This window comes from Nuphar pumila, chromosome 7 (genome assembly GCF_984573655.1).
Source record: "Nuphar pumila chromosome 7, dmNupPumi1.hap1.1, whole genome shotgun sequence".
NCBI lineage: Eukaryota > Viridiplantae > Streptophyta > Magnoliopsida > Nymphaeales > Nymphaeaceae > Nuphar > Nuphar pumila.
In genome coordinates this window covers 118,738,350-118,882,528 of record NC_143255.1, presented here as the reverse complement: position 1 = coordinate 118,882,528, position 144,179 = coordinate 118,738,350, and the positions used below count along the sequence as shown (strand labels likewise).

Sequence of the window (144,179 nt, the reverse complement as noted above, 5' to 3'; positions counted from 1 at the left end):
CTCATCTTCATCACACAAATCCTCTCAGGGCTGCACATACCCCATTTCTGCCTCACTCATATCTTTTTCTTGTCTTTTTTCTCTCAGACTAGTGAGTAATTATTGGCATTGTCATTTCACGGCATCCAACAAATCCCTTGACATGAAAGGGGCAACATTATGATGTGTCCCAGTTAAATGATGCTTCAATCGAGAGATACCACCCGAAACAATATGATGGCAATAGTTGCACTCGATTTTCAATCGGTTTTCACTCACTACTTGAGTGTCCTATTGTCATGCTGGATCATTTAATGTCATCTTCCCTCTAAAAAAATCAAAAGGAAACAAAAAATACAGATTTGTTACCTTAACCCACTCCCTTGACTGAAAAAATGATGGAAATATACTCTTACATGAGAAATCCGCAAAAGCCCTCTCCCTTACACATGAATCGGTCCTCAATTCGCTCTTACACAACTTGGGGTGCATGGGTTCTCCTCTAAAGGCCTCTACACAAATGAGAGAATCGACCCTAGGGAGATCTTTAAAACCCAAAATTAAGAAGTCGAGTTTCAATTCTTTTAAAGTAAGCCAGACATGTATCGTACGATATAATAAGATACAAGGTTGTATCGTACGATACAATAAGATATGGATACGATATGTACTCGTATCATGATACGAGTCTGTATCGTATTGTGTTAGGCCATAGTTATGATACGTACCGTACGATACAGTACGATACTTACAACATTGTCATAAACAACTCACATGCCATCATTAGAATAGCTTACATCACCATTCTCTGAACTCTGGTCATTTTTGTTTAGAGTTTGAAAGGCAATCATGAAATTGTCCATGTTTGTATATATTATATGTTTGGTGTTTGAGTATCCACTCGATGCATACTGAGTAAGTTTTCATCTTGCACATAGTGAGTGCATTTTAATTTCAGGGCATCAATTCCTTTTCATTAGATATGCATAGCAGCATAGGATAACTGCACTCATAAACTTTACATAGATACATAAATACATACATATGTGTGTGCATATATGAGTCCCCCTCTTTTAGTGTACTTCAGTGCAACCAAGAAAGCCAGCAAACTTCATGCTTTTCCTAAGATGCCATTACTAAAAGACTAAACTACATGTACGTGCTTGAGACTTGTTTACAGATACAAGGAAGATCGTCAATATTCAAAAGGAAACCCCAGGATTACCTTTCAGTTGGAGAGCAGTTCGATGACCCATGAAGAATCATTAGGAAGATCAGCTATAAATTTTAACTGGAACAGGCACTACTTAAACCCAAGCATACAAAAGATGCCCAGAATTCATTTTAAACAGTCTGACAATGGAAATAACATGCCACATTTATCATAAAACTGTTTATGCAATTTTGAGGTTCAAAACATTGAGAGCCTGATGCAAATAAAATGCAAACAGGTACCGTGCAAATTTTTATTTGTCCACTTGCAAGGATAAATGCATACACCACTTAAAATGCAAACACATATGGTGCACATTTTTTTATGAACCACGGCTCTCAAAGACAAGTAAAACAGTGTGAGCCTGTTTTATCAACATGCAATGCACTCACCACCAACAGTCATTAATGATTTATTAATTCTGGTTCACATCATAACAGCCTAGGTCAAACACCATACCTTAGAAGACGGAGGTGGTAAAGATGCCTGGCGGAGTGCCTTTCCAGGTTCTGTTAGTTGACGGATCTCTCTAAGCTGTTGTGCTATTTCTTCCAAAAGTCGCAAATGCATTTTTTCCTTCTCCTTGTGTTCGAGAGAAAGGTTAAGCTTCTCTCGACCTTCCTGCACTGTCCTCAGTCTTTCTGTAAGCCATCCAACTTCATTATTAAGTCTTAGTTTTTCACCATCAACAACTGATATTGAATGTCTTCTTAGATCAAAAGATAAAACTTTATCCCGTAAATCATTCCCTGTATGTACGCCTTTTATGTCTGAACTGCTTCCGACCATGTTCAGTCCTCCATTCTTACTTGAACTAGATGGGACACTTGAAGCATCTCCATTAGTTATTCCAGATGTTTCAAGTGGAAGGTTATTTCTAACAATGCTACTTCCTTTATGTCTTGATGAGAGCATCCCACTTTCTTGTCCAGAATCTGTGTTGCTAAGTTGAATATTGTCATCAACTACATGAACATCATAAACACCTGATTCAGGGTCGAATGGAGAAATTTTAGAATCAGTAGCCTGGCTATTAACAGCGTCAACATGATTTCCAAACTTGCCTGGACCATGCAAAATATTCTGCTCCTTTATGCTGTCACAAGGACGCTGACGTCTCTCAGAAGTACCATAATACATGACACTTCCCCCCTTGTTTCCTTTCAGCTTATATCCTGCACGAAGTGAACTAGCATCCTCATGCAGACCCTGTGCAAGATGCCACGGACCAGACTCAGTGGCAGCTTGGACATTTGTGGGGTCACCCACGGATAGCATTGCCTTCTCATCAAATTGTGCTGAATGAGACTGTTTGTTACCATTTTCAAACCCATGAAAATCAAATTGCATGTCAAACTTCTCCATTGACCCTTGTGTTGAATGGGACTGTTTGTTATCACTTTCAAACCCGTGAAAACCATTCACTTTAGAGGATGAAGATTTGTTAGAAGAACCATGAACATCCAGCCACCTAGCAGAACTTTCATTTTGAGATTTTTCAAATAGTGGTGATTCTTTACAATTACTTTCTACCTCCAATAAAGTCCCAAAGTCTGCATCTGGAAACTTGTTCAGATCTTTGGACATTTTCTTCTTTACAAGAGATGCATTAATTTGTTGAAGAAGAAGACCAGGGTCATTGTTCATGTCAAATGAAAGGTAAGGGCCTCGTTCTGATGTTCCCTCTCCATTATACTGGCCATCATCTTCAGACTGTTCAGATTTTTGACTAAAAATCATCTCCCTGTAAACCTCAACCTCTTTTTCTAGAACCAGCTTCTCACGCTCACGCCTCAATAAGATCTCTTTAAGAATATTCATCTCTTCTGCGTCATATTCAGCTTTTTCTTCAATCATCCTCTGATACTGGCGTAATTCCATCTCTATCGCTGCTTTCTCCTCCTGAAGGCGTGAAATCATAGCCATTGTTTCATCAGCAGCAGTGGCAGCTGCACTTCTCTCCTTCTCCAGCTCAAGATAGAGGGCCGACCTAGCAGCATGCTCCTCTTCAAGTGCCTGTTCTAGATCCTGTATGCTCCTTGTCACATTTTCACCAACATTTCTCTTTTCATGGGGACCTCCCACTGGATTTTCCATATAAAAAGTACCCCCGTCAATGATATTACGTTCCCCCAATATTCCATTTGATTCAGCACCAGAGAATGTTCTCTCAACCAGTCCATCTACAAAAGCAGACTCCATAAATTCTGCAACCTTATAACAGATGCAAGTCAGCTGTCGCTACAGCAGCAACAAGGTTCACATTCTTGCAATATCAAAATATGGTTCCATGCACATGACAACATCAAATACACGAGTAAGACTGATTTGAAGCATTTAAGAACTCATAACTCAACAAAGCACGGCCTTATGCCAAAAATCACCAAAACTACTTACCATAAAGATACCCACAAGTGATAACAGATTTTCGAGCAGAAAATTACAGGACACCTGGACATGTATTTATGGCTATGGAAAAGGTTATGGTAAAACAACAGTTAATCATGCTTACAGAGAAGAAATTTAGAACATGAATGAATATATGAAAAGGGCAGAAAATACTTGGCTTCTGTTTACTATGTAATTATAGTTTGAAAAAGTTGCCAGGTTTCTGATTCTCACTCACGTTGAATATTACTCCTTCGTGAATGTCTGTGGGCAAAGCTTTCATCAGATGTCTCTTGAACACGCTCACTGTTGCATGTTGAGTTTCCCTGTCCAACCAACTTCAGGTCAGTAGCTGAAGCTGCATTTGATGTCCTCCCATGCTCAGCACCAACTTTCCTTCGCCGACGTAGACAAGGACGTGGCTTCTGATTCCAAAGGGCTCTCCTCTTTGGTCCCAATTTCTCTCCATTTCGATAATGATTTGCAAAGTTGTCCCCGTCCTGCTCGGTACTTGAACATGCATCATTCGTGACCAAATTATCCATCCCCTGTGCTTCTGAATATGAAGATATTGATTCCACTATATTACTCCGATGATCAGATGAACCCATCTCCAAAAGCCCATCATGGATTCCACCATTCTCCAATAATTTCACATTCGGATTGAAATCTCCCTTCATCCATATCCTATCGAAGGGGAATTTTCTCTGCACCGACATCTGAACGGATGATATTCTCCTGGCTGGGAACTCGACCAGCACTCTTTGGATGCATCTACAGTCATTCCGAGAACATGGGTCCCCAAACAATCCATTACATGGGCAAGGCAAGTTCAACCCAAACATCTGCAAGAACTTTGCCACAACGAATGCGATTGCAGACCCACATAGAACAAGATAAGCCAGACCAAGGTCTAGAAATGCACCAACCAATGAACAAAACGTCCATGTGTGAATCACTCGACAAGCCATTCTAAATCCAACCTACCACAAACAAGAGAAAAAGAAAAGCAATTTTCACATCAATTTTGTGCTCCTCTGGGTATTTCAATCAAAACGGGACCCCCCTCCAAGAAAAAAAAGGAAAGCAGAAATAGAGAAAAAATCAAGAAAAAGAAAGTGGGGAGTTGTAATTTTGATATATCAAGGAAAAAATTGTGAAATGAAAATTTCACAAAAAAGGAATGAACAAACAAAGGAAGTAAAAAGAAACACGATAGCAGATAAAAAAAATCAACGAAGAAATTGCAGAAAATTTAAATACGCTGACAATTCCTACATCAATTTTATGCTCCTTCCGGCATTTCAACCAATAGCAGCAAAAGAGAAAAAAAACAGAAACGGAGGTAAACTTAAGAAAAAGAAAGTGGGGATTTATTATTTTCATATTTCACAGCCAAATTTGTATACTTCTGCAAATTGCACATAAAAATGAACAAAAAAAAAAGAAAATTTACGATAGCAGATCCAAAAAATGACAAAATTAACATAATTCCATAATCAAAGGCTTCAACCTGCTAAAATCCACAGGATTCAAGGATCAAAACATGTGCAGATCACGTGCAAACAGTGATGAAATAAAAAAAAAAACACTAAAACCTGAAGTTCAGATGTAGAACCGGGCAAAAAATTTTGAAGGGAAAAAAAAAAAAAAGAGATCTAAAATCAAGAAGAAAAATAGCATCGATTCGTACCTCAAATTGAAAGAGAAAGATATATGCAACACGAGAAGGAAAACACCCAAATCAGACCTCCTTTTAATCAATAAAACAGGAACGTTTGAGCCAAACTATTAGGAATTATGGTTCGTTTGCTCGAAAAGAGAATCCCCAAAACTCCCAAAATTCTGAGAATAGAGAGAGAGAGACGATTTCAACTCGTCCTTTCCTCCTTTTTAGGGCAGCCGGTCAGAGGAAAAATGAGGGCAGAAACGATACGTAAGGAAGACTCGTATAACCGAGTCTCTTACGGACCGGTTGACCCCTACCCCGAGTTGATGGCTTCCGTGGTAGCCTGTTAAGGCTGATCGGATCCGGATCTGACCTTCAGTAGGGCGAATTTGGGTGTGGATTATTAGGACCATCTTTCCTAGTGTCATCCCGAAGTTCAATGCTGATTATCCGATAACAGATTTTCAACCGAAACAATGCTTCAAGGGATTACCTAACATTATATTTAAAGATAAGGAGAGTACCATATTCATCTCTATGGCAAAATGAACCGGTCACATTTCTTCTGTTGATAGTAGGGGTGTCAACGGGTCGGGTTTACCCAGGCCCAACCTCGACCAAATCGCTAGAGGGTCCGGGTATGGTGACAAATAAGATGACCTGATTAAGACCTGAGGTCAGACCCAAAGATCCGATTAATACATGGATTCAGGTATAGTTTGTGAAATTTTATACAAGAACTCGGACCGATTAAGACCTGTCAATTTTTAATGTAAAAATGATAAAAAAAATATTATTTTACCAGGTATGGTCTGGGTCTGATTCATTCATGTAGTTTTTATCAGATCTGGGTATGATTTCTCTTATAGTAGACCTGATTAAACTCGGGTCTGAACCCCATACCATACCGAAAAATCTGATTCAAATTTGGTTTTACCTGGGTCCCAACAAAATCCGACCCCTTGACACATCTGATTCAAATGCATTCTTTACACTGTTAATCTTTTTTTACTGGTTTCAGTTTTGTCACATGCATTTTAAATGTAGATTCATTGGACTCAGACTCTTATCTACTGTTTATATTTCGGATTCGGATCCAAATATGTTCTTATCCTAACCCGTTCGTACCCACGACTCGCATCTGATCTGAATTTTATGAGAAGGAAATCGAATCGGAATCGGAAAGAATAAGCTAGTCGATACGAACCGGAACTAGGCCTTGAACCGTCTTCAGGATGCCCGTGAACAGCACGTGAGTTTCTTTTTTTTTAATTTCTTTTAATGGGATAGGAATGACGATGCACAAGACTGTCCTGTTTTTTCACACGTGAGAGAGTGCCAATTTGGACGGCAGGTGAGATAGCCGTTGTGGGGTAGTTTGTACTTTTCTCACATTTACTTTTACGACAACTCCCACGTTTCTTTTCTGTTGTATTTTGGTCCAATGCTAAACTTGGACAACAAGAGTCCACATTTGGTACCCAAGACTTTTGAGTTTTGACCAAAAAATTTGCAAAGGGTGGTTGGCCTAGTGGGGGTGGCCCGGGTGGGAGCCTTGGCTGCTAGAGGGGCAGCCAAAGTTTGATTCTCATGAGCCTCGCCCTTTTGCGCAAGCCAATGCATAACATAAGCCCCGAGGGCAGGGGTTTTAGCTAGGGGTGGCAAAACCTGACACGACCCGCCAACCCGCCTCTTAGGCGGGTTCGAGTTGGGCTTAAACTAACCCGTTTAATAAACGGGTTGACCTGCCTAACCCGTTTATTAAACAGTTCGGGTTTGGGGTATACCAACCCGGCAACCCGGCTGACCCGTTTAATAAATGGGTTAGGCGGACGGGTCGACACGCCAACCCGTCTGATAACCCGTCAACCCGACCCGCTAACCCGCAAACTCATTTACCCGACCCAACCCGTTTATTAAACGGGTTGGCGGGTCATGTCGGGTTACCCGTTTAATAAACAGGTTGGGTTTGTGTTTGCCACTGCCGACCCGTTTAGGTTCAGGTTGAGGTATGCTGACCCGCCAACCCGTCGGGTCGACCCGACAACCCGACCCGATTGCCACCCCTAGTTTTAGGCTTTTAGCCTTAGAGCTTTACGTTGTTAGCATGACAACAGTAGGCATGGCAGACTAAGCCAACATGATCAGGTCTTTGTGTCGGGTGTGGTTTCTTCAAGTTATAAATTAAAAAAAAAATCCAAATAAAATGTTTGATTATTTTTTAATAAATATTTACCTACCATGATGGTATTCTCTAAAAAAAATACCTGAATATGCTATACTTATATCAAGTGAATGTCTTATTTATTTCTTATTTTGAAATAATAGGAGAGAACCAGCTCATTAATAACTTAATTGATGTAAAAACCCCAAATCTATGTCCCAATGTTGTTAAAATCAGTTCAGTAGGTGAATCGGTTTCTTAACAAAAAATGAAAAAAAAAATTGAATCGACCTGAATAGATCAACTTTTTACCATTAGATAACATGTGTTATTAAACAATTTAAAATATAAAAAATTAACTACTTTTAAAATATTAAAATAAAACAATTAATTAAATTGACCTTGAATCAGCCCCTTTTGAAATCATCTTTGGGCCAATTCGATCTGATTCAAACCGATTTTAACAACATATAACTTCCACAAGAGAGTACTCCCGGCTTTAGCCTTAAGTTATTGTTTGAGCGTGGATCATGTCAAGTGCACGATGACAAATCAAATGAGATTTATGAAAATCTCATAAAAATATTGCAAGAAATTATCATAAGTTAAAAACGGTAATTTCTGCGATATTTTTACTTTCTCATGAATTTCTCATCAAAAACATAAATATCGCATTTTAAACATAATATTTATGTTTTTATTTACTATTTATCATGAAAAAACATGTGGTTTTATTTTTAAATATTTTTAGTTATATTTCTTGATAAATTCTTTATATTTTAATTTATTTTTTATTGCCAAGTTTTTGCTGAAAAAATGCAAGATTTAAAAAAAAAATCAAATACTTGTGAGTTTTTTGCTGCCATATGTTGCCGTTTTTAACTTTTGTCGCTATGGTTCCCTTGGATGCCATTCACCACACATTTTGAAAACCATGGATGCATTAGTTGCCTCGTAGATGGACGCCTCAAATTTTTTTCAAAACGATTCATGTTTTAAATGAACGACATCTAGAGTATAGAGGACAAACAGCCGAAAACAATGCAAAAACAGTGGTGCTTGGGCTGCCGTTCATCACATGGATGAATGGAATCCAAGGGGATTAGCTCTTTTAATGTTGAGCACTTCTATTATGGTAACGATGTTTAGTATATTTTATTTATTATGTTCATGTGTTAAAGTTGATTATGTTGATGTTTTATATCATTTTTAAACCACCCGTATTTTATGAATTTTTGATTGGTTAGAAAGCATTTTTTTATATGCAATACATAAAAAATATGTTGATTGTTGAAGCTATTATTAAAAAACCTGGTACAAATTATTAAAAAATGAAGTAGCGTCTGTATGTGTCATGTCCCTTGACACAGGCAGAAATGGCGTGTCCCTGTGATATAGATAATTTAGTATACTTCTTTTAACATGTTGATACATAAATACTAAATAAAATATAATTATTTAAACGAGCCTATACCACCCGCAAACAAATACCCGATATTCGTGCTTAATTGGATTATCTATAATGAATGATTGAGCCACGTAAGGCAAGGTGGTCGTGGGGCCCCACCCGAGGTTTTCCTCACTTCGGTAAGGATTCCTTGTCATAAAAAGAAAACATATATTATCCATTTTCCCCATTTCCCTATCTGTCCCATTCCTCGTTAGAAACCCTAGGTTAATGGGTCGGGTCAGACCTGGATTTAATTATTTTTTGTCCAGTCTCGACTCGTATCCGACTAAACCGGAAACTCTTGGTTTGAAGTTTGATCCATTTTTTAAAAATGGAACCTATTTTTATGCCTGTATCCATTTGTTTTCTCTTCCGTCAGATTGAAATCGGGCCAAGACCCGATCCACTTACAACCCTTGTAAATATAAGTCATTGATAGAAGGCTCCATCATTTGATAATGACACCAACCAAACCATTTTTTTGGGTTTTTTTTTTTTGAAAGGCAAGCTGGGGTTAGGCAGACCCATAGTGACAAATCTCGCAAGATTTATGAAAAATCTCGTAAAAATATTGCAAAAAATTACACGAAGTTAAAAATGATAATTTCTCTTAAGTTTTTCATCAAAAACATAAATATCATGTTTTAAACAAGATTTTTATGTTTTTATCGATTATTTATAGTGAAAAAACTGTGTTTTTATTTTTAAATAAATTTTTTTATATTTCTTTATATTTTAATTTAATTTTTATTGCCAAGATTTTTTCCAAAAAAATGTGAGTTTCTAAAAAAAAATCAATTTCTCATAGGTTTTTGGCTGCCGATATTTGATCATTTTTAACATTTGTCACTATGGGCAGACCCCTACCAGTTATACAACGATACCGTTGGGATTTGAACTTGCATCGTCCCAACACAAGGTGACGTGAACTGGATGGTCCTACCAGACAAGCGGAGCCCCCATTGATAATTTTTTGGGTTTTATGTTAACTGAAAATTGGTAGACGATACTATAGATATGCTTACAATATCATCTAGTTTATCTAGTATTATCAAGTTTCACATGACACCATATTCAATTTTCTTGACAGTTCTCTTCTTGCAATCTACAGCCTTTTTTTCTAAAATTATTTTAATTGATAAATGAATCATTATACATCCGTTTACACTATTAATTACTTAAAAATGTTGCTCAGTCCCCCTTTCGCATGTATCGGATTCACATGTGAATTCGATTCACACTGGTTCATGTGAAAATCGCATTCAAAGGCACGTTTGCTTGACCTTTTAAAATGTGTAAATGATGCAAATGTGAATGTGATTCCAATTCTCAGGGTCGCCCAAGCCACTTAGGATCACACTCCTTGTGGAGATTTCTAGCGTGTTTGCTTTGATGAACAATCTCACCCAAGAAAGTACAAGTTGTGATTGTTGGTCACAATGTGTAAATGTGAATGTGATTCCAATCCTCAGGGTCTCGCCCATGCCAATCAGAATCGCATGCCTTCTGGAGATTTCTAGCGTGTTTGCTTTGATCACAGGTGGGAATGAACTAGGGATGGCAGTGTACCGGGGGACAACGGGGCTCCGCCCCGCCTCACCCCGTTTGGACCGGGGATGAAGGGCATGAAATGGGGATGGAGGCGAGGATGAAGGTTAAAATCTATCCCCGTGCGGGGATGGAGGCGGGGATGGACTTACACTTTTCCCCACCCCGTCCTGCCCCCGTCTCAATCCCCGCCTTTCCCCACCCTGCCCCGTCCCCAATACTTTAAGGAATGACTATAGACCGAGGAGAAACGGGGCTCCGCCCAGCCTCACCCCCGTTTGAACCGGGGATGGAGGCAGGGGTGGAGGTTAAAATCCATCCCCGTAAGGGGATGGAGGCAGGGATGAAGGTTCATATTTTGAAATGGGGGCGGGGGTGGAGACCTTGTCCCCCGCCCCAGTCCACTGCCATCCCTAGAATGAACAATCGCAGCTGAAAAAGTACAAGTTGTGAATGTAATTGAAATAACTGAACCGGGGGTTGTTCCGTCACGAAAACTCCATAGAATTCATAATTTTCTCAATGGAACCCTTTCTTTTTTATTGTCTAAATATTCAGGAGTTAAAACCATTCCAATGCTCCCTTTTGCCATGCATAAACTGACTAACAACTGAAATCAAAGCTTCTATAAATATGGATAAGCCCAATACATGGAAACTCACAGCCACAAGGTCAATTTTGTAACTAACTGATTCACATTGGGTGGGGTCCAAGCAAATGTTCTCCATACCTAAACATTTTAATGACATGGATCATTTGAGCATTTTTCACATGTTTTCAATGCTATGCATAAATACTACTTGAGTGTAATTTTAATCTCATACACTAAATAGAGGCCCAAGCTCAATATATATATATATATAGAGAGAGAGAGAGAGAGAGAGAGTAGATGCTAAACCGTTTATGCCCTAAACCATTCTAAAACATATAGTCGCATATGTCATTTGCTTAATGCTAATGTGTTTATTGCTTAATTTACTAAAACCATGCTTTGGATTGAATCAATTTGATGAGAAACCTTGATTCTTATTTCACCAAGTTTTGGTGCAATATTCATCATTTTTTTATCAATCTAAATACGCATCTAAACATGAAAAGATATTTAATCTAATACACATTTTTTATTAAGCTACCATAAGTACGCATATGAGTTTTGGATTAAGCAAATACTCAAAACTTTATCCCTTTGAAGCCATTTAGAACAGTATGAGGCAAGATTGCTTAAAAGCTAATCATCTCTCTCTCTCTCTCTCTATATATATATATATATATATATATATATATATATATATATATATATATTGACTACTAATGACGGTAAGGAACTAATGAGTAGAAATCACTCTTTTCTTCGAAATTTTTTTATTTTTTGTAGATTAACGGATGTGATCTACATGATTTGTTTAGTAGAAAACTTGTTTTGAATCATGTGATTATGACAAGTAATTAGATTTTTAAAGGGATCCAAAAATCATCCGCCCACAATGTGCAAAAATTTCATAACTCAAAAGATCACATTTTGACATGAGAAAAACATTATCCAAGGCTTGATCCATAGCAAACAAGCCATGTTGAACACATCTGTGTAGTTAGATTGAGTCTATACAACTTTTATCTATGACTTATGTTGGATTTTTTGGCTCAAAACTACCTAAGTATAACCTCTATTATTCCATTTTTTTCTAAGTATATGGGTATAAGGTTCTTTACAAAAATTTAGTCTCATATTGAAAGTTGTAGGAACTTTCTTTGTCCTTATATAGGAGGGTGGTGCCTTAGAGGGCATGGGCATTAGATTTTAAGCTTGAACTGGGTTTGCGGTTTTAGTTTTGGTTTTAGATCCAGTTCAGTCTGGTCTTGCTAAGCTTTGACCTTTTTGGCACTTAGACGATTTTGATCTCAAGTCCATATATGTCTCTTAACCAGCTCATTATTGATCTTGACTTTGCATTGAATCACTTTTGAATGTTATCCTGGTTGGACCTTGCTCTAATGTTTTTGCATGGCCATTTACAGTCCTTTAACGCCTAGACCTTTGACCTTAACTCAGTCAAGGTCGATTTTGAACTTGCTAGGGTCAATTATGTTTGTTTTTGGTGCCCTCCATAGGCTAGTCGTTTTTGGGCATTCATGGCTAGCCGTTTGGCCAGATATATATATTTGCGAGACATGAGGGAAAAGCGATTTGGATGAGGTCCAAAATGAGCAAGATTGGGACTATAGGATGAATATTGTAATAGTACAGGAAAAAGAACTTATCTGTTATATGCATAGTTTCTCTGTCAATCAAGATTGATTCAAAACAAAATTCCATTAAAGGGCCAATTTGGGGAGATGTGTAAATGGTTTTTATGATCTTGCATGGCCCTCTCTAGAAAGAGAGAGAGAGGGTGAATGGCTCTTGCTTGAAATCATGACAGATGCAAACTTTTGTGGAGTTTTCTGATGTTTTAAGAAGGGCACGTTGGTCATTGAATTTTAAATGTTAAATAATGAAGCATAGAAATGACATAAAAACCAACTAAAAAGTTAAAAAATATTTTTTGGCATGATATTACAATGCACCACTTCCCTGTATAGCTTTTGTTCTTCAAATATAACAAGTTAACAACTAAATTGGGCTAAGTGCCATGACTATTTGACACAGGCAATCACATGACAATATTTCATGTGGGGCCTGCACTTTGTAGCTATAGGCTCCATACAATGTTGTCACCTGATTAGCATGGCACTTAGCCGCTCTTTTGATCTCAAATCAACTTAGTTCAGCTACTGGACCCAACGAGTCAGTAGGATAAGGACCCACCCCACGTGCATTGCAACCAAACGAAGCCCATGGCATTTTTGTCTTGCAAGGGATGCCAACTGTGGGTTTCAAACTTGTGATGTCTCTTCAACTTGGTGACATTCACAAGTCGCTCAGGTTTCTGCAAAACTTTATGATGCTGAATCAAATGCATGGAACCTAACAAACCACACTTGGAATATTATCCTCAACTTGGTATGGATCATTGATGACCGAAACTCCCTCGCTTATATGTGCATAATCATTTAAGATGTTTTTTTGGTGATGAGGAATCCTCACCGAGAACTGGGTCACTTAATGTGCCCGCCCCTTGCAAGACAAGGAAAATCCCGATTGAGGTCACCAACACCTAGTGGCAGATTTAGGATTTTGCTTAAAGGGGGGCCAAAAAATTTTTGGTTTCTAATATTTAAAATTTTCAAAACTTTTTCAGGGCGCCCGGGGGGGGGGGGAGATCACAAAAATTTTTGGTTTCTAGTATTTAAAATTTTCAAAACTTTTCAAAGGGGGGGCATCACTTACTCTGCTGAAATTTTTTTGCTTAAAAGGGGGCAAAAATTTGTCGTCTAGGGTCAAACGACTGAATTGAGATAGTCGTCCAACAAGGATAAGTAGTGGATTCTATGGTTTTCTTGTATTGTCCTTTTTGTAAACTTCAACCTGCAGCTTGATTCTTCCAAAGATGTTAGTATTTGGGGCATCTTGAAAAAAATTGGGTGTCTATAAATGCTCATCTTTGTCATTAATCGATGTGATTTGGTTTATGACAAAGAAGTAAACACTCAAGATTTGGAACACTAGGTTGGCAGAACTAAATCTAGTCATGCCAAACAAGGTCGGGCTAGCGCTTAAAGGAAAATTGGCTTATCGAGACCGTGATTGGTCTCGCCGAACGAGGTCGGTGCCAACATCTGAAAGAAGAGTTGGATTGTCGAGACGGTTTTGGGTCTCACCGAGCGAGGTTGGATCAATCCAAGGACAACTAAATGCCAATATCATTTTGGCAGCTTTGCCCAGCAGGGTCGGTGCCAGTGTCAAAGGGTGAATCGAGTTTTTAAGACCGTTTGTGGTCTCATCGAGCAAAGTCAGGCCAATTTTGGACTACTAGATTGCCAAGTCCATTTGGTGGTCTTTTCGAACGAGGTCAGGGCTAGTGTAAAAAAAAAATACTTTATTTATGGTAGAAAGAAAAAATGGTGGGCTTCAGGCAGGGTGTCACAGGAAGAATGTGTCTCTCTTTCATGCCTTTTAGGCCCATTTTAATTTTTGATGTTTTTCTGAACAATTTTTTTTTGAGAATTCATGAGGGCGAGTCTCAGGAGTCTTACGCCTCTTGTGGGTTCATGAATAAGATAGAGTTGCCTCTATAAGGCCTTAGGGCTGAGATACCCTTTCCTAAGATTATCAATTTAGAAATGAAACTTCCTGCCCTTAGTGAGAAGAGTCAGGCATACTACGATCTTCGAACAAAGCTTTCTAGGTATTCTTCAGATTCAGGATCCTAATGGACAGACTACTTGGTGCATTATGATGCATGCAATGAACTTTTATGTAGTGAGACTCATGCATTAGTAGTAGAGTGTGTAACCTATGACAACTATGAATGATTGATTATTTAGGGTCAAGGATTTTTGTTCTTTTCTCTCTTATCAAGAATTAGGATCTTCTTGAAAAGTTTATGCTTGAACTTGAGATTCATACGCTTTAGACTTTTCTCTTCTCAGGTTAGTATAAGGTAGCGACAGTCAGCTTCATCAGGATTTTTTTCCTCTAATTTTGCCTTGGTTTTAAGTTAGATCTCAAGGCATTTATGTTGGGTCTAATGGTCTTCACTAAGGCTTGAACCCTGAAGGACTAGTGCTTGATGAGAATGCCTGCAAGTGCATCTTTTTTTTCTAGGTAAGTTTCTTAAGGTTTTTATTTTTAACTCGAAATGGGTTTATTCCTCACTTTTGTCATCCTTTGACCTGAGGTCTGGCAACCATGGATCTTATGACTTCACAGTCCATGAGGTATGCCCCTAACTATCCAACTTCTACCGCTAAAGGACATATGACTGAAGCCTGCCACCTTGTCATAGGTCTAGAGGTAAGTAGTCGTCTTCTCCTAACACATATTTTTCTATTCCAACCTCTACCCCTAAGACAACCCCATGATAAGAGCCTGTCATTTCCCCATGGGCCCGGAGTAGGTGTCAGACTAAATGCACTGCTTTTTTTTGTGCTTTACTTTTTTCTTTTTGGACTTTTTTTGTTCTTTTTGTATTCTTTTTTTTCAATATTTTTTCTATCAAAAAAAAAAAGATTACTCAAAGATCCAACCTATGAAGTAGATTAGCATTGAAGGTATTCAACACTCGACCTTTTTTCGTAAAGAGTTAGTTACCTAGGGAGAAAAGAAGGAAGATGTCTATGCACTGACACTGAGAAGAACGAGCGTAAGACCACCAAAACCCGTCTCTTTGATCTTCCTCAATTGTGTTGTGGTTTTATCAGAACAACTGCACAAAACCTTCACTTTCCTGCGAAAGTGTTGTTGAATAGATAAAAAGGACGAAAAGAGATCTAAAGCCTAAAACGATTCTCGGATCTGGAAAAAAAAAAGGGTGTTTATTTATCTATTTCTCCTTTCTTTTCTTTTATTTATTTATTTTATTCATTTAGTTAATTTTATTAATTTAGAGGAGATTCTTACCTATTTCTTTTGTTTATTTGCATTATCTATTATGTAAGTTGTGCTACAAAATCAAAATGTGTGCTCTAGCTTTACCTTCCCTTTTGTGAAGGATGGTCAAAGTTTGAACGGTGTCTCCAAATTATTTTAAAAAGAAATTTCTTCAATTTTAAAGGTAAGTCTCAATTTTTTTATCAATAGTTTTGGGGATCATGATAGGACTTCATTTTTCTTTAAAATTTTGCAGCTAAACCTATATTTTGGCCTTTATTTTTTTTTTATTTTCTGCTATGTTGGACGACTGAACCCATGTTATTTGTGCAGACTTGGCAGTCCTTGGGTCTATCTACATTCCTGCATTTTTCCTGCTTTCCATAATATTTTCTGCTATGTTGGACAACTAAATTAGGTTTAGTCATCTGTCCTCCTTTTTTTCGCAGACTTAGTTGTCTGAGGCTTTGTCTGTTTATTGTTGGCTCACCATCTACTCTGTTGTCTCTGACAGGTTTGGTCATCCAGTCAGACTTTGTTTTTGACAAGTTTGGTCATCCATCTAGACTCTGTTAATGACAAGTTCGGTCATTCTGCCAGACTCTATTCCTGATAGGTTTGGTCGTCCGACCAGAATCTACTTTTTTTTCTTTTCTGTCGCTATAGATCCTTTTCGCAGACTTGGCCATCTTGACCCAAAAAAATATCATAGTGATTCAATCATGCAGATGTGTGTACTAAGGCTGGTAAAAAAAAATCATGTTCTAAGGCTGTCAAAAGAATTTCATAGTGATTCAATCATGCATATATGTATTATAAGACAGTCAAAACAAATAATAGTGATTAAATCATGCTTATATGTGTTCTAAGGCTGTCAAAAAAATTTCATCGTGATTCAATCATGCAAATATGTGTTCGAAGGTCGTCAAAAAAAAATATAGTGATTCAATCATGTATATATGTGTTCTAAGGCTTTTAAAAAAGAATTGTATTGATTCAATCATGCATAAATGTGTTTTAATTCGGTCTAAAAATTTTCATGGTGTTTTAATCATGCATATATGTGTTCTGCGGCTGTCAAAAAAAATTCATAGTGATTCAATCATGCAGATATGTGTTCTAAGGTTGTCAAAAAAATTATAGTGATACAAGCTTGCGTATATGTGTTCTGATGTTGTCAAAAAAAATTTATAGAGATTGAATCAGGCATATAGGAGTTCTGAGGCTGTCAAAAAAAATTCATAGTGATTCAATCATGCATATGTGTGTTCTAAGGCTGTCAAAAAAAATCATAGTGATTAAATCATGATGATATGTGTTCTAAGGTTGTCAAAGAAAATTTATAGTGATTCAATCATGCATATATGTGTTCTGATGTTCTCAAAAAAAATTTATAGTGATTCAATAATTCATAGCGATTCAATCATGCAATATATAATCTAAGTTAGCAAAAAAAGTTTCATAGTGACCAAATCAAGCATATATGTGTTCTAAGGATGTCAAAAAAAATCATAGTTATTCAATTGTGCATATATGTGTTCTATGACTGTCAAAAAAAATTCATAGTGATTAAATCATGCTTATATGTGTTCTAAGGCTGTCAAAAATATTTCATAGTAATGCAATTATGCATATATATGTGTTCTAAGGCTATCAAAAAAAATTCATAGTGATTCAATCATGCAGATATGTTTTTCAAGGTGTTCAAAAGAAATTATAGTGATTCAATCATGAATATATGTGTTCTTATCTCTCAAAAAAATTTATGGTGATTCGAGCATGCATATATGTGTTCTAAGGGTGTCAAAAAAAAAATAGTGATTCAATCATGCATTTGTGTTCCAAGGCTATAAAAAGTTTTATAGTGATTCAATCATGCATATATTTGTTCTAAGGTTGTCAAAAAAAATCATCGCTATTCAATCTCCGGGTTAGAGAAGGCTCTTTCTGGAGCTTGAATTCGCTTGTGTTTCTTTCAGTTTTTCTCGATCAGCGTGAATGATTGAAGTTAAGTCGTATCTTGCACATGGAGATTCAATATTGGCAGGTCAGGAGGTTTTGGAGATGGTGAGATCCGATATGCAAAAGTTCCATGTAATTGTACTTTGTGGGTCCTATAGTTTCTTGATTGAGTCAAATGGGTTTCTAATGGATCATCAGATAGGGCAAGCATGACCCGATTTAAAAAGTTTGGGGACAAAATAGAGTAAAATCTTGAGTTTGGGATCCAACCCGAAGGATTTGGGATGAAAAACAGGTTAAACTGGGTTGGATTTTACCATTGTTGGGATTGGTTTGGGTTTAGATCGGTTGAAACTGGGATTTGGATCCATGAATCAGGCTGAACCGGTCCATAAACCACCGGTTTGCAATAGCTGAGAACCGGTTGGATGGTGCATTGAGGGGACCAAACCTATTTGGTGGGCTGATCCATTGCTTGGTCTCCCACCACCGGAATTGGGGGTAAAAGGTGGTGGGGGTTTACACCCACCGCCTGCTATCCACAAGGGCTGTGCTTTCAACATGATTTTCTTTTGCATCATCTCGCTGATTTGTTGTTTTACATCGCACATGTCAGTCTCCACATCGAGACGTGGCTCTTATACCATTTAATGCACCTTCAATCCCGAAGATGCAGAAAATATATATTATTAAAAGCAAAAATAATAATGAAAAATAATAATTAACTACAAAAATTAAAAAAAAATGACAAGAATCAATCATTCATCAATCCATAACAATTCCTATAATGAATATGAGACAGATGATAGATCCATTACATAAGAGAGATAAATCATATTTCTAAATTGAATCTGAGATAGATCCATTACATAAGAGAGATCTAGTTCTAAATAACAGTCAAATAAAAAAAAATCCTAAACTAAAACAAGATCCAAATGGATTCCTGAGACCCGAATTGCTTCGTTTCGCTCCTGCATCACCTCTCAAACCCCATCTTCCAAACCGGGGCTCCCAAGCCTTAGTCGAAACAGGGGACTTGATCCATCTCCATCTCCCCTCCTATCTTCTCAATTCTGCTCGCAAACATAGCCTTAATATGGAAGTTTTTGTATATTAAATATATATAAGTGTGTATCCATGTGTCCTAACTTTTGGCAAAAGCCACAAAATCACATATTCCTCTAGAGTCCATATCGCATAATAATGTGACAGATGTAGGTGCTTAAATAGCATATATTTTGTCTAGAATTTTTTTCATTCTCGGGACTCGGGCTGGCCGAGTGGATTTCCGTTCAAATATACCCAGTAACCCATGGACCAGATAATAGTTGTCCACATGGTTGACATTCTCGGGACTCGGGCAAGTCACGAATTTTTATTTAATTTATTACAAATAAATAATACGTATGTAATTTATGATAAGAAAATAAAAAATAAAATATTAGTGCGATTTATTATATATAGTAATAAACATAAGTTCAAAAATTATATATATATATACATAGTGACAAATATTAAGTATATTTTTAAAATATTAAAAAATGGTATTTTCACTATTCGAAATTGAAAAATAGTGTGTTATTTGCAAAATATCATAATATAGTTGATAATACAAAAATATCACGTTGTAATCATGATATTTTATATTCTAAACATAAATTTTTCAGAAAATGTAGATAATTGCATGAGAGTTATTTGTATGCATTAAAATAGTATCATTTTGATAAATGTCTATTTATTATCATTATTTCAATGTTAAATATTATCCTTTAATTTATCCTCTCTATTTCTCCCTCCAATGCTAATAAATTTTCATTAACCAAGTACCAACACCAAATGCAACTTTGGAAAGTAGAAAGCTTTTCAAATCTAACTTTGAAAATTTGAAAGCATTTAATGCTTAGTTAATGTTTTAAATTTTTAGCAAAACCTTTAATTTTCAACATGGTAGCTAACACTAAAAGAGACATCATATTCAAAAAATGAGTGTAGTTTAGATGCCTATGCTGAGATGGATGTGTGTAAATACAATAAAAGATAAGATTCGGAACAAGGAGATACGTAAGAAGGTGGGCGTTGCACCCATTGAAAATAAGATGAGAGAGAATCGTTTACGGTGGTTTGGACATATTCGGCGAAGGCCTAATGATGCTCCAGTTAGAAGGATGGAGAAATGGAAAAATATATTAGTTAAAAGAGATCGGGGTAGGCCTAGGAAGACATGGATGGAGATGATAGGAAAAGATATGAATGCTTTGAACCTCACCGAGGACATGACATTGGATAGAAATGATTGGAGGAGAAGGATTCATGTGGAAGACCCAGAATGATTTTCTTTTTTGGTTCATATCGCCGACCCCAATTGTTTTGGGATGAAGGAGTTGTTGTTGTTGTTGTAGTAGCTAACACTAGGCCGAGTCAATGATAAACTCAATCGAGTCTTAGCTGAATCGACCGAGTCAAAATGTGATTCAGTCAATTTTGGTCCTAACCGAGTTATATAACTTTTTTTAACTCGGTTAGGTCCCGATCCGAGCCAACTCGGGCGAGTCTCGAGTTGACACTCATAGTTTGCCAACTATGGTTGTCAAATCATAAAGCTTCTGCAATGTAGCACTATGTTGGAATGTAAAAGAAAATAATGCTCATAGTATCACTTGGGGGATTGCAACTTATCAAGAAAAACAGGGATAATTTGGATTTATCGTTATAGTGTAGATGGATAAATGTATGTATCCAAACAGCTCTTTAATTTCTTCTAAACCGCACACAGGTTTTGACCCAGATCCTCCAAGGGCACATCAAGCTTGGACCTGGTCCAGGATGTGGTCAGTGTTTCAATGCGACCTTGCCGCCGGTTTTCTGGATAAGTGGGTGCACGAAAAAACCCAATATTTGACATCATTAAGATCAGAACAAGTCTTTCTCTGACTTGTTTGATAAAATTTGACAGAATTTCTGGTTAATTCATGTTAGACCACATGCTCCAAAACTAATTTATTATGGATATGTCGAGTATGGCTATCAATAGGTCCATACAACCAGGTTGCCTATCTCAAAAAAAGAAAAAAGAAAGAAAAAGCACAAACTTTTATTGCAGTAAAAGGCATCCTAGGAATTGAATAAAAATTGATTCATTTGAACATAAAGGGGAGAATGAAAATGAACAAAGTCCATGGCTCATGGACCACTTCTTCATGAATAAATGAGCATGATCTTACATCAACTAACATTAACTTATTTCAGGCAGAAAAGAGCAGAGATGAAGGTTCTCCTCGGGTTGACAGGCTCTACAAGTAATGAAATTCCAGTTACTTTGCGAGCTTGTGCCGAAGGAAAAGGAAGAGGGTTGTCAAAGCAGCTAACACATATGGAAACACGGTCCAAATACCCTGTGAAAGCAAAAGAGTATCTCAGATAGCAGTAGGATGACTGGACAAAACAATTAATGACTCAAAAAGCATAGGAAGAATAACTTGATTAAAGAATCATAATGCATAAGGAACATGGCTCCAGCAGTTCAGATATACAATGGACTGCCAGCCACAAATTTTTCATGGCCCAAATTAGTTCCCTAGCACCTTTTTGACTCAACCGAGGAGTCGGCTAAGGACTTCAGGATGTGTAAAAGCTAAAGATTGATGAGGGTCATGTTGAGTTGAGCTCAGTTCCTAATGCCATTTGACAACCTAGGTTAAATCTGTTAAGGGGCACATGATAACACTTGAGTCTCCAAGCCAATGAACTATCACCCAAGGTTTCAGCCTTGACACAAACAGCAAAACTTTGTGAGAAAATTGAGCAAAAAGTGTGCAAGTACCACAACTGTAGCAACGCTAGCAATGGCAACCACAGGACGATCTCTCACCCAGAAACCAATTGCCAGCTGAAGGAGACAAACAAATGCATAGTCAGAAAATATCACATTAAAAGGAGGAAAAAAAGGTGAGTGTTCATCAACGAAGGGCTGACAAGAAAATAAATCAATATCCACAAATTATGAATAGTTTTATGTCATTCCTTTAGACTTTCAGATAACCTCCTATCATAAAAAATGTTAGTAAGAAAACTGTGTTCAACTTCACCATATATTCAGCAAGAGCATCTCTTGAACGTTCTTCACAGCAAGAGCATCTCGTGAAAGTTCCCAAAGAATAGATTATTGTCACCCAAATGAAGGAAAAGAAATTTGGAAACCTTTTACAAAGATAAGAAAATTGAAACTTTTTCCTAGTTATTTTGGGAAAATATCATCAAAGACTCACAAAAATGCCATGAAGATATTGAAGATGTTAATGCAGTACTTCTGAATCTCTAGGTTATAATCATTGGGATTTTTCTTCTGGAAAATATCAGACCTTAGGAACCGTTTGTTTCACCCCAAATGGTGGGAAGGAGGCCCACTTTCAGGTGAAAGTGGACCTTTTTATCTCATGGAGTGAAACTAACGCCCATGTGGGAAAGAGGCAGTGGGCCCACAAATTAAATGGCAAAGGCCATTATGCCAGCAAAATCAAGTTGCCCCCCCCCCCGAGGGAACAACTTTGCATCCATTTAGCCTCTTTCATGGCAAAAGGTGTTCCGCCCTACCATGTTGTAACAAATGATCCCTTAGTGACTGAGATCACAATAAATTTAAAATCTCGAGAAAAATTCGGCTAACACTGATGCTATGAGAAAGTCAATATGCCTTATCTGTTACATGGTTCAATAAAGGTGTAATTTTTCTTTTGCAAGAGGGAAAAGAACTGAATTTTTCTTTTTTTGTGCGTGTGTGTTTTCTCTTTAGTTGTTTTGGGGGACTGGGTTTTGCAGGGGAGAACAGGTGATAATGGAAAACTCAGCTGGCACTTCATTATTTTTGAAAATATACCTTTTAAAGAATGGGAAAAGTTCTATTAGATAGAAAGTACTAAAACAGAAATTTTCAATGGCATGCAACCACCAGTCACCATGTTCTACGACAGGCAATTTCTCTATCATTTTCAGCGAGAAGACATGAAAGATAACCAGACCACAAAATAATGCAAATGGATGACCTGGATTGGAAGAGTTATCAAGCCGCCACAACAGACACCAGCAAAAAATCGCCCTGATGATATTCCCTGCACTTATTAGCAAGTTACATGTTAATCACAATGACCAACTAAATCAGGTCAAAACACACAGACCACAGTCCATCCTCTGTCAATGGAAAAATATAAGATCAAAACTTGTATTTTGTTCTTTCTCACATTCAAAAGTAGAGGTGACTATGCTTCACCACCAGCACTATCAAAACAAACGAGAATGAAAGAGCAAAGCTTAATTTAATAATCAATGCTTAAAACTCTCACCATGGCACCAGCTAGAAAAGATGTTGGGTTCCTAACTCCAAATGAAAAACGCTCCACTACATCTCAGACATGAAATTGCATTCATCAAACAATTAGATATTGCTATGTAACGGGAAAAAACGAAAAGACAGATAATAAGAATAAGATTCAAGCCAGAAACTAAATCAAGTAGCAGACCTAATAAAAGCACGTTATTGCATCATGAGAAAAATGCCCAACAAGGTCAAATAGGACAATGTTGTAAAGTAACAAATCAGCACAGAAGCAATAACAAAAGTAAGTGCAAAAAGCAGATATAAATCAGTTTGTACTCATCCAAATCACCCCTAATGGTTCTTTCCTTGTCCATTACCATTGCAAACCAGACTAAGATTAGACCATTAGTCTGAAACCTTCAAAAATGATGGTTACAGTAACCAAGAATAAACAGCTGAAGACTACAAAGTACAAACTATTAGTTGTCAATAATTGATAAATTGTATACCATTCAACAACTTGCATTGAATTTTTGCTTTGTCACAAACATGCATGCCTTAGTAGTAGGGTAGGAATGCCTAGAAAGAGGGACCACCTGATCATCCATATAAATAATTGCATGTACTTATTAAAATACTTAGCTCTTTGTAAATATATATTAATATATATACATTGCATTATGTGATAATATATTTATATTAGGATTTTTATGTATTTTTTTCTTATTTGTATTTTTCTTTTGTTTTTGTTTTTATTTTTATTTTTATTTTTACTTTAATGTAATAGATAGTGCCCATTAGGGGCACTTTTGTAAGTTTTCTTGTAGTCGTTGGACTAGCCCAATGGCTAGTTGAGCTCCCTCTCTCCTATTCTTTGTTGTATAAATATGTGAGATCTAACCCACATATTATATGCTTCTCTTGAACATTATTTAGTTTTTAAGTGTTAGCCCTTTAGTGACTTGTGCTTGTGCTATCTATTGAGGACTTGTATTTTCCCATAGAGGCTCTTTGTGTTTGCTTTATGTAGCTTTGTATTTGTGCACACTTTTGTATTTGTGTAGCCCTTAGTGGCATCTACTTGTGCACACTCTTGTTTCATTACATGGTATCAGAGCCTTGAGCTCATGAGGTTGTGGGTTTGTATGATCGTGGATCATGTGTTGGAGGTCCATGATCTCGTGAGATTGTTGCTACGTGGAGCTCAACCTTTCATCATCCACCCCATTATCTCTCTATCTCTCTTTCACCTCTTTCCTCGATTCTTCCCTTTGACATGGGGACAAGGAAGATATTATGGTTGTTCCCATCAAGTTTGTGTTAAAATATGTTATACATATATATATATATATATAGAGAGAGAGAGAGAGAGATTATGACACATACACATATATAGGGGTGGCAATCGGGTCGGGTTGGCGTGTCGGGTCGGCGGGTCAGCATAAAGCAACACGAACCCGACCCGTTTATTAAACGGGTCGGCTGTGGCAAACACGAACCCGACCCATTTATTAAACGGGTAACACGACACGACACGGTTAACCCATTTAATAAATGGGTGGGATCGGGTAAACGGGTTGGCGGGTCGGTTTCGAGTAAACGGGTTGGCGGACGGGTCGAGGTCAGGTAAACGGGTTGGCGGGAGGTTGGCGGGTCGGGTTCGGGTAAACGGGTTGACACGCCCGACTGACCCATTTAACCCGCCCGCCTAACCCGTTTATTAAATGGGTCAGCCGGGTTGGCGGGTTGGCATACCCCTAACATGAACCCAACCTGTTTAATAAACGGGTTAGGCGGGTCGACCCGTTTACGACACAAACCCGCTTAAGCCAAACCCGAACCCGCCTAAGAAGCGGGTTGGCGGGTTCAGATTTTGCCACCCCTACACATATATATTACATATATATGTCTATGTCTATCTACATATATATATATATATATATATATATATATATATATATATATATATATATATTTCTTTTGTAATGCCCAATAGGGGCAAATTAGTCTTTTTGCATTGTACACGCATATCCTAAAAGATATGCTCTTCTTCTTCTTCTTCTTCTTCTTCTTCTTTTCTTTCTTTTCTCCTTTTTCTTTTTTTTTCTTTTCTTTCTTTATTACTTGAGAGGGGTCCACATAGAGTCGTTGAACCCCTCCAACGGTCATAAATATGACCGTTGGAGGGGCTCCAACGACTCTATGGGAGCCCCTCCTTGGGTCCCTTTGTGTGTATAAATAAGGGGCTTGGCCCCATGCATTCTTCATGCTTCTTTGAAGCCTCCTTGAGTGAAATATATTCTTCCTCTTCTTTTGGGTGTTTTGCCACTTTTGTGGTTTTGTTGTAATCTTGCCCATTAGTGGCTATTTGCGTATGTGCGTGCTTTCTTGTTTGCTCTTGGAGATATCGCTCCTCTTATTCGGCACTTTATTACATGGTATCAAAGCAAGGTTAGATCCTTTCTTGTCAAGTAATATATCTTATTTCTTTGATCTCAAATTCTTTTTCTCTAAATGGCCAACAATGACACTAAAATCGACCTCTCATTTAAGTTAGATGGGACCAATTATCTTATGTGGGCGGCCGCTATGGAAAATAACCTCAAAGGTAAAAAACTTTAAGGTTATACGTGTGGAACCGTTCCGGAACCACAATTGAAGTTAATCAAGTTTGAAGGCAATGAGGAAAAAGCATTGAATGAAAAAGAAAAAGAGAATGTTATTCTTGACTTCTCCTCGAAAATAAAATATTGGGAAAGTGAGCATGCTAAAATTTTAGCATGGTTCATGAATAATGTTGAGTTAAAAAATTGCACAAATCTTGCAAAGTTTAAGAAGGTCGATGAAGCTTGGTTCTTAGGCATGTACACTCAAAAAGATCTTGCTAGACATTTCTTCCTACAAGAAAAAGTAAGAGAAACCAAGCAAGGTGATATGAGTATTAGGGACTATTATAGTACCCTATCTTCTTTATGGGATAAACTTGTCATTCTTGAACCACAATGGGAAGGTAGTGCTATTGCCATGAGGCAAGATCAAATGAAGAAAGAAAGATTTTCCAATTTATTCATGGGCTTCGTCCCGAGTTTGAGCAATTAAGAGGATCCCTCCTTCATAGGGCTTTTATTCCTCTAAGTGACATTTTGGCTGATTTATGTCAAGAAGAAACTCGTTTGGCCTTAAAAAAGAATGTTGATGAAGTTCATGCCGTGTCTAGACCCGGCAACAATGTAAGGCCATACAAACCACTCCATTTTTGGAAAAATAATGGTGGTGGAGGAAGAAAAATTATTTGCCATAATTGTAATGAACCGGGTCATATTCGTTCGAATTGTCCAAGGTTTAAAAAGAATGTAGCTTCCGTTGGGGAAATTCCTACGAATGAAGATTCAAAGAAAGATGAAAACATAAAGGAGTCCATTGCTCATCTTACCGAAACTCTTCAACAATTCATGAAAATGAACTTCACTCAATCATCCTCTACACCATCCACTTCCGGTGACGCCATCTCATCCTTCCCAAGTATGACCTCTTGGATTCTTGACTCGGGTGCCTCCTTTCATATGACTCTGAATGCATCACTTTTGTCAAAACCAAGTCTCAATAAATTCAAGTCTTATGTTTCCACTGCCGATGGAACATCCTTGGATGTTGAAGGCATTAGAAACCTTGAGAAAACTTATGACCAAAACAAAGATTTTTTTGTTCCCAAAATCCGAATTATTCTAAAACTTAATTTAAATCTTTTTTTCGTTTATCAAATTGTCGATTTTGAATATGATGTCACTTTTTTACCTACCCATTGTTATGTGCAGGATCTCCGGTCTGGGAAGCGGATTGGCAAGGCCATAGAAGAGGGGATCTTTATTATATGAATCTTTTGTCTTTACCACCCAAATCATTTTGTAATCATGTTCAATCCAAAGATATTGAGACGTGGCATAAGAGGCTTGGACATCCTAGTATTTCAAAGTTGTATCTTTTTCCTTTTTTGGAAAAAATTTGTAATACAAATACATTTACATGCAATGATTGTATTCTTGGAAAGATCCATTCGCTTTCATATTCGCATAGTACTTTGTGTCAAAAATACCTTTTGAACTTATGCATTCTGATGTATGGAGGTCGGCACCCGTTATGTCCAAAGGGGGTTATTCCTACTATGTTACTTTTATTGATGATTTTACTAGATATACATGGGTATACATTATTAAAAACAAATCTGAGATCTTCACTCATTTTAAAGAATTTCATGTTCTTATTCAAAATCAATTTCAAAACAATATAGCTATATTTAGATCTGATTCTGGATGTGAATATATGTCTAAATATTTTCAAAATTATTTCAAAACAAATGGAATTGTGCACCAACGATCTTGTCCTAAAACTCCACAACAAAACGGTCTTGCGGAAAGGAAACATAGACATTTAATTGAAACTACAAGAACACTTCTTGTCTCTAAAAATGTTCCTAAAAACTTTTGAGTCGAAGCTCTTCTTACCGCAACATACCTTATCAATCGTATGCCCTCTTCTTCTTTAAAAAATGTTTCACCTTTTGAAAAATTATTTAAAATTACTTCAGGTTTTAATAGACTAAGGATATTTGGATGTAAATGCTTTGTACTTATTCAAGGACAAGATAAATTATCACCCAAAGCTCTTGAATGCGTGTTCATTGGCTATGGTGAAAATAAAAAAGGCTATAGATGCTATGATATTCAAAATAATAAACTCTATGTATCAAGAAATGTAAACTTTCTTGAAGAACAAAATGATTTTGATATTCACACATTTAGAGAAAACATTGATTATTCCTTCCTATTTGATCTAGCTCCTAGAATTGAATCCCATGATGCAATTATTTGCGATGATACTTGTGATGGCATTTCACATCATAATGATATACCACAACATGGTAATGTTTCTCATTGTTGGCCAGGGAAATATCTCTATTTCCCCTACTCTACAGTTATCAAATGTTCTTCATGCCCCTTCATTCCCCCAAAATTTGCTATCTGTTAGTCGTTTTGCAAAAGAATTGAATTGTAGACTAATATTTGATCCTACTTGTTGCACTTTTCAGGACTTGCTGACGGAGAAGACGATTGGTGGAGGCTATGAGGAAGGTAGAGTCTATTATCTACACCAACCTGTTGGCTCTATTCATTCGGCAGTTGAGTCATCCTCTAATCTGTTGCTTTGGCATCATCGTCTTGGTCATCTTCCGTTGCTTAAATTGCGTAGAGTCATTCTTCATATCTCGTCGTCCTCTACTCTGCTGTGTGAAGCATGTCAGCTTGGGAAGTATCATAGGAGTTTATTTCCGTCTAGTCAGAGTCCTTCAAGTCAAAATTTGTTTGATCTTCTTCATGTTGATGTTTGGGATCCAAGTAGAATTCCTAGTCGTTCTAAGTGTCGTTATTATTTAGTCATTGTAGATGATTTTTCCATATTGTCTTGGGTATTCTTGTTAAAAGATAGGGTTGAAGCCCCCATTATTCTTAAATCTTTGATTATTGAAATAAAAACTCAGTTTAATTCTTGCGTCAAAGTTGTTCGCACTGACAATGCTCTTGAATTCAAATCCTCTGAATTATTACAATTTTACAAAAATCTTGGAATCCAACCTCAAACTTTCTGTCCTCATACCTCTCAACAAAATGGAGTAGCGGAGCGCAGGCATAGACACATTTTAAATGTCGCCCGTTGCCTCATGATTCAGTCTAATATGCTCGCGTCTTACTGAGGAGATGTGGTTGTAACTGCAGGATACCTAATAAATCGTAGGACTTCAACCTCTGTGGGGGATCGCATTCTCATTCAAATTCTTAAACTTGAAGCTTCATTGTTTCCTATCTCTCCAAAGGTGTTTGGCTGTGTGTGCTTTGTTCATAAACTTGGTCCCACCCGAGATAAACTGTCACCCCAATCTATAAAATGTGTTTTCGTTGGGTATCCCAAACACCAAAAAGGATATCGTTGTTATGATCCCATTTCCCAGAAAGAGTATGTCAGTGCGGATGTTTCATTTTTTGAGTCTATCCCATATTTTTCTAGTACTTCTCCAAGATTACATGCTAGCCAAGGTGACTCATTTCATCTTCTCGTCCCTCCATTTCCATTGGAGTCTGTCAGTCTTGAGCCTCTCATTCCAAGCCCGGTTCTGTCACGTTACAAAAATCCTCCTGTGGTGTACACACATCGAGCTCCACTCAACTTTGTGCCTTTGCCATCGGCTCCTCCAGAGGTAAGTGTTCCTGACCCTACTGACGAGCCTATTGTTGATGATGATTTACCTATTGCTCTTCGAAAAGGACAAAGGCAATGTACACTTCATCCTATTTCTCAGTTTGTTTCTGAGGCCAGACTCGGTGGAAATATGAAGAATTTTGTATTAGCACTATCTTCTACATCAATTCCTCTAAATCATCATCAAGCTCTTCTAGATCCCAAATGGGAGAAGGTCATGTAGGATGAAATGGATGCATTGCTTTCTCGGAGAACATGGGACTTAGTTGATCCTCCACCTGAGGAGGATATTGTCGGTTGTAAATGGGTTTATACTATTAAGTATCACTCATATGGATCGATTGAAAGGTTTAAAGTCTGTCTGGTTGCAAAAAGCTATACTCAGACTTAAGGGGTGGACTTCATTGAAACATTTTCTCCTGTTGCTCGTCTTGGGACTATTCGTCTTGTCTTGTCAGTCGTCGTGCACCATGGTTGGTCTCTCTGTCAGCTCGATGTGAAGAATGTCTTTCTATATGGAGACTTGGAGGAGACAGTTTGCATGCAACAACCCCTGGGTTTCGAAGTTCAGGGAGTGTCAGAAGGTTTGCAAGTTGAACAAGGCAATATATGGTCTCAAGCAGAGTCCTCGTGCATGGTTCTCCAAGCTGGCTGAGGTCATGTCAGCATTTGGGTTTGTTCGATCTGCCTCAGAGTATTCTGTTTTTATTAAAAAGACTTGTACAGGGATTGTGGTTATGGTAGTATATGTTGATGATATTATAATCACAGGTAGCAATGAAAAAGACATCTCTGAAACCAAGTCTCACCTACAAAAACACTTTGTAACTAAGGATCTGGGACCACTCAGATATTTCTTGGGCATAGAGGTTGCAAGGAGTAAAGAAGGCTTGGTTTTGTCCCAACGAAAATATGTCTTGGACTTGCTAAAGGAGACAGGGATGTTAGGTACCAAACCTGCAAGGATTCCTATGGATCCTAAGGCTCACCTGTTTGATGAAAAATCAGAGTATGTGGACAATAGCAGTTATTGTTCCTTAGTTGGCAAGCTATTATACGTGACTGAAACTAGACCTGATAAATCTTTAGCCGTGAGCAAGATTAGTCAGTTTATGGACAAACCTACAAAGGCTCACTGGGAGGCTGCAATGATGATCCTCAAATATCTAAAGTTATCCCCTGGAAAAGGACTATGGTTTAGACAAAATCTCTCTCTAGATGTTATTGCCTACTCAAATGCGGATTATGCAGGGTCGGTTGTTGATCGAAAGTCAACAACAAGATTATGTGTGTTTGTTGGAGGAAATCTGGTTACTTGGAGAAGTAAGAAACAAATTGTTGTTGCTAGGTCGAGTGTAGAGGACAAAGCACATTTAAGTGGATTGCCACTATGTACGTGACTTGGTACAAACTGGGAACATTTGTACCAAGCATATATCTTCAGAAGACCAAATTGTTGATGTTTTCACAAAACCCCTAGCTAGTTCAAGTTTTTCAAAGTGTTGTGACAAGCTGAACATCATTGATATATATATGCTCCAGCTTGAGGGGGAGTGTTGAGAAACAGTCATGGTACAAGGTACTCTTATATTTATTTAAATAGGTTGGGTATATCATATTTCTTCATTGTAGCAAAGGGTATTTTTGTAAATGTGTGTTTCTAATCTCTCTATTTAAGTGAGATTAGACCTAATAAGAATATAATGATTCTTTCTTACTTTCTATCTCCCTCTCTCTCTCTCCTTTACTCTCTCTCTCTTTTCTGAACTGCGCAAAACCCTAGTTATCTTCAACAGATATAAATGTATATAACCGACGGTTAGGAAGTGAACATTAACCTGCTCTTGACAGATATTCTCAGGACTTCTCTTTAGAAGAACCTATTGATCCACCCAGGAGATCTTCTCGTAATAGTAGGCCACCACAAAAAATTGTATCTTATGAATCTTTCTCACCTAATTATAGGGCTTGTCTCATGTTAATACATTTGTATCATGAGCCTACTTCATTTAAAGAAGTCAAAGATCATCTACATTAGATTGAAGCTATGAAAATTGAATTAGAGGCTCTTAACAAAGCCCAAACTTGGAGCATTATTCGTCAACCATTAGGAAAAAAGGCAATTGGGCGTAGATGGGTATATAAAGTCAAAACCAAATGTGATGGATCTCTAGAAAGATACAAAGCTCGTTTGGTTGCAAAAGGCTATGCCCAAGAATATGGGATTGATTATGAAGAAACCTTTGCTCCAGTAGCTAGAATGACTAGTGTGAGAACATTAATTGCCTTAGCCTCCATTAAGTAATGGCCGATATATCAACTTGATGTTAAAAATGTGTTTTTAAATGGAACTCTATGTGAAGAAGTTCTTATGGATCATTCACCAGGTCTTGAAATTGGTAAAAGAAACATTCTAAAGTTAAATAAAGCTCTCTATGTCTTAAACAAGCACCAAAAGCATGGTATGATCTTTTTAGCAAAGTAGTTCTCGATAATGGTTTTTCCTCATGCTATACTGATACTGCTTTGTTTGTTAAAACTTCTAATAAGCACATTATAATTCTATTGTTATATGTTGATGACATGATTACCACAGGTAATGATAAAAAGGGTATTGACCTTATTAAAAATATTCTTAAAGAAAATTTTGATATGTCTGACCTTGGTTATCTAAGGTATTTTTTAGGAATTGAAGTTGCATACTCCCCCAAGGGGTATGTTCTCTCTCAGATGAAGCTTGCCTCCGACATTATTGCCCGATCTGGGTTGACCGATGACAAGGTGGAGACGCCAGAAGTGATCAACGCCAAGATGAGAGCCAATGATGGCACTCCTTTAGCAGATCTCACACTTTATCGTCAGTTGATTGGGTCACTAACATATTTATCTATCACCAGGCCCGATATTTCTCATGTGGTTCATAGTGCAAGTCAATTTCAGACTGTTCCTTCTATCATTCATATGGTCGCAGTCACGAGAATTATCAGATATTTGAAAAGCACCATAACTAAAGGATTATTCTTACCCTCTTATTCACCTCTTACTTTACTTGCTTATACTGACTTTGATTGAGGAGGTAACCCCGATGATCGTATTTCCACCACAGGTTATTGTGTGTTTCTTAGAGAGTCACTTATTTCATAGAAGTGCAAGAAGCAACAGAAAGTTTCTCTCTCTTCTACCGAAGCAGAGTATCGTGCGATGGCCACTACCACCACTGAGATTGTATGGTTAAGAAGTTTGCTTAAAGATATGGGCGTCTCATTCTCAACTCCTTCGAAGCTGTGTTGCGACAACAAAGATTCTATCTATATTGCCAGCAATCACACCTTTCATGAATGAACAAAGCACGTTGAGATGGATTGTCATTATGTTCGTGATGAGTTTTTACGGGGCACCATTCAATTAGATTATGACACATACACATATATATTACATATATGTATATCTATGTGTCTATCTATATATATATATATATATATATTCTTTTGTAATGCCCAATAGAGGCAAATTAGTCTTTTCGCATTGTACGCGCATATCCTAAAAAATATGCGCTTCTTTTTCTTTTCTTTTCTTTCTTTTCTCCTTTTTCTTTTTTTTTCTTTCTTTATTACTTGAGAGGGGTCCACATAGAGTCGTTGGACCCCTCCAACGGTCATAAATATGACCGTTGGAGGGGCTCCAACGACTCTATGGGATCCCCTCCTTGGGTCCCTTTGTGTGTATAAATAAGGGGCTTGGCCCCATGTATTCTTCATGCTTCTTTGAAGCCTCCTTGAGTGAAATATATTTTTCCTCTTCTTTTGGGTGTTTTGCCACTTTTGTGGTTTTGTTGTAATCTTGCCCATTAGTGGCTATTTGCGTATGTGTGTGCTTTCTTGTTTGCTCTTGGAGATATCGCTCCTCTTATTCGACACTTCATTACAGTTTGATGGTAGCAACTACAACATGTTGAGGAAGAAAATCCTTGTAGGCAAAGACTTGTAGCAATATATTGATGGCTCTACACCGAAACCTCAACCTATTCTCACAAAATTTGTGGTGGAAGAAGATGGTACATCAAATGATGTGACACTTAAAGGAAGCGAAAGAGAAAATGCCTTATTAGACTACAAGAAAGCTCATAAAGAATGGGAGGTTGGTCACACCAAAGTTATCTCTCTCTCTTCATGGGAATCATGAATGAAGAACCATGTACCAACATCCTTCAATTTGATAGAGTCGATGAAGCATGGGTTTTCATTAAACAAACTCACTCAAAAGGATGCCGCACATAAATGGGATTTACAAGACCGCATCTACAATTGCAAGCAAGGAGAAAAATTTACTCTTAAAAGACTTTGGAATCAAACGGCCAAGTTGGAGCCTATTTGGGAGATCCCTGATGATGTTCTTCAAAGAAAAAATCAAATTCTTGAAGAGTAATTCTTTCAATTTATGAAGGGTCTTAGGACCAAGTATGAACAAGTGTGGGTGACTATCATCCATCGCAAGAAAATTTTCACCCCTGCATGAAGTAGGGGTGGGCATCGGACCGGACCGGCCAGGGCTCGTTTAAAGCTTGACCTGCGGGCTTTAAGTGCGGCTTGGCCCGGAGATGGCCCGACCTGTTTACTAACGGGCCGGGTTTTGGCCCGGTTCTTAACGAGCTTGGGTTTGAAGAGCAGCCCATTGGCCCAATAGGCCAACATGAAGCGGGTCAGGTCCAGTTCGGCCCTGTCCAAATCCATTTGTAAATTGTAATAATTAACAAGTTCCCAACTTCTCATGCACCCAATTAATAGTTTTCATAAAATTAATGTGACTAATTAAGTAAATAGTAATAGTTACCAAGTTATTATGCAACAGTTAATTTTTAAAAAAATTATATTATTAAAAAATTAATAACTAACTCAGGCCTATCAGGCCGACTCAAGCCTGGCCTACATATATAATGAGTAGGGTTTCGGCCCGATACCTTATGGGCCTAGGCCTAAAACCTTGGCCCAAACCCTACCCATGGCGGGCCAGGTCGGCTTAGCGCATCGAGTTGCCCAGCCTGTTGCCCATCCCCAACATAAAGTGTTGGCTTGTCTAAATCCAAGAAAATTAAAGATAATGTATTGGTCATTTTTAGACCTAGAGCCAACACAAATACTTACAAGCCTCTTCATTTCATAAAGCATCGTTTTGAGAAGCTACGTAATGATGATGGGAGAAAGAAGATCATTTGCTATAATTGTGGAGAATCAGGACACATCAAGCCCTATTGCACAAAGTTCAAAAGAAGGAATAAGAAGAAAATGGTGTCAGTAGGTGCTTCCCAAGAGGACAAGAATGGATCCGAATGAGATTCTAAATCCATTAGAATCATGACATTGTCCCAATTGGTGGAAGCTCTACAACTGCTTTTCGAGAACTCATCATCTTCCATCATGAGCATTGCGATCTCTACCTCCTCACCTCCTGGTAAGATTTCTTGGCACTTGGATTATGGAACATCCATTCACATGACCCCAAACGATTCTTTGTTATCCAATTATGGCACTAATTCAAGTAGAACTCATGTTTTTATTGTTGATGGTTCTTCTCTTGACATAAAAGGAATTGAGAATTTTAAAAAGTTTTCAAATTTCTCTATTCCTAAAATAAGATCTGTTGTAAAACTTAACTTGAATATCATCGCAGTAATCCTCTGGTAGCTTGCCCTTATACAAAATGCATGTGATCACATGTTCGCATAGAATCCCACTAACATGTTACTCTTCACAAGAACATTTTTGCTTGTCAAGATCAACATTATAACTGTGAGATTGGTCGCGGGCTTTGTACCGACGTCAATGGCAATGTACTACTTGCACACGTACTTGTTGTACCTTTATCTACAGTTCCTCTATCTTTTCTTTTACCTTAGGCACCACAAAGCCTATCATTTGCTCTTTGATTTTCTTTCTTTTTCGAAAAGTTTTATCAGCACGATACGAAGCCTCTCAATAAGAGGAATTAGGGGCTTATCACATATGGCGAGAATTCAAGCATTGAAGCTCTCCATTATATTAGAAGTTCGGTACCCATATGTTCTTCTTGGAAAGTGATAGTTAGCCCAATATTTTGGATCCATGTCAGTAGCAGTATAAGGGTATGTGGCTTCATCTTTCTCCTGGATTTTTTCAAGAAAATAATTGTGTTGTTGTCTTGTGGTTGCGCTCCACCAAAGTGCACTCAGTGGTGAACCAATTTTTTTAAAAGAATTTTTCGTCAAGTGCTTTATGAAATATCCAACATAACATGTAGGTTATATGTGAGGGACAACATACTTTAGACCTTCATACCTATTTGAGATAATTGTATATTGTAATCTTTCTTTATATTCATCGAAGACAGTGAACTCTTCCTTCACATGCTCCAAAAAACACGTCATGAATCCTTCGACTCCTTATCCACAACTGCAAATGTTACCGAAAACATCTCACCATAAGAATCAATACTATGCGTTGACAACAATATACTCATGTATCTTCTTTTTAGGATTGTATCATCTACCATAAGAACTGGAGGACATCCTTTCAAAAACCCATTGATGCATGGACGGAAGGAGGAAGTCCCACATTGATGGAGCAATTTGAAACCTCGACGAGCACATAAATTGTCATAAACCCAATCCTTTATCCTAAAAGATGCATTTCTGAAGCAGAACCATTTCACACTTTTCAAAAAGTCTAAAAATATCTCAAGTCCTTTTTCGATGCTTTTGCCCCAAAAGTTTGTCTTTGTCTTTGTCTTTGTCTTTGTCTTTGTCTTTGTCTTTGTTTAATGTAATTTAGACAAGACTTCCTGCTCACAATCAATGAGTTCAAGGGAAAACCCTCGTGTGAAACAAGGTACTAACTTAGTCTACAGACCAACCTCGTTTGGTCAGACCACTCTGCCTATAAGACAAGCATTACAGGGCGACCATACACGGTGTATCGTACGATACACCTTCAACGTACTTTAAAAAGGGTTGAATCATATTTTACTATTTTTATTTTTTGGGTTTTAAAGACCTCTTGAGGGTCGACTTCCTCATTTATGTAGATGCCATTAGAGGGGTATCCACACACCCTAAAAATTGTGAGAGCGATTTGGGGGCCGATCTGTGCGCAAGGGAGAGGGCTTTTGCGGTTTGCTCAAGAGTGCATTTCCACCATTTTTCTCCTCAAGGACTTAATTGCAAGATCTTTAATATTTTGCATCGTTCTGATGAGATAGTTGATGCTTGATGATGTCTTATGCAACTCATAGAGACATAAATGTTTCATATGTGATTCTATGGTTGTATTTTATGCAATTTATCATTGTTTCATGTGTTATGATTTTTTTAGAATTTTTCTATTTTTTTTCTTGAATTTTTTTGAATTTTTTTGAATTTTTTTATTTTTTTAAAAAATTATGATTTTTTACGATACGTATCTTTTTTTGGGCCTGACCGATATGGGTAACAATATGATACTTACAACCTTGGTTAAAACTAAACTTACTATAATTCAATATAGTAGGCGAGGAAATGATAGACAAGCTAATGCCTTGGAAGAATATTTCACACTAGAAGGACAAGAACAAAGTAATTTAAGAAGATCTAATAGAGTTTCTAGACCTCTTGATAAATTTGTATCATATGAATCATTCTCTACTCAATATGGAGCCCATCTAGCTAAAATTATTTTCTATTTTGAGGCTACCACATAACCAAGCCAAAAATTACCCTGAATAAATAGGAGCTATGAATGATAAATTAGAGGCTTTTGAAAAATCTAAAACTTAGGAGATAAAAGACCTACCAAAAGGGAAAAAACCATAGGTTGTAAAGTTAAGACCAAAAGTGATCAAACCTTAGAAAAATACAAGGCTAAATTAGTGGTTAAAGGTTATTTTCAAGAATATTGTACAGATTATGATAAAACCTTTGCACATGTAGTTAAGATGACCTCTGTTAGAACCCTCGTAGTTGTGGTTATTGTTAAGGGTTGGATCATTTATCAAATGAATGCAAAAAATATCTTTTTAAATGAAGAACTAAAAGAGGAAGTTTATATAGAACCGCATCCTAGATTTAAGGTTTCTTCTGAAAAGGTTCTTCATTTAAGAAAAGCTTTATATGGTTTGATACAGACTTCTAAGGCCTGGTATGACAGGTTTAATTATGTAATGATTAAACTTGGCCACACTGTCATGTTTGTTAAGAAATCTAATGCACATTGTTGTCCTACTTCTTTATGTCGATGACATGATAATTAACGGAGGAGACAAACAGGGGGTTAACTATAAGAAAAGTATTCTTAAAGAAAATTTTGAAATGACTCATCTAGGGTTTCTCAGATTCTTTCTAAGAATTGAAGTAGTTTATAACTTTATTCTCCTCGTGGTTATTTGCTAACCTAAACCAAATTTGCTTTTGATATTATTAACAGGTTAGGGATTACTGATGAGAAAATGGACACTCAGAAGCAGTGTTGTGAAAAGCGTTGAGGCGTAGCGAGGCGCTCCACCAAAATCTGAGGCGTGGCGTAAGCCTCGAGGCGCAAAGCGTAAGCCTCAAATTTTTTTTTTTTAAACTTAAAAAAAACTATAAAAATGATCTAAAATTATAAATAAATAAGAAATGCTTTATTGATGTCAAGGAATAATTTAAACATCAATCTTTCGTCGGATTTTTGTAATTAAGAAGCAATTTTCTAAAATTGATGCATTGTTCAAACTTATTTAAATTGCCACCGACCAGCACATGCACGATGATAAGAAAAGTGAGTTGAAAATATGACAGTTGAAAATGTAGTGTACAGCACAAGGTCATAAGCACGATATAATCAATCACCTGCATATATATGGATTCATGAATTTCTTCTATTACTAATATTCTTGGAATTAAGCCCCACCCCATGGGGCCATGGCTGAGGCAAAACTTGTTTGGGAGCCCATGTTGGAGTGGAAATGAAGACGCGGGATACAAGTTGAGTTGTCAACTACATCTTCGTGAGAATGTAATTGAAACAGAGAGATGGGAGACCATCCTAAATCCAGGCTCCCAAAGAGCAGTGGGAGTAGGAGGTTCAGTGAATCACCATCTCCCCCTCTCAAATCTGGCTCCCAAACAAAGGCTTAAGCAGTTGGTCATGACATGTAGTTTTAACAGCGTTTCACCACTCAAAAATAATGAGAATGTAACTGCCCAAAAAAGAACAGGAAGTTCCCCCAAACCATTTCATTTTGACGACATGAGTGCTGATGCACTGAGCTCAGATCATCAGATGCCCTCTTCTTGTTAGGCAATCAGATCATCATGCGATGATATGATCATCAGACCCATTGAATTGATCGGTAGATCTTCACTGTCCAGATAAACGGTCCCCACAAAAATCCATCTTTTTTTCGGTTTGAGTTCAGGGTTGGGAATCGGTGAGGGCGGAGGACTTGGCCATCACGCACGCGAACTCGGGGAAGCTGATGACACCGTCGGAGTCGGCCTCCCGGATCATCTCGGTGAGCTCCCGCAGGGTGAGCGTGTGGCCCATCTTGGCCATCGACCGATCCAGCTCGGCAGCGATGATGTAGCCGTTGCCGTCCTGGTCGAAGGCCCTGAAGAGTCGGAGCAACTCGTCCTGCCTGCCTAGCTCGGGCGCGATGGCGTCGACCAGCTCCTGGAACTTGACATCTGGTATCTCAGCAGAGGAAAGAAGAAGGTGGAAGATGCGATGATCGGCGACGGGTGGTGGCCGGCGGCGAGTGGTGGTCGGCGATAGCAGTGGCGGTGGACGAGAGGGGATGGAGTGGAGAGAGAAGGGGCGAGGGCTTTTCCTCGCCCCGAAGCGCCTGTGTCTTTTTTAAAGACACAGGTTCTCGATCTTTCGAGAATACGGGCCCGGATCTGGGTCGAACTCGGGTCCGGGCCATCCGACTTTTAATGCGCGCCTCACTTTGAGGCGCGCCTCGCCTCAAGGCGTACGCCTCAAGGCGCATGAGGCGTACGCCTTGAGGCTGTTGCGCTTTTTAAGTGCGCCTCAAGGCGAAAAGGGCCTCGCCTCGAGGCGAGGCGCGCTTTTTGCGCCTTGAGGCGTGTTTTTAACAACACTGCTCAGAAGTAATCACTGCTAAGATGAAGAAAGATAATGGATCACCTCTCGAGGATCTCACTTTGTACCATCAGATGATTGGAGCGCTCACATATTTGACTATTACTCGACCTGACATAGCTCATGTAGTTCGTACTTCAAGTTGATTCCAACACTCGCCTACCACAGTACATATAAGTGTTCTGATGAGAATTATTAAGTATTTACAAAATTTTGCTTCTAGGAGTCTTATGTTATCATTATCCTCCTCACTAAAGTTGATTGCTTATTCTTATTCAGATTGGGGAGATCTTGTGACAAACGCTCAACTATCATTTTTTGTATATTTTTAGGTGATTCTTTGGTATCTTGGAAGTATAAAAAGCAATAGAAAATGTTCTTGTCATCAGCCAAAGCTGATTATCATGCTATAGTTACTACAACATTAGAAATCATGTAGTTGAGAAGATTGCTTGAAGATATGGGGGTTCACCTATAGACACCCTCAAAACTATGTTGTGACAACAAAACCGCAATTTGTATAGATGGCAACCATATATTTCATGAAAGAACTAAACATATCGAGATGAATTGTCACTATGTATATGAAGAATACTTGAAGAAAACTATCACCTTACCTTTTGTCACCTCGAAATATCAGTTGACCGACTTCTTATCAAGGCACTTTTGTTTCCTCGGTTTCACTTCCTACTTGACAAACTTTTGGTGATATCACCGTAAGTTTGAGGGGGGAGTGTTAAAATACATAGTTCTTTGTATGTATATATATATATATATACATTGCATATGTATATTAGGATTTTATATGTATTTTTTGTTTCTTATGTATTTTTCTTATTTGTATTTTTCTTTTGTTTTTATTATTATTATTATTTTTACTTTAATGCAACAGGTAGTGCCCATTAGGGGCACTTTTGTAATTTTTCTTATAGCCATTGGAGCTAGCCCAATGGCTAGTTGAGCTCCCTCTCTCCTATTGTTTCTTGTATAAATGTGAGATCTAACCCACATATTTTATACTTCTCTTGAGCATTTTGTGATAATAAAATTATTTATTTTTTAAGTGTGTTTCAGCCTTTTAGGGGCTTGTGCTTGTGCTATCTATTAAGGACTTGTATTTTCACATAGAGGCGCTTTGTGTTTGCCTTGTGTAGCTTTGTATTTGTGCACACTTTTGTATTTGTGTAGCCCTTAGCGGCATCTACTTGGACACACTCTTGTTTCAAGAGGCTATGCTATATCTAAGCAATGCAATTTCTCGCAATAATATAGGTTTAGTTGATAAATCTCAGAAACATTTTTAGATAATAAAATACACATAATCAAAGAAATAAGTAAAAAATATAAAAGAAAGAAGAAAATTCATATTTAAGATATAAAAAATAAGCAAAAAAGTAAAATTAACTGATAATATTGTGTTATTAATATTATCATGATATTTTTGTGATATATATAAATTTCTGATATTTCAAAATATCATGAGATTTACCTTTAATATTGTTTTATGAATTTACTTCTATATTATCACGATATTTTCAAAATATTGCCTATATCTGTGACTAGGATTCTAAATTGAGAGAGAAACCTTCAGTAATGCCACAAAGCATCTTGACATATAGGTATTATGTAAACTGACCTGTGCTGATGATAATTGAACCACCTGAATTTTTCATACTTGCATCAAAGACACACTTGGTCCTATAATCAGCCAGTTCGCCTTAGTCATTTACGTGTAAAATATCCTTTACATTCATTTTATTGGCAAAATAACATTAGGTGTACTATTTGAAATATCATGACAAGTCCATGTTGGTAGCATGGCAAAGTGAAAGATTGTAATGATGTGGAACTATAACAAAGAAGTATGAAGAGTCGCTTTTGCCAAAAGGAAGGCTTATTTGGTACAAATATTTATTTGTTTGCAATGATTTTCCAAGACTACATATGCAAATGTGCAAACACACCACATTGTACTAAATCCCTCTAGATCCACTTTAGCAATATCCATCCAATGCAGAAGGTTGGAATATGGTAAAGGCGCTCAATTAAAGCTTCCTCCAAGGTTCCATCAAGAACCAATATTGGAGGCAGCTGAATTTAACTTGGGCTAGACACATTGGATATTCCAGTCAGTAAAAGGATCCCTGGTTACATTTCAACCACCTACAAATCCGTTTGAGATGAAAGATAGAAAATTTGCAGGACTATGATCCAAACAGCCTAATAGGATCCTACTGCCACATGCAGTGTGTGTGTGTGTGCGTGTTCATGTATGTGCAACTTTATGCATGTTATCTTGATACATCTCATATGAATCAATAACCAAAAATCTGATTGTTCAAGATACTCACCGAAGCCTATTAGATTGCCATATCTCTTCACCACACGAATAATGCGATCTGCCTTCTTCTTGGAAATTCCTAGCTAAAACATTAGACAGATGAATTTTATGATGACATCAGATTGACCATTATAATAGCAATACAGGCACATATTGTCTTTCGACTTGGTGGTAAGGAAACCGCTGACATTTTTATTATAGACTGCCAAGAAGAAAATGCCAAAAAAATAAAAATTTCATTGGTTTTATGTTAAAGAATGAAGCTAATACCTTGGAACAAACCTCGGAACAAACATCATCTGATGCCTTGGTTCTCGAAACTAGTTGGCCAAGGTAAAATGGGATCAAATCACTGATACAGACTCCCCTGGAAATTTTGTAACATATAAAATGTAAAAGAACCATTAATGATTTATTTCCATTAACAGATTCTTAATCTAGGCCATTACCCAACCTAAAAATATGGCTAGAGATGCATTGCAGACACTGCCGCATTGATAGTCAAAAAGTTTGCTGATGAGGTTGAAAGAAAGTTGGACAATAATAAATGGAAATAAGATATATACCAGTACACCCACAACACTGTAGAGAAAATGTGGGAAGCATTATTTGAAAAAGATGCAGCAAATGATTCCCAAGTGCCACCAAGAGCCAACCTCCGAGCTAATGATATCCCAACCTACATTACAAACTGAAACAATATCTTATCACATAGTAATATTTAATGTCGCTTACCAAAAGTTTTTCTCAGGTCTGACATTCAGTTAGCATGCATTATGAACAACTGAAACATAAGTCTGTAATGCATATGTCATCTGTAGCTTTGGCAGCAGTCTTGAAACACAATGCTCCAAATAAGCAATGGCTGGGGCCACTTTTCGTTAAATGGACTGGCCCCATGCAAACGGCTCCATGCCATTCTGAAGCATGACTTTTCCAAAACTGATGCTCCAAAGGTGCAGGTAAAGTTATGATTGCACCCAACAATGTCACAGTTTTTCTTGTGCATATAAAGACAGAACCCAAATTATAGATACAAATTGAAATACACATGAGGCAACTTTAGATATGATTAAATAAAGGTAACGGTGCAAGGACAAACCCAAATATTCAGTGCCTCTTCACTAATAAAAAGCCCACATCCAGCAGCCATAAGCAAGCAAAAGTATACCCATCTGCAAGAGTTTTGTTTCATAAGAAAATTACCATGATGAACAAAGAGGATCTCAGTTTAATTAAGAAAATACAGAGACTGCCATAAGTATATGTTACTTCAATAAAAAAAACTGTGTTCGCTTAAAAGGACGTCCACATGACATAGTAGCAATCCGCAAACAGAGCGGACCCCCCCCCGTCAAACGGGAGCGAACCCTTCCCCAATTTAACATATGGTGAAAATCAGCGTGTCTCAGGAACAATTATAGGTATACTTCTGATTAGTGCCAGAGATGCATATACATCAACAAGCAACATTTCATAGTCTACATCAGAATATCAAAATGCTGTTGCATATTACTGTCAGAGTCATGCTGGCAACAATCAAATATATTATATATGTCACCTAAAACCTAATCAACTTTTGCAACAGCTATACAGACAACCTTGCATGACATGTTGTGGGAACAAAGTGCTCTACACCAACCAAGATGTTAAATGGTGAGATGTGCTTGTCTTATGGTTGATATCTCAACTAGTTCCTTTCAAGGCATATGAGTTGCATTCTGTTCATTTCCTATCTACTTTGTCATGGACTTTATTTTTTATCTTTTCCATTGACAAATATGTATCTCTATGTTACTAGCAATCACAACTTGATTTATTTCTTCTCTCTTCATCATGCACTAATGTCGTTTTAACTGTATTTGTTATCAGAGTTTGCTTTATGATTCATCATTATTTTAAAGGTTGAACACTTTCTGGAGAATAAGTGTATCTGCCACTGCCCAGTTGGGTCAACTTATGACTCAGCCTAGTTATATGTATACAACAACAACAACTACGCCTTCATCCCAAAACAATTGGGGTCAGCGATATGAACCAAAAAAGAAATTCATTTTGGGTCTTCCACATGAATCCTTTTCCTCCAATCATTTCTATCCAACGCCGTGTCCTCGGTGAGGTTCAAAGCATTCATATCCTTTCCTATCATCTCCATCCAAGTCTTCCTAGGCCTACCCCGACCTCTTTTAACTAATATATTTTCCCATTTCTCCAACCTTCTAACTGGAGCATCATTAGGCCTTCGCCGAATATGTCCAAACCACCGTAAACGATTCTCTCGCATCTTATTTTCAATGGGTGCAACACCTACCTTCTTACGTATCTCTTCGTTCCGAATCTTATCTTTTATTGTATTTCCACACATCCATCTAAGCATCCGCATCTCAGCTACACTCATTTTTTGAATATGATGTCTCTTGGCAGCCCAACATTCCGTACCATATAGTAAAGCGGGTCTAATAGTCGTCCTATAAAACTTTCCCTTCAACCGCAATGGCATTCTACGATCGCACAGCACTCCAGTTGCACTTTTCCATTTCATCCACCCAACCTTTATCCTATGATTTACATCTCCATCAATTTCTCCATACTTTTGAATGATGGATCCCAAATATTTGAAATAATCATTCACCGGTATATCTTGCTCACCAAGCTTCACTACACTCCCATCACTACTTCGTTGCTTACTAAACCGACATTTCATATATTCAGTCTTACTCTTACTCAACTTAAAACCTCTAGCTTCCAATGTCTGTCTCCATAATTCTAACTTAGCATTAACCCCAGCTCTAGACTCATCAATCAAAACAATATCATCAGCAAACAACATACACCACGGTACATTTTCTTGAATTGATCTCGTAAGCTCATCCATCACTATCGCAAATAGGAAAGGGCTTAAAGCAGATCCTTGATGCAACCCAACCGTTATCGGAAAATTGGTTGTCACCCCTCCACAAGTGCGGACATCGGTTACTACTCCTTCATACATATCTTTAATTATACTAATGTACTTGAGAGAAACACCTTTCTTCATCATTGTCCACCAGAGAACGTCCCTAGGTACTCTATCGTATGCCTTCTCTAAATCAATAAAAACCATATGCAAATCTTTGTTCCTCTCTCTATATCTTTCAATAAGTTGTCTAAGAAGATGTATAGCTTCCATAGTTGATCTTCCAGGCATAAAACCAAATTGATTCTCCGATATCATGACAACCTTCCTCAACCTAGACTCAATCACCCTCTCCCAAAGTTTCATAGTATGACTCATGAGTTTTATACCACGATAGTTTGTGCAATCTTGTATATCACCCTTATTCTTACATAAAGGCACCAAAGTACTCTTCCTCCACTCATTAAGTTATATGTATACGTACATTATTTATATATTATATGAGTTTACAATGTATATAATTTTCATAATATATATGTAATTTACATTTTTGTAACTGTATATCATGTATATTTATATATGTAATTCCCTATATATCTATTTGATTAATACATTTAAAAGTTAACATGACCCCGACGAGTCACTGAGTTAACTCACCGAGTCATGAGCCAAGCACTGCCGAGTTGAGTACCGAGTCACTGGGTTTGAAAACATTGCTTTAAACATTTAAGGAGTCATCTAAGTGATGCAAATGAAAAGCATGTGAGAATGCCATATGGAACAAAAAGAAAGATAGGAACCATGAGGTACATCATGAAAGTGATCCTCAGAAGAAGCAAGTTTCTTCTTGGGAAGCCTTCTCAGCTAGAATGATCCAGCAACTAGGGTTATGGTTCTTCTAGAGGATTGCATACTCTATTGTCAATGCCCTTTGAATTTTACATGTGTTGCAGACACCGTACAAGATTGGTTTTTACAGTGGACTGTTTTCGTCATTTACTCCATCAATCGGATGTAGATGGTAATGCCAGGATTCTGTCAGGGACAGCTTATGGTCACTATGTTAAAGCTCATGTAGAGGCACACTGTTGAGTTGTCGAGCATTTCTAAAACTTCTGGAGTGCTGCTCACTGACAATCTAAGTGTTAGTTATCATCTTTTTCCGTTTTAGTCATTTACTCCATTGGATCTGAGGTAGATGACAGTGTCTGGATTCTGTTGGTGACAGCTTCTGACAAGTCTGTTAAAAGTTTGTGTAGAGGCACATTGTTGAGTTGTTTGAGCATTTTTTAAATTTCTGGAATGCTGGCTCACTGCCAATCTAAGTGTTGATATAAACATTTTCTGTATTTAAGGTACTCCTCTGTTTGAATGTGACAATTTCACCTTTCCTTATGGTCAATCTTCTAAATTTACTAGGTTCATTTTGATATCTTGACTTGAAGCCTTCACATGAACTCTCATGTGAAAATAATAGAACAAATCTAGCAAGAACCTGATGTGGTCAATTGAGCTAATAAAGAATTTAGCATATCTTTTACTAAGACTTTATGAAGCTGTAACACGCAGCAACACTTGGCATGCTACCTACTCTTGCCTCTGTTTTTGCTAACTTGCCAGTTTAGGTTTAGCATTGGATCCCTTAATCTGATTTAGAGGGAGAGTACATGCCATCTTTAGTTCTTGTTTTCTTGTTATGAAATAATTTATCAAAGTTAATGTTCCAATACCACTGAATGAAATGTTGCTGAAAAGAAAATATGATTGAAGAGTGAAGATAGTTCAACCCTCTACTTGACTCTGTGTTAGTTGGGTGAAGTAATTATTATTGTTCTCTATTGACAACAGAATACATCTGAATTTTGTTATATATATATATATATAGGCTAGCAGGATAGGTCACGTAGAAGCAAGACTAGCAATCCAATGCATCTGTATTAAAATGAGGATTAATCATATGACTTATAGAGATCTTGGGCCTTGGGAGAAAAAATCACAAAATGTGTTTAGTTAAACAATTAATAAAAAAAAAGACATTATGATCATGTAGGCATGTGATAGTGTATCCTCAGCTTCATAACCTACTTCATATCTATGACTGATATAGAATTGATAGTTACCTGTAGTTACCTATAGTTGCATAGTTCTCAACTCTCAAGCCTTGTGACTAAAACCTGGATGAAATATTGTAGAGAGACAAACCTCTTCAATCAAAATACAGGGTCCTGATTAGCTTATTCCATTTCAGGCTTCTAAAACTTCCCCTGAATTAGGTATTCAACAAGGCAGGATGTCTACTGAAGATTGACTTAAACTGACAATTAAATGAATGTGTTATTATAATCCCTCAATGTAGTTAAAGATCAATCCTTAAACCACGGTGCAAACCAGTTAGAACTCATCATAGTTTGCCTGCCAAAAGACATGCTCATCAAAGCCACCATCTACAAATTGTGGCTCAAAAGAACTAAGTTAAGCAAACGCCATGTGACACATACAATTTCATAGAACATACAAGGATAGGGCACTTGATAAACAACAAAAAAAGCACCCTGTTCAATATTTCAACTTTACATCAAATTAAAAATACCACAGAGAACAATCAAGAAGGAACTATGTAACAGTCCTTATCTAGATGAATACAGAAGATGAACCATATACCCATAATTACTTTTCAAATCAAACCACATACCCTGGAGTATATTCTGGTAGTATAAGCCTGTATCCAAATACTTTCAGGCTAAACCCATCAGAGATCGCTTCTGGAACAGTTGTCAAAGAGCCATCAACTAGGAAAGGAAAACCCGATGAAGAAGATCCCAAGAGAGCCCTCTTAGAGCAACCCAAGATAACAGCCACCATCACAGCCAAACCACAACCAATTGCTAGTTTTGCTATGAAAGAATCTTTGGAGCCATTATTAACCTTCCTATCGTTCTTTTCCTGGTGCCACTCAGCTTTCCAGTCATCAATTTTGCCATTTGAAGTTCCATCCCCTCCTGTCGAAGGGATGCTTCCAGATATTGAAGCCTTGGCATTTTTACTTCCAGAATCATTATGCTGATAGCTTTGCATCCTGTTGATCATCATGTTTCAGTATTTTCCATTGTCTAGAATCACTAACAAGCACATCAACCTACCACAAATCATGACGCAATTCAAGATTTCTTTTTATGGTCCAAGGGGAAAAAACCCATTACCGACCTCACATTGGCTGGCCTCTAGTTGGTATAAAACCCTAGAGGCCCCCCTTGCTCACCAGGGAGTATACCCAGCTTCGACCTTGTGGCAAGGGACGCCACCTGTGGGTTTCAAACTTTGTGACATCCCATCAACTTGGTGACATTCACAAGTCGCCCTACCAGGTGAACGGAACCATTGTAGGCATGACGCAAATCACGATTAAACGGTCAAGATAGCATCATATTACATCACATGCACCCACCACGATGCAAATCATTGCACACATTTTTCTAGAAAAGCATGATAGGTTGGGAACTTGCGTTGTACACCACAATGCAAATTCCCCACTTACCTGCTTTTTTAGATAAATGATGCATCCAAAACACCAACTTTTCGTGTAAATTTGTCAATTTTTAGTCTAGATTCTCACTTTTTTCACTTACACACATGCCTCCGATTACTGGGCGTCGCTTGGGCTAAACCATTACACTACTTTAACTAAGGTGCTTCTACTTCCATCGCACCCATTTTTCTAGAAAAGCATGATAGGTTGGGAACTTGCGTTGTACGCCACAATGCAAATCCCCCACTTACCTGCTTTTTTAGATAAATTATGCATCCAAAACACCAACTTTTCGTGTAAAATTGACATTTTTTAGTCTAGATTCTCATTTTTTTCACTTCCACGCATGCCTCCGATTACTGGGCGTCGCTTGGGCTAAACCATTACACAACTTTTACTAATGTGCTTCTACTTCCATCGACCAAACAAAACCCTTCACTTTACGTTTTGCCTAACCAACACCTTTTTCCCATTTATCAAATCAACAAACCAACATGAAATTCAATCGATGGTGTCAAAATCGACGTTGTGAATAAAGAGATTACAGCGATCAAAAGGAGAAGAGAGAAAGAGGATGCCAATGCGTGGAGTTTACCTCAAACTTCTGCGCGGAAGGGGGCGAAAATGGGATGCCCAATGCGTTACGTGGATGTGGATACGAGAAGGAAGGGAGGGGGAGGGTGCAGAATCATGGGTGAGGTGAAGGTGGGTGGGGGAGATGACTGGTGGGCGAGGGCACCCACACAGGAGAATGGCAGTGTAAGCCATTCTGTAATGGATTAAGGGGAGATCTCTAGCTTCATAACACCAATAGAAGAGGGAACTCTCTCTCTCTAGTGTGGCAGGCGAGGGGGGGAGGAGGGGGAATAAACGAATCCTGTGACATATTCCTAACTCCCCCACCCAAAGTGTATGGCCTCTCTCTCTCTCTCTCTAGCTCGGCATTGCGGGCTAGATCTGACTTTCAATTAACGGATCTAGGTCCGAACTCAACCGATTTGGGTTTGAAATAAATCTATGAATTTGAGTGTGTTTCAACCCTGGCATGGTACCAAAAGCCTGCAAAAGGGAAGGGTGAAACCTGGCCAACATGTGCCAAATAAAAGCAGTCCTAATGAGAAGAAAATACCTAGAAGACTCAGGACGTTCGGATCATCACAATTCTAAGAAAGGTCCGGAAAGGTCAAGGGATTGCCTACTTGAAGTTGGAAACTTGTTCAAGGATGATGATGATGGAATTCGTTCCAACCTAAAGAAATCAAGTTCTTAGGAAGGAACTCTTATTTAAAAAGGTCAACCAAGTCAGATGGGTTTTGCTAAGTAATGAAGAGAAAAATTTCCTGTCCCAGATGTAAAAAATATCTTGTAAATAAAGAACCTCGCTCTTGTTGAATGTAGAGAGAGAAAGAAGTAAAACAGTGGACGTAGATCCTATCGGATAGAACCACTGACGTTCTCTTGAGTGAGCGAGTTTGGCTCTGCCATACTGATGTTTTGACAAAGTGCTCACATTATATGCAGTGATGCTGCATGATGGGGTGCCCCTGACAGCCACCGATCTTTGCATTTCTCAAGATGGGTGTAGTCTCCATTTCAAGAAATGTTGAGATGTGTGGTTGGGGGGGGGGGGGGGTCAGCTTATCTGGTAGGAGCAGTTACTGCACGTCACCCTGTGTTGGGATGTTGCAAGTTCGAATCCCAATGGTATGGTTGTATAATTGATAGGGGTCTGCCAAACCCCTGTTTTTTTGTCTAAAAAAATGTTGAGATGGGTGTCTATCAGCAAAATGTCCTCTTTTACAAGACCAAGGTTATCAAGGCTACTTTACCTTGTAAATATTTGGTGCCAACCAAGGTACATTTTATGAGCAGAACTTAGCACCTTTTGATCGAGCCAAGCTATGAAGGGCTGCTACCTTCACGGCCCTAGGTGACAGTGATTCACATTTAAACTAGTCTTTAACCTAAATGGCTAAATCCAATGCAGCTTTTCTATATGGGCCACAAATATAACCTATCTGTATATTCTGTTTAACTTGTTGGGTGTCGCCAAATCAAATTTTCATTAAATTTTGAATTAAGATTCCAGTTTCATCGAGATGAGTAGAACTTCACATAATGCTTCACTGTGTGTGAGTTAACATCTATACATTTTTTTTTACGAACAAAAATGATCATGCACAAGACATTTTTTGAAATGCCTCATAAGTTTTGGAATCTGCTCCATATCCAAATTCACAAATGTTCAACTTTTTTAGAATCATTTTTTTCTTCACACGAACAAAGCTCTTTGCACGATATATTGGTACGTTCTTCGGGTATCACAAACTCACTAAAAATGTAGGTTTACATGTTTGTTTTTTAACCTCCTGATGTTCACATGACCAAATAAACTTGTCAAAACTTCTCAAATATATAGTACAAAGTTTGCATAACCAAATATACAAACTTACTAAACTTGTTGAAAGATCAGAGATAGTTTGCATAACCAAATCTATGAACTTTCTGTAATTAAAATCCATCAAAACTTCATTAATATTCTACAAAATTCTCATATAGAGTATGAAATTTGCATAACCAAAATTGTGAACTTTCAATAATTGAAAGTTGTCGAAACTTCATGAATATCTCACTAAATTAGCATATATAGTATGAAGTTTGCACATAACAATGCATATCTCCTTTGAGTAATTGATCCTAAAGTAGATCCACAAATATATGATGATGAATGCATATAACACATTACACGTTTTTTGAAATATCACACTCTGAAATGACTATTGTAAATAAAGTACTAACTTTAAAAAATAAGGTCATTGTGACTATGCTCTCTATATGCAGGTTCTATGACAAATTTTTATATTTTCATAAATATCGCAATATTGAGGATGAATATAATATGGTTTTCCTTCTTTTTGTATAGTTTTGTATGATAATTAAATGTAACCCTTTTGATTGTTTAAAAACCACAACCCAAGGCTATTTTCGTATAAACTAAGGTTTTTGTGATCCCTAACTAGTGGTTTGTATCGTACTTTCCCCACCTCTCAACAACAATGTTTTGCCACTATTACTAATGATTTTTTTCAATGAGTCATCGATGGCAGTTCATCGTCAAGCTTTTTATAATCATTGATGACAATTTTTTCCAATAAGCACGTGTTTAACAACTGGAAAAAACGTTAAACAACGGCTTGAATCAGTTTTTTTTTTTAACATTGGCATGAATTAGTTATTTTGTATAATAATTGCATGGTTTTCAAGATATCTTTTAATGTTCATTAGCCTATTGGATTTTTTCGTTGATGAAATCATTTGCATCTGAGTGTTTGTTTGTCTAACTCGTTCCTTAATGATTTGTGTGTCTCTATTATCTAGTTTAATTGTTTATACGATGTATATGTTGTATTGGAAACGTGATTAGGAAACACAATTTAATTTTGTTTGCTTTAACGATTTGAGTTTTAGCATTATCAATAGGATATTTTATTTGCCTTTGCAATGTTTTTTTAATAGGCTATGTCATGTCTTTGTTGTCTGTCAGTTTGCCTGTATTCCCATTTTTTTTTATTGTAGAAGCTTTTAAATTTGTTTGTTATAATACGATGATTGAGTATGCCTCATAAGAGTCCACACACACATCATAGGCTAGTGTTGGAATACAACATAAAATGCCAATTAAGGGAAATTATGACTTGGATGGAGCTTTCTACTATAAAGTATATGGTAGGGTTGACACGTGGGTGGAGAAAGAGCCTACACCATTAGGGATGGCAGTGGATCGAGGTAGAGGCGGGGGACAAGGTCTTCACCCCCTCCTCGTCTCAAAATTCTATCCTTCATCCCTGCACGAGTTTTGATTTTAACCTTCGTACTCGTCCCCATCCTCATTTCATGTCCTCCATCCCTGATCCAAACAGAGCAAGTCGAGGCCCTATTTATTCCCGGTATATTGCCATCCTTAAAGGTATTTTAGTTATTTTACTAACATGGATTGGGAACAGGGTGGGGTGGGGTGGGAGAAAGCATAAGTCTATCCCCGTAAGAGTTTTGATTTTAACCTCCATCCCTAGTCCAAACGGGGCAAGGCAGGGTGGGGCTTCATTTTTCCCAAGTTCACTGCCATCCCTATACACTGTTGCCAAAAGCTTGAGTATTCAATATTTTTCATAGAAAATGAAACATCACTAATTAGAAACTCTTAAATACGCTCTCAAACAAGTGACAACAACTAACACCTTCAATGTTGACCGAACAATAGCCAAAACTTGCAAAAAATATATAGTTTGTGGTTACAGTATTGTCTCCCATCTTATAAGCATCTAATGAGGGGAGGGGCACTCAACGGTAAAGAAGTTTGTCCCATTAGCTTACTTCGAGGTTGTTACTAATCTCAATGCCCAAACAGAAGAAATGCGATCTCCTACAGTGACAGTAACAAAGATCATTTGGTTGGATAAGATGCTCAACCAAAGGTTGAGACTGTGGTGAATAGTGTATACGAGGCTACTCGTATGGATGTGGAGGGATCATAAAAGCATTTCAGGAGTATGAAGTTGATACCTGAGTAGATACGCCTTTTGACACGAGGAGTTTGAGGACAGGATCACAGTGAAAAATAAGGTATGGTGCTCGTAGGCAAGTATTATTTTGTATATATATGATTAAGAAATGTTTACAATCATTGCTAGTTTTACATTCAATCATTGATTAAATTGTCATATATATATATATATATATATATGTGTGTGTGTGTGTGTGTGTGTGTAAAACATATTTTAAAGATAACTAATATGATTGTTGTAGATCAATGTATAAAATATTATATATATACGTGTGTGAATTATGTTTGTAATATAACCACGTTGAGTATTGCAATTCATTGATTAATTTGAATCATATATTTGCAGCATGTTTGTAGGATAATTAGTTTGAATATATATTCACTAATTTGTTATATGTGTGTGTGTCATGTTTTTAGGACAACTAATTTAAATAAATGCATTCATTAATTTATCATATATATATGTATATGTATGAAACATGTTTTTAGGATAAGTAGTTTGAATAATTGTAATTCAGTAATTGTAGTTGTGTATGTAATTCAATAATTATTTTATATTATTATACTAAAATGAATTGTAATGCATGATCCACAACGAGAAGATTAAAAGGATATAACACGTCGTATGCATTGCTTTTATACACAGGTAGTTCTTAAAACTAATGAAGGAAGTGAAGAACAAGCTGGATCAGATGCATCTCTGAAATTTCTTGAAAATCATACTATGAATCATCAATCAAAGTGTCCTAGAGGTCGTTGAGCACTTTTGAAATTCGACAACCAATACATTCCAATCCAGTGATATTGAGATGACCATCACGTTAGAGAACATGACACAAACCACATATTTAAGTGTCATGGAGAGATAGTGAGTGCGCATCAGTAGAGAGATTTCAAACATAGTTTAGGTGTTTATCTATAAATGAACGATGATGTGTTCGAAGGAAAATTGTTAAATTCACTATGTTTGAGGAAATATTTTGACGCCAACAAGGAGAGGAGAATTAAGAGAAGCTACATGTATTATAGATAAGAGTGATTATAGGATGGACAAGAAGGTGACAACATTTTTGTTATACTTCTTTGACACATGCATATTTATCGTCATTAGTGAGAAGTTGATCCATAGATCGTATATCAAACTATTGCAAGACCTGAATGGTGTTGATGAATATGCATGTTGAGCAACCTTATATACTTACATGCAAGTTTGAGTGTGATGATGCATGAAAGTTGACATGTTGATTATGTTGAAAGTATTTATCTTTTCATTGTACTTGAACTTTTGATTTATTTAACATTGTTGATATATAATCACATTTTAAACTAAAAAAAAGTCCTTAATATAAGTTTGATTTTGAGAATCTTAATGCCAATGCAGTTCTAATTATAGTCACAACGTCAGATTTGACCATAACAACTTGCAACAATAGTATTTCTAGCGAGGTGTGATGATTTCGCGGACGAATGGATCCCGTCCCGGAGGAGTGTCGGCCTTCTTTCAGTTGTGCTGTTTTCTCTCGGTGAAAGTGGCCCGCTTGCGTTCCATTATTGGCGGTTTTGTTTGTCCAAGACGCAACGCTTCAGGACAACTTTTCGTGGACCTTTGCAACATACCTAAAAGAGGGAAGTTTTTTTTTTCTTTCCGAAAAGGCGAAAACACCCTTGTATTACGGTGATAATGCCGAAAGAAACCGTATGATATTTTGATAGACGCTCTTTTGCCTCTTTTTCAAGAAGAGAGAGAGTGAGAGGAGTCCTCTTTCCGCCATGGAAGCTCTGAGGATGTGGAGGACCAACCTCCCATTGAAGCATCTCGTGAACCTCTCGAGGTATGCAAGGCCAATGGTGCGGTGCGTCTCTGCGAGCAGCAGCAGAGCGGCCGAGAGGAGAAGGCCTTCTTCGTCTTCCACCTCCGACAGAGATGCCATTCGGACGATTCGTCTAAAAAAAGTAATACCCATATTTCCTTTCCCTGCAATCCTTCTAATTTCTGTATATTTATTTTCCTATTGGCCGTGAAAAGCAAATTCGTGGGTGATTGTCATTTGGGTGTCTTCTACATTTAGTTTTGGATGGTTTGTTCCATACTTGCGTTAATGAAGGATTCTTGGGTTTTTATTTGATAAATGAGACGAAAGTATTAGGATTTCATGAAGTTTACGTGCATCCTTTTTGTGTTCAGTTCCTCGATTAGCTGTTGCTTGAGTTCTCTGGATAATTCCATGATTCGTAGGACGGATTCTAGGAGTGTTCATCTATTGTGGTGTGTTTGGAGTGCACCCAGTTATCCAAAAAAAAATGGAACATCTGGTATATTGCTTTGTGTTTTTGTGAGTGTCCCATCACGGAGCAGAATGTAATGTTTCAGCTTTTCTGGATACGTGGACCTCCAAACACCACCTTGTTTCTCATTGTTAAACGATGTTCTTTGATGTCTTCGTGATGGAATGTATAGTTTGTGACAGGAGTTATAGTACAAGAAATTTCCTTTTTCTTAGCAAGGTGAAATGCATGTTGTTGCTAGGCAAGTTATGTTACACTGTCTTTAAGATAATATCATGAGTTGGATATGTTTTGAGCTGAAACAATTTGAAGGGAAGAGAATGAAATATTGGAGAAATGCTTCGAACTTATAGAATCACAAGTGTTGATCTTACAATTGTCGTTCACTTAGGTTGTATTTTGTGATTTGATTTGATTGTGTTTTTGGAATGCTATATGTGTTTTGATGTGCATGCTGATTGTAAACCAGGCAGAGGATTTAAGGGGTCGGGGATTTGAGCCGTATGCATATAAATGGGATAAGACACATAGTGCTATTCAGCTGCAAGAACTGTATAAGAACTTGGGAAATGGGCAAGAGATTGAAGAGGACAAGGTATCAGTGGCAGGAAGAATTGTTGCTCGGAGAGACTTTGGTAAAAAGCTTTCATTCTTGATTCTAAGAGACAATTCAGGGACTATTCAGGTGTTTATATTTTCCCTCTTGGTGTTTCTTCCATCAGTACATGTGCTTGTGTTTGAAATTTGCATGATGAACTTGAATGTGAATGAGATGATTCAGGGACTATTCAAGTATTTATATTTTCCCTCTTGGTGTTTCTTCCATCAGTACCTGTGCTTTTGTGTTTGAACTTAGCATGATGAACGAAAGATTTGAAAATGCAAAAAATACAAAAAAATAAAAAAGAGAATTATATTAATTAAAAATTCATTTTAGTTCACATTTCTAAAAACTATGGTTGAATCATTGACTAATTCATCTACTCTAGCATGTATTTATAGAGTGCACAACAAAACCACACAAATGAAAGCCAATATCTTCCTACTCACTGATCATATATAAATAGACTAATTGTTCATATCAATTTTTTAAGCTCTATCTCTTGGTTATTTCTCAGGGGTTTATGCCTCTTGAAAAGATGGAAATTTTGTTCACATTATTCTATGGTTTGGATGTAATGAATCAAGGGCCTTCAATCACGAACAAGATGTCCACCCCCCCCAAAAAATGGACAAGCACAAAAGTGGCCACTAAGGGCACACTCGCAAAACACACAAAGGGCACACACAAGGAAGGCTCACAAATGTAAAAAAAAATATTTTATTAATAACTCAAAGATGCAAGAAGCATCTTATGAAAAGGGGGTTCACCCCCTTTTATATACACATGAGATGGCTCAAGAGAGTCGTTGGAGCTAGTCCAACGACTATATTTGTGGCCGTTGGACTAGCCCCAACAACTAGTCAACTTTAGGTTTAGTAAAAAATAATAAAAATAAATACAAAAAACATTTATAATTGTATTATAAAAAATACATATACACGTGTATACGTATACGATACATAGACACACACACATATTATATTATATACATTATACGTATATACAATTTAACACTTTCCCTCAAACTTACGTTGAAATGACTAAAAGTGTGCCTAAAAAGAACTGAAATCTAGGAGATGCAAGAGGTTTGGTTAAGAAGTCTGCCAACTGGTACTCTGATATAACATAAGGCATATCAATATTGTCATATTGATACTCCTCTCATACATAGTAACAATCCATCTCGTGCGCTCATGAAATGTACGATTGTTGGCAATGCAGATCATACTTTTGTTGTCACAACACATTTTTGAGGCTCCTGTTACTTGAACTCTTATATATATCAACAATCTCCTTAGTTAGACCACCTCCATCATTGTGGTAGCCATGTTTCGGTATTCAACTTCAATTGACGAAAGAAAGACCTTCTGTTGTTGCTTGCATCACCACAAGATTAGAGATTCACCTAAAAAGACACAAAAGCCAGTGGTTGAGTGCCTTTTAGTGAGATCACCTCCTCAATCAACATCTATATAAGCAATTAAGTCCAGCGTAGACAAAGCAAACAAGAAGAGGTATCGAAAAAGAAAAGTTTTAATATATCTAATAATGCGTAAAACTGCTCCCATGTGAACACAAGTAGGAGCGTGCTGAAATTGACTAGCTGTGTACAACGTGTGCTATATAAAGTCTAGTAATTGAAAGGTAAGAAAGTACTTCGATAAGTTGTTTGTAAGGAGTTGGATCTTTAAGAGGTTTTTATCATCGATTCTCATCTTGGCATTGACAACCTCAGGAGTATCAACTCCTATGTTACCGGGACACACCACTTTAGGTGGCGTACTCGTGTCGACATGGGTACGGGTACCAGACACGTCATTTTGCATGTCCTATATTATATATTATATTTTTAGTATAAAATATATATTTTAGATATATAATATATATATTAAGTATATAATATAGTATATTTAGCTTATTTTATATTTATATTTATATTATATATATATTATAGTCGTGTCCCCGCACCCACATTTTTTGGAATTACCGTGTCGTACATTCTGTACCCGAACCTGCACCCGCACCTACACCTACACCCACACCCACACCCACACCCACACCCACACCCACACCCACACCCATACACCGGTGGCATAGATAAACTCTTTTATTAGTTGTAATTTCATACCTGGCGAATTTAGACTGAGACAACAGATACCTTCTAAGGGAATAAGCAACTTCAATCCCTATAAAGTATTTTAGGAAACCAAAATTAGTCATTTTAAAATATTTTTTGAGAAGTTTTTTAATGCTTTCAACCCCCTTTTTGTTTTCTCCAGTGATGATCATGTCATTCACATACAAGAGGATAATAATACCTGCATCTGTAATCTTAAGTTCTTAACAAACAATGTCGTGTCATTCAAACAAGTTCTAAAGCTGATATTAATTATAACTTTGCTAAACTTGTCATATCAAGCTTTCGGTGCTTGTTTGAGACCATAAAGTGCTTTGTTCAAATGTAGAGTTTTTTCCTTATGAATATTCATAATAGGAGGCACCTCTACTACTTTAACTAAGTTTTCATTAAGGAAGACATTTTTGACATCCATTTTGTATATAGGACATTTTCTAACAGAGGCTACAACTACTAAGGTCGTAACAGTGGTTATCTTAGCAACTGAAGCAAAGATTTTTTCATAATTTATGTCATATTCTTAAGGATATCTATTAGCAACTAATCTGACTTTATCTCTTAAAAGTCCCATCACTTTTGGTTTTCACTTTGTATATACCCACTACCTATAACCTATAAGTTTTTTGCCCTGTGGAATGCCTTGAAGCATCAAAGTATTGGCCTTTTCTAAAGCTTCTAACTCTACCCTCATAGATTCTATCCACTGAGAATAGGTTGAAGGTTCTATATATGAATGAATTCACACAACACAAGCCTTGTTCTTGAAAGAAAAAGATTTATAAGACAAACTTTTTAGGTGGTTTTGAGGTTTTAAATAATCTTCATGTTTGCACTTTAGATTGATTTTTGATATCAGAATATTTTTCTAGTGCACATGGATGCTTAGGACCTATACGCCTAGAGTATTGCAAAATAATTTTTGTCACTATAGGATTTCTCTTCATTAATCACATCATTTCTAAAGTTATTGCCATTATCAAGATCGCATTCACAATCATCAATATCATACTTTGAAATTAAATCTAACAAGAAGGAATACTCAGTTACTTAAAATTTTCAAATTCAAAGAAACTTTTCCTTTATAAGAATGATAAATTTCTTGAAACATATAATTTTTCACTTTTAAAATCAAAGCACCTGTAACATTTTTGGTTATCTACATAACGTAAAAAGGCACAAGCAATGACACATAAAGAAAGTTTGTCATTTTTGTTAGTAAAAAACAAAGCATTTGCACAAAAAAACTTAGTCTAGAATAATCATGAACTAATTTAAATAAATTTTCAACTTATGATGTATTTCACAAAGAAGAGGATGACATTTTGTTGATGAGGTACACAACAGTTAAAGCAACTTCATCCCCTAAACTTTTGGTACTTGGTTTGCTATAAATAAGGTTCTTGTAGTTTCCATAATGTGTCCAAACCATTTTGTTGTGGTATGTGAGGACAAGATCTTTGATGTGTGATGCCATGCAAATCTAGATAATTCTTAAATTATTTTGATAAAAGTTCTCTCTATGAATCAGTTCGAAAGATAGAAATATCATTTTCAAACTTATTTTTGATCAAATTGTGAAATATTTGAAAATTTTAGAAAACTTCAGATTTATGTCTAAGGAAATAGATCCAAGTATACCTAGAAAAATCATCCACAAAAATTACATAATTTGCATATTCACCCTTTGATATGACTGGTGTTGGACCCTAAACATCCAAATGTACTAACTCAAGCGGTCTAGAAGAAATAAAAGTTTTCTCTTAAAATTGTAATATTTTCATTTTACCAAGAATACATTTTTTACAAGTAAAATTTTCATAATTTATTTTTTTTTCAAATTTGGAAAATATTGAATTTTGGATACATTATGTTGACTAAGTCTTTTATGCCATAAGTCCAAATCCGATTTCTAAACATTACAACAAAAGATATTCTTTGGTATTTCCAAGAAATCCATGTAATAGAGGTATCATTCTCTATGGTCTTCCCCACGATTTTGTACCCTTCAACCATTAGATAATAAGGAGACATTCCATCCATGGTTGAATATTTGAGAAACATACAAAAAGTTTAAATTTAATCTAGGAATATATCTAACTTTTTGAGTATTTTTTTTTTGAGTTTTGAAAATTACTTTCTAAGTTCCCCATTCCTTTTATCTCAAGAGATATATCATCAGCAAGTAAAGACATTTGATACATTTGAGTTATTATGACATTCAAACAAACTATCAATATTGGGGGGTCATATGGAAAGATGCACAAGAATAAAAAAAGCCAAGGACACTTACCGGGATCAGAAAAGGATGAGATTGCGGCTCAAGTTGAGAATGATGCTTATTCGAGAAGAGGTTGAAGTGCCTCCACCAATTGAGCCAAGGACATGTTTCCAATGAATGAGTCTTGTGGGTTACTAATGTCGTTAGACTCTTGAGGTGAAACAACCGAAGCCACCTTCTTCTCTTCCCTCATTTTTAGTTTTGGATATTAAGGCTTAATGTGTCTCGGTTCATGACAAGTGACAAATAAATTTTTTATTATCATACTCATTGACTTGTCTCCTGAAATGAGGTGGCTTGTAAGTACGTGTGTAATTTCATGGCCTAGAGACGACCATGACCGAATCATTTTCATTCTTCATAATACGCTTTTTAAACTTGTTTTCCTCCGTACTTAACTCCTTAATAGTATCAACAATAGAAGAATTTTTTTCTCTATGAAGAAGGGCCGATTTGGTCGTCTTAAAATTGGGCCCCAAACCATTTATAAATTGATAGAAATGTTCCGCATGAACTTGTTGTTGGCGGAGCTCAATATCGAGGCAATGCCGATTCAAGAAGAGCTAACTCTTCCCAAATTTGGATAACTCATAATAATATTTTCTAATGCTTTTGTCGCCTTGGGTCATAGCTCGAACCTTGTCTTGCAAGTTGCACACATGTGCAATATCCTTAAGGGAATACATATTTTTGAGGTATTCTCAAGCCTTATTAGCATACTCGAATTTTGTAAGACAAATATATTTTAATATCGACACTATTAATAAGCCAAGACATAATCTTGGCATAATTCATTCTCTACTTTTTTCCATTTTTTTCTCATAGTTGGCTATGACCTTAGTTCTCTCACCATCCGAAAGAGGCACTTCATTCTCGTTCTCCACCTTAGCGAGAACTAATTTAGGCTCCCGATCAGATCCATCCACTAATCCCGACAACCCTTTTTCCCAAATATGGTGCTTCATAATTGAAGACCACATTACGTAGTTTGTATTGTTGAGTTTAGTGGGTATGATGACAATACTTCATTTGTCATCCATTCCTACAAAGGGTAAGAGAGAGAGAGCACGAGCACGAGCACAAGCACCACACCACGAACTTTGAGTAGGATCAACGAGCACCTGAGCCAAAGAACTAAGTCAATCTTCAAATGCACAATCACACAAACAATTGAATGTGAATCTCCAATTAACAAGCACCACCAAGCTCAAATACTATGTAATAAATCAAGGGCCTTCAATCACTAATAAAGTATCCACCAAGAATCAAAATGGACTATCACAAGTGTCCACTAAGGGCACACTCACAAAACCCACAAAGGAAACACACAAGGAAGACTCACAAATGTAAAAAAATATTATTTTATTAATAACTCAAACATGCAAGAAGCATCTTATGAAAGAGAGGGTTCACCCCCTTTTATATACACATGAGATGGCTCAAAAGAGTCGTTGGAGCTAGTCCAATGGTGATATTCGTAGCCATTGGACTAGCTCCAATGGCTAGTCAAATCTAGTCAACTTTGGATTGACTAGTCAAAAAAAAAAATAAATACAAAAAATATTTACAAATGTATTATAAATATATACACACATGTATATATGTATACAATACATATACATACACGGGTATATATATTATATATACACATTATATGTATATACATTTTAACATGGGAATCATCCATGAATGCTAGTCTAGTAAAATCATGGATACATTCTCTTGAATCCTTTCTAATCTTCAAGAATGGGAGAGGAGATCTGTTGGTGAGGATTAAGGGTACTGTAATCTACAGTCTACCAAGAATGAGAGAGAGGCATAGTGAGGGTAAAAAAATTGTAGGTTTCCCCATGAAAATGAGAAGTCTAGTAAACTTTTGGCAGATCTACTGAAAAATGGTTGGTGGGCTGAATCCCTTACGGCCTATCAAGCGAGGATGAAAGAGGGGAGGGAGAAGCCTTATTTTCTTATGAAAAATTGATATATATATATATATATATATATATATATATATATATATATATGGAGAGAGAGTCTTTCTCCAGCTCTGTATTGAGACACAGAATAATGGGTTCTATGCTTGGGCCTGATATTATTGCCCTTGAAACTTTTAGTTATAGTTTAATGATTTATCACATTTTTTTCTTATCGTTCCAACAGAATAAATTATAGAGATAAATTAAATTTATCCTGATTTAATCATCTATTTATCGTTTTAGCAAAAAGCGCACATCAATTCAATAGATTGCTGATATTTGTGACTGATACACATCCACACATGATAATTATGTGCGCACTTGTGCATGTGTTAAGAGCTAAAGCTACTATTCTACTTTTGGATCTGACAGAATTCATGACCATCTTTTCTAATGATCTAATGGCTGCCTTTTCTACTCAAAATTAATGGCTTCACAAGTGATGGTTATTTTGTTGTAAGGAGATGATATTGGAAATGTTTTATGGAACTGCCATGAGACTGTTATAATATTGATGTGGTAAGTGTAAATGCCATGTTACTTTTACTCACATTCACCAGTATCAGTCTCAACAATATCTTGGTGAAGGATTTTCTTGTGAGATTTTAAAAATAAGTAGTTGTTTTAGGCAATGTTATAAGTATCTTATCATATCGTATGATACGGTACGATACATATCGTAACTATGGCCTAACCCGATACGATACACACTTGGATCACGATACGACTGTGTATCGTATCCATATTGGTTGTATCATACAATCCAACCTTGCATCGTACCGTATCGTACCATACAGGGTGTATCATATGATATATATGTATCACACTTTAAAAGGGCAGAAAAACTCATTTTTTTGTTTGTTTTAAAGACCTCCCTAGAGCCGATTCCCTCATTTATGTAGAGGCCTTTAGAGGAGAACCTACACACTCTAAGAGGCGTGAGAGCGATTTGGGTGTGATTAGTGTGCAAAAGAGAGGGCTTTTACGGATTTCTCATGTAAGAGTGTATTTCTATCTTTTTTGTGGATTCATGAGTGAAGTTGTTGAGAATCACTATACCTTTGATGAAGGTGGTTCGATTGGTTGACAATGAAGACAAATTAGCTATGGGTTATCTCTATGAGGCCATGGATAAGGCAAAAGAGGCCATTATAGATAATTTGAAAGTATGAGTCTTGTGTCATGTTCTTAATTGCAAGATATTTAATATTTTGCATTGTTCTTGTGATATATGCATGCAATATTATCTATATATTAGTTGATGTTTAATGATGTCTTATGCAGCTCATGGAGACATAAATGATTCGTATGTGATTTTATGGTTGTATTTTGTGCAATTCATCATTGTTTCATGTGTTATGACTTTTTTATAATTTTTGTTAAATTTTCTGATTTTTCTTGTTTTTTTTTTGGATTTTTTGAAATTTTTTTATTAAAAAATTATGTTGTTTATGATACACTACGCTACATATCTAACTTTGGGCCCTACCGATGCAGGTAACGATACACTACTTACAACCTTGGTTTTGGAACAAGTCAAGGACTTTTCTCTAAAAGATAATAATAAAAACATAAAAAAAATCAAAAGAATCACAACATTGAATTTTTGGTTTGAAGTTTTTCTTAAATATCAGAATTTTTTCATTTTTTCTCAGAAAACCTTTAAAACACACTATGTTCAAACTATTGCAATATTTGACGGCCATTCCTTCAGTTAAATGTGGGAAATAATCTACCATACAATAATGCTATTTCAATTTGTGTTCTCTTGCCTAGCATATTATGCGAGGAAGGGGCTGAGATATTCTGTTGGATGTGTTTTTTTAGCTCTATTGCGAAAAGGGGAGGTTTGAAGGAGACCAATTTGAACAATTGAAGGATTTTGTTGATATTGGTGACATATTAGGTGCTACTGGATCCATAAAGAGAACTGAGAAAGGTACTCCTTGGAATAAATTACAACTTCTGAAATCATGTTTTTGATTGCAATGATGAGATTTTTTTTATCCCCATGTTCATGAAGAAATCTTCACAATGTTTTAGTAATTTTTGTTTGTATGTGAACAATCTCCTTTACAAATATTATTTAGGCTGTGGCCATAAAATCTTACCAGCTAATTTTTCATTTATAATTTCATTTAATGGTTCACATCTATGTTACATGAATATTTATTTTTCACTCCCTTACCAATGCTTATAGTCTTTTACGCAGTATTCTTTGTAATCTTTTAAAGTGAACAACAAAAGAATGGATGGTTTGAAGAGAAACTGCTTGGCCCCTAATGACCTCTAGTCTGAGGGACAGCACATTTAACCTTTATTTATGCCAATCCAAACAATTACAGCAGGTATACTTAGATAATAGTTATAGCAGATTTAGATAACAGAAAACTCATTAGCTATATTCATAATCCAAATGTAACCATCCCATCCTAATCCAAATATCAACCAGAAGTGGCAATAAGGGAAATATCTGGGAACTGGTAGAATTGTAGAAAGTGTCTCTGAAATTCTGGATGGGCTGACTCTGGATATTCTAGATCCATTCTTAGTTCAGATATGGTTCCCAAATCTAAATATGGATCTGGACCTTCACATCATAATATTCTTAAATTAATAGAATGTCGCAAAATATTGCTGTGTTCCATTATGGCCGTCTCCATATGTTGTAGAATCTTATAAATATCATGGTCTCCATAAGTTAAAAAATGTTATTAATACTTCATGTTTCATCTGCAAACCGATGATGACAAAGACAATTTTTTTTTTAAAGTTAGGAATATGCTATGGTAATCTCTTTTTTGGATGGTAAAAACCTTTTGACGGTTTTCTCTTTCTCCATTTTTGGCCATGCAGGTGAACTTTCTGTTTTAGTCCATTCTTTTGCAATCCTCACAAAGTCTCTACTTCCATTGCCAGACAAATATCATGGTCTTACAGATGTGGATAAGCGATACCGTCAGCGGTGGGTTCTCTTTTGCTAAATTATGTTTTACAAGTATTTACATACTTACTGGGATATGAAGAAATATGAATATTAATATATTATCAGTTCATTTCACTCGTGATGGCGCATGGTGTTTATATGCTTATTTGCTAACTTAATTGGTATCTCTGCTGTATCAGAATCCTGACTTGAACTCTAACTGAATCACAAATGCATTGCCCATGGAACAATTGCATGAAATGTCAGATGTTTTTCTGTGGTTTTGATTTATATGGTGCATTAAATGACATCTGTGATTTGTACTTTCCATGAATGGATAACTTTTAGCAGACAAGCCTGCATGTATTGAGGCATGTGGTGCACAAAGGTTCCGTTATATTATATGAGTACGGGTTAAAAGCAAATATCCCTATGTGAAATACCAAATTAGTGGGGTTTCTAAGATGAGCAGATAATCCTGAGATAAATCTACATCGTTGGAGTGTTATAAATCAAAGTCAAAGTATGGTGCCTTTGAAAATCAAACTGTGTAAAGATATGACAAATATACAGAAGATGTGATAAATTATAGACTTGATCTGACACATGAACTGTGCACAAATCGTTTTTACTCAGCTTATAAAACCCTGCAGGACATGATATAGAATTGTGCTGCAGGTTTGCTGTATTACTTTTTTGTGGTTTTGAGATGTATTTTAGCAAAGGTCTACAGATCCAACTTGAGCTGATCCTTTCTGAAAATATGCATGCATTTCCATTCAGCTAACCAATATCATTACATATTCTCCATGTTTAGCCTTTTAAGCCCTGATCAAGTGAAACCCCTTTTTCAATTACTTAAGGACTTGTTAGCCTAACGTCTAAATCCAAATCAAAAGAAAGACTGGGATCAGATCTTAGTTTGTTCAGTCAGCTTGTAAGGCTGGGTCTATGTAGGTGAGAGGTAATAAGGTAGAGAAAGGAAGGTAGATTGGGAATTTTGGTAAGGGAAAGGTTATTGTATTAAACGTCTGTTAGGATTTTAGAGGTAACGAATAGTCTGGTTGTGAGAAAATTAAGACGAGTCTTGGAGAAATCCCCCCTCAAGGTGGAGCCCCATCATTTTCCTGTAGTGTTCTACACTTTCTTTGTGTGAAATCATTCTATAATGGAACCTATTTCCTGCAAGAGTGAATAAAAATTCAGATTGAATCATTTCTGTCGATTTTCTTGCTATTACTGGTATCAGAGCCAGGAGGAAGATGACGATCAGGGAGGTACATGATGAATTGGAGGCGCTCAAGCAACAATATGCAGACTCCCAAAATAAGCAGGGAAAGATGCAGGAAACCATTAAGCAGATGCAACAAACGATGCAGAATTTGTTGGACCAATTGTCGATCTTGTTGCAGATTTCTACCGACAAAGAGCAACAAGACCAGCGAGACGGTGAAGGGGTGGTCAACTGTGGGGTCGACTGGCGAGAAGGAGAGGGATCTACATCTTTTGGAACAACAAACTTGGGTCGCTTAGGTAAGATCGAATTTCCAAAGTTTTTTGGGAATAACCTACTCAGTTGGATCTTTAAGGCCGAATAGTATTTCAAATATCATTGAACTCCAGAGGAACAAAAGGTGGGAATCACAACCATTCATTTGGATGATGTAGCGATTCGGTGGTTCCGCTGGTATGAAAATCAATTGGGAACACCGAGTTGGGCATCATTTGTTAACGTGATAACCATTAGAGCCTTCGTCATTTCAAAATTTCAATGTGTTGTTATCAATAATTAAGCAAATAGAGTCTGCGACTGAATGTCATATCGAATTTGAGAACCTCAGTAACATGGTTACAGGGTGGTCTCAAGAAGCTTTGATCGGATCCTTCATCAGAGGCCTTCAAGAGGAGATAATGATGGAGGTCCAATCTTGCTGACCGAGTACACTTTAGAATGTTTTGAATTGGCTCGTGTGGCCGAAGAGAAACAATAGAAGATGAGTAAATGGCAGCGTGAAAGTAGTTCTGCAAAAGTTGAATTGGTGAGAAGAATGGGTGAAAACAGGGAATTGAATGCATCAAGGGGAAAAACTAGCATTGCCGAAGGCGTTCGCCATGTGAATGTGAAATAGATTATGAATGATCAGATGGCAGAAAGGAGGAAGAGAAGACTTTGTTATTATTGCGAAGAGAAATGGAATCTGGGCCATTAATGTAAAGTACTGAACATGTTCATAGTGGAAGAGACAAAAGAGGAGATGAGCAGTGAAACATGGGAAGGATGTGACAATTCGTTAGAAATATTCTTGCATGCATTATCAGGGGTAAGAACCCCACAAGCTATGAGAATTATTGGAAAAATTAACTGCCAACCAGTTAGCGTGTTGGTGGACTCGGGGTCCACCCACAATTTCATTGCTCAGAAGGTGGCAAAACAAGTGGGGTGCATTATGACATCACATCCATATTTTGAAGTGTTGGTGGGTGACAGGAAGTGCCATTAAGTGTCAGGGAAATGTTACCAGCCAAGCTTGAGAGAGAGAGAGAGAGAGAGAGAGAGAGAGAGAGAGAGAGAGAGAGAGAGAGAGAGAGAGAGAGAGAGAGAGAGAGAGAGAGATTGCTTCATTTCAAGGAGATGCAGGCCTCCAATACCCTTGAGTATGGGAATTCGATTAACTTCCAAGATGCTCACAAGAAAAAAGACTTATTTATGTACTCTAATCCCTTTCATGGATCCAGATATTACGACCCAATCCAGTGACCCTCTTAAACTATGACCCAATTGTAATGACCCAAACTTTGTTCATACCATAGACACACTGCATTGGGTTAGGGTCATAACATCTTCCACCCCTTCGAGACACACCTTGTCCTCAAGGTGTAGAATATGAATATTGTAAACGTAATGGGGTTAAGTATGAACATGGCTTCTGGGCTGTGGTATTGCAACTTCTCGAGTAGCTACTGCATCATTGACCGTGACTGGTGCATGTAGCTTATAGTTGCCAGTGCCTTTGTGTGGGCCAGGTAGCATGCTGTCCACATTCAAAGGATTCAGCCAGATGTGAACCTTCATACCTATATTACACAACAACCATGGTGGTATGTTCCTCTTGTCATGTGCTTTGCATTCAGTTGCTAATGAAACTACTTTTGGTAGTTGCATTTTGCTCTTCATCTTCATCATTCTCTTGCTATTGCTTAAGAGCACTACTTTAGCAGTTTATTCAATCCCACAAACTTCTCATGTAGCTCACGATTCCATAGGATAATTGTGATAGGGATGGCAGATAAATTTTGCTCTTTTCCCATTTTGTAGGAAGGAATTTGGAGCAAGATTGTGCCAGCGAGTTCTTTAAGCAACACATTCACTAACTCTTTGTTTGCTAAGTTCATGTGTAACATTTTCTGTAGTGTTTCTCTGTTACTACTTCAACCCCCTACTATCGAATATTCTGATGTAATTCTGCTGTGCCTCTGTCCTGGCGTGATGTTGGACTAGGTCCACTCCACTCAGGTCAACTAGCACAGCAAGCTCATCATCAATGCACTCCGTAATCATCATGAGTTCTAGAGTTACAACTTGAGCAAAAGACTTCACCCATCGTGCATGGTCCAGCTGTAACAACAATCAATGCTCTCGATGGTGCTGCAATTTGAGCACAGAATTTGGTATTTGCTCTCAAGGGATGCTGTTGTAAAAGTTGTTGCTGTGTTGTTTCATTTAAGATCCTAAAAGTATCATCCACCAGCTGTATTGAACCCCGTGAATGCAGTGGCCCTGACTGCAATTGCACCCTGTTTGTTTTGGTTCTCTTGATAATGTTTTCTATTGCTGCATAGCCAAGATCAAATTTTGTTTAAGGAATGATGGCATTTAGGAGCTGTGCAGAGCTGTTCCCACTCATGAACCACTCATTACTCATGGATTGCAACAAGAACATCCAGCTGCTCCCATTATCATTGTCGTCTTCAAGTTGGTCTAGTTAGCTATACCAGTTGCTCGGTTCCTCAATCATTCTCTGTAATTCAAATTTGGAATATGCTACAATTTGATCCGGGTGACCAAGTTTCTCAAGCAGCTTTGCTATCATGGACTCTGCATTTTTGTGTCTATAGTCCATGCCTTCAACACCAGCACAGACATTCTCATTCTGATTACTAAGGTCCCCAAAATTTGTAGCTGAATTTCTCTTAGGCCTCACAGGTCCTAGTTTGAAAATCTGGCCAAGTGGGCAACCATTCATTTCTAGCACCGTCCGCCATGACAACTGACAACCTATTCATTTCTAGCATTCCCATTTGATAAGCAGCAAAGAATTGCCTTTGCACACTCTTGCAGCTGCTCAATTAGTTGTTCAAAAAGTAAAGCTAGCAAGGATGCAGCTGACATGCATGACTCAAGACGTTCATTGAGCTTTGACATTATAGTAGAGAAACCACATGAAATATTTGCAATCACACACCTTGAGTTCACTGTACATTTCCCAGACTTCTAAGCTTGAGTGTTCTGAGTTAGCTTTGATTAAGTAGTGTTTAACCCAAAATACATACATTTTTAGCATTTCCATTTGATAAGCAGCAAGGAATTGCCTTTGCGCACTCTTGCTGCTGCTCAATTAGTTGTTCAAAAAGAAAAGTTAGCAATGCTGCAGCTGACATGCATGACTCAAGACCTTCATCGATACTTTAACAAGCCTCAATTTGGGAAGCCTCGTAATCTATGTCACAGGGATTCAGCTAGCAGGGTGCCGCACCCACATCGACGTGACGCGGGTGAGGCACCGGGTGCGGTCAACCCGACCCTGGGTACGGTCAACGCACCCAGGGTCATTTTGGTTCAATTTTCGGTCTTAAAAAAAAATTTGCCAAGAAATTTTTTTTTGCCCTATATGTCATAGGGATTCTCCAACTAGGTGCCACACCTGCACCTGATGCGGTCAACCTGACCCTGGGTGCATTCAACGCATCCAGGGTCATTTATGTTCAACTTTTGGACTTTATATATATAATTTTTTATATTTTTGCCACACCCCCGCACCCGTGTTTTTCGAAAGTGCTGCACCCCCACCCCACCCGCACCCGCACCCATGTGACATAGCTCGTAATAAAGATGGGAGGAAGATCATTTGCTATAATTGTGGATGCACATCAAGTCCTATTGTCCAAAGTTCAAAAGAGATGAAAAAGTTGCATCACTGAGAGCTCCTTAAGAGGACAAGAGTGGGACCAATGGAATCTCCAACCATTGGAACCATGATATTGTTGCAATTGATGGAGACTCTACTATTGCTCCTCAAGAAGTCATCCTCCTCTATCTCGGGAGTCACGATCTGTACCTCTTCACCTCTCGGTAATGTATCTTGGCTCTTGGATTCTGGAGCTTCTTTTAATATAACACCAAACGTTTCTTTGCTATCTAATTGTAACACTAATTCAAGTAAAACCCAGGTTTTTATCGTTGATGGTTCTTTTCATGACAAAGGAATTGGGGATTTTGATAAATTTTCAAAGTTTTTCATTCCCAAAATAAGATTTGATCCAAAACTCAACTTGAATTTACTTTCGGTTTTTCAAATTGCCGACCATGGATATAGTACCAACAAAAATAACAAACTTTTGCCTAGGGCCATACCATGTGTCTTCTTTGGATATGATGAAAACCAAAATGGATTTAGATGTTATGATTTAAAAAATGACAAACTTTATATTTCAAGGAATGTCTCATTTATAGAAAAAGAAGGCTTCTTTAATCAAAATGTGCCTAAGAAAGCTATTAAATATTCATTCTTGTTAGAATTGTTGCCTAAAAATTATGATGAATATGTGTTCGATGATGGTATTGTTAATGAAGAACCACAACTCAATATCCAGGATGGTGAAAATATTGACATGTTTAGTACTGATCCTACGATAATCCAATATAGTAGGAGAGAAAATGATAGACAACCTAGTGTTATAAAAAAATATTCCAACCTAGAAGGATAGGAACAAAGTAACTTGAGAAGATCTGACAAAATTTTTAGGCCTCCAAATAGATTTGTTTCATATGAATCATTCTCTTCTCAATAGAGTCTGTGTAGCTAAATTTTTTCCCTATTTTGAGCCTACCATATATAACAAAACCAAAAATTACCTTGAATGAATTAGATCTATGAATGATAAACTAGAGACACTTGAAAAATCTAAAACTTGGAAGACAAAAGGAAAAAGACTATAGGATGCAGATGGATTTACAAAGTGAAGACTACAAGTGATGGGACATTAGAAAGGTATAAAGTGAGATTAACGACTAAAGGTTATTCCCAAGAATATGACAGATTATCATGAAACCTTTGCACCTATAGCTAGGATGACTTATGTTAGAACCTTCATAGCTATAGTTGCTGTCATGGGATGGGTCATTTATCAAATGGATGTAATAAATGTCTTTTTAAATAGAGAACTAAAAGAGAAAGTTTATATGGATCCACCTCTTGTATATGAGATTCCTTATAGAAAGGTTCTTCATTTAAGAAAAACATTATATGGGTTAAATCAGGCTCCTAAGGCCTAGTATGATAGGTTCAGCTCTATAATTATTAAACTTGGGTTTAAATATTATTATACTAACACTGTGAAATATGATGCAGGTATCATTATCTTGCTTATGTTGATGGCATGATCATTATTGAGGGAGACAAACAAGGGGTTAGCAATATTAAAAGTATTCTTAAAGAAAATTTTGAAATGACTGACCTAGGTTTTCTCAGTTTTTTTTCTAGGAATGGAAGTGACTTAGAACCCAAACCAAGTTTGTTACTGAAATCATTGACATGCCAAAGATTATTGATGAGAAGATGGTGGACACTCTAGAAGTAATCAATGCCAAGATAAAAAAGATGACAAATCAGCTCTTGAGGATCTCACTCCTTATTGTCTGATGATTGGAGTATTAACATATTTAACTATCACTCGACCTGACATAACCCATGCAATTCATACTGCAAGGCAATTCTAGCATTTACCTACCACAATACATATGAGTGTTCTGATGAAAATTATTAGATATTTACAAAATTTTGTTTTTAAGGGTCTTTTGTTGTCTTCCTCGCTAGAGCTAATTGCTTATTCTGATTCAAATTGAGGAGGTGATCCTAATGATTGACACTCAACTACTAGTTTCTGTGTCTTTTTAGGTGTTTTTCTAGTGTCTTGAAAGTGCAAGAAGCAACAAAAAATATCTTTGTCATCAATTGAGGTTAAATATCGTGTTATGACTATTACAACATTATAGATCGTATGGTTGAGGAGATTACTTGAAGACATGGGGTTTTACTTACAGGCAGTGTCACGACTATGCTGTGATAACAATAGTTCCATAGGCATAGCCGACAACCATACGTTTCACGAGCGAACTAAACATATCGAGATGAATTGACACTATATGCGTGAAGAATTTTTGAAGAAAACTATTACTTTGCCTTATGTCACCTCCGAATAACAGTTAATTGATTTCTTCAACAAGGCACTTCCATCACCTTAGTTTCAATTCCTACTTGACAAACTTTCGGTTATCACACCGTAAGTTTGGGGAAGAGTGTTAATTTCTATGATAAATATGTATATACATATATATTAACGTTAATATTATATACATTATGTATACAGAAAATGACCATACTGTATAATAAAAATAACACATATTTTAAAATGCCACACAATTTTTGAAATTTGCTCCATGTCCAAATTTGCAAATGCTCAACTTTTAGGACCTTTTTACCCTTCGCTCAAGCAAACTTCCTAAGGTTCGCGCGATATATCGGTACACACTCCTGATATCGCAAACTCTCACTAAAATGTAGTTTCACATGTTGTTTTGCGAATCTCACGAAGTTCGCATAAGCAAATTTGTGAACCTCCTGTAACTGAAACCTACGTAAATTTGCAAACACGAAGAAAATTTGCATTGTATTCATTCCCAATATTTGTCAGCAAATCCGCATATAAAAAGCATATTCACAGTGACCTTATTTGCGAACTTAATACCTTATTTGCGAGGCTTGTTTCAAAGTGCAAACTTCACAGAAATTCACATGGTATATCTGGAGATCACCACATATTTGTGGATCTCCTTGAAGATCAATTACTGAAAGGTGGTTCACACGGTATCTCGTGAATGTCGTATTATATATGCAAATTTAGTACGGTATTTGTGAAGTTATGCAAGTTTCAGTTTAAGGAGGTTTACAAATTTGGTTATGCGAAGTTCGTGAGGTCCGCAAAAAAAAATGTGCGAATCTACATTTTAATGAGAGTTTTCGATACCAGGAGAGTGTACCGATATATCGCACGAACCTCAAGAGGTTCGCTCGTGCGAAGGGTAAAAGGGTCCTAAATAAGTCAGGCATTTGTGAATTTGGACATGGGGGCAGATTTTGAAAATTGTAGGGCATTTCAGGGAATGTGTCATTTTTGGCGTACAATCCAATCATTTTCTGTTATATGTATATGTATATTTTTTTTATTATGTTGTATATGTGATAGGTCATGCCCTCTAGGGGCATTCTTGTCTTTTCCTCTTTATGTAATAGGCCATGCCTATTAGAGTCGGTTTTATAATTTTATTTTTGTTTTTGTTTTATTTTTATTTCATTCTAGCCATTGGGACTAGCCCAATGGCTAGTTGGACTAGCCTTTTTGCTCCCTTCTTTCTCTTTATATATATGAGATCTCTCCCATATTGTAACTATGCTTCTCTTAGGCATTTTATGTTAATAATATCATTTATTTTTTATGTGCTTGTTGCCCTTTAGTGGTTTGTGCTTGTGCTATTCTTTGTGAACTTGTATCTTGCCCATAAGCGGCTTCTTGTATTTGTGCACACTTGTGTGACTTTATAGCCTTTAATGGCACCTATTCATGCACTCCTTTGGTTCATTACAAATGGTAGCCATTATTTTCCTTGAGAGAGAGAGAGAGAGAGAGAGAGAGAGAGAGAGAGAGAGAGAGAGTTGATTGTTGCTCGGTTTGTCAATACTCATAAAATTATGACCCTGTTGAACATCTTTTATCACTCTTGTTAATGAACTGTGCGGGGTTTTCATGGCAGCTCATCAAGGCATGTTGCAACATGAAGCCTCTTCTACCTTTGAACTTTTCATACTGATTTATTTTATTTTATTTTAACCATCTTTTTTTCTTCTTCTCTTCCAACCACTCCTTGCACGTGTCCACCCCCACCCCACCACCACCACCACCACCACCACCACCACCACCACCACACACACCCACACACCCACCATGGATGTTGGACAATTTGTGTATTTCTGTCGTTTGCACATTGTAGTCATCCTTTCCTACCAAACATAAATTGTTATATTTCTTTTGCATTTTTTCAGTAATTTTAGGCTAGGATTCTTGTTCTTATGAACTCATAGTTTCGTTATCTGACTTTGTTTATGTTTGTAATTCAGGTATTTAGACATGATTTCAAATCCTGAAGTAGCAGATATATTCCGTATAAGAGCTAAGGTGGCCTTGTCATCCTTCATGGAGTTCCTAGTTTGTACTGCTGCTTATATAGTTTGCTGTTGCAAGTGCACAATTCCTATTATACCACTTCATATACAACTATTGCTGAAATTATGCTCCCAAGACTTTAAGATATGCCCTTCGAAAATTTTACAAAAAACTGAAATTTCTGGCATACAATAGAATCGGCAAGAAAGTTAACTAGAAGAAATGATTTTGTTTCTGTTTATCTTGACCAATTACTTTAGTTTTGAAGTTTATTTCAATTAGATGAACCAGGAAAATAAATCTTAATGTGGACCTAATTTTGATACTCATATTATTCAGTTTCCTAATTGATGTTCATATTATCAGGGTCTTGGAAACACGTGAATTCATACTTTTGGGTTGATTTGGTAGTTAGAAAAAACATTTCATTTAACAAATAGCAATTGGGGTAAAAGGAGAGATGCACTATTAGAATCCTATCTGAATATATGTTAATGGAGTTTATAAACTAGGAGATATTTGTATGGGTCAAGTAAATGTAGTTGGCACTATTCCCCATCACTCATGTTCAGTTGGAAATGTTACAAATCAAGCTAAATAACAATAAAGACCAGAAAGGGTTGTGGTTCGTGCTGAGATAATGCTGTTTACAGGTTGGGTTTATGGTTTATACACACACACATACAAACAAACCGTTCTCACTTCTCAACAATTCTGGCACCAATGAGGCAGGTAACCTAGGTACGTGGCATCATCCAACATAGATCACACCACCTATACCAGTCTATGTTTTGGAAATGTTTCTACCAATGCCACCAAAATAAGAGAGAGGCTATGTAACATAGACTCTTCTAACAGGGCACCGCACCCGCGTCGCACCCACACCCATGTGGGTGTGACACTTGGACACAACTTCCTTTGTGTCTGGTGAAGTCAACCACACTGAGGTCCATTTCTGTCCAAAAGTAGATTCAGTTAACTCTAACCAAGTCCAGTTATATATATATATACCCTCCCCGCACCCAAGTTTTTTTAAAGTATCGCATCCGCACCCGCACATATGTGACATAGGAGAGAGGAGACCTTCCCTTCCCTTCCTCTGGAATGTTTTTGGTGCTGGCAATGACAGGAACTGATGTTCATGGCGTTGTATATGTTGGTTGATCTGATTCACATTGTTTTCCAGCTTAACTGGTGTCACATGTATACTGCTCTATGCGTGTGAATGTGCACAGTGTGTTGTGTTACATTGGGAGATGGAAACTTTTAAGCAAAAGACACAATAAAATAGTTTCACTATCTAAAGGTTTGGGTAATCTACTAATCTCAGGATAATCTCATGATATTATCATCATAATATGGGGATATAGTGTGAATTTCTTGTCTAAAGAAATCTTCTAAACATTGAGATAGTTGTGACGAACACCCTTGCAATGCACACATACACACACACACACACGTGTGTGTTCTTGCAGGTGTTGTTTGCATTCTTCTATGTGCATGAGTGTCTGCATGCCCTCCCAATGTGCGATTTTTGTTGTGAATCATGTTTAGGTCTGATTCTCAAAAGACTGATTAAGAATATGAAGCATGCTGTGAAATTTTGGATTTGCAGTCAGGTTATGGCTGGGCTAAATTTGTGTTTTCTATCTTTTCTTCAGTACTTCTAGTTTACTGTTCAGCTCTTCTTTAAGGTTTTCTGCAGTTGGATTTTTGCCTGTTCAAAGATTAAATGTTTTTGTTTATGTCCTCTCAGGGAAATATGTGGAATTGTGTTTAATATGGTAAGATCTGATTCTAGTGTATGTGTAGATTGTGTCAGAAATACGACAGACAATGCAAGCTATGGATTTTGTCGAAGTTGAGACCCCTGTATTACAGGTTTGCCATCTTATTCATTGCTTTCATGAACTTTGTTTTGTATTGTATGATTTTGATTTCTTGTAGTTTATGAGCTTCTGGGTTTAACTTTTAAATATTTCTATTTGTCATGGCCAACTTTCGGCTTTGCCTAGGCAGTGTTTTGTCACTTTTGTGTACTTAATACCTGTCTTATACATAATTTGGGTACTTAATTTCATTAATTGCTAAAATTCCAATTGGCATCTATAGCAGTCTCAGAATGTTTAGCTTTTAGCGAAGATTTAACTAGGGGCTGGTATATCAATTTTCTTTTATTTGCAAAATCAGCAGAAAAATTCTAATGTTCACATTGAAGTTTTAGTTATGTTGTTCTCCAGAGCAAAATAAATTTGCTGTTTCAGTGGAAATTTTATGCACCATCTCACCTGACTGCGTTTCACTTCTTTTTTTTTTCACTTTTTACATTTTTGGTTTTTGTTGGTGCATGATTTGTGAACTAGGGAGCAGCAGGTGGGGCAGAAGCCAGGCCTTTCATAACCTACCACAACTCACTTGGAAGGGACCTTTATTTGCGAATTGCAACAGAACTACACTTGAAGAGACTGCTGGTAGGTAACGGACTGGTTATTTCTCATTTCCTGTTTTCTCCTTAGTGTTTACATCTCTTCTGAAATAAGAAAAGGGTGTCATGTTCCCAATTGGAAGAGTAAGGAAATAAGTGAAACTGTCTTGGAAAGACATTATTATAATCTAAGAGGACATGTAACTCCACGACAATACTATGGGTGCTGTAGATTTTGTTGATGCATGATAATCTGGAGTCTTTCACCCATCTCAGAATTTCCATTAATCATGAGGCAATTAATAAAGTACAAAAGAGCACAATTAGACTCATCTAAAAGATTTGTCATCTAAAAAAGGCGTATAATTAAACCAACATTTGTGCATACACCGGATGCATGTAGTCTGATGTATGATTATGCCAATGCTGCAGGGATGCCCTGGAGAAGTGTTAAAATTATTATTTTCTTGATATGTCTCCGCTGGTATCTCTACATAGATACTAAAAGTGCCTGGGGGGCTAGAAGTGTGCTTTCCAAATGCTCTTCATTTGTTTCTCAATTACTTCCACTTTTGCTTCCTTTTTTCCTCCAAACTATTTTATGTAATTTTTTTACTATAACAAGCCTTATACATGTTTCATGTCACTTTCTACTCACTTCCACATCGCTTTCTATTCATTTCCATGGCATTTCTTATTTATTAAGGCTTCTGCTTCCATATGCTTCCTGTAAGTATCAACTGTATCATGTATTGCTTCCTACTCACTTTTGTAAACGCTTCATGCTTCACACTTCTAACACTCGCTTCCCTGCTATTGCTACATGCATTGCTTCTCATACCTACTTTCAATTCCAGTATATATGATAGCATAACAGTCTATTTTATTATGCTGTTCCTTAGATGCTTGGAGAATTTGTTATTTGTTTGATCTCATTGTTTCATCTTCCACTCTCTCTTTAACAATGTGTTCGGATCTATATATTATGCTCTGCTGTATGATGATAGTCAGATTCACGGAAATTGCTCTAGCGTGTTGATCATCACACTATAGTTTAGCTTGTTTTACTTTTTTCCAGAAGCTGTCATCATATTTTCATCCCATGTATTGTAATCTCAGTAGCATTATCCGTGGTTGATCAAGTGGTAACTAATATTATTGTGAACCAATATATTAGGGTTATTGGATGTGGACAAACTAAAAAGTTGCCGAGTCAACCCAGTGACTCGCGTTGACTCGGTCATTTACTGGGTCAAACCAGTGAATGACCTATAAAAGAACAAAACTCGGCCGAATCACTGGCTGACTCAGCCAAGTCAGCTCATGACTCAGCTAACTCGTACACATATATGTATATATTATATATTTTGTATATACTTAGTTACTTACATATATTATATGAAATATAATGTAAATATTATGTATATATACATAAAAAGATGGTGATACATATATTAATAAAATTATACATTAAACATATTATAAAAATATCATATAATGCATATTATATACAATATAGGGGTTTCAACGGATCGGGTATGACCTGAAGCTGACCTCTACTGGGTCCTATAGGGTCAGGGTTTGGTTACAAAGAAGAGGGTCCGATCAACTATCCTGGTCAGATCCATGAAGTCCGATTATTAAATGGGTTGGGTATGGTTTATGAAATTTTATACCAAACCCAGGTCCAGCCCGAGTTCTGATTAAGATCCACAAATTTTCAATGTAATAAAAACTTAAAAATTATTATTTTACCGGGCATGGACCGGGTCTGTTTTTTCTTATAAAAAATCTGACCAGACACGAATCCGGATCTGATACCCGTATCACTTAGTCGGATCCAGGTTTGGACCCACCCATTTTAGCGGGGGTCTGGCCCATTGACACCCCTCATACAATATATTAGTAATATACTAAAAATATACTTAGTATATGCATATATTTGCATATTTTATATACAATATAAAGTTAACATGACCTGGCCAAGTCACCGGGTTAACTCGGCCAAGTCACGAGTCAATAATGGTCGAGCTGAATGGCAAGTCACTGGGTTTTAAAATTAACAAAGCAAAAACAAAGTGAGAAAGTGTATGTCAGCAGTAGTAGTCATTACCAAAAAGGACTAGGACCATCCTGTTAAATGCAACTGAAAGGATCAGCAGCAACCCTTTTCTTATAGGGTTATAGAAATTTTAACACTCGAATTAATATATGTAATTGAACAGATACCAGAAAATTATCTGGTAACTACTGCAGAAACTTGCTGTGGAAAAAAGATGAATATCCCAATTCAAGGGCCTTAGTGCATATTCATGTGAATCTCAGCCTGCTGGTAAGCCAGTCTCAGCTCAGGATGGCAGGCAGTCAACTTTAATTTGTTGCATGCTTTGATGGAAACCCATGAAACCCACTTAAATTATCAAGCTGTAATATGGAACTAAACCACTTTCAACAACAACAACAAACAACAACAACAACAACTACGCCTTCATCCCAAAACAATTGGGGTCAGCGATATGAACCAAAAAAGAAATTCATTTTGGGTCTTCCACATGAATCCTTTTCCTCCAATCATTTCTATCCAATGCCATATCCTCGGTGAGGTTCAAAGCATTCATATCCTTTCCTATCATCTCCATCCAAGTCTTCCTAGGCCTACCCCGACCTCTTTTAACTAATATATTATCCCATTTCTCCAACCTTCTAACTGGAGCATCATTAGGCCTTCGCCGAATATGTCCAAACCACCGTAAACGATTCTCTCGCATCTTATTTTCAATGGGTGCAACACCTACCTTCTTACGTATCTCCTCATTCTGAATCTTATCTTTTATTGTATTTCCACACATCCATCTAAGCATCCGCATCTCAGCTACACTCATTTTTTGAATATGATGTCTCTTGGCAGCCCAACATTCCGTACCATATAGTAAAGCGGGTCTAATAGTCGTCCTATAAAACTTTCCCTTCAACCGCAATGGCATTCTACGATCGCACAACACTCCAGTTGCACTTTTCCATTTCATCCACCCAACCTTTATCCTATGATTTACATCTCCATCAATTTCTCCATACTTTTGAATGATGGATCCCAAATATTTGAAATAATCATTCACCGGTCTTTCTTGCTCACCAAGCTTCACTACACTCCCATCACTACTTCGTTGCTTACTAAACCGACATTCCATATATTCAGTCTTACTCTTACTCAACTTAAAACCTCTAGCTTCCAATGTCTGTCTCCATAATTCTAACTTAGCATTAACCCCAGCTCTAGACTCATCAATCAAAACAATATCATCAGCAAACAACATACACCACGGTACATTTTCTTGAATTGATCTCGTAAGCTCATCCATCACTATCGCAAATAGGAAAGGGCTTAAAGCAGATCCTTGATGTAACCCAACCGTTATCGGAAAATTGGTTGTCACCCCTCCACAAGTGCGGACATTGGTTACTACTCCTTCATACATATCTTTAATTATACTAATGTACTTGAGAGAAACACCTTTCTTCATCATTGTCCACCAGAGAACGTCCCTAGGTACTCTATCGTACGCCTTCTCTAAATCAATAAAAACCATATGCAAATCTTTGTTCCTCTCTCTATATCTTTCAATAAGTTGTCTAAGAAGATGTATAGCTTCCATAGTTGATCTTCTAGGCATAAAACCAAATTGATTCTCCGATATCGTGACAACCTTCCTCAACCTAGACTCAATCATCCTCTCCCAAAGTTTCATAGTATGACTTATGAGTTTTATACCACGATAGTTTGTGCAATCTTGTATATCACCCTTATTCTTATATAAAGGCACCAAAGTACTCTTCCTCTACTCATTAGGCATCTTATTTGTTCGCCAAATCAAGCTAAAAAGATTTGTCAACCATTCTAAACCTTTCTCTCCCAAGCATTTCCAAGCCTCGATAGGTATACCATCTGGGCCAACTGCCCTTCTTGATTTCATTTTCTTCAAAGCCTCTGCAATTTCTTTCTTTTGAATCTTGCGCATGAAGTCACGATTTATCTCATGAAAAGGAATGGAGAAGTCTCCAAGATCTTGAGCATGAATATTATTAAATAGCTTATCAAAACAATCTTTCCATCCCTCCTTAATCTCCTCATCTTTGACTAAAACCCTTTGCGTTTCATCTTTGATACATCTAACCATACCCAATTCTCTCGATTTCCTATCTCTCATCTTTGCAAGCCTATAAATATCCTTCTCGCCTTCTTTGGTATCCAACTTGTCATAAACCTCCTTATATACCTTAGCCCTCACGTTTCGAATTACTTTTTTAGCTTCCTTCTTTGCTATCATATACTTCTCCAAATTCTCATTATCACGACTCTTAGATTTCTATAACACTCTCTTTTAACCTTAATAGCTAATTTGACATCCTCGTTCCACCATGATGTATCCTTACCTAGTGGTGCACCGCCTTTAGACTCAACCCAATACCTCCTTAGCCACTTTTTTAGACTCAACCCAATACCTCCTTAGCCACTTTTCTCATGCCACCCGCTATCTTATTCCACATTGATTCTGAATCCTCCTCGAGACACCAATCAGCTTCCTTAACTACCTGCTCTACAAACATTCCTTGGTTAGCTCCTTTCAGTGCCCACCACTTAATTCTAGGATCTATCCTATGTCTATCCCTTTTGCGACATTGTCTAATTCTAAGATCTAAAATTAAGACTCTATGTTGTGTAGCTACACTTTCTCCCGGTATAACCTTACAATCGATGCAACAACCCCTATCTCTCTTTCTAAGTAGGAAAAAATCTATCTGACTCGTATTAACCCCACTTTTAAATGTTACTAGGTGAGACTCCCTCTTCCTAAACCAAGTGTTTGCTAAGATCATATCATAGGACAAACAAAAATCTAAAATTCTTTCTCCACTTTCATTTCGTTCTCCTATACCATAGCCTCCATGGATACTCTCAAATTCATCCCTACTAATGCCTACATGTCCATTAAGGTCACCGCCGATGAAAAGTTTTTCTCCATAAGATATCCCTTGTACTACTCCATCTAAATCTTCCCAAAATTGATGCTTAATGGAATCATCTAAACCTACTTGAGGTGCATAAACACTAATAATATTAATAATATCCGTACCTAATACTAATTTAATAAGTAAAATTCTATCACCCTTCCTACGGACCTCAACTACATTATCTATAAATTGACGACTCATAACAATCCCTACTCCATTCCTATTCCTATTTATTCCTGAATACCAAATCTTATATCCCCAAGGTTCTATCACTTTTGCTTTCTCACCTACCCATTTGGTCTCTTGTAGACATAAAATATCAATCTTTCTCCTACACATAACATCTACTAACTCTACCAACTTACCAGTTAAAGACCCTATGTTCCAAGTGGCTAACCTAATTTTATGGTCTTGGACTAACTTCTTTACCCCCACCCGTCCAACAAAGTGAGGGAACCCTTGCCTATTTGACACCACACCCGGGCGTCGGTGTGACGCGTCGCTTCTGGGCGACGACCTAGCAACCCTTGCTCATTTATCACTACCTCCGGGCCTAGAGAGTACAGCGCGTCGCTCAGTAGGGAACACCCCAACGAAATTCTCATATTGGTTCATTTTCATAGGGTATGACTAAGTTTTTATGCTGGCTGTCACAGGCTTACCGCAACCCTCCTCCTTTATCCGGGCTTGGGACCGGCAGTGTATAACTAAAGAGTTATACACAGGCGGAGTTAAACCACTTTCAACTACAGTGTAAATATATTGGATGGATAAAGAAATTCAGTAGCTCTGGTAAAGGATGAGTGAGCATTAACGGAAATATACTAGACAGGTAAAGAGATTTGGGTACCTCTGGTGCAAGGACAGGTCCGTATACATGTGTATGCAGTGTGCTTGTACACCATTATGCTTGGATCAATGGAATAAGTTGTAAACTATTTCAGCAGTTTTAATTGTTACTGTAATTTTGCAAACAAAAACAGGCATGCTTGAATGAACATGTGCTTGCCAAAATACAGGTTGGAGGGTTTGAAAAGGTCTTTGAGATAGGTCGGATATTTCGAAATGAAGGCATTTCTACTCGCCATAATCCTGAATTCACAACCATTGAGGTAAGGCTGTGTTGTTTTGAACTTCTATACATTTTTGGTAACAGCGTTTTTCTTTTATATTTGTTATGTTTCTATGTTACAACTTACAATGTGCAGAAACCAATTTCTTGTTTTGCTCCTTCAGTGAAATGAGTGTCTTAACTGTATCACTTTCCAGGATTCAATTACTAACTGTCATGAGTCTTAGTTTGAGATAGGTGTACGAAGCATATTCAGATTATCAAAACATGATGAACATGGCTGAGGAAATCATCACAAGATGTGCACTTGTAGTACATGAGAAGCTAACTATTGACTATCAGGTATCTTATTCTGCACCATTTTAATGAATATTCTATTAGTCTGCATTGTACATTTATTGATACTTCAGCACACTTCTTTCTACATAATTGTCCAATTCCAGAGTAGTCCTTTTCAAAATAATGCACATGATTTTTACTCTCTCTTTCTCAAGGTGATGAAAGAATCATGGCTTCGAGCATCATATGGGTGCTTAACATTTTATATTCTAGAGTGTAGACAATTTCTAATTATCTAATATTCATGATACAATCATTTACCCTCTAGAGAAGTTTACGTAGTTCTGTCCAGTCAAGAATAAAGTTGTCACCTACTGTTTCCTATTTTTCGAATCATACACCCTATGGGTGCTCAAGTCAACAAAATCTTATTCTTTTCCAGGTTCTTTTTTGGCTTTTATTTCTTATCCTTACAAGAGGCACAACTGTCCATCTGGACTCCTATTAACCTGTGAACAGAGTATGTTAGTTCATGTTAGTGAAACAGGTTGCAGAATGACACATACATTTGGGAAAATAATTCCAACTGTAGGCTACCTCAAAACATTAGATTGCTGGTTTATTGGAAGCCTAGAATTTTGGGTTGTTTTGCAGGGAATTAGCTTTTCCTGTTTAACCTTCAAGTTGTCTGACAATAGCTTTGTCTGCAGGGGACTGAAATATGCCTGGAAAGACCATGGAGGAGAGAAACTATGCATAATCTTGTGAAAGAAGCAACTGGAGTCGATTTTAATGAGTTGGGAGATGACGCCAAAGTTGCTAAAGAAGTTGTTATATCTGCATTAGGAAATCATTTAGATAAAAAAGACAGAATTGCCATTGAGATTTGCCCATCTGTGGGTCATGTTCTTAATGAGGTAGCAAATTGGCTTCCTGTTTGTTCCTCTAAAATATTGAATTCCTTAGTAAACTACTCCTTTGTAGTTCAAGTTATATCCCAAATATCCAGCTTTGCTAATATATAGATTTCCTTTGTCCAGGTATTTGAGACAATTGTGGAACCAACACTCGTGCAACCAACATTTGTGCTGGACTATCCAATTGAGGTATCACCTCTTGCAAAGCCACATAGAAGGTAATGTTCAATTCAAAATCCAAGATGGCTGCTCAACTAGTCAAATGGCTTCCTATTACTTCTGCTGTGACTGACATTTTCCTGCATGCTTCCAAATTTTTGCTTTCCATGTGTTCGATATTGCCACCAATCACATATACCATATTAACAAGTTCCTTTTTATTTTTCCAAGGATATGATTTTGGGTTGATCCAGGGGAACAACCTTTGTTGTAATTTGATGGTTGCAAGAACGTGTTTGGTCCACTTGAAGTATAATGGACCATTTAGCAAATAAAAAAAAGAACTCTTCCAGTTCAGACATGTGAGGTATTAGTATGCTGATTTGGGGCCTACTAATGCTTCAACATTGAAAACTTTCTTTTCTTTATATGCTTTATTAATCACAAAAGTTCTGCACTTAAAATTGTTGTGCTTGCATGTGTATTCCTCTAAAAATCTGTTAGTGAAGGTTTCCTTTCATCTGGCTTAAGTAGTTATTACTAAATAAGGGGGTTGTAACTTCCGTTTTTTTCTCTGGAAAACACCACAATGAACTACTCCTTACTGAAGTTCGCAGTGAGGACCAACTCTCATTGATTTATTCTTCCTTTTACTTGTTAGTCGTTTGACTACAACATAAATGTGATAATTTGAATGATGAATCTCCTTAAGGATTTATATATGTAAAATAAATGCTTTTCCTCCCTGCGAGCATTTCCAGAAGTGCTTGTTAGCTGCTATAAATTCAGTCTGCTGTTATTGCGGAAAATTGTAAGTTTATATCAAAACTTCAAGGTTAATCTGTTAAAGGCTGATTAGTAAGTTTCTATCATGAACTTGAAGGTCCTCTCCTTTTTGACAATGGTCTGGATCATTCCATTGCAGATGTGCAGGTTTGACTGAGCGGTTTGAACTATTTATATGTGGTCGTGAACTGGCTAATGCATTCTCAGAGTTGACAGATCCTATAGATCAGGTATTAATTACATGGACGCTCTCATAAAAGTCATTTTTGTTGTGCAACTGGGCCTATTAAGTCCTTGTGTGTTGGAAAAAAAATCTGTTATCATAATGTTAGTTACCTTCTGGGAAATTTGTTTGTCCTTTTTCAAGTACTCGGTTTTACTTCTGTGATCCAGAGGGAGCGCCTGGAGCATCAAATAAAACAGCACAATATTAAGCGAGCAGCAAAAAGCTCAGCATCTGCAGAAGTCAAGACAGCAGAAGAAGATGATGATTCATATGAAGTCAGCCTGGATGAAGATTTTCTGACTGCTCTAGAGTATGGGATGCCACCAGCTTCTGGGATGGTATGTTTTCTGGAGATTGTTTGATTATGCTTTAATCGATTGCAATCATGCACCATTACCATATCTTAGAAGAGACTGAAATGCAGGGGCTGGGGATTGACCGGCTAGTGATGCTTCTCACAAACTCTGCCAGCATCCGCGATGTTATTGCATTTCCAGTCCTCAAGCTTCATTAATTCTGATTCTTATTCTTTTCCTTTTTAAAATTTTGGTGTCATATTTTCCCATTTGGTCTTACTGTTACTGGTGTGCAGCAAATGAGAGACTAAAGTGTTTTCCTTTTGTGGGAAAGAGTGAATTGGCCTTCACGAGTCGGTTTGTAGCAAATGAGAGACTAAATATTGATATGCATCAATGCACTCAATTATAATTATGGCATTTTTACCCGTAGTTTTATTCTTGTTTCCTAGTATCAGTCTCATGAAAACGAGAGAGAGAGAGAGAGAGAGAGAGAGAGAGAGAGAGAGACTTTGGTTATTTTTTATCTGTAAAAGCTAATTTTGAAGACGTAGGGCTGCATTTTGGCACGCATTTTGGTCTGGAAAGCGATGAGTGCGAATGCTCAAACTAATTTGACCAAGTCGTTCTATCCAATGCCCAAAATCCATTGTTGGTATTTTGATTGCATAATTTGAAAGCTCTCGCATTATAATCGGGTGGATGTTTCCTAAATCTGCTTTTCTACTCCACGTCTAACATAAAGAATAAAATAACAAAAGCAATTCAGAAAACTGTTAGTTGAAGGTGTTTGAAGGAAATCTGTAAAGGTATGATTTGTTTTTATATGCCAACTATACAATACGATAGCTAGACCGGTAAATAGGTTGAACAAGCTGAGTTTACCTTGTTCAAGCATGGCTCAATACCAGCTTGACCTTGACCTCCAAGTATGCATGCACACATCACCAGTTTAGAATCGCCAAACACTTCGAGAAGACATCCAGATTGTGGCCTAACCGTAAACCAATCACCAGAGGTTCCTACTCGGCATGCATGCATACACAGTCTATCTAAGCTGAAATGAGCCAAGTAACCCCTGTTTGCAATTGGCTTATTAAATATGATCAGCCAGCGTTCAGCTTGAAAACCTTTAGCAGTAGCAGGAACGCATTTTATATAAAACACATTTTACATAAGACGAGATAAAGACTAAATTGTGTTTCACTCACACTTCACCTCCCAAAAGTCATTCTATATGCTGCGGGCAAAAACTTGCAACACAATAATTTTTGTGCAAAACATGGTGTTGGGCTGCCAAGAGACATCATATTCAAAATATGAGTGTAGCTGAGATGCGGATGCTTAAATGGATGTGTGGAAATACAATAAAAGATAAGATTCGGAACGAGGAGATACGTAAGAAGGTAGGTGTTGCACCCATTGAAAATAAGATGCGAGAGAATCGTTTACGGTGGTTTGGACATATTCGGCGAAGGGCTAATGATGCTCCAATTAGAAGGTTGGAGAAATGGGAAAATATATTAGTTAAAAGAGGTCGGGATAGGCCTAGGAAGACTTGGATGGAGATGATAGGAAAGGATATGAATGCTTTGAACCTCACCGAGGACATGGCATTGGATAGAAATGATTGAAGGAAAAGGATTCTTGTGGAAGACCCAAAATGAATATCTTTTTTGGTTCATATCGCTGACCCCAATTGTTTTGGGATGAAGGCGTAGTTGTTGTTGTTGTAGTGCAAAACATGGTGATTTCCATTCCTTTTTCAAAGCAAACACCCTTTTCTGTGCAATTACAATTGTTTTGATCTCAATGATAATACTCCAGTTGAAAGGTTGGCTTCTAAGTTGGACTCGTTTGTGGACTCTTCCATGTTTCATGCACTTGCATCAAAATGCCAACTTGATCCACTGGTCAAACCAACCTTAGCCTTTTGTGCACTCTGCCTATGTCTACGCAAAATGCTATTTTTGGATGCTTCAATATGGCTACGATTCATCTTATGCTAAAAGATCAAAGTAAAACAGATGCCTATGACCTAGCCGCAGATCCAACCAACCAGCTCAATCACTTGCTCTCTTGATGATTTCCACAAACAGACAGCAGGCGTACACCAACAGATTAAATGAAACAGCTTTCACAAAAGCAAACACAGTAACTGAAGCATCTCCACAATTGGCAGAGCATCCACAATTATGTAATTTTAAAATGCAATCTAGCCATAAAAAAAGAATGGCAATTTAAAAGCTTTAAATCCAAAAAGCTAAAAATGTAAAAGGAGCAAACTGACACGATCAGTTTCCCCTGTCTACATGCTTGATTACATGAAACGAAAATTTTCCTAATCCACATTTTCATACGAATGACAGTATTTACTCTAGGACCAAGCACAGAACTCGATCCCCATAAGAAAAAAAAGATCACAACTGACTTTTGTCTTCGTTCATGAGTTACACCTCATGCTTGTTTAATGAAGCATTTTAGAGTCTGAGACAATGCTCGTTTCCTTGATTCACAGCAACTGACTCACCGATTGATTGGGGTATGCATTCGAGTAACTATACGGTTGACAGCATCACGTGACATTACCAGAGTGTCATGTTGTAATATACTGTATACGTTTAAACCCTGCAAGTGAGAATACAAGACATGAAACCCAAGAATGCAAGACAGTTAAGACACTGCAAATCGATATATGATGTTTACTTGGTTCTAACAGCAAGGTAATTAACAGTTTGAATTGGTAAACCATGTCTGATGTAGATCAAGCTGGTCCCAAACAAAACAGGGCCGAGTAAACATAAAGAGACATTAAGAACACTGTGTTAACAGCTCGAGGTAAATTTTAAACAACAAACTCCAGTTTAATCTGTAGTTGGACATTTCCATTTGCCATCAAACTTATGTAATCTGGACTACACCAAATGGGACTTAAAATACAAGTTATGACATCAGACCTGCTCCTGTTTGCAAAAAGAACATAGACCGATCTCCCAAGTACCATGTCCTAAATTGTTTTGGACGGTCAAATGATATTAAAGACTTCTATTGAGAAGAGGCAGACCGACCATGAAAGCTATCAAAACTTGTGCATCCACATGTACCTCCTTACAGATGGCTGAATTGCCCCTTCCTAGTTCATGTTTTAGAATACAAAAGAGAACCAGAAGGTATTAAGAGGAGACCAGGGCACTTAGCCATGGTACTATATCCGCCACCAGGCTTTTCAATTCAACTTCCCACATACAACTAAGCAGCTCCTAGAACCACTAGTTGTATTAATATTCCATTCACTCTTGAACAAGCCAAACATATTTTATTTTGAATCAAACATCAAACAAAATACCAAGAAAAGTTCTGCAATTAGCTTATGGAAAAGCAAACTAGAAGAAAAAATAGTAAAAGGAAAAATGACGTGAAAACTTACAATTGAAGGAAGAACATTTACATAATGCAGATTCTGTGTGGCCAGCTTGAGTTTCTCATCTATAGGACCACCATCCACCAACAACAGCTTCTTAGTATTCTCCATTTGTGAGACATAATTCACAATGTTCTTGGTTTTGTGTGAGGGAACTTCGAAGTCCTCGAAGACAAGAAGCTGCCAATGAATACAAATTACACAAGCAATGCACAGTTTCAGTAACTAGACAAAAGCATTAACAATCAGCACGGGAATGTGTGTGCGCATGTGCATGCATGCATATACATTACACAGCATTTTGTGATGTATGTGTACATGCAAAATGTGCAACCAGAATGATTGTATAAAAATAGAAGAAAATTTTAGAATCTGACTTGCCTTGCCTTCTGCAGTACGTGCAGACAATGCTATTTTTAGCCCCAGACGCCTGACCTTCTTCTGCAGCTTGATTGCATGGCTCCGTGGCTTGGGCCCGTGCATGGCTGCACCATGCCTAAACTGTTCATAGATTAAATCAACTCTGTATTTAGAAAGCAGTAGTTCTCTAGAGCACAAGCAGTAAATTGCAAATATGCCACCAACTTTGAAGGGTTATTCACTATAAACACCAAAATATTACCTGAGGCCCACGCAGTGTTCCATGGCGAGCTCTGCCAAGACCCTTTTGTTTGTATGGCTTTTTACCTGTCCCACTCACTTCACTAATAGTCTTTGTGGAATGAGTTCCCTGTACATCGACAACGTGAAAAATGAAATAAATCACTGTATAGAAATTGACCAGGTAGAGATGAGAGAAGTTTGAATAAGCCACTTCACAAATACCATTAACACATTGCTAACCAAATAGTACAAGGATCTGAAATAACTTTCTTATCAAAGTCAATTTCATGTGATGGTAGTTGAAGAGAACACATACATGCACACACACACGCATGCATGTGTGTGTGTGTTTTAAACCTCTAGCATATGAGACTCTCAAATAAACCAAACCCTGAAGAAGTTGAATATATAGACAAGTATTTTTTTTTACAAGCTGAACGGCAACATAACTGATTGGAACATCAACATAGTGTTAAGAGTTTCATAAAACAAAATTAAAATACAAGTCCATACTTAATAAAAAGTACCAGTAATTATCATGACAAAATAAAAGCCCGAAATGAAAAAAGCTTGCATGGAAACGAATAAGTCCCTAGATTCTTAGTACCTGTTGCCGCTTTGCTAGTTGCCACCTTACAACACGATGAACAATGTCTTTCCTAATAGGCACATCAAACACGTCACCAGCCAAAACCATGAACCCTTTGTCCTCATTATGGAAATTAGTGAGCCTCGTAACTAGGTCCTCATATCTACCTATATCAATGAATCAGATAGAAAATAAACATGAATCTAGGGAAGACTAGCCTGATGAAATCTGTGAAGCAGTTAGATAAGAAACTGGGAATGCTAGGGAGAAATAAAATTCAAGTTAATACATGGTATCAGAGAAGTATCTTGACATTTCCATCAACCCAAATCCAATAATATCACTAAGATCTGAATTTGAGAGGACATTCTTCCAATACTGTCATGATAATATCACAAGATTACTTAGATATAGTCCCAAACTTGCAAAGCAAAACCAAATTTAGTTTGGCATTTTGTCCTTTTCATTACTCTCTTAAATTTTGTTGAGGTTTTATCAAGATATCTAAGAAAACAATTTCCTTTAAAAAAATTTAGATATCACCTTCCCCAGAGTTTCCTGAAAATGTGATTTTTGAAATAGTTATATGATGGTTTTTTTTTTAGTTTTTTTCTATATGAAAGGGCATGAAATTATGCTTAGTTGCAATTGCAAACTATCATAAGGGGTAATGACATTAAGGTTTCCATATTTTGAGCAAATTTTATTTAAATATAATTTAGTGTTTGGAATAAAATGAATTGAAGTTCAAGTTTTTCACGCAGTGAAGTCCATTTGCTTTTTCTCATCTTAGAAATAAAGAGCTTTTTTCTTCAACCCCTTTGGTGGATCCAAAGAAGTTCAAGACTTAAGGAACTTCCCTCTTGGATTCTTCCCTATCAAAATTCAAGAGGATTGAACAATAAAATTTTCCATCAATTCATACCCTTTTTGTCGTTTTAGCACAATCCGCAGGCAAAAGCCTGAAGATAGCTTCTGCTTGTATCAGTAACGAAAAGAAAAAAGGGGAAACGCAGCAAAAGTATAACTGAAGATGTAGAGCACAATACCATAGGTACGCTCTGGAGTTAGAACTTCCTTCTTTGACAACAACTCTGAAGGAATAACACCTTCAGAATTTTGAGGGGTCAGAATAGAAGTAGAAAGTCTTCTGCTGGAGACAAATGATGAACATCTCTGCAACCATGAATAACAAAATGCAGCAAAGACAAAAATATGAATTGGATATTCTAAACAAGAATGCATAATAAAAGATGTAATGGAGATTACATATTCAAAAACCAACTTCTGCTTTTCGATTACAGCTTTTAATTCACAGCACAACATAGTTAATAACCAGTTATTTGCATTGGAAACAGCCTGAGCGAGATAACATAAACTAAAAGAAAATGATAGGATAGAAGTCCTGGTAGCAATCACAGACAGGAGTCAAGAAACTATCATGGCAAGGAAGATCGGTATCGGGATGATCCAACTTGTCATATCCTATACTAAATGGTATATTGACGCTAGACAAACACCAATTTGGGAGGCCTCACCCAGATTACAAAAAAGCAACTGTATGGAGAACGGATTGAGTGGCATAAAAGTTTTCAACGAGGTAGACTTTGATTCCTCTGAGGATCTGACTTCAAGATCGTACATTCTAATTTCTAATTAGTTGATATTGGTTGAGAATTTCGTCAGGGATTGCTGTGAAAGGTTTCATTCACGCCTGATCCATGTCGAGCAGACCCCAGTTGTTGCGAGAATTCTTGATTCATGAGTTGCGGGGAGGAACTTATGTCACCAAGAACAAAAAACACTGAATGCTCTACCACTGATGCTGGAAAACACCAATTTGGTAACTCAACCACGAACAGAGAGAGCTCCCACATTACAAAAAGATACCAGCATGGAGAACGGCTTGCGACGACAACCAACGCCGTGCCGAAACCATTTCAAATCAATCGAAAATCAGCCATTGATGAATCTGATAAGGTTGGATGGAAACGTATTACAAGATTAGACAAAAGAGCGGCAGATGGGAGGATGGTGTGCAAGTTTTCGAAGAATAGATGGTCATTAATCCCTTCCAAGAAAAAACCCAAATTCGTTGTCTTTATTTTGCTTGAGAAACAATGCACTGATGAAATTTCCAATGCCCAAAATGAACACTCAAAGATCATAGAATCGTGTTAGCTCCCCAAGGAAACCACACACGTCCAAAGGAACCACACATATGCAAATGAAAGAAATTGATCACCCTTCATTTACGAGAGTGATCGCCACACCACACCGAGAGAGAGAGAGAGAGAGAGAGAGAGAGAGAGAGAGAGAGAGAGAGAGAGAGAGAGAGAGAGAGAGAACCCCAACGAATTCGTTCACGAGACCTCGTCTGTATCGAAGCAGAAGCCCGATCGAGCTCCTCATGGGAGAAGTCATCTCGAGGAAGACGATGGTTAGGGCTGAAGGATTGCAGAGGCTCAAGGGTTTTTGGGACAAGATGGGTTGGGAACCTAAACGGTTCGGATTTGGATTCGATGTAGGTAGTACCGAATTGGATAAGGAATAAGAGGATCCGTTTATATCTGGGTCCGATTTCTCTTTTTTGTCGTCGCCTCATCGGCCGGGCTCTAGATAAGTGAACTTTATATCAAATCTTTATTACGAGAACAAGTAAAATTAATGAATACATAAAAATAAGTCTACCTATAAAATAAAAAATATTTTTTCTCAAAAACATGTATATAAAAAATAAAGCAAAAATTATACTTTAATACCACGTGATGTTTTTGAAATGATTAACCAAGCCTCTTACTCTTTCAAAACTGATTAAACAAGCATCCTATCAACAATTCACAAGAATGAAATAAAAAACAAAATTAATTTTTAACACATAGGTCCATATGGCAAAAAGTGTAAAAAAAAGGTTTACCATTGAGTCCATCCCGTTCCGGAATCCCAGTCCAAGGATCTCAGCCCATGAATTTTGAGATTCTATCCCCTGCATGTCTATATTTCTAAAAACAAAATACCATGCAAAAAAAAGAAAAGAAAAAAAGAAACCCAATCCAAATGAAACTTTGTTTGGATTCCAGCCTATTCATTAAACTTTGTTTTAGCAAAATTAACGACAGGTCAATCTAATTGTATTTCTTTTATTTTTTCTCAAATTTTTAATCTTTTTGAACAATTTCAATGTAGTTTTTGAGGAATTTATTTTTTCAATATAATCCGAGTCGTCTGAGTTGACTCGCCAAGTTGTTATGCCGAGTCACAATTTGGGCCTCAAACGTTTTTTTGCGGAACCATCAGGTGGGCTAAGCCCATGATTGCAGTCAAACTTTTTTTCAGTATGTATCATATACACCAAAAACATGTTTATGCTAGGTTCATGCATGCATGAGAGACAAAGCATATTTTTTTTTCTTTTGAGGGAAAAGATGTAGATGATATTGAAAAGGAAGTACAAAGTGTGGACGAGAGCTCCTCAGTAGATCAGGAAGTGGCTAGGCTTAGCCCCAATATGGAATCCAAGTTTTTTTTTTAAAGGCAAAATGGCACTAGGGTTTTAACCTGCAACGTCCCACCGCAGGGAGACGTGCACTGACAGCTCCGACCAACCACGCCGCGTTGGTGAGATCGGAAGCAAAGTTGCAAAAGAAAGTCTGATGCCCACACACCCATTCCTGTCCATCCGTAGGCCAGGCCATATGGATCACATTAAGGTTCAAGCCATACGCCCTGGACTAGACTTTTGGTCCTTAAGGGTATGTTTGATCGTTTGTCCAGGGTTGAACAAAATGAACAAAAAGAACATAACATTGGTTCTGTTCATTCCGTAACAACACTTCCAAGTCCAACATTTGTTTGAGCCGTGCTCAAATGCTATGTTTCAAATGTTCATTGTTTGATGATGATGTGCAGACAACTTTGACAGTCATGGATAATGGGTCGAATTACTTCGTTTTGTTTTGGATCGTATAACTTGATCCATCCACCATTTTACATGTTTTAACAAGTTTATTATAGTTTTTTGCTCGGATATGGATCCAATTATGAAATTATATCTAAAATCATGATTTTTTGCCCTAAATATAGATTTGGAATTAGATTTTTACCCAAAATATAAATTTTTGCCCCGAATATAGATCTCGAATGAGATTTTTGCCTCGAATATGAAATTTTGCTCCAAATAAGGATCTCAAATTGGAATTATGCCCCGAATATGGATATCGAATTGAATTTTTGGCCCAAATATGGATTTTTGTCTTGAATATGGATCTTGAATTGGATATTTGCCCTGAATAGATAAACATTCATATCCGTAGTTGTCAGATTCTATATTGGCCTATCTACCATTGAGGTAGTGGTTTCAGGTTATACAGCAAACTCCTTTATTTTTCATGGTTTCTCATGTTGTTTTCTTGCAAGGGAATCCTTGAAGACCAATGCCTTATACCATTTTTTATTATGCAGATGCCAATCATGCATAGAATACGCACATAGAGCTGCAGCATACAAGCATTCTATGTGGTTGAGTATTGTTGTTGACATTATTCTAGGAAGCATTGTTGGTCTGTCTTTGCTCACTCATGTTGATGTTGTTTGTACATGGTATTCGCTGCTGGTTCACACTGTTACAAATAATCTACTACGTTCAGGTTGTGTTTGGCTTATGGGTGTCCTTGCCGGTTTCAAACTTGACACTGAGTTGGCTGAAATGCTTTGAGTGATCTCACTGAATGTTAAGTCTGGTCTACTTTTTGGCTTCTTATGTGGCCTTTTCTTAGATATTTTACTATAGGTCTTTCAATCTCAGCTATGTCTTTTGGTATAACAGTCCCTGTGTCTGGACATGATATTTGTTGTGACATCCCATTTGTCCACACTAAAGTGAGAGTGAGGTGCACTAGAGTAACCATCCTCATCTGTGTCACATGCTTCATGATTTTCAATCTCTTCATGGCAGACAGAGCTCCAAAACTCCACAGATTGAAGGCCATAGGTTTTTCATCATCTTTTATGGCCTTGGAAGTCAACTCAAAGACGCTTGGTATGTAAGGTGCAAGCACCTCATAGTAGGTAGACGAGATAGAGACCAAGCACTCAAATGCATAGTCTTATTTCCACCTTCTTTGAAAGTGCAGTCTCACATATAACCTTCATTATGTAATTCCTCTCCATTTCATTTTCAAAATTTGTTTGCGCAAAATCCAGAGCTCAGGTTGTAGAGAGCCTGACATTGCTATTGGTGTCATTTTGGCTCATTCCTTGAATGACAGCAGTGAGAACATGATTAACCTGATTCTGTTCAAGGTCTTGAGGGAAAATTGTTGGCGTTTTCAACAAAATCATACACAGAAAGCATACCTGAAGATGCTATAGAGTGTGTGTGTGGCATTCTCCTCATCCAATCGACGCCCACGATGAGCCCAGGCCTTAGGTCAACGGTGAACAGAACCTGAAACCACTGAACCGAAAGTAAGTTAGGCAAAACTATTATTGTATGACAATGGTTTCTCATCATCCATTGAGTCAGTCACCCCTTTATATAGTGGAGAAAAAAGGGAAGGTATAGTGAATGTAGACAATCCACGTTCACGTAACCTCCTCTCTTATGACATTAACTGCCACTATCATGCCCACTACGCTTTTAATATCAAACCGGGTCACTTAATGGGTTGGACCAGATCCATATGACCAACATTCTCCTCTTTGACCCATTGACATTAAAGGTGCAATAAATCAAGATTTAAACCGTTATCTAGATTTAATTCTTTATGTGGGTTCACACACTACCTTTTATCATAAGGATGAATCATTATGAGTCATCGTGATTAACACTCCTTTATGAAATGTCATATTTTATGTTCTACACTACAATTCTCCTTTAGTGTTTTAGCATGTTTAAATTATCTTTATGAATAGGTTGGTCCCTTACCTATTCTATTAGTTCTTTAATATTGTTATTCTGTTATTCTCTCCGACTCATATGAGAGATCATTTATGTAAAATCAACAATATACAAAGTCATAGAGAATCAAATTCATATACACAAATGTGATCACATAATATATTGTCATACATCAAAAAGAATAAAAAAGACTCATCCCCTTTACATGTTGGGAATACAATCCCGGTGCTAACCCTTTACTAAGGAGATTCACAGTCATTTCTTTTATCCCAATTGTATCAATACATTTTGTGATCACATTTGTGTATATGAATTTGATCATCTATGACTTTGTATATCGTTGATTTTACATAAATGATCTCTCATATGGGTTAGAGAGAATAACCGAATAATAATATTAAAGGACCAATAGAATAGGTAAAAGATCAACCTATTTATAAAGAAAATTTCAACATGCTAAAGCACTGAAGGAAAATTGCAGTGTAGAACATGGAATATAACATTTCATAAAAGAGTGTTAATCTCCATGACTCATAATGATTCATTCTTGTGATAAAAGATAGCATGTAAACTCAAATAAAGAATTAAATCGAGATAACGGTTTAAACCTCGATTTAGTGCACCTTTAATGTCAATGAGTCAAATGAGAGAATGTTGGTCATATAAATCGGGTCCAACCCATTGAGTGACCCAGTTTGACATTAAAAGCTTAGTGGGCATGATAGTGACAGTTAATGCCATAAGGGAGGAGGTTACGGTACCTCATCTCCCTCCTCCACTATATAAAGGGGTGGTTGATTGTAATGGATGATGAAAAATCATTGTCATACAGTAATAGCCTTGCCTAGTCTACTTTCAGTTCAGTGGTTTCAGGTCATGCTTACCGTCGACCTAAAGCTTGGGCTCATCGTGAGCATCAACCGGATAAGGAGAATGTTGAACACCCGCATGCACACTCTACGACATCTTTATGAAAGCTTTTTGTGTATGCTTTTGCTGAAAACGCCAACATTGGGTTATGAGCCCACAACCCAATGTTAAGTCCGCACACAAAACAAAGCATACATGGAGAGCATACCTAAGGCGGCAACCAGATGATGGCTGGTGGTCGGTGCTAGTGGTTGGAATAGGATGAGCTTCTCTCCTCAGTCGGACTGCTGCCCTCCAATCAGGCTCTCGACTGAGGAGAGAAGCTCATCCCGTTCCAGCCATGAGCGCCAACCACCAGCTATCATTCGGTTCTTCAATGGCCACCATCTGGTTCTTTGATGGCCGCCTCAAGTACGCGCTCCATGTATGCTTTGTTTTGTGCACAGGCCCAACAAAAATTTCCTCAGGGACATAACCAAGGGTCTCTAAAGTTGCCTGCTTAAGCCAAGCAATAACATTTTCTTGCTGATTTGGACCGGGGGAGGTCATGTTAGCAAGAAGATGACCAATGAGCTCTGGCCACTCTTTCTTGGGAATCTCGATTGAAGCAATCTTTGCGATGACCTGTGAAGAAGTGTGTCTTGCTTCTTGGGCAGATAAGGCAAGTGTTCTCAATAGCATGTCCTTGATCTGCGACTTGAGCGAAGGATCAAGAGCAACCCATTTTTGCAGAAGCTCTTCCTTCCTGGCAGCCTCCTTTGTATCCAAGGAGTTCTTTAGAATCATACCTGCTAACCTTCAGATCTCCACAGGCTTTTCTTCATTAGAGAGCTCAAAGGATAGTGAAAGAAGGAAAAGTGGGAGGTTTTGCTCTTGGAACTGTTTCAGATTGTCTTTAGCAATCTTACGGAAGTTTTCATCACCAGATTGTGCATTCAACAGAGCCTGAGTGACCTCCAACGCCATTCTTATATGAAGCAAATAACAAAAAATCAATCTCTTTTACAATGGCATTAAGCACAGATTATGAAAACAGCAGTAACCAAAACATTAGATGAATTCAGGTACAACCAACAAAATGAAAGGAAAAGATTACCAACTTAGAAAATAAAATTTAAAAAAGAAATCACTCTCATCCTAGTCACATACACAAAATATGTAAATAAATAACAGGTAAGATTATCATAAATTAATCCATACAAACTCCATAAATAAAATCAGATTATTTCACCAAACTAGCCCTAATACAGAAAAATGCAGGAAAAAAGAAAAGCAATCCTTTTCTCAAACAGGAGGGAAGACGAACAACACCAAATTATGTCACACCCATAGATTGGAAAGCTGTATTCAATGAAGTTGTATTCATATGCATTCCCCAGACGGAGAAAAAAGATCTGCTTTTTATACGCACAAAATTGGCGAAGCATTTTCTTCAAACAAATGTACAACCAATAATAGACTGCATTCGCTTTCGCTATCACTCTAGTCGGTTCCTTTATCCAAACCACTACCCATGAGTCGCCGGCTCATATTTCAACAGATATGCATTAAAACGACAATATATCACCACAAAATAATACAAAAATGAGGGGGAAAAAAGTCCAATTCACTCACACAAACACAGTACAAATAAAAGTAAAAAAAAAAAAAAAAACATAGTTTCACATAAAACCAAGAGAAAAAAAACACCGTTTCCTCATCGAAAGAACCGATTCAATCATACCAACGTCATAAAATACTAAATTCCAGAAGAGAACACATGAAATCGATCAGGAAAAACTCCCAGTAAATAAAACCATCAAATTCCCAGAAAAAAAAATGAAAAGAGAAGAACTATCAAATGCATCCTTAACATAGAGAGAACGATTGAAAAGAAGAAAGGAAGAAGAAAACTTCACCTACAAATTCAAGCTACAAATACTCCAAAAAAAAGGAACAAAAATCGAAAATTAAACAAGATAAAGCAGAAAATTGATAGGACGATATCAAGAGAGAAGAAAGAATCTGAATACCTTCGATAGCGATCTCCCCCCGATAGAAGAAAGGAATCACGAGAGAGGAAGAGAGAGAAGGGGGGAGGATTTTATGAAAGAGGGGTTTCGTAGGGAGGAACCACTGGAGTCTAGGCTGAGAGAGGGAGAGAGCGTCGAGGTGAAAGGAGAGAGTGGGAGAGATGAGAGAGCGTTGAGATGAGAGGAGAGAGTGAGAGAGACGGAAGATGGGAGGGCGCTCCCGTCGAGGTTTTTTTGTTTTTTAGGCTAAACGTTCTTCCTGTGTGCCTGTTCATTTTGTAACAGGAGGTGGGGTGGAACGTTAATTACATTAAAAGTGGGATGCGGCGGACGGTGTTCCGCGCGTCCTCCCGTCCCATGTTTGTTAAAAAACATGCGTAAATTGGCATTTGCGTTCAGCGCGACTCGCGGAACGCACCATCAAACATGCTCTAAAGGTACGATTGAATCACTGTTTTCAGCCACCGATCAACGGGATGCGGCGTCCATTAGTCTAGGTAGTACTGGAATGCCTTGGAGAAGTCGCTCCTCCACTTTACGATGGGCGCTTGTGCCGTGGCGTCACCCGAAGATCTCTCCATCAAAACCCCCTCTCTCGTTTCCCTCAAATCCAAGACGAAAGGGATACGGTAGAATCGTAGACGAAACGCAGAGAAGCGGTTCCCGACGGTCTTACGGGGTAATTCTCCATCAAATACTTGGAAAAGTTTTCGAGAAGCCAACAAAGATTTAGGGCTCCATCAAAAGCTAGAGTTTATATTACAGTCTCGCCCAATTAGGATTTAAAGGGCGATCCAAAGAAGAAGAGGGGACTCAGAGACGAAGAATCAATCAGACAAACGGCGGATAACGGTGAGTCGTGTGATGGGAGATGGAGGGAGCGAATTTGAGCTGCTCTTTTTTTTGTTTCATTAATTAGGGTTTCTTCTTCTTCATCATTCTTCCCCCATCAATCAACGGACATTTGTTGGATTTAGAACACAAAAAGAATAGACCAATGTGTGTTCCATTCTGTTTGTTCATTTCGTCCAATCTTGGACAAGCCATCAAACATACCCTAAGTATCATGGTGCTTTTCATTCCGAACACACCACCAAGTGGCGCAGATCCACCACCTCCAAGCTATAACAACCACCTCTTAAAATGCTTCAGCATGTTGGACAAAAAATCACAGCAAACTTCAAAGGTGTGCCTGTTGTGATTTTAAGCTCGGTGCCCAAGATCAAAATAGGTCAAATTTAGTATTCACGTGATTAGAGAACACAACAATCACAATAAAAAACAATAATAAATAAATAATTACAAGACGAGGGTTTTAAGTGGGTCCACAAAAATCATTTACATTCATTGAAAGAATATTGAGTTTTTATTAATATAATCAATCATTGTTATAAAAAAAACAAAACAAAACTACAAACGAGAACAACTACACCTATCTTTTAACCCACCAAAAGGATCGATGCAGCCTAACACTTTCTCTCATTCATCAAGAAGAAGAAGTCATATTATCTTTCACTTCTCTCAAAATTAAAAAAAAAAGCATCAAACACCAGAAAATCACCTAAGAAGACAAAATCACCATCCTTCTCTCTTATATTTCTTAGTGAGAACACCAAAAAATAGATACCATCACTTTTTCTTCTTCAAGCTAATAACTACCTCTCCATATTTTCTCAAAGAAAGCACACCTTCTATTTATAATTCTAAAAAGTAGTCATTATCTATAAAAAAAAACCTCATGTGATACTTATTTAAGATATTTTAAGAGGAGAGACCTTTGGAGGGGGAGGGGGCATTTCACCGATCTCATTTTTTATCACATTCTTTTATTTTTATTTATTATGAAAATTAAGAGAGAGCAAAAAGGTGGTTACACGTTTTTGGGGTTACTGAAAAAAAATTACATGTCATTTAAGTAACATTTTTTTTTTGAAAAAACTCTATGGAGAAGGGCAAAGAAATTAATTTTTAATTGCACTATTACAACACTTAGTGAGAACGTCAATTTAAGAAAAATAATATCTTTTCCACCTAGTGCCCCTGCTTTTATAATATGTAAGAATGTTTCTTTTGATTTGGGTAATGATTTTGCATATCTGATCTTGTAGGGCTCCCCCACCTTTTTTTATCTAATTGGATCTTGGAGGTGCTGACCGTATCCAAGGTAGCTGGGTAACTAGTAAGTTGGATCCAAATGTAAGCCATTTCAAATCTATTTGAATGTAAACATGCAGAATCGGGCCCATAAGGGTTCCTCTCATCTAATAAGGTTGTTTTGTGAATGTCATCAAGTTGAAGAGATATCACATGTTCAAAACCCACAAGTTATCTCTTGCCGTAAAGTTGAAGCTGGGTGTACTTTTCTGTGTATAAGGAAAACCTTTTGGGTTTTTCTATTGTGGTCGATGATTAGGAGAGAGAGAATCTCCAAAAACCAATTTCATGAGCTTTTGTGATTGAATCTAAGATTCATCCGATGATGTCCCAACCCCAGTGGATGCTCCACCACGAATTGGATCATCATTTAATCTTAATTAATCAGCAATTCATTTAATCTTGGGCAAATTATTATGTCATTTATATTTGGACACACCTAAATCATGACTAAAAATGAAATCAATATGCTTAATCCCTAGATTGGTGAAAAAAGTTAATTACCATACCATTTAATTAATTAAAACAAGAAAGATCATTTTTTCTGCGAAGCCAAATGTTGAAAAGGAAAAAGTAAAACTTCTAACATAATATTCAACCATAATAAAATAACTAAAATATCCTTAAAAAAAACATTTTTTTTAAATGCATGTTTAACTTTTTGGGCATTATAGGTCATTTGAACTCGAAGGAAAATAAAAAAGTCAAACACTTTTAAAAAAATAACTTTATCAATAGAAAAAATTTCAAATACCCCCAAACATTTTGGCCTAATTCATCGTTTTAGACTTTGCAAATGCCCACCACAGATTTTACTTGGGTTAATCAAATGACCCCAATCATAAACTAACATTGGGTTGTTCTTGGGTTAACCTAATTCATGCTTTGAAGTTACCATTTTACCCTCATAACTAGAAAAATAAAATTACTAGTACTCTAGAAGGATGAGCAAAATAACTTTGATCGTGTAGGGCAGTCAATTGAATGTATTTAGCAAAAAAATTATTGCCTACAATTATACTTGAACCGTTGACTTAACAAAAACGACAACTCTAACCACTATATGAATCTTGTTAAGTATTTTCTAAAAAAAATTATATATTTAGATTGTGATAAGCCAATCAACCCAACAATTACTTGACCCATTGTAACGCAATTGGGTCTATTTGATTCCTCAATAGTTGATTCGATAAATATATGAACACAAACTAAATGCATTTTCATTTGATCCAAAAGCCGATGTGGTTATATACAGTTGCCAAAGTTTTACTAATTCAAGAATCTAGATCAATTAGCTATTGCTATTATGGTAACTATGTGAGTTTTAAGGTTTTCATTTGGATATGACAACTTAGTCCACTTAATTTTAAGCCTATATAGATTTGGAAAAAGTGGTAGTTGTCTAGCATTTTTTTAGCCTATCGTGAGCTTATCACCAGTAAATAAGGGTTTTGGGTTGTTTTTTGCAAATATGACCTTTCAAATGTGTTTGGCATGGTTGATTTGCTAGAAAATAATACTTGGATAATGTTTTTTTATTAAAAAACATGATTTTTTAAGCATTGATTGTTTTTGAAAATTATAGACCGTGGATTTTTAAATCATATAAAACCTAACTACATACCATAATCAGAAGATTCAAGAGTCTATTCCTATAAAATTAGGCATGTAGATCACATATGTATAATCAGTTTTAGTGGGCCGAGTAATTGTTGGGTTGATTGGCTTATTACAATATCAATATATAATTTTTTTTTGAAAAATAATTAATAACGAGCTTCATGGTGTAGTGGTTTTTTGTTAGGAATGTCAATACTTAAAGTATTATGGTAGGCAACAAATTTTTTGGTAAATATGTTCAGTTGACATCCCTACACACAGTCAAACTTACTTTGTTCATCCTTCAAGATAAGGGTAAACTAGTAATTTTATTTTCATAGTTATACGAGTAAAATACTAACTTTACAACATGAGTTAGGTTAACCCAAGAACAACCCAACATTAGTTTATAATTGGGGTCATTTAATTAATCTAAGTAAAAACTTTGGTGAGCATTTACAAAGTTTGGAATATTTGGTGTGGGATGAATTAGGCCAAAACTTTTGGGGGTATTTGAAAAGTTTCTCTTATGAATATATTAAAGTTATTTTTTTATCTTAAAAATAATCATGCATTTTAAAAATGTCATTCATTTAAAGGTATTTTAGTAAGACCGGATCCATCTAATGTTAAATACCATTAGTTTAATATTAGGCTAACATATTATAGGATTTATATTTGGTACAATCGATTATACTTGCAATCTAGTTTGAATCTCACTATGCCAGTTGTTTTGACACAATCTAACCACATAGACATGTTCAACATGTTTGATTTAGTAGGAATCAACTATTGGATCATATGTTTTGATGAGTAGGGAAAAAATCGAATAGAATATTATTGTTGATTTTTTGATAACTGAAAAAACTAGAGTAGAGTAGACTAGAATATGAGAACCAAAATATGAGAACTAGAAATATGGGCATTTGAAACACTTTTTTGCAAATCCAACCATGTGGATGTGTTGAGCATGGTGAATTTGCTAAGAATCAACCATTGGATAGTGTATTTTTGATAAAAAAAAATGTGATTTTTGAATGCTTAAATATTTATGAAGATTATGAGACATTGATTTTAAAGCCTTAAAAAATCTAATTTATACATCAAAATCAGATGATTTAAGCGTGGGTTCTTATAAAACCAAGCATGTAGATCACATCCTCATGGTTAGACTCAAGAGAAAAAAATAAAAAATTCATGAAAATCACAGTTCACACATTAGTTCTCATATTTTAGTAACTATATATATAGACAATTTCTCTCTATTTAAGTTTCACAAGAAGAATTTTCTTATATTTCAATTAAAACAATTAGAAAATGTTTTTAATAAAATAGATTTAGTTAAATTTGTCCCAGGGTAACTTATATGTGGATGAACTTTATACATGATAAAAAAATCTGTGAAAACATCTCTTGTTTTTTAATTGGCATGAGAAAAAATCTTGAAAAAATTATGTTGTGTTCAGTCGCTAGGATAAAAAAAATGGCAAAAAACTTTTGTGTTGATCAATCCAATGATATATATAGGAAAACTGAAATATATAAACCAACAAAATATGTAAACTAGTACTAACCGAGATTTTCATAGATTTTTTGCAAATCTAACCCTACAGATGCATGATGCATGATGCATGATGCATTTGGAGTGGTCCATTTGCTTGGAATTGACTATCCGATCATCTTAATCGACTATATATCTATATATATAAACCAGTTAATGTGTTCTTCATAGTTTATTTAGTGAAAAACATGTATTAAAGTAGTCTTTTTTTATAGTATTAATCTAATCTTTTATGTTTGGATTTGTATTTAAAATAATTAAAAATAAACAGGTCACATTTCCCTAAAAACTTGATGAAATAAATGATAAATGCATCTGCATGCATAAATTAAGCAAAAACCCTATGTAATTAGGTTCTTTACAGGTGTCAGACATAAAGTGTTTTGGGAGCCTCTCTCTCTCACATACACACTATAATATCTCTTGCCACTACCAACCTCCTTTTAAGAATAAAACCCAAGTTTTTCTCTTACGATGTGCCGAAATAGTGATTTCCTTAAAAAGTTTGTGATATAACATAATAAACTTATAAACTTAGCTATTTATCGGATCTGACCCATATCCATCCCAAGTACAGGTACAGTTAAATTGAAGGACCACACGCTTTTGGAGGATGATTGCCTTTTGCAGCTGATCAGATGTGGAGAAATAAACATACACATTATTGAGTCGAACCACCACCCACTTACCTACTTAGAGATATAAAAGAGCTAAGCATGCAATGTCAGTTGCTAGCTAGGGAATCAACATATCCCAGGTGACTAAAAAAAGAAAAAATATATATTATGCGATAACACATTTATTTTATTTTTATTTAAAAAAAATATACACTCTGGGCGTGTTTGATGCAATGGCTAGGAATGTCAATCGATTGGGTTTTATCCTATATCCGACTCAATTCAATTCCATTTAGTTGCATTTGGCAAGCCAAAGCCATATCCTGCTATAATCGGATGGAGATATGGTTTTGATTTTTTTGCTTTCCAATCCAACAAATATATGAATTTGAGGAATATCCAAATCTGTTTACATGCAAAAAGCAAATCTGGTATGACCCTTTCGTCATCAGAATCTGAATCCAAATCCAAATCCAAATCCAAATCAGTTTTCCCCACATACCATTAGTTGGATATGGTATTGGTCACACCTAATACAAATCCAAACTGTTTACATCTCTAGCAGCGGCTGTTGTCCAGGACTTGCATCCTCGCTTTTGGGAGAAAATGGCCCAGCAGAGGCTGCTTTCATCCTGGGAGCGAGGTATCACAAACACAGGACAACCAGCCTGCAAGGATGGCATTGTCCCACATTTCTAACGCCCCCTTAAGGAGGCATTTGCTCAAGGGTTTCTGCGGAGCCTTATTCCGGGGGGAGGTTCTTTCGACGGAAAAAGGGAGGGCAGTGTTTGCATTGCCACAGTGGGGCACACAGAAAAGCAACGTTTTTCGCACCCTTAAGCTCCACTTGAATACCAGGGATCTCTAATGCATGTATTGAATTTGGCATGGGACCAATGCTGAAATTCAAAGTGAAATGAACACTAAATCTTAGATCAACACCCCTCCCCCCCCCCCCCAAAATGAGAATCTGAAGTTCATTTTTTGATTCATGAATCTACGGCGCAAGGGAGGATTTTTGGGCCACAGATTCATGCATCTCAAGAGCACGGATCTTAACTACATGGTTTTGAGATCTGAGTATTCAAACACACCCTAACAGTTCCTGCATAAAGAGATTTACGTGTGTGCTAATGTTGATTAGACTTCAAAAGGTCTTGCATGAACCATAGCAGCTATAATGTGCATGTGCCCACATGAACTCGTCAAATTATGTTACCAAGAATCAGAATAGTTATTGGTTCTTTTGACACCTTAGGCCTGTTTTTTTTTTTAACTTTACTCCGAGAGACCGCCATCAGGAACATAGATCTAGTCACGCTGGCTCAGCCTGCCGTACTTACAATCTCTGTCCTGGCAGTGAAAACTCTGAGAGCTTACCCATCACCCCCAGGGAGTTGCCAAGCTTCAGCTTGTGCAGGGATTGACGGCCATAGGATTTGAACCGAGACCACCTGCCTAGGCCCCATCCCACCACGCCAAACCCCTTGGGGGCCTGCTTTTTACTGATACAAGTTTATGCAAAGAAAAATGAGCCAATTTTTCACAAGATGCAATCAATACAGAGAGAATCCTTCCATCTCCTAGAAGCAGCCCTCTCTAATAGGCCCTAGGGAGCATGAATGCGTGCAACACGCATGTGGTGCAATGTGTGTGTTGGTTGTTCACGAAATTGATGCTAACAGTGTATTTTCAGCTATAACCTGCAATATACAGTCTTTCTTATGCATGAGATAAATAAAGAAAAACTAGGCAATCGAAAACAAAAACCAAGAACTAGATTCAAGAAAGGACAATAAAAAGATGAGAAAATAGACAGAAAGAAAGTAGCTTCTTTGTTGAAAATTCATCAATCTCTTCAGGGCTACATGAAAAAACATCTCAAGTTGAATATAACTTGCTACACTAAGAGCCAGCTTCAAGAGAAACCTGATTACTTTACAAATAAAAGGAACAAAATGGTGAACTGTGAACTGTAAAAGGTTAGTATTGTTCCGTTCAGCAGAAGCACAAAATTGTACCTCCCTAAGCCTCTTCTTCATCCTCTTCCTCACCTGATGATTCCTCCCCTGAACTTGAACCTGCCACCTCGCTTTCCTCAGCAATATCATCAGCCATTGAATCATCATTGGTTCTCTGCCGGAATTCAAAAGCCTCTTTGACAGCTACACTTGAAATCTTCTTTCTAGAATCCTCATCCAAGATCACAGGCTCCTCTCCCTTCGTTTCGCCAGGACCAACTCCATTTCTCGGAGTTCCAGGGTCCCCAATCTCACCCAAATTGCATTCTGCTCCAACCAACTGCCCATGGCAGATGTCCTTGATCTCAGCTGGATCCTGCATGGCAGGTCGCTGATGAATTGGTTGTGCATTGGTTATGACCGGACTTGATAGTTTCAGCCTCTCTCTGTATTCCTCCATTTCACTTCGGTATCTCTCCTTATCCTTGACTCCTCTTTCCTGATATACCTGCAAATAGAAACAGCAGCGAAATCAGATGAAAATTACTAAACAAAGAGGAGCCTGAATTTCACAATGAGCATAAATTTTCATCATTTTCATTACCGCCTTCTCTTCCTCAGTCAGCTTGTTCCATAGCTCACCAATCATCCTGCTGATTTCTCTATCCTTCCCTGGATAGAGTGGCTTCAGTCTAGCATGCTGTTCAGCAAAGAAAAAGTTGTAACCACTCCTGTTTGGCTTAGGATGAGAAGGATCTCTCTTCCTCATTTCTGTCTTCTTTCTGCGCCGGCGCCTTCTGGTCCCACCTGATGCAGTAGCATCAATACGACCAGTGGCTGCAAACCCAGAATTCTGATTCAACACCTGTGATCCTGGATATTCAGTTGTATGATATAGCACTCCTTTGAGCTTCTCTGAACCGGCCATTACGGTGACAAAGTACCCATGTTCAAATTTTCCATCGATTACTCCCACCACAGGATAATTCATTGATGATGGACTCACTGTTAATTGGAGAAGAACTTATCACACACTTCAAATTTGTAGAACAGTAAAGCAGAAAGTAAACTGTCATTGGTAGTGATACAGACATAGGTTCACTGTTTTGTATACCATCCAAACAGCTGCCCATAGATGCATTAATTTGAATAGATCCATTTTATGCTTGGGCAGCAAGATTGATGTTATTCACAAAATTAGACGATTTTTTTTCATATACTGAAGGATGCTCAAAGCATATAAGATGACAACAATGTTTCGTATACTATCCAAACAGCTGCCCATGTGAACAAATATTTTCTTTTATGCATGTGTACGCAAAATGAATGCTCGAGTGCATGAATAAGACACTAGACTTCGTTATTCAAGCTATCCAAAATAACACACAACTAATATAAATTTGAATTTGTTAGGGTAAACAAAGTTGAACTTGTTAACATCAGCCATAATGCAGATAATTAACACCCCACAGAGAGAGAGAGAGAGGTGCATACATCCAGTCGGTGTTTCACTGGTACTTTTTCTCCTCTTCTGAGCTGGTGCTTGCACTTCCTGCTGGCCAGATTCAAGTACCCTTTTCATGGAGGCATTGGGAGACTGTACTGGCAACACAGCTGGAATTACAAAAACAAGAAAACTCATAAATAATTTCGGGAAACAATTAAGACAGAGATAATATAAAAGATGTTATTGGTACAAACCAGTTGGAGGCAGAGTCCACCCTTCAGCCTTGAAGAAATAAATCTGCTCATAATGATGAAGCAATGAACAATAGTACTTGCGTAGGACAAAGGATGCATTAGTAGCTGTAGACGGAAAGTTGAATACTGCCGTTATATCCTTCCATCTTCTATCTTTGATTACCTGCCATAGATTAAGCAAAATTAACACTTTATTAATCCATGGTGATTTGGGGGTGTAAGTGACCATACGTGAAGAGGTAGTGATTCACTACTGTGAATAACAAGTGAAAAAAAGGAACGGCCGGCTTATTTCATGTGAGCCATCAGAGCACAATCAGGGAACCAACAGAAAATCCTGAGGGGACCTTTGGAAAAGCATCTAAAACTTGTAGGTTGCACAAAATTTCTGGGAACTTTTTTTCTATCTGGACTTCGTAATCAGGAAATTACTTTCCATGTGTGAATGGTACATACTGGTAGTTCAATTAATCAAAACTAAATTGAAGCCAAGAAGTAACAAGAAAGTAAATACTGCTGGTTCCATTAGTAAAATTATATTTGGAGGAGTTCAGGAGGAGCAAAAAAGACATCGCCACAAATAAAATCAACATATCAAGATGCATCAGGAAAATCTATAAATTCCATCAAAAACAAAATCAAACTGCAATAACTAATAAACAACATTAGTGTAAAAAAACTTAGCTTTTTTACTACAAGAGGTTTCTTTCCAATAAATAGCCAACTAAATTTTCAGAACAGCCAAGTCAGAGCCACAGATAAGAACTGAATCCAATTGGCAATGTCAAAACAGAGCACATCAATGTTTGATACAGTCTTCCAGAGTTGGAGACTGCAAACCAACAAAATTAGAAATAGAGAAAATGCAGATACATGTATACAAATGCACATGCACATTCATGCAGTCATATCCACCTTCCTTACAAGTTTGACTAGGATAAAAAAACAATGCAGTTTTGAAATTAGATAAGTTTGCACATAGTCCATTTATCAGAAGCTAACTCAGCAAGCTTGCTGGAGATTTTCCTCTACCAAAACATTTTTGCAGTTTGAAATTGTCATGATAAATTGATCGCAAGTTAAAATCTGCCTGAGGCACAAACATGGGTACAGGGAAGAACATGAATAAGATCGATACCACAAGTTAGACAATATTAGGGCACAGTGACACAACCGTACATCTCTCTCTCTCTCTCACACACACACACACACGTTCCTCTTTAGTTTAGCTGTCCATATTTTGAATTCCTCAATCTGAGAAAAGGAAAGAAAAAAAATTGTTCATTTTCTTGAGGTTTAGCATAGCTTCTTCCTCCTCCTTGCTCTCTCCATCTCTCCTCTTCTCTTGCTTTCATATATTACTCCACGTCATGACAAAAGGGTTGTTCAATCATCTAGTTTATAACTGGTGACTTATCTTTCAAACTTCGTTGTGTTTGACACTTGGTACCCATGTCGGACACCAACACTCATATCACTAAGTACCATGGTGTGCATAACGCTTTCAGGCACCACCCATGCCATGTGATTTCTCCAATCGTTGTATCCAGCTTACGATTGATTGCCCATAACACGTCTGTGCTTCACCACCTTCCTCAGTTGGAGATGTGGCCTCCCAAACACATCTGTCTAGGACCATCAATTTTCAAATCAAATAGTACTTTGCACTTTTCCTTTGTAACCCCAATGAATACACAAAAATCAGAGAGACAAATTCTTTCCTCTTGCTATGTATTATCAAAGATCCACAAGGAGCAAGATTGGTACCTCTTGTGTGAAAAATGTTGTCAAGAAAATGTTCTCCCCATGAAATTACCAAGAGAACATTTAGCCTCCATAGCAAAATTCAACATAAAGGAGTAAAACAATACAGAAAAGGGAAATTTTACACAAGTTTTGACTTATAATGTCAAAACAATCCCATGCGAACATTAGGTTATTCTTCGTATTTCACTCTCTTGGAAAAATTTCAACAAAAACATCATACAAGGTAGAGAATAGGATTCATAGCCACTGTCCAGTCATTAAGTACAAAGTCTTAAAAAATAAATATGGTGCATGCTTCAATAAGGTATACTAATATACACATCTTCCTGAAGATTAGTTCGAAGCACTTAAGTATACAGGATAACCAATGGAGGCATATTACATCCTTTAGAGTGCAATTTGGAATTATATGGTCCATTGGGAGGCAAGAAGAAACAGAAACAATAAAGTCTTTATGAAGTGCTATTTTTTTTTAAGAGTGCATGGAAAAGTAATTGAGTTCCTATCCCCTTCTCTCTTGGATACTAGTTTAAGCGATGAAAGATGCAATACTCATAACTCCATATTCCAAACAAGTATTCAAATAGAAGCACTACATTAATCTTCTATGGTCTTAGATATATAGGGAAAACAAATTCACTTCATCTATGGACTTCAGAGAAATAAGACAGAAATAATCATTGATGAAAGTCAAAATATATACTCTAATGTTAGAGTAACTATGGAAGTATCCCAAACATTAGAAATACTAATATTAAATGGTGTAAAACTCAGAACCATTAGACTGAAACAAATGTTACAAATCTTTTATTGTGCTTTACTTACCCTCCCCTCTGCTAGACATCACATTAGAAACCTACCTTACTCTAAGATGCACCATATAAAATTACAAGGTTTGCACCTAATGAGGGAAGATGCACTAATAGATGAGTGTAACTCCATTAATTATCTTCTGATAACTTGAGACCTTCAACTGAAGATGGAACCCTCTCTTCCTTGATCTCAAAGTTCCTCGTGCCTTCAGGTCTCGAAAATCAAAATGAGTCAGATGTGATAATACTATTGAAGACCAGTTTTCCTCTGTCTCGCCACCCTCTCTTTCCCACCAGATGTGAACCAAATTTGTAACAAATACCAGCTGAGATCATCAGACTTTCAGATACAAGTTACAACATTCATTGTTTTTTTCTTCTCATCTACAAATTTTCATCTTCCTCACAAGATGAATTTTCTCATAAAACTAAAAAACCTATGTTTTAACCTTAATCTTCTTTTTGTATTTTCATTAAAAATAGCCTCCTCAACTGCTACTTTCTCTACCCATTTTTATCTCCCTCTCATCTTTTGCTTGTTTTCTCCTGTTCTTTTCTTGGTGGATCCTCCACACGTCTATCTTTCATTATCTCTTCCTCTCGTCTTCCTATACCTAGTTCAATAATGCACAAACCATCTAGGAATTGGAAAAAGCAACACCCAATCAAAACATTGTTTGGAGTCCAACAAATGTGCCATAAAGCTACTCAGAAACTCTGATAAAACACCAAGTGATGGTGATTCCTTTAGCTTAGCACTACTGAACCATGAAAAATACACGGCCACTGTATATGGTCCCACATTCCTAGAATCTGAAATAGTAGAAGTACTTAGACTGAGAAAAATAACATGTTATATTGCATCATAAAGCTAGCAGATCCATCTACTTCCCATGATATATCCAAGCCCATGTCAGCTTTAAATGCGACTGCAGATGAAGAAAGACTTCAAAAATTCTCCAAGGCCTTACCAAGAAGTTGGATCCGAATATCAATTATAAACATTATCACATGAATACAGATGCAGACTGGGATATGATACAATAATGTATGAAAAGTAAGATATAGAGGCAAGTTTGTTTAATTAATTACTTAATTTTAACAATTAGCAAAAGATCTACTCATTCTATTAAACATATAGCATAGTTCGTATCAAGGCAAAAATTACCAAGAAGTCAGGATAATGAAACACTTAAAAGTAACCATGACACAAGATCATAAAACACCGTACATGAGGTCATGAACACTGAGTACCATGTCTAATACATATTGGACCATGTCCATGTTGAACCAGCAAGAAGTAACAATTATATGGTGAAAGACATAGGAATAACTATGAACCAAAAGTCAATACGCATTACAACTGCAATAAATGAAATCAGAAAAAGATTATTTTGTTGAATTTTCATATATGTATTCTCCAGCATTACCCTTTCAAGACCACCTCGAGAAGTAACCTCCACAAAAAGCCGATGCAGATCTAGCTCCTTCCCTCCTATTGTAGGTATCCTACAGGCAAGGAAGGATCTTTTAAGTCCAAAATTAACAACCACTGAAGACTGACAAGTTATCTCGGTCAACAATACAAATCAGAATGTAATCATTCACAAATTCTCCAAGGAGACACTGGAAACAGTCCACAAAATGGAAGCATAGTTATGCAAAGACACTAAATCCTAATATCAGATGCAGATAAAATATTTGCAAGAGCAAATCAGTGCAGCACAGGTAATAGAATAACAAATGGGAAATGAAATAATAGCTCATCATGTAATGAATCAGTGGAGAGGCAATACCAGTTCACAACAAGATATGACAATATTCAAAGAGAAATGTGGCATCATACCAGTATAATCCTGATCTTTTCCAGGGCAACACAAATAATGGCTATTCCATTGAAGAAACAGTACATGTTCAATACAAAAAAATCCCAGAACTATCATCTCAAGATAGACTTCCAAACCAAAATCAATCTAAACGCCTAGGCCCACCCAGCCCCACCCAAAAAAGAAGAAGAAAGAAAATGGAAAAATGCAGATAATGATGATTATGTTCATTATAGTGAACAAATATAGCTGATTATAATGAGGATGGTAAACTACCAAATCAAAGAAACGTTTTGATCCATGGCAAGAATGGTCTGATGGTGGTTGTGGTGCCAGTGTCGGTGAATTAACTGATCAAAGAGAAACCAGTTACCAAATCACAATGACATATTGGTAAAGGCTTACAAAATCAAAGAGTCCATATCAACAATCAGAATAACATATGGAGTCATGCAAGAAATGAATCAACAAAATAAAAGAGTTACATATACATATATTTGAATACACACAAAGAATATAGTGCATCAATTATGATGTGCTTATGGACCAATGAGTTAAATGTCCTAAAACATACAGTGAAGGAGAAAAGAACCTAAAAAAAGACTTACATGAACTTTGTGCGCATTGAACTATGGAGCTTCTCAAGAGTCTCCATGAATAGCTTCGGGTTTGCTATAAGTTCTTCATATGTAGCAAGTGGGGGTGGGTAGGCTTTGAAGGTGGACTCAGCCTGTCTCAAAGGCAATGGGTCATAGCATGGTTGATTACCATCAACACATGCGGAAGAAGAGACTATAGCCAATTGGGTCCCACCCTCAGACCCTCTTCCTTCGTTGTCGGCCTTCATTAGATATGGGGCTCAGTAGTGTTGGAGCTCCCTGCCCCACAAACTGCCCAAACAAACTGCTTCCAATATTTGTCTTGCATACAGATCTTGTATTCTGAAAAACACCAAAAACAACGAAAAAAATCTAAGCATTAAAATAGAGAGAAAAAAAGTATGAATGAAAAATACATTGTTTTAAAGGGTGAAAGAAAAAAAAAAAACTACCAAAGAATACAAACAACAAAAACTAACATTCATAAGCCCAACTTCATTCGAAAACCTATGAAACCTTGCATTTCCATGTCAAGAAACATATGGAAAGCGCAGTACTCATCAAAAGACCCCACAAACCCCAATAGGTATTCATATTTTGACACAAATCTAATGAAAACCCAACAAGGATCCATCTCTATTCTCAATATCAGGAAACCTCAATACGTCTGCCTACTAGTACGGTCTCTCTCTCTAAAATATTCAAGGCCCACAAAAATACAACTAGCAGACAAACCCAACAAAACTCATTCTCATTCCATCACTGTTCCATAGATACTACAGTTGCTTGACTGACAGACACCCATCAATCAATCCAACCCCGCCCCCCACAAAAAGAAGAAAAGAAAAAGTGAGATTTCAAACTCTACCTTGCGAGGGGATTTCAAAAAGAGGGAACACCACTATTATTCTTATTGTTATTAACAGTAACATATTAAAAGAGAAATGAAACTCATTCCCTTTAACCCATGATTACCAGAAAAAAGAAGAATGGTGGTGGCAATCATATATAAAATAATCCAAGAAACTTCTTCTTTCACTTTTGAATAAGAAAAATAAATGAAGAAGAGAAAGAGATATTAACAAACAGTATACTACCAACTAACCTTTTCCAATATATTGGGTATATCATAAGAAGCATAAAAACATTTATATATTTGATTTGATGGTTGAGGAACCCTAAAAATGGTTGGAAGAATGGTGGGGTTGTGCCTTTGATACCTTTTGTAAACTTTTCTTTTGGTTTTTGTATGATAAAATATATAATAAAAAAACGGATGGTGAGGTTTATGGGTGTGGTATAAACGTGTCCAAATATGTCATTGTGATTCCCGCTTAAGACGGCACCTCCTCTAAACGATAAGCAACATAGGGGCGACGTGGTGATAGCGCATTCTTTTGTGGAATTATATGCATTTTAGACCTAGTCTTTTCGCCCTTGATAACCATATGTCACGTATTCTTTTGAAAGTTTATATCAGCTCTAAATTTGGGATGGACACATCCATGCATGACCTCATGCATGGTTGGTGGTCATGATGTGATCCCTTTTATAGGACCATACATATCACGTATGATATGACATGAGGTTGTTGGGTTACAATGTAAACGGCCTTGTGATTTTATTTTGTTTTCTTTTTAATATTTAACCAGGAAAAATCGGGTTTATAATTAGTATTAATGGAGTTGGAAATCAAGCTGTATCGGCTCTATCTGACCAAATAGATGAGCTCAACACAGTTTAAAAACACATAGGGTCAATCTAGGTGAATCGGTTGACTCGGCCCCAATAACCAAATCACTGAGTCAAAAATGAATACAAACTCATTTTGTATAAAACTCGGCTGAGTAACCAAGTTGACCCAGCTGCGAGTCAGCCAGGAACAAGTTAGTCAAGTCATGGGTGAGTCATGCATATATATATATAATTTATTGATAAAATATTATAAAATATACATAAGATATATATATTTATATATTTTATATAAAATATAAAGTTAACATGACCCAGCAGAATCACGGGTCACTCAAGGACGAGCCGAGTAACGAGCCAACAAGTTTTAATACCGTGGTTCAACATAGTTTGTTTACTAAGAATCGGATTTTAGGACGTGTTTTTTTTATGTAAAATATGATTTATTGAGTTGTAAAATTTTGGTATATTGTAGGTTGTCGATTTTTAAGCACTCAAAACCCTGCTTAGACATCATAATCACATGATTCAAAACCCATTTCCTACTAAACAAATATGGTTAATCACATTTGTAAGGCTTTATCTACAAAAAAAAATTACCAAATAAAGGTGAATTCTACTTAATATATATATATATATTTGGAAAGCAAGCTGGAAAGAAAGCAAGCCTCATGTGGCATAGGGATTCAAACCTGGGCCTTTAGCTTGACACAAGACCCCGCTTATCAAAATGGGATACCACCTTATGGTAATTCTACTCAATAGTTGAGTACCTTCGTTAGTACAAAATATTTACTCAGAAAAACCCTCCTTTAAGTGTTGGGGTTAGAATGAGATTGGCGTCCTGTTGTATGGTCTAACCTCAAGCGGGTTAAAACTAGGGGTATCAACAAGTCAGGTTTGGTTCAAACTCAGGTGGAATCTGTCTTGGACCTGATTTTCGGGTATGGTATCGGGTTCAGACCTGGGTCCACTATAAGAAAATCATACCCAAACCTGATAATAACTACATGAACTAGACCTGACCATACCTGCTAAAACCATATTTTTTACCAATTCTACACTGAAAATTTGCAGGTCTTAATTGAAACTCGCATTGGGTCTGGGTCTAGTATAAAATTTCACAAACTATACTCAGGTCCATGCATTAATCGAACCTTTGGGTCTGGACCCGGGTCTTAATCAGGTCTTCTTATTTATCACCACCCTATAGGGTTTAGTTCGGGTCTGAGTAAACGATTCACTTGAGTATAGGTATATGCCAATTCTATACCCAGAATGACAACATTGGTTTTAGTGCTAATTAGATACACTGCTTCCTAAGACATGAGAGTCAAATATTGATCTGTTGGTCAAAGGTTTTAAATTCTAATATTTGTTCATTCAATTTTCACTAAATATATATATATATATTCAAGGGCCCGAAACAGTTAATTTTTTTTGTTTTTTTTTTAAAAGCCCAGCCCTGATTCCATATGAAATAGTTTTTTATCCATTTTTGTAGCCCAGTCCAGTCCTAGCCCTGCCCTGACTGCAGCAAATAGTTTGGTTTGTCCACATGAAATAGATTTTTATTAATAATTGTAGCCATTTTTTATTTTATCTAAAAATAATAATTTTCGGGGGCGCTGCCCCCGAACCCCCGACTATAGCACAAATAAAAATTTTTTTGCTACACCCCTGTTTGCCCCCCCCCCTCACATGAATCCTAGCTATGCCCCGGTATATATATATTTATATTTATATTTATATTTATATTTATATTTATATTTATATTTATATTTATATTTATATTTCTTGATAATTTTGTTTACCTTAAGGGTTTTAGCAATTAGAAAAGACTGTCAATCTGCCGTCTCCTCGGCCTTAAAAAGGGTTCACGTTGTATAAAGCGTTGCTGCATGGTCGGCATGCAGTGACCTGCTTGACAGCCACCCATATTGGCGTTTCTTTAGATGCGTGCAGTGTTTATTTCGATGAATATTGTGATGAATGGTCATCAGCAGCGCCGCTGCATAAAAAGTAACCTTTAAAAAATGGCCAATTATCCATTAGTATACACGTATCTTCTGGCTAATCATTTAAAAAAATATATTTAATGGCCAATATATAACCAGTATACTGTAATTTGGAGTAACTAAAATGTGGGCATTTTCAATACTTTTTTTTGCAAATCCAACCATGTGAATGTGCTTAGCGCCTTGAATTTGATAGGAATTAACTGTTGGATCATGTATTTTTTATGAAAAATGTAAATTTTTAAATGCTTGAATATTTATAAGGCCATTAATTTTAAAACCATAAAAAAATTATGTTTATGCATCAAAATCTGATGATTCAAGATGCAGTCTTTATAAATCCAAGTATGTATATCATTAGTTTCAATTTCATGAAAATCACAGCTCACACATTAGTTGTCATATTCTAATAATTCTTGCAAATTGTACATTTCAAGATGAGCTGGCAGGCATAAATTTTGACATGGTGATGATGATGACATGACGATTCTCTTTCTATTTTTCAAAGCGATTGATCATGATGTGCATGCACGAATACATGGGCTTTTTAATATGGTAATATTTATTATTATGATCTTTTTTTTATGCATGGTCTCGTGTCATCCGTGGAGTTTCTTGCCCCCATTTATTGCTCATGCAACGCTCTCCGTACACGTGTTGGGCCACATGAAGATGAAGCTTGCTTTTGAATTGAATGGGTGATGTGTTAATTTGACTATTTTTTTATTAAAATGTTTCAAAGGAAAATAAATTTTGCTCATTGCAACGGTTTACTTTTCTTAGATTTCTGTGAATGAATACTTTTCTTTTTTTCTACTTTTCCTTTTTCAGGGTTGGAATCACAGGATTGGATAGATATGAGCATGGACAATTTAAATAAATAAAGAATAGGACTTGGAAGGGACACTTTCTGATCTACTTAAAAACGGAAGTTACCATGATTTTTTTTTTTATATATTTACACCCATAAGTGACTTAAGGGTATGTTTGATGGCTTGTCCAGGGTTAGACGAAATGAACAAAAAGAACGGGTTCTGTTCGTTCCATAATAACTGCTTTAAGTCCAACGTTTGTTTGGACCGTACTCAAATGCTATGATTCAAATGTTCGTTGTTTGATGATGATGTGAGAACTTGGACAATCATGAATAATGGGTCAAATTACTTCATTTTGGATTGTATAACTTGACCCGTCGATCATTTTACATGTTTTAACAAGTTTATTATATTTTTTTGCGCGGATATGGATCCAATTACAAAATTACATCTAAAATTATGAAAATTTGCCCTTAATATAGATTTGAAATTAGAATTTTGCCCCGAAATATAGATTTTTGCTTCAAATAAGGATCTCAAATTGGATTTTTGCTACAAATATGGATCTTGAATTGAAATTTTACCCCAAATATGGATTTTTGCCTCGAAAATGTATCTTGAATTGGATATTTGCCCTAAATATGTATTTTTGCCTTGAATATGAATATCAAATTGGATTTTTGCCTCAAATATGAAACTCAAATTGGAATTTTGCCCCAAATATGGACCTCTAATTGGATTTTGCCCCAAATATGAATCACAAATTAGATTTTTGCCTCGAATATGGACCTCTAATTGGATTTTGCCCCGAATATGGATATCAAATTGGTTTTTGCCCCAAATATGATTTTCAAATTGGTTTATAATAGCACAAGATTGTCATCAACAACATTTAGTCTTCATGCAGGTGGTGGAAGAAAACACATTTATTCATGTGTTTGCCCCACATACACTGATGCATACAAACCCTTGGAAAAATTATGAAAAGTAGTTAAGCATGTCATATTAAAATATTAAATTAAAATCCATAAGGTTAGAAATTATAAGTTTTATTAATCATCAGAGAAAATCAGTCAAATGAAAATTATCTCTATCAAAAGCTTTATACATCTTAACAATTGATAATGTTCATAACAAGTAAATTTTTTATTTGTTAAAGTTATTGCAGGAACTTAAACCTTGTGTTGGTAATATATGCTAGAACTTTGTCTCCGTCTTTTGTGCCAGCAGACTTTTACCACTACGCTCTTAGCTAACTTTGAGTTAGTAGAACTATCAACATGTCGACAAACTAGAACCTTCCTTCTAACCTTAGAACTGTTCAATGAGCTCTCTAAGCAAAAGCTACAGCAGATCAAGCTAAGTGAATATGAGATACTTTCAAAATTTGAGACAAATGAGCAAGCATTAAGCTCTCTTGGTATCGCGTTTTTCAAGTCACCTCAACTGGTAAGGAGTGAAGTAACCCACAAATTCATCTGAAGCAGACATGATCGTTGCATATACTCAATCTCAATCCCCATGTTGCTGAAATGGAAGCCATTACTTGTCATTGAATCTGGTGTAATGAACATATTTATAAGTCAATAATTATGTAAAATTATTGGATCAATCCTTCACATCATTCAAAAAATGAGTTGATGCATTTCAATCCAAGTTGACAACTAGATTCCAAAGTCAATCAGTCAGTTTATATCATGATATGTAAAGCCCAAACATTTATAGAGGAAGCCAAATAGTACAAATAATGTACATGATCTATGAGACAGGACAATTTAGATTCCTACTACAAAAGTCAAAAAAAATAAAATAAATGATATTATAGCAATCGCAATGATATTGTGCACCAAAATACATTTTGTTTATGAAACTTGCTTCAGTATCTACTGCCATTATATAAAAATAATATGGTCATAGTGACTGCCACAAACATAGATTAAGAGTCCAATTCAATATCTTATTTTGTGTATCCAAAAGATAGACATGTCTAATATGTAAAAGTAAAAAAAGATGAGAAGAAAAAAGGTAGCTTCTCAACAATAGTACAATATTGCATTACAAATGAGATGCCAAACATGGCCCTTCTAGAGACAAACAATTGCATAAGAGCAACAACCTACCAATGAGATGGACAAAAAGTGCATTTTAAGATGGTTCTCATAGACAAATAATTGCAAAAGAATAATAGGGTATTAAACCTATGATCCAAAGAAGCTAATTATGATTGCATCAACCTAAACAAAATAGACATACATTTTGGCCATGTTCAGTCATTAAGCAGTGCTATATTATTCACAAATCGACACAATAAACACCAAAAAAAATATCCAGTTCCCAATATGCAGCATAAAACCTGATGCAGCAGTATAACAAAAGAAAGCATTCAAGAGAATTTTTGAAAACCAAGTTCACAACTAACCATGTAAAATGGTCCTCCAGCTACCTCAATGGCATCAACTCATAGACTAGAAGGGGTTGATTCTCATAAACACAATAACCAATCAAATTGACATGGTTAGGAAAATTCTATGTTACCCCGCAGGCCATTTCAGTCAAGTTGCTTCGCAACAACCACCTGCAACTTTCATGAATATAGGGATAACATCCACAAATCGACTCGAAAAGTAGCCTATCATCACCGCTCTATAACTCATAAACTGTTAGAAGAACAAAACTGATACAGGTGGTGGGTGAAAACAAGAAAAATGACTGATGCTCCTGAAAAAACAGAGGGATCAAATATGTTGAGCCATGCTAAAACTCATAAGTGTGAGCTTTATTTCATCAATTTGACCCAACATATGTGCTAATGAATGCACTTTCAAATGAGTAATTTTGACAAAAAAACATGATTTTCTCAACCACAGAAATTTAAAGCCTTAAAAAAGATTATGTATTTTTTAGAGGATTTTTTATTAGTAATAAATAAACGATAATGTCCTGGGTTGATGAGGACTCGACCAATAAAGCTTGAAAAGAAGAGGATAGACTCATAACTAGTTCAAATCCTCGGATCCTAACCAGGTAGAAGATGTCAGTGAAAACTTCGCTGAAAGTAGGGGTGCACAATGAGTCGAGTTAGCTCGAGCTCGGCTCGGTCTAAGCCCAACTCATGTACGCCCGGGTCTCTAAAAGAGTCGGGCTTGTACATAAGGTAAACGAGCCCAGTTCGGACATCAATCTCGGCTCATTTGAACTCTGCTAAGCTCGAGCTCGATTCGAGCTCACCCGAACCGGTTGAGGTCAGAACCGTTGATATCATAATGATCAACGGCTCAGAAAATGCTTGAGAGAAGACTTAGGGTTAGTCAGCCCCTCGGCGGTTTGACTTCCCCTTGGACGCCTTCCCCAGTTCCCTCTTCGTCTGTTCATCTCCTCTCCAGCTCTCCTTCCCTCTCTGTGTATCCGGCGGGCGACGGACGAGCTCGAGCGAAGGAACGGTGGTCACTGGTCAGGTCCTTTCTGTCATACTCATACTGATCTCTCTCTCTCTCTCTCTCTCGTGTTAGTTTAGGAGGTTCAAGAGTTGGATGCCTGGCCCAATTCCTGCTGTAAAATTGGACTATCTCGAGTAGAAACGAGATTGAGCCTTCTGAGTTTGTTGAAGCCTTAAAGGATCATCTTCATCTCAAGCACTAGAGGCCGAAGTTAGGGTTGGTCATAATTTTGGGCCTTTTCTTCAAGACTCAATTTCCAACTGCTTGTTTGGAAGAGTGAAGTCCCAAGTTCCAAGCTGGATTGGACAGAACCTTGAGTAGTTTTCCACATTGAAGTCTTGTCGTATATTTGGTTTATGATTTACCAACTGTATACATCTCCAAGATATTTGATTATAGAGATCAAATCATTGAGGTAAGCACGGATAAAACCAGTCACTATTTGGATCCTCAAGTTCTACAGGCTCAAGTTTGCTAGGGTGTGGAAACCAGCAATCCAGTGGTTGAAGGCTTGAATACATCCAATTACCAGATTAAGGTGGTACGATTAGTTTCCATAATCATAGTCTCCTGTCTACTTATCAAACATTATTTTCTTCTGTTCCCCGAGATTGTCTGCTTACCAAACATTATTCCTTCTGTTCCCCAAGATTTTCTGATTATGATTATTGAGCGAGTTCATCATCTCAGACTCTGTAATCTTAGCTTACCTGAATACAGTGTCTCCATTTTTCATAAACCAGCCATGTGTGCATGTTCGCGCTGATAGAAAAAAAAATTAGTAGGCTAAGCCTTACTTTTGCTTAACCAAACTGATTCTCTGTTTTAATTCTTATATTGTGACCTGCAGATTACCAGGAGTAGAAAAGAGTTGCTCATTGAAGGTGGAAGAAGAGCCCCCACAACCTATTCCAAGTCGACAGGCAAGTTGGTTTTCCTGTGTGTGGAAGAAGAGCCCCCACTGCATTTTTTTTTACCTTTTAAATCCTTTTATTCTTTGTATTTTATATCTGTATGCCTTTCAGCCTTATTTTGTACTTTAGTTTCCTTTTTTTTTTTTAAGTTTTTCAAGCTAATTGCATTTTTTGCTGGTTGCCTCTCTTTTGTTGCATATGTACTGTGTATTTTTTAAGGAAACAGACTCATATTCTTTCCCTCTTATGCTTTGCATCTCAATTTGGTCGTGGTTTCTTCCCTATCCATGCTTCTAACTAAAGATCGTGGTTGAGTACTCATAAAATCTGTGCAACTCTGAGTTAAACAGTACGTCACATTGTAGGCAATCTGTTTCTCAACAAGCTGAGAAAGTTAAGATTCAATGTTGTTTGGCCTGGTTGGTTCCACACCTCCTGGACATGCTAGATAGATAAGCTTGTGATCTGTTTCATATATCATGTAGCATAGATGTTCTATTCCTTAACTGATGCTCATCAAAACACAGTTTAGGATCCTTAATGGCCCTGTTTTGAGTTCAATTGAAGGTGGTTTTTGTGTCAAAAGAAACTCATCTCACTCTGCTGCAGCTTATTTCTGTTTCACTTTTAGTTGAGATGCATACTTATCTGAGAACAAGAATGAAAATTTTATTTTATATGGACAAATAGTAAAAATAGTGTAAATGAAAATTTTGAAAATGATAATAGAAATATATCTAACATTAAGACGCTGGCATGTGACTGCAATTTAGTGATGTAACTACTAACCGAATTTCAAAACATGCAAAATTTTGAATGGAGGTTATCATATTTTTGAGACTATACTAATATGTCAGGCATCGTGGTCAGCTGATAACTACTGTGCATAAAATGTTTGAATGGTTCCACAAAAAAAACAATATCGTGTCCAAAATAGTAATCATTGGTAATTTGAAAAGGTGGAATACTTGACCCTAATACAAAAAGAGTTACATGAGAACCGTTCATGCTCAAATAAATGGAACAAAAATTTGCCTTTATCATCATAAATTTCTGCAACATCAATAATGTAAAAGCCTACAAAGCAGAAAATGTAAAAGCGGATGCATACAAACTGGTCAGTCCACTGGGTTGATCTAGTGAAAGTGACCTGGTTGTCTTGTGCATGCTATTGGGCCACATGAGGTCTCTGCGAAAGGCATATGGAGCTCTCTGCATTTGATTACATGGGGACCTGCATTTATTTTTACTGATGGACTAAATGATATCCTTGTTGATTTTCAGATTTTTAGTAGCCTACATAATGATGTTAGTGTTACACTTGATGCATGTAATCTTGTGTCATGGGTATGTCTATGGGTTTTTCTGATGCTTTTGATTTTGCTGGAAATATTAAGTTGCTTGTTTTCGACTTTGCTATATGTAGGAAAGACAACATAATTACTTGCACTTTTCTAGGCATGCTACTTACACTTTTCGTTTCTTGTTGCTTTTCTTAAATGTAAAAATTTTATAATTTTTATTTTATAGAGAATTGAAAAATGACACAAGAAGAAATATACAATAAAAAAGGGAAGCGACCAATTGGACAACCAAGTTATGATGCCTCATGTCTTAATGCAACAAACTGTGATTGATCTTGGTTCATCAAAACTTGAGGTTTATATAGATGTTCAAAATAAAGATGGTTAGAAAGAAAATGTTGAAATTGAAGAGCAAGAACTTGATGAAGTTAAGTGAAAGAAATAAAAAAACATCATTTGTATCAGATGACTTGGATGACATTACAATCAAAGGCGTGAAGAAGGTTAAATGTAAACATTATTCAGTTACTTTAAAGTGTTCCATGGATGGTTGCACTACTACAATGATTAGGCATTTGGAAAGATGCAAAAAAAATCTGCCTAAGCAAAACAATTTTTTTTTAGCTTCAGTGGTGCTAAAGGATTTGATTATCCAAACAATATGGTTCCTTCAAGTGTGAAGTTTGATGTGGAGATAGTGAGGAAGGTAATGGTAAGAATGATCGTTGCCCATGAGTACCCATTTAGAATGACAAAACATGAGTGGTTCAACATATTCTGCAAAACTTTGAATCCAAAATTTTAACTAATATCATGTATAACCATCAAGAGAGATTGCATGAAGTTGTATGAGAAAAAAAGAAAAAGATGAAAGAATTGTTCATTGATGTTGACAAAATTGGTCTTACCACTAATATTTGGACTTCTAATCAGTTTGTTTCCTATTTGTGTTTAATTGCTCACTATATTAATAAATAATGAATGCTACATAAACGTATTATCAATTTTTGTGAGATAGGGACACGTCATATTGGGAAAGCATTGTCCAATACCATTGCAAAGTGCCTTACAAACTGAGAGATTAGGAAGAAGGTTTTGACAATTACAATTGACAATGCTTCTAGCAACGATGCTTTTGTTAGGACATTGAAATTTAGCTTAGAGAAAAGTGACTTAAACTTATATTATGGTGGCAAATTTTTTTCATGTGTGATGTTGTGCACATATGTTGAACTTAATGGTACAAGATGGGTTTGAGGAGATTAAAGGGACACTTCACAGGGTCAGAAAAATTATCAAATATATTAAGGTTTTACCATCAATACTTCATAATTTCACAGCTGCAGCAAAAGAAATAGATGTTCCAACTTAAAAAGGGTTAGTTTTGGATGTCCCTACAGGATGGAATTTGACATAATTAATGTTGGAAATTGCCTTGATATACAAGAATGTCCTTCAATATAAGGTTTATGATTCATCTTTTAATTGATTGTTTGAAAATGAAGATTGGGATAAAATTCAATTATATGCCTTTTTCTTGAAGTGTTCTATTGCAATGAAATAGCGGAAAATATAGAACCAATGCCACTAAGGGCTTACAAGATCATAATCACAACATGCACAAGCACAAATTTTCTAAGGGACAATACAATAGACAACAATATTGGAGACCATCTTTCTCCCATGATAGTAAGTGGATTATTGACTCTGGTGCATCTAGACATCTATGCGAAAATTCTCAAAATTTTACAGATCTAAAGGCTATTACTGTACATCGGGGTGTCTCATTAGCTGATGGGAGTTCCTCCCCTGTTATTGGACAGGGAAATGTTTCTATATCTTCTTCCTTATAGTTGGACAATGTCCTTCATGCTCCTTCATTTCCTCAAAGTTTACTCTCTGCTAGTTGCCTTACAAAAAAGCTAAATTGTAGAGTGATATTTGATCCTGTGTGTTGTCATTTTCAGGATTTGCTGATAGGGAAGAAGATTGGTGGAGGCTATGAAGAAAGTTGAGTCTAGTATCTACATCACCCTGTGGGTAACATTTATGCTGCAGTCGATGATTTCTCGAGTCCTGTTTAGTGGCATCGTCATCTCGGACATCCGTCTTTGTCAAAGCTTCGTCGTGTCATCCCTCAAATTTCATCTACTACATCATTCCAGTGTGAAGCATGGTAGTTGGGTAAGCATCATAGGAGTTCGTTTCCTTCTAGTCAAAGTCAGTCCAGTCATAAAGTCTTTGAACTTCTTCATGCGGATGTATGGGGTCCTAGTAAGATTCCTACCAGGACTCAATGTCATTATCTTGTTATTGTTGATGATTTTTCGAAGTTGTCTTGGGTGTTCTTAATAAAAGAAAGATCTGAAGTTCCTAGTATTCTTAAATCATTGGTTATTGAAATAAAAACCCAGTTTGAATCCGTTGTCAAGATTATCCGCACTGATAATGCCCTTGAGTTTAAAACAAAAGCACTGTTGCAATTTTATCGGGACCATGGTATTCAACCTCAAACCACGTGTGCCTATACTTCCCAATAAAATGGGGTGGTTGAGCGAAAACACAAGCATCTCCTTGATGTAGCCCGCACCCTTATGATTCAATCCAATGTTCCTGCTTCATATTGGGGTGATGCGGTTACCACAACTTGTTTTTTGATCAACTGCATGCCTTCATCATCCGTGGACGACCAAATTCCCTTATGAATTATGTATCCTAATGTACCCCTCTTCTCTCTTTCTCCCAAGGTATTTGGGTGCGTTTGTTTTGTGCATAGACTCGGACCTGACCGTGATAAATTAGCCACTCAAGCCACTAAGTATATGTTTATAGGCTATCCCAAAAATCAAAAGGGATATCGATGTTATGATCCGATTTCTCATCGGGAGTATGTCAGTGTGGATGTATCTTTCTTGGAGTCTATTCCATATTATTCTAGTACTGGTGATAGGAAGCAAGTTGATCAAGATGACTCCTTTCCTCTTCCTATTTCTCATTTTCCATAGGAAGCAGTGCCCCTATCACCGAATCCGGTTCCATCTTCCTCACGATTTCACAATCCTCCATTGGTGTATGTGCATAGAGCTCCAACTCCTCCAGTGCCTCTATCTTCTTCTTCTTCTTCTGAGGTAAGTACTCCTGACAACAATGATATTTTTGTTGATGATAACAGGCTAATTGTTCTGCGAAAGGGGACACAACAATGTACCTTATGTTAAAATGTAAAACTGTACATATATGTATATATAATAATATTATATTATTATATATATATAAATACATTTTTCATTTCTTTCTTTTCTGTAATTTTTTTCCTTTATTTTTATTTTTTGTCTTTATGTCATCTAGTTCAGTTTGAACTAGAATGACTGTTGCTAGTCAAGTCCTGTCCAGACTTGACTAGCAATAGAGCTGTTGGACTGACACAGTCCAACAACTCTAAATAGAGCTGTTGGACTGTGCCCAACAGCTCTATTGAGTCCTCTTTCAGCTGTGTATATAAAGGGGTGCAGCCCCTCTTGTTTTTTTACTCCAATGCTTCTTAAGCAATTGGTTTTTCATATCAATAAAGAATACATTTTATTTTTATTTTGTTTCCAGTTATACCCTTTTTAAGGGTTATGCTTTAGTGTCATTCTTGACACTTGCTCTTGTTAATCTAAGCTCGTGTTTCGAAGATCCCCATTTCATTTCATGGTATCAGAGCTGCGGAAGTACTAAATCTTGAGGAAAAGCTGCCTCGCTTTCCGTGCCCGTTTGCAAAAGTGTTCGCCACTTGAAGAGAAGTGTTTTATCACTTCATTGGAGAAGATTTCACATCTTGTTGTATTGTTTTTTTTCTTTGTTTTTCATTTTCCTTCTTGTTTCTCTTCTATCCCTATTCTTTCTCTCCTTGTAATCGATGGATGACAATGATAAAGTCACCATCATGCCTATGAAACTAAGCGATACGAACTATGTAACATGGGCTTCAATCATGAAGCACCATATATGGGGAAAAGGCTTATGGGGGATTGTGGATGGTTCCGATTCGGAACCTAAGCTATCTCTTACTAAAAAGGAGGGAGATAAAGAGGTCCCTCTATCGGAAGAAGAGAAAATCAAGGCTATTGCCTCATACGAGAAGAAATGGAAAGAATGGAGAATATCTCATGCGAAGATAATGTCATGGCTTATCAATAGCGTTGACATTAAAAAATGCTCAAGTCTTGCCAAATTTGATCATGCCGATAAGGCATGAGAATACCTTAAGAATATGTATTCCCTTAAAGATATTGCACACGTGTGCAACCTCCAAGAAAAAGTTCGAATGATGACACAAGGAGACAAAACTATTCGTGAATATTACAATGGGTTGTCCGAACTTTGGGAAGAACTTTCCCTTTTAGAACCAAAGTGGCATTGTGCCGAAGACATCGAGCTTCGTCAGAAACAACTCGATGCCGAACATTTTTACCAGTTTATCATTGGATTAAGGCCGGAATTTGAAACCACTAAATCGGCCCTACTTCACCGGGGAAAAATTCCTTCTATTGTTGAAACTATTGAAGAGTTAACAATGGAAGAAAATCGTCTCCGGAAAGGTTCTTTAAAAATTGAAGATGATTCCGTTTTAGCCATGTCTAGACCAGGGAATCATGTTCGATCATATAGGCCTCCTCACTTTAACCGACAAAATGGTGACTATGATAAGAAGAAAGTTATTTGTCATCACTGTCATGAACCGGGACACTACAGGCCACAATGTCCCAAACTTAAGGAGCTGAGAGAAAAAAGAGCTGCAATTGCTGGATCGGAGCCTAAAGATCAGGATGCACCAGTTTCCCTGGCCCAACTAATGGAGATTCTTCAGCCTCTCATCAAAGGTGCCTCTTCCTCATCTGAAGCTTCAACCGGCGCAGCAGCCTCATCTTTTTCTGATCTAGGTAAAATTTCTTGGCTTCTTGACTCTGGTGCATCTTTTCATATGACCCCAAATAATCAAAGTCTATCCAAATGTGTTAAAAATAAAACAAGTGTGTCAAAGGTCTTTACTGCTGATGAGACTTCTCTTGAAATAGAAGGAATAGGAAATTTTGAAAAAATTTATAAAACAAATTTTTTTTATTCCAGAAATTAGACATGTTCCCAAATTAAATTTAAATCTTTTATCTGTATCTCAAATTTCTGATTATGGGTGTAATATTTCTTTTTCTTCTCATGGTTGTTGGGTACAGGATCGCCAGTCAGGCAAGCTGATTGGGGAAGGCCATAGAGAAAGAGGACTCTATTACATGGATTTTTTGGAAATGCCGAAGAAAGTTTTTTGTTATAATATTCAAAAAATAGAGTTGGAACTGTGGCATAAGAGACTTGGACACCCACATATAGCCAAAATCCAACATTTTCCAAATCTAGGGAAATTTTGTAACTCTGAATCATTTGATTGTAAAGATTGTATTCTCGGCAAAATGAAAAGATTACCATTTCAGATCAGAACCTTTTTCTCTTCAAGACCACTTGAATTAATACACTCGGATGTTTGGGGTCATGCACCAGTAATTTCTAAAGGAGGATTTGTTTACTATGTTATTTTTGTCGATGATTTCTCCCGACATACGTGGATGTACTTTCTCAAACATAAGTCTGAAGTATTTTCATACTTTCAAACTTTTCATAATATGGTTAAAAACAAGTTTCAAAATGATATTACTATTTTTCGCACAGATTCAGGGGGAGAGTTCTTATTCACAGTTTTTCAAAATTATCTTAAATTGCATGGCATCACACATCAAAGATCTTGTCCTTATACACCTCAACAAAATGGACTGGCAGAACGAAAACATCGCCATATTATAGAAACCACTAAGACTTTATTAATAGCAAATCAAGTCCCGAAAGACTTTTGGGCAGAAGCTGCCTTAACTGCCACATATCTCATTAATAGGATGCCATCTTCTTCGTTACAAAATATCACTCCCATTGAAAAACTTATGAACATTTCTCCAGACTACTCTAGACTAAGAATATTTGGGTGCAAATGTTTCATATTTACTGACAAAAATGATAAACTTTCCCCTCGTGCGATTCCCTGTGCCTTTTTAGGATATGCTGAAAACCAGAAAGGTTATAGATGTTTTGACTTCAAAAATAATAAACTATATGTGTCTAGAAATGTTTCCTTTCTTGAAAAAGAGAGCTTCTTTGATTTTAGAAAATTAAAAGACATCACTGAGTACTCCTTTTTGCTAGATCTAACATCAACATCTAATGAATATGACCTTGACTGTAACTTTGATGATGATCAAAGAATTATTGATCTTAATGTTGAATAGAGATACTAGTATTCAATATTCCAGGCGACAAGAGTCTAATCCTCCATGTGCACTTGAGAAATATTCTAACATTCCAACTAGACAATCAACCCGAATCTCGAGGCCTCCAGGAAAGTTTGTATCATACGAGTCTTTCTCACCCACATATAGGGCAGTTATTGCATTAATTCACTCATATGAAGAACCATCCACATATTTTCAAGCAAAAAATGATATCAAATGGATAGAAGCCATGAAAGCTGAATTAGATGCACTTGAAAAGGCTTCTACATGGAATATTCAAGATCTTCCTCCAGGGAAGAAAACTATAGGATGTCGATGGGTTTATAAAATTAAAACCAAGAGTGATGATACTCTTGAAAGATATAAAGCCCGTTTAGTAGCCAAAGGTTATGCCCACGAATATGAGATTGATTATGAAGAAACCTTTGCTCCGGTGGCTCGTATGACTATTGTCCGAACCTTAATTGCCTTAGCTTCTATCAAAAAATGGTCTGTTTTCAAATGGATGTCAAAAATGTTTTTTTAAATGGAAAGCTAGTTGAAGAAGTATATATGGAACCCCCTCCTGGTCTAAGTATTCCTAAGGGTAAAGTCCTTCGCTTAGAAAAAGCTCTTTATGGACTTAAACAAGCACCAAAAGCTTGGTATGATAGGTTTAGTCGTGTTATGATTGATATTGGTTTTCAATTCTGTTTAACTGACACTGCTTTGTTTATTAAGAATTCTGATGCAGGGATCATTGTGCTTCTTCTCTATGTGGATGATATGATCATCACCGGAAGCGATAAACAGGGAGTTGGAACAATCAAAACACTTCTTAAATCTCATTTTGAAATGACTGATTTGGGCTTGTTGAGATATTTTTTAGGCATCGAAGTTGCTTATTCTCCTAGAGGATATTTATTATCTCAGACTAAATTTGCTTTTGATATTGTTTTCAGGTCTGGTATTACTGATGATAAGAAAGTCGACACTCCAGAAGTTGTTAATGTTAAAATGAAGATTGATGATGGAGAACTTCTTGCAGACCCTACTCCTTACAGACAGCTTGTCGGGGCACTTTCCTATCTATCCATTACCAGACCAGATATAGCACATGTTTATACAGCAAGTCAATTTCAACATGCTCCTACTTCTGTTCATTTGGGAGCAGTCATGCGTATTATCAGATACATCAAGTCCTCTCTTTTACGAGGACTTTTCTTATCTTCCTCCTCTTCTCTTGATTTAATTGCATATACTGATGCTGATTGGGGAGGTGATCCCAATAACAAACACTCAACCACTGGCTTTTGTGTCTTTTTAGGAGAATCATTAATCTCGTGGAGGTGTAAAAAGCAGCAGAAGGTATCTCTCTCATCCACCGAAGCTGAATACAGAGCCATGGCAACCACGACCATGAAAGTAGTTTGGCTCCGACGGCTGCTTGATGACATGGGAGTTGAAGCAACAAAGGCTTCACAAATGTGTTGTGACAACAAAAGTGCGATCTACATTGCCAGTAACAGAACATTCCACGAACGCACCAAACACATCGAAATGGATTGTCACTACGTCAGAGAGGAATATCTACACGGGATAATTGATCTGCCATATGTCACTTCAGAATATCAGTTAGCAGACTTCTTTACAAAGCCTCTCGCTGCTCCTCGATTTCACTTTCTCTTAGACAAACTTTCGCTCATTGTACCGTAAGTTTGAGGGGGAGTGTTAAAATGTAAAACTGTACATATATGTATATATAATAATATTATATTATTATTATATATATATATAAATACATTTTTCATTTCTTTCTTTTCTGTAATTTTTTTCCTTTATTTTTATTTTTTGTCTTTATGTCATCTAGTTCAGTTTGAACTAGAATGACTGTTGCTAGTCAAGTCCTGTCCAGACTTGACTAGCAATAGAGTTGTTGGACTGACACAGTCCAACAACTCTAAATAGAGCTGTTGGACTGTGCCCAACAGCTCTATTGAGTCCTCTTTCAGCTGTGTATATAAAGGGGTGCAGCCCCTCTTGTTTTTTTACTCCAATGCTTCTTAAGCAATTGGTTTTTCATATCAATAAAGAATACATTTTTATTTTTATTATGTTTCCAGTTATACCCTTTTTAAGGGTTATGCTTTAGTGTCATTCTTAACACTTGCTCTTGTTAATCTAAGCTCGTGTTTCGAAGATCCCCATTTCATTTCACCTTATATCCTATGTCTCAGTTTGTGTCACATATTAGAATTGGTAATCAGATGAAAACTTTTATTTTAGCTTTATCTGCTGAAACTATTCCTATGAATTGTCAAACAACAGTACTTGATAGCCGGTGGAAGCAGGCTATGCAAGGTGAAATGGATGCTTTACTGTCTCAACAAACATGGGATCTTGTTGATCCTCCATTGGATCCGGACATTGTTGGATGCAAATGGATATACACCATTAAATACAACTCAGATGGTTCAATTGAAAGATACAAGGCCCAGTTAGTAGCAAAAGGTTATACTCAGACATATGGTGTTGATTTCTTTGAGACATTTTCTCCTGTAGCACGTATGGGCACCATTCGTCTTGTTCTCTCCGTAGTTGATCATCGTGGATGGAGTTTGTGTCAACTAGATGTGAAAAATGCATTCTTATATGAGGATCTATCTGAGACAGTCTGCATGCAACAACCTTTTGAGTTTGTGGTTGAGGGGTAGTGTCAGAAGGTGTGTAGATTAAGAAAGACGATATATGGTCTAAAGTAAAGTCCTCGTGCATGGTTTCAAAAGTTGTTTGAGGTGATGTCAAAGTTTGGTTTTAATAGGTCAGCGTCAGACCACACATTATTTATTAAGAAAACTAGCTCAGACATAGTTGTTATGGTGGTATATGTGGATGATATCATCCTTACAGGAGATAACATGAAAGATATTGAAGCTACGAAGGCTCATCTTCAAAAACATTTTGTTACAAAAGACCTTGGTTCCCTTAGATACTTTCTGGGCATTGAAGTGGCGAGGAGCAGTGAGGGTGTAGTTCTGTCTTAACGAAAGTATGTTCTTGATTTATTAAAAGAGATAGGAATGTTGGGAGCTAAACCAACAAATATTCCCATGAATCACAAAGTTCATTTGTTTGATGAGGGGTCAAAACCTGATAGCATGAGCTATCGCTTATTGGTAGGGAAGTTATTATATATGACAATGACTAGACCTGATATTGCTCTGGATGTAAGCAAGGTTAGCCAATTCATGGACAAACCGACTGAGGTACACTCGAATGCTATAATGATGATACTCAGGTACTTAAAATCTTCTCATTGAAAAGGGTTATTATTCAAGAAAGGGGGTACCCTAGAAGTAGTTGCTTACTCTGATGCCGATTATGCTGGGTCTGTAGAGGATAGGAAATCTGCCACAGGATTCTGTGTATTTGTGGGAGGTAACCTAATCTCTTGGAGGAGCAAGAAGCAAACCGTGGATGCTAGGTCGAGTGCCGAATCAGAATATAGGGCTATGGCCCAAACTGTAGCTGAATTAATGTGGGTTTGAACTGTGTTGACCGATCTTCAAGTGAAGGTTTTATCACCTATGGTGATGATGTGTGATAACAAGGCATCTACATATATAGCCAATAATCCTGTATTTCATGAGAGGACGAAACATATTGAAGTTGACTGTCACTATATAAGAGATATGGCTCAAGCTGAACATATCTCTACCAAGCATGTAATATCTGAGGATCAAGTTGCAGATATTTTTACAAAGCCTCTTGCCAGGCCCAGTTTCTCAAAATGTTGTGGCAAGCTGAGCATGATTGATATCTATGCTCCAGCTTGAGGGGGAGTGTTAAGATAAGTTGACCACTTTAAAGTAAAGTTTATTTAGTCTTAAGGTTGTTTTTGGTATTTTAGACATAATGAGGGACTCTAATGTAATTTTGCTCTCTTGGCTAATCTCTATTTAAACTTAAGGAGATTAGACCTAATTTTGTTTCTAAGTTCTTACTTTCTCTCTTTCTCGTTTCTGTGTATTCTCTGAGCCTTTCCATCTACACTTATGTCTGAGAATTTTTTCATTTTTAATACTAAATCCCGACGGAGGATCCACATAGGCCACCTCATTTAATTCTTCATTAAATTTTTTTAACATCAAGTTGATATATGTTCTATTTTTTAATGAATGCAACTGCTATGAGGGTCCTAATATTGATCATCCTAGCTATAGGTGCAAAGGTTTATTCATAATCAATTTCATATTCTTGAGAATATCCTTTGACGACCTAGCTTTGCATCTTTCTAGGGTTCTATCAGTCTTGGTTTGAACCTTAAATACCCATCTACATCCTATAGCTTTCTTTTTTAAGGGTAATAAAGTTATTTTCCAAGTTTTTGCCTTTTTAAGAGCATCTAATTCCGCATTCATTGCTTCAACCCATTTAGGAAGATTTTTAGCTTCATTATAGTGTGACTGTTCAAAGTAAGAATGTAAGGCTTGGTGTCAAAGTATCATATGATACAAACCTACTAGGAGGAATAGAGACACAATTGGATCTTCTAAGTGAGATTTCTTGTATAGAAGAATTGTGTGTATATTTTTCTAAAGCACTTGGAGGGTTTCTTTGCTCATGTCGGGTATACACTTGGAATGGTTTATCAATAATATTATCATTACTTGATTCAATATTTTTAATATTAGAATGCCCATCGTTATCACCATTATCACTCAAGGAATTATCATCCGAAGAAACATCACAAGAGGTTAATTCTTCTTGTGGCAAGAAATCAAATAAGAAGTTATAATCTACTTCCTCTTTTTCCTTAGTTATCTCAAGTCCATTTTTATTTTCTAAAAAGGTCACATCTTTAGAAACCTAAAGTTTGTTCTTCTTGAAGTCAAAACATCTAAATCTTTTGTTATTTTATTTGTAACCCATGAAGGCATATACAATGGCTTTTCGAGATAATTTATCACTCTTATAGAAAAGGACAAAACGTTTACCGCAAAAAATTCTCAAACATTTATAATTGGGAGTTCTTTCAAGTAGTTTTTCATATGGAGAAACATTTTGCAGGGATGATGAAGGCATTCTATTTATCAAGTAAGTTGATGTTAAAACGACATCGACCCAAAAACTCTTTGGAACATTTTTAGAGATAAGTAAGGTCTTGGCGGTTTCCATAATATGTCTATGTTTTATTTCGGATAGTCTATTTTGTTGAAAAGTTCTTGGACAAGATTTTTTATGACAAATCCCATTTTGTTTTAAATATTTTTGAAATTCATTTGATAAGTATTCACCACCCGAGTCGGATCTAAGAATGAAAATATTGCTTTGAAATTGTTTTTTAATAATCATATGAAATTCTTTAAAGTAAGAAAATACTTCGGATTTAAGATTCATGAAGTAAATCCATACATATCTAGTGAAATCACCAATAAATGTAATATAGTATGATTATCCTCCTTTTGATATGACTAGGGAAGGCCCCTAAACATCTGAATGCACTAATTCAAAAAGTCTTTTAGAGACAAAAATTCTATTTGAAAATAAAATAACTTTTATTTTTTCAAAAATACAATCCTTGCAAATCAATTCTTTTTCATTACAAAAATTTTTCCCAAACGGGAAAAATACATCTTTGAATAACTTTGATGTCCAAGTCTTTTCTGCCAAGTTTCAATGTCTTTATCTTAGACATAATTATAAAAAGATTTTGAAGGAAGATTCAAAGAGTCCATGAAGTAGAGATCTCCTCTCCTATGGCCTTGCCCAATCCACTTTTCGAACCGACGATCCTACACAAAGCAACCCTTAGATGAGAAAGAAATTTCACATCCATGATCGGCTATTTGAAAATCTGAAAAAAACCTAAATTTAATTTTGGAACAACTATAATTTTTGAAACACAATTTTTTTGATAAGAATCTAAAGTTTCAATACTTTTAATTTGCAAGGATGTTCCATCGATGGTGGAAACATAAGAATTTTAAATAATTTTTATGTAGAGTCATATGAAAAGGAGCTTCCGAGTCAAGGATCCAAGAACACATACCAGGAGAAGATGATGATGCTATCACGACCCCCGAAATTGATGGAGATTTGAGTAGTTGTTGAAGTGCCTCCGATAGTTGAGAAAGTGAGAAAGTGTCTCCTCATTTTCTAATGGATTCTTCTCTCTTTGGTTTAGTCTCCTCAACGAAAGCTACCTTATTTTTGGTGGTCTTATTGAGTTTGGGACAATTAGGCCTTATGTGTCCTGGTTCATAGCAATGGTGGAAAATAACTTTTCTATATTTACCATTATAGTTATTTTGCCTCTCAAAGTGGAGGCTTATAAGATTTCACATGGTTGCTGGGTTTAGATATGACTAAAACTTCATCTCTCCCTTTAATCATACCAAGACAAGTTTTCTCTTTTAACCATACCAAGACGAGTTTTCTTTTGACAAACCTCGGCAACCACATCTTTTAAGGGAAGATGTTTAGATCTATAAAAAGGGAGGATCTAATTTGATCAAATTTGGGCCTAAGCTCATGTAAAAATTGAAAAAATATTCTTTTTTCATTTGTTATCTTCTTAGCTCCATATATTCGCTAGCAACCTATTTAGGTTCAAGAAGAGTCAATTCATCCCATAGTGGACCTAGAGAACTAAAATAATCATGAACACTCATTTCATCTTATTTAATGGTTTGTATTTTTTCTTGCAAGAAAAATTGTTTTGCAAAATCTTTTTGGGTATACATACTCTTCATAAAGAACCAAGCCTCATTGACTTTACGAAATTTGACAATATTGACATATATCTTGAGCTCAACATTGTTCATAAACCATGCAAGAATCTTGACATGGTTACTTTCTCAATCCTCTACCTTTGCTTTCTCTTGATCTCCTTCTCTCTTGGTAAGCTTGAGTTGCGGTTTCGGGATGGTGCATATTACATATCTCCAAAGTTTTTTTACCTCTGAGGTTATTTTTCATTGCGGATGCCCACACTATGTAGCTTGAGCCATTTAACTTGAAGGATAAGTCAATCTTTTGTTCATGCTCCATCTTGAGTGGTAGAAGAGAGAGAGAGAAAGAAAACAATGAATATTTAAGAATATCTCCACTTGAGTCACCACGAGTACCACGAACACTTGATGATGCTTCCCACAAGACCAAGAGCACTATGACTTTGATACCATGTAATGAAATAGTAGAAATATAGAATCAATGCTACTAAGGGCTTACAAAATCACAATCATAACGTGCACAAGCGCAAGTCCACTAAGGGACAATACAATAGCCTACAAAGGGCAAACAAAAGAAGATGAAAAATATATTCTCTTTATTGATCAAATGCTTTAGCAAAAAGCATTAAAGGAATAAGCGGGAAACACCCCTATTTATATACAACATAAAGGGCAGAGTGAGGGCATTGGGGGCTCCCACATAGAGATGTTGAGAGCCCCCAATATCTCTATGGTCTGATCATAAAGCCCTCAATGGCATTATTAATTACAAAAAATAAATAAAAAGAAATAACTGTTTTTTAAAACAATTATTTATTACATATGTGAAAGGACAAAAATGCCCCTAATGGACATTAGCTATTACAAAACTGAATATATATATATATATGTATATATATTAACATTTTATAATGTTGCTTGACTTTTTTCAGGGACCTAATATTCGACTTCAAACTTGGTTTTCCTGGAGATTTAGAAGGTGAAGGAGGTATTAGATAAAAAGCCTAATGAGGTTTTGGCTTTATGAGAACAATGGCGAAAAAAATGAGAGAAAAGTTTGAGAAATATTAGGGAAGTTGCAATTTGTTGATGGTCATTGCTTTAATTTTGGATCCTAGGATAAAGGATAGTTTGGCAAGTTTTATATTTTCTATAATCTATTGTGACAAGAAGCAAAACATCATGTTCAATTAGTGAAAACTACATTGCAAGAGCTTTATGATGATTATGTTGCTCTCCATGAGAGTCAATATAGGGCAACTATTAATTTTAATATTGGTGCTTTAAGTAGGAATGACAACAATAAGTTTAGTAATAGCTGTTGGGATTCCAAAGCAGACAGTAGTATTTGTAGTGGGAGCACTGATTTTTTTGCTTTTTTAAGTAAGACACATTATTCTTTTTCAAGATACGAAATTAGATCTTGTTACTTGGATGATGAATTAGTCCAGTACAACATAAATGGACATTTTGATATTTTGGCATGGTGGAAGGATAAATAATCAAAATATCACATTCTTTCACAGTTGGCCTGTGACATATTGAGCATACCTATCAACACAGTTGCTTCATAGTCGATTTTCAGTACGGGAAGTCGAGTGCTTGATGACACTCATAGTTCATTATTATCAAAGACAATAGAAGCTTTAATTTGTACTTCAGATTGGATATAGACACATCAAGTTGTTATGAATATAAGAATAAATAAATAAACTAAATATCTTCATGTTAATCTGTGTAAAATATATTTTTATTATGATTAATTTAATTAACTTTTTATGTTTCACAGGCTGGTGATGATGAAGAACCTAAACCACATTTCCTTGAGCAGTAGAAGCTGATTAGTGATCACATTCATACCTGATATACAATCCATTATGCATTTGCTTTAGTTATTTTAAATTTTTTATGCTGGTTTATATGAATGAGATTTGTTGTAGGCTACCATACAAACAAATCAATATATATATATATATATATATATATATATATATATATATATATATATATATATCGTGAAACTTGTTCAATTGTTTCTTTGACAATCTTGCAAACAAGCCTCAAAGTTCTATTTCTCAGTTTTTTTATTTCTTCTAGCAGGTCTGCAATTATGGCTATGTTTTGGGAGGATCAAGGATGGGATCATGGGAACACCCCATTTCAATTTTGATAAATATGCAAGAATTATCAGTAGTATTTCTGAGTTATAAACTTATAATTGGTATTTTGTTAGAAGTTAGAACTATACAACTAGTTTTGTGAATCAAGGTTTCGTACATAATTGATTACATTCATTGTGGACTGTACAACTTTTGTATACACTGTACAGAAAGGTGACTAGGTGAGAGTTGGAATGAACTGTACAACTTTTGTGCATAGAAAAGATTGGTCATGCTATTTATTTTTTGTTTCTCTGTTAATCCTGTTAAGAACTGTGACAACATCTCAATCAGTTGATCATATTGTTATTTTTTGTTTCTCAGATTTTATTCATTGGAATTAATTAGTTTTTATTATTCTCTGTGTTGAGCAGTAATGGATACATTATATGATTATATGGTTTAGAATTTTAGCTTGTGAAGACTGAAGTTTCAACAACTGTAGAATTTTAGCTTTATAAGGACTTAACAGGTGCTTGAAATTTCATTATGTATGGTAAGGTTTAACAGGTTTGGTCCGTTTGGACTACTAGACTGTGGTCTGTGGAGAGAGTTTAAATTTCTGTTTTATGAAATGTGACGAAACAGAGGTTAAATTTCTGTACAGGCCTCAATTTTTATGTGATGAAATAGCCAAACGGGAAGAAATATTTATTCCACCCATATGACTGCTCTCTCTCTCTCCCCCTGATTGATTGCATGCAACTTTTTGATTGCCAAAGATGCTATATTCATCAATATCTCCGTTCTTTCTCACCAAAAGCCAAGAATATTGTCACATTGGGCAGAAGTGTGCAAAAGGGACTGGAAATCACAGAAAACATTGAACAGCTTGTGGGTTTGATCAGATATCAAACCAGCTGACCACATAAACTGAAAAATCTCAAAGTGATCATAGAAATCATAGGTAAGCGCATTTCCAACCTGCATTTAGTATGTATAAGCATTAGATACATTCTCAGTTAGTTATGATAACTGATAAATAAATATCGACTTCACAAATGATCATAAATACAATATATGTGACAAACAACATGAGAACATTACCATATAACCTTTAAGGTTGATATGGTTTTCACCCGTCAATTTATGATGCCTCACATGATACTCAATACAAGATATGATGTACTTCAATCCTTTTCCTTTCTCTCATTGTGACTTTAAATAAAAACGTATGATTATCAGTAAATCTCCTAAATGTTTTCCCAAGGATACACAAAAACTGGCTGTTAGCTGCTGCCCTTCTCCCTCATCCTCAACATAGAAATGCTAATAAAAGAGAAAAAAATGTTCTTATATGGGCATCTTGTTTGGGCTACTGGATTCATGTTCTTAATTTTCTGGCGTAGATATTGTCCAGAATTAATTGAAACTCACCTTTGGCTAATTTGATTTGCTGGAGGGATGAATCAATGTCAAGATTGGTCGGCTTAGCTCACTTTTCTAAGTTATATATTTACCTATGCAGCTTTCTTGATTGCTTCTACATCGGGCAAATTTGTTAAGTTGACTATTTATTTTCAAAACGAAGGTGCAGTATAAAAAAAATCTCATTTTTTGTTTCGATGGAGAGCAGGACACCCCCTTCTTGTATTTATACATCTAGGATCCTATATGTATTGTGTATCATTGGTAATAATATCTATACATAAACAAAATTTTCAAAATGTTGAAGCAGTAAACAGTTATAGGCCAGCATCAGTCGAGTTATGAGCAGTAACTCAGCTACAAGCCGGGTTCGCACAAGACTGCTCAGGCTCGGCTTCGAGCTTGAGCTGAGCCTGAGCAATAGATTTTTCTGCTGAGCCAAGCTTTTGGAGCTACAACTCTGCTGGAACCCTGCTCATGTGCACCCCTAGCTGAAAGTGCGGTCGTTTCTCTTTCCAAGTGTACACTATTCAAGTATATGCCAGCAACGCCAAACAAAGTACCAACAATGGTTTTGGCAGATTGGTATGGGTCCAAGAATCAAGTCCCTAGCAAGAGTCCTTGCCAATCCAAGTGATAACAACATGCCCAAAACAAATGACAAACTCTCTTAAGTAGAGTTTCCCATGATACATCGGCTAGCCATGTTAAAAGACCAACCTTTTAAGTGCGGCTTGCGTGATTGGTCGATTCAACATAACTGGCTTGATTTAATCTAGGTTAGTAAAATGTGGGACATTCATCCCTAATCAATTGGATGATTTTTGACAGCATTCTTATCCCTTTTTCTCTTTGAGGTTTCTCCTGCAACCAATGGGCTTGAATACAAAAGCAATATTTTAGATGGCATCAAAGCAGACAAGAGGTAAGACCCAGATCAAGTCAAAGCATAAATTTCCTCTTTACCACCTCCTTTCTTATTTCTTTTCTTTGATATTATTGTTCCCTCTTTTCCTGTCTTTTCTTTTGATATATTTATTTTTATCCCTTTGCTTTTCCTTTCTCTCCTTTTATCATTTTGTCTAATACACTTTTATCTATAAAATTCCTCTAACAATTGGCCTTGTCACTCAGTAGAGAAAAATAGAAGTTTTAATAGAAGATATTGGAGTAGCTTGTGCAGCCATTAAACCTGACATACTTCGGTGGTTGTGGTGGTGTAGAGATCGGATTGCTTAACTTTTTCTTTTTGCCTTAAAGGTCTATTGATTTTCAAGTAAGATTTACGTAGTGGATGTTTTTTACGTACATTAAACATGCATATCTGAGTTATTTTTATTTTTTAACAACATATTTACATATTTTGATCTATTATATATGTTTTTTTTTGAAGAAATCGTTATTTGGATTCAAAGAAGAATCATGAGTTTTTCATAAAAACGATTTTGAGAAATATGCCCAAATAAAGTTTCTTCATTGGTTCGTATTAAACTCAGTTATAACTTGATTATTGTTGATGTTATTTATAAGTTAATTGGTATTGAATCTGATCAAATCTAAAATAATGAGATTTCAAAGGTTTTGTAGTCTCAAGAAGAGTTTTTACAAAAATATTTTTTGAGAAACCTAAATTTATGATGACTGATATGTTATTCCTGACCAGTTTCGAAAATAAATCAATATCTCTTCGAATATCAGTCTAAAAAATCTAAATAAAATTAGTAAGATGATCTACGCATCTTGATCTTGAATTTCAAATCTTGCTTTACCTGAATTGGATTCGTATTGAGGAAGAAAATGAAGAAGTGCAAATTTACATATGAAAACGAAGCATGTGATAGCTGTCACAACTGCGTTAGAGTTAAAGACAGTGATCATACATTTAGCTTTATTAATAGTCAAACCATAAACCTTAGAAAAGCCCCTCGAAATAGTGGTGATGTTACACATCTGTTGCGGTGAAGCAAACCCAAACATGAGGATGTCATTAGCATATTGAATAAGTGAAATTTGTGTATCATGCAGGATGATAGAAAAAATAAAATTTGAGTCCACCGTAGATCTGAAAAGCATTATCAAATCTTTCATTACTATAGCAAATAATAGAGGACATAATGGGCAACCTTGTTGCAGGCCCCTCTTAATTTTGAAAGACTCTCCCAACCTTAAAATTAATATTCACCTCCATTTGAGCATTAAAGATTAGATCCTTAATCCTCCAAAATCAAAACTTCAAAGCAAATCCAACAAATAAGACCAACAAACAGAATCAAAGGCTTTTGGTGAGGTCAAGTTTTAGCATGAATGTGGCCTGACCTGAGCGTGAAAGATCATGAACAACCTCATGGGCCAACACAAAACATTCATGTAAATGATGACCTGACATGAATGCACATTAGGCCAGATCAATGATACGTCCAATGACAGACTTCACTCTAGACATTAACATCTTAGCGACTATTTTGTAAACAATAACCATTCAGATTAGAGGACACCACCCTCGTAGGAATAAGCATTCAACCCTGTTAAAAGTTTGTAACAGGGGTTTATTATAATGAAAATAAAAAAACACATGAAGTAAATCCACTTTAATCATGTTCCAAAACCACTTGAATAGATCAATCAAGAAACCATCTGGGCTAGGTGATTTCAGTTTGGGTAGTAAACAAACTGCTCGCTTTATCTCTATTTATGAGAAATTGGCTTGCAATAAAAAAAATTCTGCCAAAGAGTTCTTGGAGAAAAGATCTGCATAGATAAAGCCTTCACACAATTGATAAGACCCATATAGGAATTTAAAATGATTAGTAATAACCGATAAAAGTTCATCATGGTCAATCTCACGACCATTAAACTGAAGCAACAAAATTCTATTGAGGCGCTTCCTTTGCTATGCAAATTGTTGAAAAATGCGAGTGTTATCATCCCCATACCTCAAACATAGCTCTTGACCTTTGTTGACATTTGATTTCAAGTCTGAGGTGCCATTATTTGATTTATTATGCAAGAAGATCCCTCTGCATAATTAAGTTTTGGTTGCATAAGTTGCAATGGTCTCATCTATTCTGCCTAGCTCTGCTTCTCACTCAAAAATGTCTTTGAAATTGAACACTTTCATGTTAGATGACCATGTATTCACATCACTACGCAGATGCATCAGCTTACTACATACGAAACCTAACCCACTGACCTTCAATATCCGCACACCATGAATGCTTAACAAGATCCATGAAAGCCACCACAGTTCGAATTGAAAACTCCTATGATGACCAAAACCAACCTCCTCAATTTCCTCCCAGAAAATCTGCTTCCTAGGCGAAATTATAAGGTCGTAAACTGCATACACCACAACAGGGGACTGTAATGGCGATCTGATTATCTAAAATATATTTTTGAGTAAACAGATTATATAGATCAAATTCATAGGGCTTGATAGACAAAAGTCAAGAAAATGTGATGGAATGGACTGTTTCATTGTAAGTCATGATACAACCAGTTAATTAAGATAATTGGGCCCTTAATGGCCTACATGGTCAAACTATCTAACAAAATAACCAAAATCATGCCAAGAGGTGAAACAACAGTACCTATGATATGTAACAAGTTAGGCACTAACAAAAGGGATATCATTTGCTAACCTTTTGGGTAAGGAACTCCCTAGTTGGAATTCATAGGGGGAGGTTGTTTTGACCAAATCTGATCTCATGGATCTCTTCAGCTTAATCAAATAGTAAGAATCAGCCTTCAGATGATAG

General features: G+C 36.7%; 5 protein-coding genes across 7 annotated transcripts in view; 1 reads left to right on the top strand and 4 right to left on the bottom strand.

The window, feature by feature from the left end:
• LOC149833160 (uncharacterized) overlaps window positions 1-5,470 on the bottom strand; it is a 7,736-nt gene extending 2,266 nt beyond the window's left edge. The window contains exons 1-3 of one of the 3 annotated variants that reach the window (XM_090014955.1): window positions 5,274-5,470; window positions 3,819-4,563; window positions 1,652-3,399 (exon numbers count right to left, since the gene is read on the bottom strand). In XM_090014955.1, the coding sequence (XP_089871081.1) occupies window positions 1,652-3,399; window positions 3,819-4,551 (2,481 nt within the window). In that variant the 5' untranslated portion in view covers window positions 4,552-4,563; window positions 5,274-5,470. Of the gene's footprint in view, window positions 1-1,651; window positions 3,407-3,818; window positions 4,564-5,273 lie in introns of those variants that run through there. The other 2 variants (XM_090014956.1, XM_090014957.1) reach the window with 2 other exon arrangements.
• A 15,462-nt stretch (window positions 5,471-20,932) lies between these two features.
• Window positions 20,933-49,159, bottom strand: LOC149833159 (uncharacterized). The gene is made up of 10 exons (XM_090014961.1): window positions 48,853-49,159; window positions 47,424-47,807; window positions 42,938-43,010; window positions 42,402-42,514; window positions 42,106-42,202; window positions 41,846-41,918; window positions 23,180-23,235; window positions 22,883-22,948; window positions 21,664-21,729; window positions 20,933-21,235 (listed from the first exon to the last, which is right to left on the bottom strand). The coding sequence occupies exons 1-10, from the start codon at window positions 49,023-49,025 to the stop codon at window positions 21,155-21,157; spliced, it is 1,182 nt and encodes a 393-aa protein (XP_089871087.1). The 5' UTR covers window positions 49,026-49,159; the 3' UTR covers window positions 20,933-21,154.
• A 5,402-nt stretch (window positions 49,160-54,561) lies between these two features.
• On the top strand, window positions 54,562-86,134 carry OVA5 (Lysyl-tRNA synthetase, class II). The gene is made up of 14 exons (XM_090014954.1): window positions 54,562-54,774; window positions 55,577-55,792; window positions 63,930-64,041; window positions 64,959-65,067; window positions 74,481-74,538; window positions 76,339-76,407; window positions 76,890-76,997; window positions 82,981-83,073; window positions 83,271-83,375; window positions 84,023-84,229; window positions 84,353-84,447; window positions 85,314-85,404; window positions 85,568-85,738; window positions 85,825-86,134. The coding sequence occupies exons 1-14, from the start codon at window positions 54,592-54,594 to the stop codon at window positions 85,912-85,914; spliced, it is 1,707 nt and encodes a 568-aa protein (XP_089871080.1). The 5' UTR covers window positions 54,562-54,591; the 3' UTR covers window positions 85,915-86,134.
• Window positions 86,135-87,782: 1,648 nt separating this feature from the next.
• On the bottom strand, window positions 87,783-92,786 carry LOC149833157 (uncharacterized). The gene is made up of 7 exons (XM_090012734.1): window positions 92,659-92,786; window positions 91,359-91,485; window positions 90,328-90,476; window positions 89,740-89,847; window positions 89,499-89,618; window positions 89,124-89,297; window positions 87,783-88,324 (listed from the first exon to the last, which is right to left on the bottom strand). Exons 1-7 carry the CDS (start codon window positions 92,731-92,733, stop codon window positions 88,223-88,225), a joined length of 855 nt encoding a protein of 284 aa, XP_089868860.1. The 5' UTR covers window positions 92,734-92,786; the 3' UTR covers window positions 87,783-88,222.
• A 14,047-nt stretch (window positions 92,787-106,833) lies between these two features.
• On the bottom strand, window positions 106,834-113,978 carry LOC149833156 (HMG (high mobility group) box protein with ARID/BRIGHT DNA-binding domain-containing protein). Its single transcript, XM_090012733.1, has 6 exons — window positions 113,697-113,978; window positions 112,693-112,771; window positions 108,684-108,846; window positions 108,477-108,596; window positions 107,587-107,987; window positions 106,834-107,490 (listed from the first exon to the last, which is right to left on the bottom strand). The coding sequence occupies exons 1-6, from the start codon at window positions 113,933-113,935 to the stop codon at window positions 107,047-107,049; spliced, it is 1,446 nt and encodes a 481-aa protein (XP_089868859.1). The 5' UTR covers window positions 113,936-113,978; the 3' UTR covers window positions 106,834-107,046.
• Window positions 113,979-144,179: the final 30,201 nt, after the last annotated feature.

Excerpts from the sequence above, each read along its gene's own strand:
- OVA5 (XM_090014954.1), top strand. The coding sequence starts at position 54,592 with ATGGAAGCTCTGAGGATGTGGAGGACCAACCTCCCATTGAAGCATCTC. Across the intron at positions 64,042-64,958 it reads CATAAAGAGAACTGAGAAAG|GTGAACTTTCTGTTTTAGTC; the intron begins GTACTCCTTGGA and ends TTGGCCATGCAG. Across the intron at positions 74,539-76,338 it reads TATTCCGTATAAGAGCTAAG|ATTGTGTCAGAAATACGACA; the intron begins GTGGCCTTGTCA and ends GTGTATGTGTAG.
- LOC149833156 (XM_090012733.1), bottom strand. The coding sequence starts at position 113,935 with ATGAAGGCCGACAACGAAGGAAGAGGGTCTGAGGGTGGGACCCAATTG. Across the intron at positions 112,772-113,696 it reads TCAATGCGCACAAAGTTCAT|GATACCTACAATAGGAGGGA; the intron begins GTAAGTCTTTTT and ends CCTTGCCTGTAG. Across the intron at positions 107,491-107,586 it reads TGACTGAGGAAGAGAAGGCG|GTATATCAGGAAAGAGGAGT; the intron begins GTAATGAAAATG and ends TTCTATTTGCAG.
- LOC149833159 (XM_090014961.1), bottom strand. The coding sequence starts at position 49,025 with ATGGCTTACACTGCCATTCTCCTGTGTGGGTGCCCTCGCCCACCAGTC. Across the intron at positions 47,808-48,852 it reads CTTCCGCGCAGAAGTTTGAG|GATGCAAAGCTATCAGCATA; the intron begins GTAAACTCCACG and ends GATGATCAACAG. Across the intron at positions 42,203-42,401 it reads ACAGTGTTGTGGGTGTACTG|GGGAGTCTGTATCAGTGATT; the intron begins GTATATATCTTA and ends CAAAATTTCCAG.
- LOC149833157 (XM_090012734.1), bottom strand. The coding sequence starts at position 92,733 with ATGACTTCTCCCATGAGGAGCTCGATCGGGCTTCTGCTTCGATACAGA. Across the intron at positions 91,486-92,658 it reads TCGTGAACGAATTCGTTGGG|AGATGTTCATCATTTGTCTC; the intron begins GTTCTCTCTCTC and ends TCATGGTTGCAG. Across the intron at positions 89,619-89,739 it reads GAACACTGCGTGGGCCTCAG|TTTAGGCATGGTGCAGCCAT; the intron begins GTAATATTTTGG and ends ATCTATGAACAG.